At 41.9% G+C, this 144,179-nt stretch overlaps 1 protein-coding gene and 1 long non-coding RNA gene across 8 annotated transcripts; both read left to right on the forward strand.

Annotated features, from left to right (window-relative positions):
• Nucleotides 1-16,338: 16,338 nt before the first annotated feature.
• LOC113200296 (delayed-rectifier potassium channel regulatory subunit KCNS3) lies at nucleotides 16,339-61,184 on the forward strand. 7 transcript variants are annotated; one of them, XM_077791774.1, is made up of 6 exons: nucleotides 16,339-17,309; nucleotides 17,406-17,600; nucleotides 35,233-35,342; nucleotides 41,319-41,509; nucleotides 42,034-42,114; nucleotides 59,196-61,184. In XM_077791774.1, exon 6 carries the CDS (start codon nucleotides 59,252-59,254, stop codon nucleotides 60,728-60,730), a length of 1,479 nt encoding a protein of 492 aa, XP_077647900.1. In that variant the 5' UTR covers nucleotides 16,339-17,309; nucleotides 17,406-17,600; nucleotides 35,233-35,342; nucleotides 41,319-41,509; nucleotides 42,034-42,114; nucleotides 59,196-59,251; the 3' UTR covers nucleotides 60,731-61,184. The 7 variants fall into 7 exon arrangements, with proteins under 7 accessions (XP_077647900.1, XP_077647899.1, XP_077647897.1 ...); XM_077791773.1 differs by lacking the exon at nucleotides 42,034-42,114 and adding an exon at nucleotides 18,659-18,750 and having other exon boundaries at nucleotides 17,406-17,568; XM_077791771.1 differs by lacking the exon at nucleotides 42,034-42,114.
• Nucleotides 61,185-62,530: 1,346 nt separating this feature from the next.
• Nucleotides 62,531-89,301, forward strand: LOC144249659 (uncharacterized). The gene is made up of 3 exons (XR_013342255.1): nucleotides 62,531-62,612; nucleotides 87,457-87,652; nucleotides 89,217-89,301. It is a non-coding gene; the product is annotated as an uncharacterized LOC144249659 (long non-coding RNA).
• Nucleotides 89,302-144,179: the final 54,878 nt, after the last annotated feature.

Genomic DNA, 144,179 nt, shown 5'->3' on the forward strand with positions numbered 1-144,179 from the left:
ACAAATGCTTGCTCTGCCGGCCACCCTCCCTGGCTCAGTATACTAACGGTATTGATCCGTTAGTATAGAAGGAAAGGGCAGGAATGAGTCACCCGGTGCACCCCTAGGTGCTGCAAGAGAGAAACAGACCATGCCTGCTTCCCAATTGGAGGTTCCCTCTGCCACAGACCAGCCTGCAGCCAGGGAAGGGGAAGCTGTGAACGGCCACTTGACTTTTGCCAATATGAAACTTTTTTTTCAAATCAAACTGGACTTTGAACAAGCAAATCTTTTTGAGAAGTTGTAGAATGTGTCCAAGTACCAGGAAGGGCTAAAAAGAACCACTTGAGAGGATATGGTTGAAGTCAGTGATTGGAGGAAAAAATATCATTGTCAGAGTATTTTAGGTTTTGTGGGCCACATAATCTGTGTTGTAAATACCCCACTTTGCCTATGCACCCTGTGGTATCGGGGATTGGATTGAACCCAGAGTCACTCTACCATTGGGCTTTACATCCCTAGCCATTTTTTTTTTTTTTTGACAGGGTCTTCTAAGTAACCCCGGCTGGCCTCGAATTTATGATCCTCTTGCTTTAGCCTCCCAACTCACTGGGATTATAGGCATGTGCCACTGCCCCTGGCTCTGCCTCTGCATCTTGGAAGAGACATAGATCATGCAGAGGAGAGGCTGTGGTTTTGTTCCAAATAATTGAAGGGCAGTGATATTTGAATTTCATGTAATTTCCATATGTGAGTAAGTAGTATTCTTCTCCTGATTGTTTTCCCCAACCCTTCTTAGCTTGCAGCTGTCTGTCTTAAATTGTTCCCTTTAGGATTATGTTGGTCAATAAATATAGTCTTGGGTGTTCCCTGGGGAGAAGTTTCTCTTAAAATCCCCACCAATGGGATGGCAGAATGTAAAGGCTCTTAGAACTCCTCCGACTCCCAGCTCCACACCGACTGGGCTCTCAGCAGGCAAAAGGGGCCGACTGCAGATGCCCTACCTGGGCATTTTGGCTCAGTTTTGTTCTTCCTGTTCTCTCTCTTTGTTGTGAAATTCTCAGAAGATAGCATTATCCCAGTGATGACTAACTGTGGTATCCCACAGAGACGGTGCGAATCCATACAAGTATCACCTATCAGAGGGAGAACAGCCCATCTGCATCAAGCAACGTTTTACAGAAGAGAATGAGGAGGCCCAAGAGGCAAGCGATTAACCCCAGACCATGCAGAAGTCCGGGTGTGATTATGGGAGCTGGCGTGTCACAGGGTTCACTTGACTATATCGCTGTGGCTTTGAAACTTACATGTTTTCTTCTTTTTCCCAAACTTCTCCTCTCTGACCTTCTCCTCTCTGATCTTCTTTTCCCTAAACTTCTCCCTGATCTTCTTTTCCCTGATCTTCTTCCTAATCTCTCTTTCCTAATCTCATTTTCTCCGAATCACCTCAATAAAAGCCCCTTGTTCCTGCTGATGGGCAGAATCATAGCCTTTGGGACAGGAGTCCCCCGTGTTTCTCCTCTGCTAGCAAAGCAATGTATGTTCTTTTTCCTTTTTCTCAAAACTGTGTCCTTGTTATTGAATTGACATCAGGGACAAGGACCAAGCTTTCTGCAGCAGACCTGCTTTTGTGAGCTCTCTGTGGCTCAGCACCCAGCTAGGTGCTGTGGAGACAGAGGGAAGGGTTTTCTGAGACCTTCTATTCGCCAGGTGTGAATGGAGACTATTCTTACAATCACTGTCCTCAAGGGGATACTGCCCACTCTCCCTTTTCACACCTGAGCAGATTCTGCAGGTTTTGTTTAGTTACTTATTAAAATCAGTTCAGTCCACTTCAAAATGCTGACCTCAAATGTGATTCAAACCTGCTCTCCTTGGCCACTCGAAGTCCCTCCCATGCTCAAAGGGCTGAGGAAGGAGTGTGGTCCTCCTTGTCTCTCTGCCTCTCTCTTTTCCTTCTGCCTTCCCTCCCCAGTGCAGCTCCATTAGTGTGTGGGATCAGGGGTGGGGCAGAAGGCAGTGGTGTGCTGGTATAGGTTAACAGCTGGCTCTCTGGGGGGAAATGCCCTGATTTGTAGTGCTTTCAGATTTCTATGTGGCCATGGACCCATCATGACTGATTATCAACATGGAGTCCTTGACTGGGGAGTCAGGAAGAGGTGAGCAGTAACACACTCTTGCCAGTTGGTGGGAGCTGGTTGAGCTGAGTGTGCACAGGTAGTCTTCTCTGCTGTTGTTGCTACTCTGGCTGGCACCAAATGGCTCCTGGTGTCCTCTGGGATGGCTCCTTGGTGGGCTCCCAGGGCCTCCCCAATGCTTTGTCCCTACATGTGAGAGTCCTGACTCTTCTGCTCCTCCCCAGCTCCTGCCACCAGTGCCTAGTGAGGCCTCTTACTGATGGGTCCCTGTGCCTGGTGGACAACCTGCCAGAGCTGACCCAAGGAAGGGTATCCATATCTCCTGTGACATATCTCAAGAAGGGGAAGATGTCAGTGTCTTGCACTTTTTGAATTTTGTTTTCCTACTACACCAAGAGCATACCAAGGGTGGAAACTGCACTTCTCATCTTTGTATTTCTGCTTCTTATCTCCACTCCTCTGTATCTTGCCTCTTTGATGTTTTGGGAAAAAAATACACACACACACACACACACACACACACACATACACATTGCAGGAGCTTATGGGTGACTACTGTAATATGGCATTGACCTGGTATCTCTGAATCCAGGTGTATCACAGAATTGAGGTGTGGAGGGTCTCGTTATGGTACCTCAGCCAACTGAGGGGTGAAGGACTTCCAGGAGAGGGGTGTTTGTTTCAGTGCTAGAGTCATGTCGAGAATGGATGGTTTATCCAGGAGCCAAGACTCAGCTTCCCTGGGTTAATTTGTCTGGCTGCTACCTACATGGGTTCTCCTACAGGGGAAAGTGAACTTTATGGATAACTTTATAAATGTGTGTTACTCAACATGGAATTTTTAGAGAAAGTTGGATTCCTTCAGGAGAGAGGATAAATCTTTAATATACATACGCTTATAAGTAATACATACATACACAACTATATACGTATGTCTGTGTGTGTGCACAGTTAAATGTTCTTTTTCATATAAGTCCGTCACATGCTAAAAGAATAATTGCCAGAGCAATGATTTCACGGAGCCATCAGAGACATCATATGAGTTTCAAAATTCATATATATCCCCACATGTATTGGAATGTAAAAAAATATGAAAAATTAAATTACATGTGAATTAAGGAACATTAAATGAATGAATTAACGATGACTCCAAGTTTGAAATACCCTAATCTGTGGAGTAGATGGTCACTGGTTTTCAGATTTATTTTATTTTTTATTAAAATATCTTTTATTTTAGAGTTGGACATAATCCTGGGACTTGTTGTTACATATTTTCACTTGCACAGAACATAATATAATTTGGCCAATATCAATCCCCATTATTTTCAGGTTTGAGTGAGATGTATTACTAGATAAATCTGTGCTTGAGGAAGAAAAGGAAGAAAGAGCCTTTATTCTTTTGGATGTTGCTGCTGCTGCTGATGGTAATTTTTTTCATACTTGTCTCTCCAGAGGGACAGCTCTGTTCTAGAGGCTGGCTGAGTGAATGCTTGGGGATATGAATGTTTGTGGTATTTATTTATTTTATTTTATATAGAAGGAGTTGGTGGACTGCTAGAAACTGTTCTCTGAGTGCTAGACTGCTTCAAGGACACAGGACTTGTACTTCTCTGACAACTGAGAATTCTCCAGTCTCTCTGAGAAATAAGTGACAGATACTTTTCAGCCAGGAATAAGCTCTGATCTGTAAAGCTCTCGACCCCTCAGTGAGCGAACAGGGATCACAGAATTAGGGAACCAGGTAACTTGGGAAGGGTGCTCAGAGGATAGGTTGGACAGCTTGAAAAGGGAAAACTAGGATTGCAAACACTGCTCAGGTGTCTATAGGCTGAGATGCATGGATGGATGTGTGGAAACTTTAGTCTTGCTCCAGAGTAAGGTGAACTGGGGCCTGTGAGAAGCTACCTGGACTCCAATGGAACCACTAGGCAAGGATTCTACCTTGACTGAGCTCATCAAGCTTTCCACTTGACATACTGATACCAGTTTCAAAGGCTTGGGGACTGAGTTCTATTAGGAGAAAGATGAGGAAAAGCATTTGTGGCATGTGCAGAATCTGTGGCACCATCTAAAGGCAAAGTCCAATACCCCATTCATGATGGGGGCACTCTTAGGAATAAAGTAGGTTGCAGCTTTCTTCCTGGTCAAGTTGAAGTTGGGTGCTAAGGGCTACTCTGGGTTCTGGCTCTAGAGAACCTTGGTTTTAGCATTTATCTTTAGTCAGCACAGAGCACAGAGGTATTCTGTCCAGACAGTCTCAGCCTCAGACCCCTGACATCAGGTCATATGAATGAAGGAGGTGGCATGGCTGATAGTCAGGGCATATCGGGAGGCAAGAGGCTAGACTCAGAGCGGTCACAAACAATGCTGCTCCATGTTGCCAAAACAAGGAGTTAAAGAGAGCTTGGCAGAGAGCTCGCAAGACTCAGACATGTTGGTAGCAACTGGAAAAAGAAATAAACCTTTCCAGTATCTGATTTGCTCAAATTCCTGGTTGCAAGTAACTGAAAAATAGCTGACAAATTTAATCAAAGGGTAATTTCTTGGGCACTCACAGAATCCATGAGAGTTAAGATGATCACCCTTGGGAATTGGCATGAATCAAAGGCAGTCTGAAAGGCACGAAGCCAAGAGCAAAAATGTAGCGACTCTATCAAACCTGTTGCCACAGGCATGGCCATCACCACTCTGACCACTTGCCCACGTTACACCCCATGTTCCATTAGGAAGCCCCAGGAGAGAATGGCTGACCCGCCCAGACACAGTCTTCAAGCCTTTGTTCCTTTTTTGTCTTCTTTCTTATGAGTTAAATCACTTCCTTTTCTTGACATTCTCCAATATCTACACATTTCTTTCTCCCCCCCCATCAACCTTGTATATGTATATTCAGTGAATATGGAAAAGAAGTATTACTCTTAAAGCCAGGGCTAAATACTTAGGATAAAGGAGCTGACCAAAAAAGTCTGTGCATTTCAGTTGGATTCTAGATGGAATAAACTTTTTCTACTCTGATAACAAGGGGTTTGTATTTATGATATCTTTTGTTATATATGTTAGGTCCTTTTGGACTCTATTTTGAAAATTAGCATCTGCCTACCCAGGGCACAGGGGTTTCCTGTTAAGCCCACCCCAAAAGAGTCCCTAACTACCAAAGCCACAGCAAAGATGTCAAGTAACAATCACAGGAACAGACGGGTTATTTTTTTTAACTACTCCAATGTACTATATAGTTAAGAAGTTTTTTCAGCAGGCTGCTATACCTTGTAGAAGGGCATTCTGGCAGGTATTGTCTATCAATGAACCTTTGCACCAGCTACCCTAACAATACAGAACCACCAAAGATTTTAACCTAAACATGGTTTCTGGATGGTAGGTGGCACATCTGAGAAAAAAAAAAAATCTTTTGGTACATGAAGCCCTTCAACTACGCCTTATGGATAGATATCTTGGATGTGTGAGTTGAAATTTTCTTTAGGATGAATATGAGGCTCCCTTAGGCTCTTGGAAGGGACCACATTGGGAGGCAACAGGGTCTCCTAGGTGTCTGGGAACCTCTGTGTTTGCTCTTGTCCTGATTCCACAAGTGTCTGAGGTAGAGCTGAATCTATGGGTAACTTTGCAAACCAATTTTTGCTAAGCACAGCCAGTCTTTGCAATTCCTGTTATATCTGGTCAATTGATCTGACTCACCATTTGGTGAAAATTTCCCACTGACTGTGAACTTTTCAATGTAGTAGGCACCATGTGTGGGTAATATGTAGTGAGATAATATTTCAAAACACTGATCAGAGCTCCCCCTTCCATATTTTTGGTACAATCTTCCCCCTAGTGAGAGGGAGGCATCCAGTTGCCTCAGGGAGAATGGAATTCCTGCCAAAAGGGGAATGCAAAGAGTAAGAAATGTCAGAGCTTTCACTTTTGGCTTGCAAAGTAGGCTAGCCCATTTTGATGACTTTGAAAGAAAGGGATTAATTATTGAAGAGCAAAGTTCTGGTACCAATAACAGATGGGAAAGAGAATGGTTGAGGAATCAAGTTTTCCTACACAGAGCTTGCCCTGAGACAGTGAGCAGACCCATGGGATCTAGGTCTGGTGGATTGTTGGAGGTTCTTGGAAGGGAAGGAAGATGGAATCACAGGTAAGTTTGGAAGGATCCCAAAGCAAAGCTTACAATTTCATTTTTATAACCATGTAGAGATATTTGCTTCCAGCATGCATTTGAGCCAAGAGTAGCTGAGTGAGCTGTTTGGAAGAAAGACACTAAGCAGAACTAATTTATAGGGTGCCCATGCAGTGCAGGGAAAAGGGCTGAATTCCAGAACCTTGCAGATGTATTTAAGAAGTGCTGTAAGTGGGGTGATGGACCAAAAGCAAAGGGTCAGGTCTGAGAGGGAACAGAATGCCTTCAATAAGCTACTGAGTGTCTGGAGAACTCATAGTGATGATTGACAGTGTGGGTTGAGTCCAGTGCAGGGGCCTGGGTGGGCAGAGCCCCCTGTGGAGACTCTACTCCACCTACCCCCACTGCTAGGGATCTTCAGGGCTTAATAGACAAGGGGCAAAGAAAGATCCTGAGTTGACAGTTTAATCCCAGAAAACACCAGATTTATCTGTCCATTTTCAACATTCTTTTCTTTTTAGTTTCCTTATTTTGATTTTTGTTGGGGCATTGTAATTATACATAATAGTGGATCTGTTATTACGTATTCATAGGTGTGCACAGTGGAACAATATAATTCGGTCAATTTCCATCCCTACTACCTCTCCTTTTCTCTTGCCCCCCCCAGATTATCTTCTGCTGCTATAAATCCAGTAATAGAGAAATAAAGACAATTAAAAATTCACACACCCATATCTGTGTTCTTGAAATTCACATTCAACGACCTCAATTCTTTGCACTGAGTCTGGTACAAGGACAGCAAAACGTGTAATATGAATTGTAATGCATTCCGCTGTCATATATAAATAAAAAAATTAATAAAAAAGAAGAAAACATGTGTTGAATGGGGGAAGGAAAGGAGGGAATGTTCAGAGCCACACTGCCAGCCCTCTAGCCTAAGGGATCTGCATGTCATCTTATGACAGGTCTTGCTGGCTGCCCTGGGATAGTTTACATAGAATGAAAATTTAGCTGAATTTGCACCTCAGTTCTTCATTGTAAGAGTGGAAGGGTATGCCTTGAAGTTTATTTAGGATTTATATTGATGATCTTCATTATCCAACTAAAAATTTATTTTGTTTATAAGAAATTCTTTTTTTTTTATATAAGAAAAGGAGAATGGTTACAAAGAGCCAGGAAGGAAAGTGGAAGATAATTCATGCTTATTATCTTATTCCCTGTAGAGCTTGGTCAGTTATGGAAGCCAGACAAACTTGTAACTTAGTATTAGCAAACCCCCCATAATAATGTTAAACTGTAATTTTGCTTAGTTTACTTAGTACTCAGTAGCCCCTCAGGCAGTGGTTGAACGAATTAATGAATGAAAGCTGAGGCTCCTGCTCAAGACAGCACAGGCAATAAATGGTGGAGCCCAGAAACGACTCTGGAGCCTGTGTGTTTCCACCAGGCCATAAAGGGCATGCTAAAGTTGCAAATTAGCTCCTCAGTGTCTGTTTGTGCTGCTATAACAAAATACGTGAGACTGGGTAGCTTATAAATAGTGAAAATTTATTTTTCACTGTTCTGGGGGCTGGAAAGTCCAAGACCACCGTGCTAATAGGTCTAGTCTCTGCAGAAGAGGGAGCCCACTCCTCAAGGCTTTTTGTACAGGCCCTAATTCCATGCAAGAGGGTGAAGCTCTCCCAATCACTGTCTACCTCTTCAAACTGACACTATTGCCAGTAACTTTCAACATGTAGATTTATTCAGACCATAGTCATGATCATTTATTTTGTGAGAATTTTTTATTCTTATTTTTATACTTTGTATGGAGGTGCCAATAGACAGTACTTACTAACCTAGTGCTTACTTACACAGTGGGAAAAATTAAAAATTGGCATATTTATATCAAGTCCTCAAATTTATTTTGAGTCCTGAAATTTTGAAGCATAGAGTCATGGATTTAGATTTGGCTTTTGTCTCATGTCAAGCTTCAGTTTTCACACATTATCTGGGAAGTGTTCCTCCTGGGTATTGGTGTCCACTAAGGGCTGAGCTGCAGCAGCAGACTTTGCCACACTCAGTGTGTCTGTTAAGTTTTTTCTCCAGTGTGATTGCTCTGATGCTTCTTAAAGGATGAAGCATGACACAGTGGCTGCATTCCTAGCTTTGTGTGAGATGGGCTAGGTTATGATGTTCAGTAGGTTAGGTTTATTAAACGCATTTTCGACTTAAGGATATTTTCAACTTAGGATGGGTTTTGGGGAATATAACCCCATGATAAGTTGAGAAGCAGCTGCCTGTGTGTTAATGAGGGCACATGTGGACTCAAGTCCTCAACAGCTGATTTAGTTCCCTAAAAATCTACCTGCTATTTCCAAAGAAGATAGCATTTCCTACTTATTGGTCCTAAAGTGACCTGAGCCCATTCACTGGTTTGGATCTCACAAAGGTATTTTTGAAAACATCTGCAGTGCTCAGCAGTACCATAGCACTTGGCATTCCAGAATTCAAAAGTCTGGTCTGTGAAAAAAAGTCTCAGTAGATCTTTAGGAGCTAAATAAAACAGGGAGTTCGTGCAATAGTTATTAATGTCGACTATTTATTATGTCAGATGAGATTGGGATCAGCTGCATTAATATAGTCACAGATCACAAATAAGATAACTGTGTGTTTCTCAGGTAAAAAGTGTAGCAGCTGAGAGTTGGGGTGGTGGCTCAGTGGTAGAGCACTTGCTTAGCACAGGTGAGGCACTGGGTTCAATCCTCAGTAAAAGTAAATGAATAAAATAAAGTTATAAAAATATATATAAAATATATATTTTTATAAAAGAAGTGCAGCAGTTGAGAGTATACAGCCTTGATATCATAGCTTCCAGAAGGGGGAGGGCCTGGATTCCAGTCAGCTTACATTCTGCCATCCCTAGGGAGAACCTTTTGTTTTCATGGCTTCAAATGACCGCTGGGATGCTAGTCACCATTTCTATATTCTAGTCAGGATGGTGGAAGAAAGAGAATGTGTGTATGTGCAAGAGACCAGACAGATGCATGGCTTGGGTCTGACTCCACAGGTTGGTATGGCCACACGGGTTGCAGGAGAGGCCGGAGGTGTAATATGCTTAGTTGGGTACCTGATTGTCTGGTAAACACGGGAGCGACACATGACATAGTGCTTGTATTTCTCCACTCTCTAATCCTTAGGTCATCTTAGCACCCTGCCTGGTAGAGAAGGCAAGTAGTGTCAGCCCAGTGAGTCACAGGCTCTTTCAGGGAAGAACTGTTGTCAGTCCTTTTGGTCTCGTCTCCTCAGCTCCCTTCTTTGGCTTGATAACTGGCCTGTTAGTAAGTTCAAACCCCCCCCCGCCATTTTACAGAGGAGAAAACTGAGACAAAGGAGGGTAGGATGCAGATTAGTGATAGAATCGAGGGGAGAGTCAGTTAGGGATCACCCAACCCCCAGCTATTTATGAGTCCACTATTGCTATGAACTCCAGAGACCTGGTATCTCTCTTAACAGAGCACACATGGGGGTTAGGGGAGGAAAGCAGGCATTTCACGACAACCCCATGTTTAAGATCCTGGGAATGGGGTAACACAGTCTGTCTGAACAGTCTCCATTTAAATTATGAAAATGAGAAATCCTTTTTTGCTCTTTTTCCCCTATGGCAAGAAAAATATAAAATTAGTTGGCCTGAGGTAGAGCTCTTCAAAACAGCTTAAGAAAGCTCCTGGTTGTTCCCAGCCAGGTTCCATCTGTGTTCACCTTTGGGCGTCACCAATATCCTGCTTGTGACTCAGTTTGCTTTTCTGTGTTAGATGAGCTTCTGCCAGACTGAGGCACAGAGCCGATGCTCTGTGTAGGATTCCACACCTCCTTGAGATGTACATCTGCCCTGTGCACCTCCTTCTCACCACTGGTAAAGGAGGGCTCCCTTCCATGAACAGTGGGGGATGGCTGAACACAGGTCACTGGACCTTGGACGGAAGATATTCACAGCAGTTTGTTAGCAGTATGCACTCACAGCCTGGGAGAGAGGATGCTGCGTGCCATGCAGGGCCACATGTGGTGGCACTCAGTGGTAGAATGAGTCAATACACGCTGTGGGAATCAGGATTGGTAAGTGCCAAGAGGGCGGAGCACTCCCTGGTTCCCTTGGGAAGATATGAGTGCTTTTTCGAGTAGTTTCTTGGGCTGGCAGGGAAGCAAAACCCATTAGTGTGAGGACTAGTTGAGTTGCAGCTGGTGCAGCTGTTAGGGACACTTGCCAGGTAGGGAGAGTGTCCTGCTGGGGTTTGGGGTATGGATTTTGCAAGAGCAGAGGAACTCACAGCTAATCCTTTGGGGCTCTATGAGACTCAAAGGTGTTAACAGAGCACACACAGCTTCAGACCTTACAATACACTATCATTGTCCCCATTTAACATGGAGACAGAGCCAAGGGAAAGGATACCCAGCTAATGTGATGCTGACTTTGACATCCCAGATTGTCTTCTTTCCTCTATATTGCTCTGGATCGCATCATTTTTTTTTATTAGAACCCCCTTTTCACCCTGCAAGTGAGCATCTTGCAAATGAAGAAACAAAGTCTGAAAGGGAAGGTTATGCTTAAAGTCCCCAGCTAGGGAGGGAGAGAGTCAAGTTGGAACTCAGGGTGTTGAGTCCAGGGCTCCACACCTGCTGGGACACTTGTTTGCCCTGATATCAAAGGAGGGGTCCCAGCCTGATGGTCCCACATCTCTGGGTAGGATGAGGTAGGACAGGCCTTGTCTAACTGGAATACCAGTGGGGTTCTGCAGCTTTAAGATGTCTTAATGGTAAGACAGGAGAGCGAACTAAATTCTTTAGGCTAGTTTTTGGCTTTGGTTGCTTTTTGAAAAAATAAGGACTGAGACAATATTATAAATATCCAGTAGTGATATTAAAAATATTTAACAACTGTGCTGAAAAGATTGTCACTTCTAGCTAGTATAAGCATTAACTCTTAAGTTGCTGGACGGTCCTGGGGAAGGAGTTGTGGAAATTGGAAGGATATGCAGAGAGTTTGGGAGCATGGCTATTTACCCACCAATGCAGAAGCATTTCAATATTTTCACATCAGCCTTTGCTGTAGTCTATAACTAGCAATCCAGCTGCTGAGTATATATCCCTCCCTCAAATTTTCCTCAGGCCTATAAGGTGACATGGACAAGGATGTTCAATCCAGTGTTGCTTGTGGTGGTGGCAATGTGGAGCAATGTGGAACATTCAGGGGATCCATCACTGGGGAATGGAGGGGTAGCTTCAGGGTGATGCACACAGTAATAAAGAAAATAGACCAGATGCAAAGAACAATAGGAATGGAGCTAAAAAGGACACATCATGTTAAGTAGAATGCCAGAGATGTTTAAGATTAAAGACAAATACCATTTATATACATTAAAAGCATATGCATTAAAAGTAGCCATAGACATTTTGCAAGGACACATGGAAACCAAAGGCTACCTTATCAAGATATGATGATGAGAAGGGCAAAGTGGGCAGCAAGAGCTTTGCTGTCGACATCAGCTGGCAGCTGATGGGGACACTACTTGAGCATTTTGAGAACATTTATATCTCAGTATTGGGCTCTCATATTTCCTACCCTTCTTTGCCTCTGGGTCATACCAGGCCTTCATGTGAGAGTGAGTTGGGCTGCAGACAGTGCTATAAGAAGACCCTTCCTTAGAAGCATGTATTCAGGGAACCCAGGGACGTTTCTGAATCCAAGGGACTGGGACCCTGAGAAGGAGGGAGCTTCTGAGGGTGATGTTGACAGACCCACAAGATGGGGTTCTGTGAATGACAGAAAACCTTGAATAACAGTGACTTAGATAATACGTTTACTTCCCTCAGATAAACGAAAGAATCCCAGGGGTGTTAGGGTGACCCAGGTACCTTCTATCTGCTTACTCTGCTATCCTTGTCATGTGGCTTCTACTTGCGGGTCCAGATGTCTAGTCCAGATCCAACTGTTTTCTCCGTACTCAGAGAGCATGAAGGAAAAAAGGAAGTCGGTGCTCCTCCCTTCCCCTGGTGACACTTCCCAGAAGCCCAATGAATCACTTCTACCGATGTCCCATGGGAAAGAACTCAGCCCTGAGCCCTCTCCTAGTTCATGGGAGACAAGGTCATGTAGACTTTTATCCTGGGGAGCAACATGGCTAAAAGGATGGTCAACTGTCCCAGCTTGCTCTGAAATGAGGGTGTTCCTGAAGTACACTGGACTTTTAGTTTTAAAAGTGAAATAGTTCTAGACAAACTGGGAAGGGTTGGTCACTGTGTTACCCAGGTAATAATTGGAGTCACTACTACTGAGAAAGTAGAAAAGGTCATGAGGTTGTGTCCAGTAGCCTCCCATGAAGATATCCTTTATTCTTGTAGTTGGAAATAAAGGGCAGGTCTTAAGTTCCCCTTCTGAGGGAAAACCATGAAGATGACATCTCTGTCTTTGGTGTTTTGGGTTTGCTTTTCTGCATCCTCCCATGCAGTTTCAGGAACTTAGTTATCAGTCCATCTGTTTGCCCATCCAGCTATTCACTCATCCATCCAATCATTGACTTTTTCATTCTTAAGGCATTTGCTGAATATCTGTGTTGGGTCACAAAGATACACACAGTTCCTACCCTCAAGGACCTCCCTCTCGATGCATGAGACTCCATTCAAATACTAGTACAGAAACATAATTGTAACTGGAGCTTTGTACAAAGTAAAATGGGAAATAGTAAAAGCAACCAAATTTGGTTTTTGAGTCAGAGAAAAAGCCTGACAGAAGGGGTGACACTTGGCATTTTCCAGGTGCAGAATGGACGCATTCATTAAGGAGCAGGACACAGAAAGGGCCAAGACTCAAATAGCATACTCTGGAAAGATTGGTTAGTGCTGTGAGGCTGGAATGCAAAGGGCTTGCCGAGGGGAGGGAAAAGATGGGGTGAAACAGGAAGAGAGAGTGTAAAGAGCTTGAAAAAGTTAAGCTGTGGCCAGAGTGAGTCCTCTGGAAGGCCATTTCATAGACTGACTTCTCAGACAGAGCCTTTACTAGGCTAACATGTGACGAGTATCCACCAGAATACAGTATGTGTGCTCAAAGGCTCTGAACAGGCACAGGCCGTCAGTAGAACTCATGCAGGGAAATCCCAGAGCATCCTCAGAGGGCATCTCCAAGTACTGGAGGTAAACATTCTTTTGTGCCTGGAGATGTAGGCCCTATTCTGTCACAGGGTTCTTCTTTCTTTAATAATTTATACCCTATCTCCTTTAATCTATAGAAATATAAAGCTTTTAGAGCTGGCAAGGACCTTACAGATCACATCATCCAAAACCAAAGAGGGAGCCAAAGAGGAAATACCACTGAGCTCATCAGGGCAGAGGTGAGCCCGAATTTAAACTTTTGGACTCTAAGACTATGAAGATTTAAAGGACATTTAATTATGAAAATATGAGAGGGCAGTTAAGGTAAGCATATAGAATTTCATGAAAGAATCATGTTCCTTGTTGAATAAGATCATTCTAGCTAATTAACAATTTAATTTAATTTAATATGAGTTTAGTCCTGAGCTTCCTGATATCCAAGCAGAGACAGATATGATGGTTTATATATTTTCTTCTTCCTGGTAAAAGGTAGCCTGGAAATAAAGGATTGAAGAGCCCACTATGAGAAGATAGAAACCAGCAGGCCCGACAACAGAGCCTTTGGTTATTCACTTCATAAACTTGCAGACATCCTGGAAATACAGTCTTGCAGGAGCTCTCCAGTACTTAAAGGCCACCACATCAGGTGCCATGAAGGAAGGAAGCACAGGACACCAAGGCAGTGTGGAGAGGAGATATGCAGCCCATGGTGGGAGAGGGACCTCCCAGAGGGTCCTAATTATCAATTGGGTTATGTCAGTTTTCTGTTGAGCAAGAAAGGGATTGGTGGATGGGAATGGTACTGTAAACAGAGGCAGCCCCATTGTGAATGCAGAGAAACCTGGAAAAAAAATCTGGTAAGTTTCAGGAATTGCAGGTTTTTCATGTGCTCAGATTGGCTGAAGTGACATTTAGTCTGCCAAGTAAAGAGGCATGAGTAAGAGACCGACTGAATGAATATTAACCATTATTACTAAAACTCCCTCGCTGTCCACTTTTCTTCTAGAGGTGAAATTATCTCCATTTTCATCTGTAGATCTGTCCCGATTTAAGAAGCAAATTAATACTTCCCTTACCTTGTGTGTTGGGGGTGGGGGCAATATCCAGTAGATTTTCCGTCACTTAGACTTTAGTGAGAATTAAAGGTCAAAGACAGATTTGGGTGTAGAGAGAGCAAGGAGTGAGTATATGATAGGTGGGTAAGAGACAGACTGCCCAAAGCAGGTAGTGTCCAGAGCAAGGGTATACAGAGGTCTGGAAGACAGACTGGATGCATCTCACACTGGCTTTATATATCCCCAAAGACTTTGACTTTTCGGAGTCCTCTTTGAAACCACAGAGGAGTAAACAATATTGTCAGTGGATGAGTTACAGTTGACAAGTTAATGTGAGGTTCCTTTGAGGCTTTCCCATAGGCGTGATTAGTTAAGAGGGGAGTAGGTATCATGTCATGCATCCTGAAGACATTTTGATGGGTTAGGAAGTGGATCTGTGGGGGAAAGAAGGCAATTAGGTCAAAGCATGCAATTAGGTCAAAGCATGTCCCCACTGTGGTGGGGACAGATTGAGGGAAGGGGATCCACACACAGAGGTTCTCTCTCTCTCTCTCTCTCTCTCTCTCTCTCTGTCTCTCTCCATCTATCTGTGTGTGTGTGTGTGTGTGTGTGTGTGTGTGTGTGTGTGTGTGTTTTGAAATAAATTAACCACGTTTCCTGGCTCAACTGTGGTCAATGTTCAAGGGTAAATATTCTGGGAACAGACATGCTTTATGGTCCCTACAACATATTCCTGTTTATTATTTCATTTGTTTCACATAGTTATCCTATGAGTGAGAATGACCTTACAGATAATAGTAGCAGGACTGAAAGACTAGATGACTGCTCACATCCTTCAGCAGGCAGAGAACCAAGACATCTGACTCAAACCTGTGCTCCTCTGCATATGCATTCTACAGGCCCACAATGGAGGCTCACCCCTTTCCATCCCCAGCTCCTGCAGATGCTACGGGGCCCTTCCTGACCACTCCTACCAGTGCCATTCCTCTTGCTGACACCCAACTAGACTCTCCTGCAGCACAGTTGCCTTCTGCAGGGCTTAGAGATGCAGAACATGATTCTTTTCAAGCAAACAGCATGGGCTTTTGGGATAAACTTAGTGATTTTGGAAAGATTAAGTAGCTAACTGCTGGGGGAGACCTGAAATCATTCTTCTTAAGGTGCTGATAAAATGTAAACATCTTAGGTATAAACTTAAACCTTAGATGAAAGATGATGAATTGTGTATAAAAATTACCTTTTCCAGCCTCTTGCTAACAGCAATGTAGACAAAAGCTTTGGATCCTCCCTTTACTGGACAGGAGGCAGGCTTGGGGGAACCAAAGAACCACGGGATCAGGGACAGAGGAATCAAAGCATGGGCTCTGCAGCTACCTTGCCTTCCATGAGCCAAATGAAAATGCTGGAGACCAGTGGTCCCCAGTCCTTCAAGGGAAGATCATCTTATACTTTGGTGGCTACCTCTCCTCTGGGCCACCACCCTTTAAGTTTCAGGTTTCACCTCTTTGAAGCCTACAAGATACTGTAAGCATTGCTCCTTCCCCCCCCCCCCCAGTGGGTTTTGATTGAACAAAGTATAATTAGAGACCCCACAGATCATCATAGGGTACTTCCACGAGGTCAAGAAAGTGTCTTTCACTCATTCCACAGATTCCTTTGAACCCATCCTCGAATATGTGTGGTTTCGCTAAGCGCTTCTCTGAGGTGGTGGTCAGCAGATGGTGGGTTGGGGGCGCCGGGTTGAGGGCAGCTGGCAGAGCTAGTGATGTCGAGTGGGAATCCAGGGAACACTGGGCGCCTACAGCTTGGAGCAGCTGACTCTGAGGAATTACTGCATGTCTGCACAATTTAAAAATCTGCAGTCTGGGGGTGGGAGGGGGAAGGCGGGGGTGGGTCCCCCAGCGTCCCATTTCTCCTCCAGTCTGTTGGCTGAGCGTTCTCGGATTGGTGGAGAGAAACCAGGAAGGCCTTTTGAACCACACGCTGCCCTTTCTGGGGTCCTGTTTGTTCCCCAATCTGAGCGAAAGGCATCTCTTTCTGACTCTCTTCCATTCGTCCTTCTGAAAGGTGACCGGATTGGTTCCCCCTCTGCTCATGAGGTGCATATGCTTGGTGCATGTGTCCAGCCATCTCTTCTGACTTGGTAAGTCGAGGAATGGAACAAACCATCTTGTGAGTCTTCGAACAGCGGGAGGTGGCAAACGTTGGCAGAACTGGGGCTGTTTCCTCCTTCGCACTTGGTTTTAAAACAAGTTGGGGCCTTGCGACTTCCCAAGAAAATCCCGGCAAATTTGCTACGAGTTGCTTGGGCCGCGACTTTTGAGAAGTATTTTAACCCCAGCCGCTGAAGTCGTGGGGGAGTTGGTTTTCTCCGCGGGGCCGCGGTGCTCTCAGCCCGGGTGAGGCTGGCGCGCGGGTGGGAGGCCCGGGACGCGCTCTGGCGATCACTGGGGCAGAGCAAGTTGCTCCAGGGGTGACTGCACTGGCCTGGGCGCGGGAGAGGGGGGCACTTGTCCTGCAAAGCTGCGTTTCAATCCAGTCATCTTTCCTCTTGTCTCCTGGTCTGACCCCGCAGTCCGCCACTGCCCGCGCTGGAGCACCGCGCCCTTGGCCACGGGAGCCCAAGTAAAAGGCTAGATTCGAGGCAGCGGGCGGAGCCGGGACCAACGGGGCGGTGACTGAGCGGCGGGCCCCGCCCGGCCCCGCCCGCCGCACTCGGGCGCCTCTCTCAAGCCCGGCGGGACCAAGGGACTGACCGACCGACGCGGGCCACCCCGCTCTCCTCGCCGCCAAGGCGGCGGGCGCGGGGCGGCGCGGAGAGGCCTGATCCCTGCAGCACTGGCGCGCAGCGTTGCAGAGCGGAGCAAGCCAGACGCACCAGGACTTCTGCAGGTACCTGCTCGCGTCCCCACCTCGCTGCACCCTCAGGGGACTTCTGCGTGAGCCCCCTCAACTTTATTGCATCTTTCCCCACCTTTGATGCTCCAGGCTCCGGCGATTCGGGTTGCAGGTGCAGGTCTACTCCCGCAAGGGACTTTGCATCCTACTGGGCGCTTGTCTGCAGGCGTCCCCCATCTTCCAGTCCCCGGAGCGCGCCGTCGCTGGAGTCCTAAGTCTCTGCCTGTTGCGCGAGCTGCGAACAGCCGAAACGGTGTGTGAGTCCCTTTGAAAGCCGCGGGGAAGGTATCTAGGATCAGCTTTCGGGGCTTTGGGTGGGTTGGAAAACAGACTGGAGGCGGGAGAAGAGATGAGCCGCGGAAAGGCGGCACCTCGCGTAGGGGCATCCCCGGGGCGTTTCCTTAGTCGGGAAGCCCTTCCTTCCCTTTCTCGAGAGGAGGCGCTTTCCTGGCGAATGTAAGTGCTTCCCAGGCCGCCTGCTCCGCCTTCTTCCCTGTCATTTCTCCCCTCCCCTTTGCCCTGCAGCGGAGCAAGGTGCCCCGCGACAGTTGCAGGGAAGAGCGCACCCATGGCCCTTGTCCTGGTGCATCGTTGCGCCCAAGGACTGCGGGCACGCTCTGGGTGGGGGCGGCTTGGGGCTTGCAGAGCCGGCGTGGAGTCACCGGTAGTGTCTCAGCATATAGATAAGCGGTAGTGGTGCGGGTCGGTGCCTCGGGGTCAGGAACTCTTTTTTTTTTTTTTTTCCTCGCGCCCCTCTAGATAGCTGGGTGCCTGACCTCCGGAGGCTCTTCAGCCTGCGAGAGATCCAGACCTGCCGGCAGGGGCCGTGGCGAGCCGGGCTAGGCGCCTGCCTTTCGCATTGCAGAGCTTGTCCCCCGTTCCTGCCCCCCCTCCCCGCCCCGTGTCCCTTCTCTTCGGATTTGGGAAAGAAACATCTTTTGTCCTCTTGTTATTTTCTTCTGTCTGGGCCGAGGAGACCGAGGGGATAGTTTAACTCGGGTAGCCTCTTCTTCAGCTGGTGAGACTGACCCCAGGGGCTCTGGTTTGGTGCCGAGGTGCAAAGAGCCAGGGGAGGTTTCTTATGGTCTTCCTGGAGAGTATTTATGGTTCTCCCAAGGATTTGTCTTTCACCTTAACCTCTGAAGAGTGTAGGCAGGCGAGGGAAACCAGAACAGAAACCTTTCCCTTTGCTTTTCATATATTTGCTTAAGCGATTTGCATAATCGTGCGTTTAGAACTGTGTAAGTTACTCCTAGATGCTCCCCTTCTTACGCCACTTGCAAATACCTGCCCACGCACACAGGAAAGGAGTATTTTCCTGAGCACCTGCCTCTTTGCTAAAGGTATGAACCTTCATGCGAACTCTTCACCTGGGCATCGAACTCTTTGAGGACATTGATTCATTCACTGTGCATTTATAAGGAGCCCACCATGGGTAAGGCCCAGACCCCGGGCTGCCTTATGGGGATGGGTTAGTGGAAGAGTTTCTGTTCCTTTTATTAACTGTTCTTTCTCACCAGATTCCTTCCTTCTCCTTGTTCATCATTTCAGAACGAGATTGTCAGTATTAGGAGAGAAAGGAGAAGGATGAGGAAGTGCATTGGAACTCCGAGTCCAAAGCATGTTGTGAACATTCTAAGGAGTCTGGTGGGATCTGATTTAACTGAATCTGTGTCTGAGTCATCATTATTGCCTAAATACAGTCATTGATGAATGCAGCCAAGACAAATGTTTGCAGAAGAGAGCAAGTTGGGAGGTCAGAAGTAGTCTTTGCATTGTTCCTATTATTACATTATTAAAAATCCAATGCTCTGACGTTTGGATTTGTCAGCAAAGTTCCAGCTAAGGTGATTCTTGCTCCTTCTCCTCCTCCTCTTCTTTGGAAGGGGAAGAATGGGGATTCCAGTCTCCTCCTGTCTGTAATGAATTCACTGTAATCCTTCCCAGATTCTGCATCTCTCTGTTCTTCCCCACATCTCAATCTGCCCCCTATTTGGCATTTGGAGTTGGAATGTGTGTCAGCTTTGAGAAAGTATGCACCAAGCGCCCCCACCCCCTTCTTTTAATAGATAGCATTTATTGGCTGCATACTATATATCAGATACTCTGCTAGAAATCTTTCCAGGCATTATCTCATTTAATCCTAGCAACAACCCCATGAAAAAGTGAGGCTTGGGAGTTGCCAGCAGATGGAGCCTCTCGGGTGAGTCCTGAGTTTCATGGAAGCCCAACAGGATAGAGTGGGACTAAAGTCTCAAAAGTAGGGAAGAACAGCTCTCCAGGGCAAATCCCTGCAGAAAGAAAAGTGGGTGTATTTATTTCCCCTGTTTATCAAGCATCAAGATGGTGTACTCCTCCAGAGTCTCACTCCTCCAGAGTTATCTGGAGGTAATAGATGTAAGTAGAGAACAGCATATGACTTGGGGATCTGAGTTCCAGCCTTGATTTCAAATTCTTTATCTCCTTGACTTGACATCAGTCACTTTTCTTCTCTGCATCTTATCTGTTTAGCTATAAGGATAGATTTCTAATATTTATTGTCACCTTTTGCTAGGCACTACAAGCTAAAAACTTTCACATGTATTAACTCATTTCTTCTTGATGATAATATAGCAGATATTTCAAATGAGGAAAAAGACTGAAACTGAGCACATAATTGTGTAAGGCCATCCAGCTAGGAAAACATGAAGCTGGGATTCTATCCCCAGAAGTCTGCCTGCAGGACCACTGGGAGATCGAACCCTTCCTTGTTTATTCTTAGTAGGACCTCAGTCTTAGTAGGACCTAAGACTGAGTTTATTGAGTGTTGATTGGTGGAGCTGGCTTGAAGTTTCTGGTTTTACATCTCAGCCTTAAAAAGAATTTTGAAGGTTGCACTAGAAAATGAATCTCTTTCCTTTGCCAAAATAGTCTACTTTTCAATGCAAGTCTTCCCATCTGGTTAGAAAAAAAGAAAGACAGAACTCAGAGACCATAGGCTAGGAAACTTTATGATTATTCCAGAAAACATGGTGAACAATATGAGAAACTCAGAAAATCACAGAATGCATTGCCTCTGAGTCAAATCCATCCAGTAAGTCAACCAGTAACCAACCCACAAATGTTTATTGTGTGGGTGCCATGTGCTTGGCCTATAGGCACTGAGGGAAGGTGAGATCTGATATGTAGTCTTTGAGCTTGAATCCACAGTGGATCTCAAGACTCAAGATTAGTAAGTACAAGACAATACAGATTCTAATTATGTAACTCCAGGTAAGAATTACAAAGACTCCGTCACATACAAACAATTTGCAGGAACTTTCATGGTAGTTATTTTCATAGTAACTGAGTGTGAGAAGCCTGAACCAAAGGTGAGGAAAATAAGGCAAGGTGGGCCTTGAACTTGGACTTGGCCTGGCATCTTCTGACTCCAACTGCAACATCTTTCTTTTTCACTTCTGTCTGGTGTGGGAGACAGAACAGAAGGGCATGAGATAGGGAATGTCCTTAGAGATGGCTGAGTTTGAAATTTATCCTGAAGCTGCTTTTTTGTTTGTTGACCTTGGCCACCTGGGGGCATTTAGTAGGGGAAGGAGAGTAAACAGGAGAGGAGGAAGAGAAAGTGTTTTGTTTTGGTTTTACTTTTTCAGGGACCTGATCCTATGTGAAGCATGGAGGGGACACCCAATTTTAAACATAGTCACAATGTTTAGAATCTGCAGGAAAAAAAAGGAAAAGCTTTCATCCTAGTTTATAGTTTCTGTTCTTCATCTTTTGAAACTTTGTAACATCTGTGCATTGTAAAAGAAAACTCTCTTTTATAAACTAAAAATAGTTACTAGATTAGGTTGTTGGCAAAGGTTTTCTCTTTTTGGAGTCCTGCAGAGCCTTAAACCATTATTTGCTTGGAGGAGATACTGTATGAATATGACCTTCATTTGCACAAGTGTCCAATGATAAATGCTTAAGATCAGCTTCCTTTTAGCTCACAATGTTACAGTGAAGCAGTTAATGTTTACATCAGCTGCTTCAGTTTCCTTGCTAAAGTTCCAAATAAAGAATATAGTCTCCCATCAGCTGAGAACCTATTAGATTTCATCAAAATTAACTTAATGGTTGCCTTATCTAGTCATAAATCTGTTATCTTTACATAGTTAAATATAAACAAGCATTCATTCAATAAGCGATATGTACTATGTCAGGAGCTGGGCAGACTGTGGTAAAGGAAACTGTGGATAGGGTGTGGGTGGTGGTGGAAAGAGAAAGACATTAAACAAATAAATGCAAAATTTGAGCAGTAGTAGTGCTTAAAGACTTCATGGAGTGACAAGAGTGGGGAGGGCACTACTTCAGATGGGAGTATCAGAGAAGACCTTTCTTAAGAAGAGATTTCATTCTGAGGGGTAAACAGGAATTTATTAAGTGAAGAGTAGGGGAAAGAATTCCAAGCTGAGGATTCTTAGGCGGGAATGAGCATTGACCAATAGGAGAAGAAGTCTGGAGATGTTTGGGAGGAAGTTGGAGAATAGGGCAGGGGTCAGATCATGTTGCACCCTTTATATAAGTTGAGGGTCTTATGGTTTATCCAGAGGGATATGGAAAGAAATTAATGGATTTGCGGTAAGGGACTACCATGAGCCTATTTGCATTTGTAGTGATCACCTCTTATCAGCAGTTTTGCTCTCTATTTGGTTTCAGTTAACCCACAGTCAGCTGCCATTCAAAAATATTCAGTGGATATTTCAGAAATGAACAATTCCTAAGTTTTGAGCTGAAGGCCACCCTGAGGAATGTGATGGAGTGGCATGCCATCCCACTGCGTCCCTCCAGGGATGTGAATTATCCCCTTGTCTAGCATGTACATACTATATTCCTACCTGCCTGATATTCAGTCAGTGACCATCTCAATTATCAGATCAGCTGTAGAGGTATTGTGGTGCTTGTGCTTAAGTGACCATTATTTTACTTAATAATGATCCCAAGCTGTAAAAGGAGTGATGTTGGCAATTTGGATCTGTCAAAGAGAAGCTTGAAAGTAGTTCCTTTAAGTGAAAAGGTGAAAGTACAATAAGACATTTTGAGTGTGTGTGTGAACCACAGTAACATAATTTTTATTGTCGGTATTGTTATAATTTATTTAGTTTATTGGTCATTATGGTTAATATCTTATTGTGCCTCATTTAGAAATTAAACTATCATAGATGTAGCAAAAAATATAGTATATATGAGGGGTTAGATACATTTGTACATTCAGGCATCCACTGGGAACATATTTCCTGAGGATGAGGGGGGACCACTTTATACAGGATGGCCTGAAGTCTGTGAAGAATAGATTGAGAGGTGTAGGTATGGGACTTGGAAACCTAGTTTGGAGATGGGACCTAAAGCCAGATTGGACTGGGTTGAAAAGTGAATGGGAGGTGAGGAATTGGAGACAGACATGGATAGCTTCGTTATAAAAGGGAACAGAGAGGCAGGGTGGTGTGGGAACAGATTTGTGTCTATGTGAAAGGCGACCTTGGCTGAGGGTAGGGAGCTGAGTTCCCTAATAAATCCACACATACACATCTTTACATGTAGATTTACATGGTAGTAAACACTTCTAGAAGATTAATTTGAATTCTAGTTCTAGCTTTGTCTCCAGTTGCTGGGTAACTTTGAGAATATTACTTGTCCTGCCCTATGCTACTTTTTTCCTACAAAGTGGTCATTTTATGAGATTATATATATATATATATATATATATATATATATATATATATATATACAGGTACTAGGGATTGAACTCCAGGGCACTCGATCACTGAGCCACATCCCCAGCCCTATTTTGTATTTTATTTAGAGACAGGGTCTCGCTGAGTTGCTTAGCACTTAGGTTTTGCTGAGGCTGGCTTTGAACTCATGATCCACCTGTCTCAGCCTCCCAAGCCACTGGGATTACAGGTATGCACCTCGATGCCTGGCTACAAGTCTTTTTTTAATTGCATAATTTATACACATTAATTTGGATAGTTTATATAAATGGACTTAGGGGAACTCTCAATGGGCATGGAGGAACCGTTGTGATAGGATCTAGGCATTTTCTCATTGATGATCATCAATAAGCTGCTTTCAAATTGGCTTAAAGGAGAGACATCAGTTACAAGTCTGGTGGTGAGGAGACACAAGCCCCTATAATATAGATAGAGGGAGACCTGGTGGAGATCCCTGGGTATAGTTGTAAACTTCTTTTTATGTCTCAGTAGACTCTTTCCTATCACATGGGACACTTACTCTGTACCCATGGCTACATTGTAAAGACATGGAAGAGAAGTACCTCTGTTCTGTTTCCTGAGACTTCCCAGGGATTCATTTATAGTCATAGGGAAGGAAGGTCCATAGAACTTATTCCACAGAACAGTTAAGTCATTTGCTGCCTCTAGAAGATCTCTTCTTAGGTTCTCCAGAGAAACAGAACCAATAGGATATGTATAATTTTAGAAAGGTATTTATTATAAGGCTTTGTCTTACACAATAATGGAGGCTGGCAGGTCTGACACCTGCAGGGTAGACTATCATGGTACAGATCCAGGAGAGCCAGTACTCTGGTACAAGGCTGGAGACAGATTGCTGTAGAAGTGGGAAGAGCTGATATTCTAGTGAAATTCAAAGGCAATCTTCTGGAGAGTTCACTCTTGTTTAGAGGAGGCCAGTCTTTGTTTCATTTAAGCCTTCAGCTGATTTGATGAGGCCCACCCATGCAGGGATAGCAATCCCCTTTACTTAATTTTTACCAATTTATATGTTTAGCTCATACAAAATGCCCCTTCAGAAACCTCAAATAATGTTTGACTAAGCATCTGGGCACCTAGCATCCCAGCTTATAATATTAACCATCACACCACATTTAGCAGTATATGCTGAACTAAAGGTCCAAAAGAAGGAAAGAGTAGTCCCCTGGAGTCATAAGGAGTGAGCATGAAATAGGGCCACTGGATTAAGAGTGACTTCAAAGATCTGTTAGGTCCTTTACTGCCTCAAGAAGACTTTTGTTTTGGTAATATTGACCTAAGTTCTGGTAAATATTTAGTTTGTGTTGAGATAAAAGAATGCCAGCAGACTAAATCTGGGGGCTTGAGTATGCTTACTTTCAAAAAACTTTCCTGCTATGGGCCACTTGGCTTTCCTAAGCCCTGATGGATGTGTGGAGATGAACCTAAAAGCATTTCCTATGATTTACTTGAGGTAAAAAAACATAATTGGCCAAAGAGATGGGAGGACCTCGTGGTTAAAGACTGTGGTTTGTAAATTTGGATTGAGAAGGGATGCCTGGGTTCTGGCAGGGAAATCTCACTGGTTCTTGTCTTGGAGGTCAATAAATCATATGGTGTGGACAAGGTTTTTCTTGCGGGTTTTTAAGATCCCCATTTTCTAAGTATGGTAGCCTCAGGAGGCCACTGACATTAAGTCCCCCCTCCCCCATTTCCTTGGCAATTAGACATTGTCTGGCTAAGATTCAGCCCTGACTTATGTTTCAGAGTTGAGCCTCCTTGGCAAAGTTTATTTCCTCTGGGCTGAGAGTGTAAAAGGGAAGTGTCACGTGTGACAGTATCTACCTTCCTACCTATCTATCTACCTATCTACCTACCTATCTACCCACCCACCTACCTACCTACCTACCTACCTGATCTATCTATATATCTATTCATCCATTCATTTCTATCTATCCATCTGTCTTTGTCCATTCATCTATCTGTCTATCTATCCATTTAGCTATCTTTGCCAAAGTGTGAAAAGGTACCAATGTCCCCATATCCTCTCATCATCTCTGTAGATTCTGGAAAGCAGGCTGACTTGAGATGGGAATAGGAGAATCATAGACATTCATATGGTGCCTAAGACGTCACCCTTTAAGCCATTTTCCCAGACTTCAGGAGGACTCAGAGTCTGTCTTCTCAAGCATGCATTCCTATTTACTATGGGGTGAGAACTTTCTTGCAGCATGGGAGAAGGAAAGCCTGCAGCTACCTAGAGATAATGGCTACAGCTGCCTTCTGAAACATAGCCTTGAGCTGTCAGATGCCCCTGCTGGGCACGCTGGAGGATCTGTTTCTTCCTTCCAGTTCTATTCTGTCTTGGTCCTCTGTATGTGGAGAACTTGGAAACTCAGAGAGAGGTGGGAGTATGTAGGAAATGGGTTGAAGAAAGGAGAGGTGTGAGAATTAATTTTAATAAGTCAAATTGAAAACTTTTTTGACTTGCATTGCCTGGGGATCTCATTATCTTATAATTTTTTTTTCATATTCATGAAGTATAGAATTAGTCATAGCAGATAGTTCTGGGCAAAGCATTTAAAATATCCTCCTAGGATGGCTTCCAGGAATTGGATATGGATGTTTGTGAAGCATAAACACATTTTTTCCTACCTTTCCAATGATGGACTACCTATCTACCTACCTATCTACCTATATAAGTCATCATATTTATTTCATTATATCTTTAAAAAAGTAAAATGCCTTCCCCCCTCAAAAAAAAGTCACTGTGAGAACTTGCTGCAGCAAAAGACACTTGGCCCTCTGAGAGTTTCATTGTAAATTTGCTGAGGATTTATGGTTTGGCAAAAGCGTTCTGTTTTCTTCTAGCAGCAGGAAACACTTTTCTGAAATCCGTTTTGGAAATGCCAGAACATGTCGGGTGCTCAGGCGGGATACAGAGAAACAATAGCTTATGTTATGCTTTGCAAGTGTCTCCCAAAATTTCATGTGTTGAAATTTGGCTGCAACTTTGATGACATTAAGAGGGTGGGAAATCTGACTAAAATTCATGTGTTGGTATTTGGATGTGAGGGCTTTGGGAGGTCATTTGGACTGCAGGAGGCATGAGGATGAACTCCCAGGATGGCACTAGTGACTGTGTAAGAAGGGGAACAGACCTGAGCTGGCGTACTTGCTCTGCCTCACTGTGTGACGCCCTCCCCCATGTCGTCATGCAGCAGGAGGGCCCTCCCAGATCTGGCACCATGCTCTTGGACTCCCAGTCTCCAGAACTGTGAGCTAAATCAACTTCTATATAAATAACCGGTCTCAGGTGTTTTGTTCCAGAAGCAGAAAATAGACTATGACAACTAGTGGTAGATCTCATCACAGTGTCCTGAGCCCCCAGGAAAGCAATATGGCAGGAAGGCACCTCTCAGGCAACCCTTTCCACTCCATTTTGAGCAGGAAAACCCTTGTTTTGTAAGTGGAACATTCATTTAGTCATGTTTCCACCAGACATCTCCCACTTATCTACTATGAATCAGCCACTGATATCACTCGATGTCAGGGATATTGCTAAGAAATGGCATTCTGCAAGTGCAAAGGAGAGGTCCCTATTTAGTATTAGATGTGTGTGTGTGTGTGTGTGTGTGTGTGTGTTGATAGGATAAAGGAGTGCACTGAAAGCGTCCTGAGAGAGGTGACATTTGAGCTGATTTCTTGAAGACAGAACTTGACTTAACTGGAAAACAAGGGGAAAGAAGATGCCCTCCTGAGGGAACAGCCTCAGTGAGGTTTGGCAGGGAAAGTGCATGGTGTGGTTGGGGACGACAGTCAATCAACGGGACTGAGGCAGCCGAGTGAGGAGCAGGTGGGTGGATGCTGAGGACAGAGAGGCAGGAGGGCATGCTCTTGCTTAATGTCTAAGGAGTTTAGACTCTGCCCTTGAGATGCCGGAGGATACTTTGACTTGTGGTTTAGAAAGTTCTCCTGACTCCCGTGAAAAGGGAATCGGCATTATTAGTGAGAAGGGAGATAAGTCGATGCCACTGCTCAACTGCTGGTGTGATTTTTGGGAGTACGGGAGAGGGTCCTCTGCTCCTCAGTGTCTGAAATTCTCTAGACTTCTATTTCCCTCCCTCCTTCCCTCCCTTCCTTTCTTCCTTTTGGTCCCATGTGTGTTTTCTCTTCCTAAAGTCCCCAAATTTCCTTGGGGTAATTGTCCCTGGCCCTACTTAATATTGTCTTGGCAGGACAGTAGCTGCTAAGGATGTCCCTGGAGGCTCCATTCTTTCTGCCAGCTTCTTTTCCATGCTCCAATATAGCCATTAGGTGGACGGGTGGCACGGGCTTAGCCAGTCATGAGCTTTGTTAATTGAGTGATTTCCAGACCCTTCAGAAGGACCTTGGGTCTTTCTTATTTCAGGTATGGTTCTTTGGCCTTCTTTTAGATTCTAGGAGCTTCATGTAGCCCTCTGAAAAAATTTCATTTGCGTTAGCCACAGCAGTTGTTGCTTGTGTTCCAAGAACCCCAATAGATGTAGGGAATGTCCGAAGGCCTTACTTCATACCAGAATCTAAGTAGCCTTTCCTGCTGGGTTCAAAGGGGAACAGGGAGAGAGCACAAGGGTGTATCTGCAGAAATGGAGCCAGGGATGTCCTGAAAGGACAGAGGGAAAGTATGTCTCTGCAGACCAACTTAGTTACTTCCCAGTATTACTGTAGGGTCCTGCTTCTGTGTCTACCTGGAGTGGGTCAAATTAGCATCAAATAAATGGAGACACTTCTTAGATACTTAGGATTCCAGTTCTTATTCACTTAGGACTAGTCCTAACTCAGGACTCTTGCAGTATTAGTGATAAAAATAGTTAAGTGTTGATGGAGCACTTACATAATGCATCAGACACTGTTATAAATGTGATGTATATATTAATCCATTTAATATTCACAGAGACAGATGGAGATTCTTCACAACTTTTATGGATGAAAATTCTATTGTCATCTTGTCCTTGCATGCAATGGTTATTTTGTTACATCTATCTATCTATCTACCTATCTATCATCTGTTTTTCTGTCAAAGACAGATGAGGAAACCTCAGGGAAGACTTTTAATAACTTAGCGAGGAAGTGGAAGATTGGCTGGGTACTGAGCCTGTGCCTTTATCTGTGGGTCTGAATCTTTTTCTGACTGTGGCCTCAGTTTCCTTGTTTGCAGAATGAGAGTAATAATAGCATTTATCCAGCACTGTACAGCATCAAGTAAACACCATACAATGTTTTCTTAGAATAATCACTTTGGGACAGACACTATCACAATGCCAGAATGCACATGTTTATACAAGTGAGCTCAGGACTCTTCTGTCTGTCCCTAATGCTTTGCAGAGTCTGGTAGCTCCTAACAGAAAGGACGGGAGGTGATAAAAAGCCATTGATGTTGTTCCCACACTCATTTAGGAGGACAAGACTGAAGGAATGTTTATTTCAGGGGCATGAGCCTGAAATAAAAGTGTAACTCCCCGACCTGCAGCAAGGCCCTTGGTGAGCTCTGGCCTCACCAACTCTGCTCTGTACTCAACCATCTTGAACCTCACTTTTCTCATCCATCAGTGGTAAATCATGAGGATGCCTGCCTCTCCAGGTTGATCTGGAGATTCAAGAAGCCATTCATTCATTCACACCTTCATTATTTCTTGCAGGATATTAAAGACACAAAGATTGAGAGAACAAGGCTCTACTCTTGCAGAGTTCCCAGTGCAGTGTGGAGAGAGTGAGGAAATTGTTCTGTTGTAGTGGAACAAGTTAAAAACTGTGGCAAGGTAGGCACAGTGGGTAGGACCCTAGGAGGGGCCTGGATTCAGGGATTGGTCCTAGAAAATATCGTAGAGCTGAGTCTGAGGGCATTCTGAACAGACAAAACAAGTATAGGGACCTGGAACCATGGGAAATTGGGGCCCTTGAGGAATTTCAATTAAGTTGTCTTAGTTCTAGAACTTGAGTTGAGTTGTGCCAGGCAAGCATAATGGATGAAGAGTAATAGTAAGAGCTGACACTTAATCGATCATCTACTGTGTCTGTAGCACAGACAGTTTTATTTGTATCATCTCATTTTTAATCTTCATAACTACCCCAAATGGTAGGTGATATTTAGTATCCATGCTTTAAAGAGGAACTGAGGGGCAGAGAATTTCAGCAGCTTTCCCAAGATCAGATAGAGGTGAGGCTGGGATTCTGACTCATGCATCCTTCATCCAGAGTTTATGCTGAAGGCCAAGGGGGCCATCAGAGGACTTTCAGCTGGTGCATGTGCAATAGAGCGTAATCCAGCCTGCTTGGTATGAAGGAGAATGTGGGAGTAGGAAATGCAGATAGGCCTAAGCAAGGGAGACAGTCAGGAGTCTACTGTGGAGAATGAGTGCAAAAACACGGAGTATCTGGACTGAAGTGGGGGAGGAGGAGGAACACAGAAAAGAAGAGGCGGGAGAGGTCTTGGGGATGTGTCTTTGCCCATCCTTGCTGCTGGCTGGGTGTCAGCTGACCTGGGAGGACTCTGACATGATCTCCAGGTGTTTGGCTTGGGAGGCAGGTGCAGTGGGAATAGGGGACAAAGGGAAACTTTGGATATGTTTATTTTAAAGTCCTAATGGGACATTCAAATGGACATGTTCAGCAGGCAGTTGCAGGAGTCCAGAATGTAAGAGGGAGGTCTGGGTTGGAGACAGACACCTGGGCTCCATAATTACATGGGGTTAGATGGCACTGGCCAGGGAGAAGAGCAGAGGGACAGGAGGAAACGTGGGGTGAGGTGGGGGGTGAAGACCACAATCTGGAGGCCAGCAGATTGTATCCAGGCTATGGGTTTCTTTGGTTTGGCCTACAGTATTAGCACATGCGAAACAATAGTGCCAGCATTTAAAAAACTGGGAGAGCGCCCATAAAAATAAGATTTGTGGGTGTTCTTGACAAATCGGGTGATCTGACCACCTGATGCCCATAAATGAGGGATGGCAGTCAGCAGCCAGGTCCTGTCAGCCAGCTGGTACTCCCCAGCGTGTTCCAGTAGCCAGGTGTCTTCCTCCTTCTCTCATTTTGGGCAGCTCCTTGGCCCCTGAAGATATTTAATTTGTAGACTCAGATTTAAGACTTGGGCAGAGGAAGGAGAGTTTCACAGGGAACTAAAAATGAGTAATCAGACAAGTGGGAGAAGCAAGAGCGAGTGGTGAATTGCAGGGGTGGGGAGATGGGGGGACAAATGCTGTGGACAGTCAAGTCAGATGTAGACTGGGAAGTGTGCCTTTTACGATGCCCTTCGTGAAAACACTTGGCGGGGTGCTAGGAGAAACTCATCTTGAGAAGCTGTGCTGCAATAAAGAATTTGAGTTGGGAAACTTTGTTTTCTGACATTTTACAATGTGTGAGTGATGAGTATATATATATATACTCTCTCTATACACACACACACATACATGTATATATATGTATGTATATATGTGCCTATATATACATATATACATCAGGATGACATATATATCAGGATATACATACACACACATATATGTGGGTGTATATATATGTATGTATATATATATGTGTGTGTGTGTGTGTGTGTGTGTGTGTGTGTGTTTGTGACATAAAATAGTATTTATTTATTTGTGCTTGACTTACATTTTATAAGAGTGACAAAAAATCCAGTCTTAGCCTTGGTTGGTAGATTATCCCCAAAGAAGAGGCTGTTCTTATTAAAACAAAACCCTTCAGGTTTTAAAATGAAATTAGGTGCTTTTTATTCCTTGCTACCAAGACAGCCCTTCTGATTTTAAATGTGTTTGGCCAATAAATGTGACTTTACTACAGCAAGCAGCGGTCCCTTAAATGGGAGTAATTTTGCATTTTAGCATCGGCAGGTGAAGTGGAGAAGTGGCCAAGCGGTGATTTGTCACCTCATTTACTTGTGAGTTCCATTGCTCTCACTTCCTTTTGTCACTTGCCTGGTGGGGTCTGTGGGATGGTCTCATTACCTAGCACCACTTCTGTTGCAGTCTAGGTCAGGGTGCTTTTCTTGGATTTAAACCATATCCCCAATTTTTCCCGTTTTTTTTTTTTTTAGTATTTGTTTTACAATCTACTTGGATTTAATAATGTGGGATGTGTGTGTGTGTGTGTGTGTGTGTGTGTGTGTGTGAACTATTCCATCTTTGATATGGCTCTCTTTGTTAAAAGAAAAAATATATATATCTCCCATCTGCTGGTGGTTGATAATTAAGCTACTTTTCTTGGGTGATCACAATTTCCAAAGCACATTTGTTATGATTTTTCTTTTCTCTCAATTACTGCAATGGGTCAGAGAGACTTTAAGATTTAACATGAATGGAAGGAGCCAGGAGCTGAGTGTCATGACAGATGTCAATCAACTCATTAATTGATCCAACAAATAATGTTTAAGGTCTTACTGTGTGCTAGCTAGATGAGGTTCTAGGCACTTGGAATACAGTGGTGTATAAAGCAGAAAAATCTCTGCCTCCCAGAGTTCACGTAGGAGAAAGGAAAAAACAACTATATAAAAAATGAAAATACATATTTCTATGTATTTAAGGAGTGATAAAGACTCAGGATTAAAAATCAAATGGGAACAGCATGGTACTGGTACCAAAACAGGCGGGTGGACCAATGGTACAGAATAGAGGACACAAAGACCAATCCACAAAATTACAACTATCTTATATTTGATAAAGGGGCTAAAAGCATGCAATGGAGGAAGGATAGCATCTTCAAAAAATGGTGCTGGGAAAACTGGAAATCCATATGCAACAAAATGAAACTGAATCCCTTTCTCTCGTCATGCACAAAAGTTAACTCAAAAGGGATCAAGGAGCTTGATATCAAATCAGAGACACTGCGTCTGATAGAAGAAAAAGTTGGCTACGATCTACCTACTGTGGGGTTGGGCTCCAAATTCCTCAATAGGACACCCATAGCACAAGAGTTAATAACTAGAATCAACAAATGGGACTTACTCAAACTAAAAAGTTTTTTCTCAGCAAGAGAAACAATAAGAGAAGTAAATAGGGAGCCTACATCATGGGAACAAATCTTTACTCCTCACACTTCAGATAGAGCCCTAATATCCAGAGTATACAAAGAACTCAAAAAATTAAACAATAAGAAAACAAATAACCCAATCAACAAATGGGCCAAGGACCTGAACAGACACTTCTCAGAGGAGGACATACAATCAATCAACAAGTACATGAAAAAATGCTCACCATCTCTAGCAGTCAGAGAAATGCAAATCAAAACCACCCTAAGATACCATCTCACTCCAGTAAGATTGGCAGCCATTATGAAGTCAAACAACAACAAGTGCTGGCGAGGATGTGGGGAAAAGGGTACACTTGTACATTGCTGGTGGGACTGCAAATTGGTGAGGCCAATTTGGAAAGCAGTATGGAGATTTCTTGGAAAGCTGGGAATGGAACCACCATTTGACCCAGCAATTCCCCTTCACCGTCCATTCCCTAAAGACCTAAAAAGAGCATACTACAGGGACACTGCTACATCGTTGTTCGTAGCAGCACAATTCACAATAGCAAGACTGTGGAACCAACCTAGATGCCCTTCAATAGATGAATGGATAAAAAAAGTGTGGCATTTATACACAATGGAGTATTACTCTGCATTAAAAAATGACAAAATCATGGAATTTGCAGGGAAATGGATGGCATTAGAGCAGATTATGCTAAGTGAAGCTAGCCAAGCCCTAAAAAACAAATGCCAAATGTATTCTTTGATATAAGGAGAGTAACTAAGAACAGAGTAGGGAGGAAGAGCATGAGAAGAAGACTAACATTAAACAGGGACGAGAGGTGGGAGGGAAAGGGAGAGAGAAGAGAAATTGCATGGAAATGGAAGGAGACCCTCATGGTTATACAAAATTACATGCAAGAGGAAGTGAGGGGAAAGGGGAAAAAAAACAAGGGGGAGAAATGAATTACAGTAGATGGGGTAGAGAGAAGATGGGAGGGGAGGGGAGGGGGATAGTAGAGGATAGGAAAGGCAGCAGAATACAACAGACACTAGTATGGCAATATGTAAATCAGTGGATATGTAACCGATGTGATTCTGCAATCTGTATACGGGGTAAAAATGGGAGTTCATAACCCACTTGAATCAAAGTGTGAAATATGATATGTCAAGAGCTTTGTAATGTTTTGAACAACCAACAATAAAAATTAAAAAAAAAATCAAATGGGGAAAGGAATAGGAGTTTGGGGAGGTAGTGACATCTTCATCTTTTTTGGGTGTATGCTTCAGGGGATTGAACCCAGAGCCTTGTGCATGGAAGGCAAGCACCCTACCAACTAGGCTATGTCCCCAGCTCAGAGAACATGTCTTTCAAGTAAAGCCTGGAGGAAGTGAGAAAGGAAGCTATGCAGTCACCAAGATACAACCATCGGGCAGAGGGACCAGTTGGAGTGGAGGCTCTGAGGCAGGGATGGGCCTCACTGGCAGGACTGAGGATTGGCCTGGAGTCCTGTGCCAGTCGAGAGAGGAGGGCAAGAGGAGCAGGAGATGAGACGTAGGGAGGGGAGGGGAGCTTGGCCTCTGAGGTGGAAGTTGCTAGAGGGTTGGCACAGGAGTGACACAATGTGACTTACATATTAATAGGACTCTTGCTGAGGGATTAACTTCCCCTTTAGTGTCCCAGATCCCTTTGGCAGCCCCAAGGACCATTTTTCAGATAGTGTTTTTAAATGCAAAACATGAAAGCCACAGAATATAAAGCAATCTAATTGTATTGAGATGCATTGTCAAAATAGTCAATCCAGTTTATGATTGAGCAGTGTGCATGCTTCTTTATTATTTCATTAAATAAGATCCAGCGGTAGGTCAGTAGAGGAGGCTAGGGCTGGGTCTTGGGCCTCCAAGGGTGCCCATTTGCCTGCCTGTTTCCCATCTACAGCTCCAACCAGGACAGTTCCTTCCTGGGACCAGTGGAATGGTGGGTCATTTGGGCCAGTGACGCAGAGCCCTCTCACCTCTCAGGGGTGACCAGGCTGGGATCAGTGGCTGTGTGGTGTACACACGTCTTTGAACACCTTGGACTCCTTACTGTGGGTCCAAAGTCACACCACTTATAAGTGGTGTAACTTTGAGATTGCAGTAATGAATGACAGGATAGAGAATTATCTTGAAACGTCCACTCCTGCAAATTTGTGGTTACTACTAATACTACCCTGGACCAGGCCCACAGGTTTTTAAAAAATATTTTATTTATTTATATGTGGTGCTGAGACTCGAACCCAGGGCCTCACACATGCTAGGCAAGCGCTCTGCCACTGAGCCACAACCCCAGCCCCCAGGCCCACTTTTGTAATGGAAGGAATGTTCAGTTTCAGTTGGAGATTAGTGAAAATAAAGATATTTCTCCCCATGTAATTTCTAGGACCTCCTGAATTCTCTCTACAGACCACTGCTCTGTAAAGTAGTGGGATCCAAAAGTGAAGTGGGATGTTTCTGTTCTTGTCTGCATTTTCCCTCAAACCACTGGGATTCCCTGCCAGCTGTTTCAGATCCTGGAATTCCTGGTGGAATGGTGCCTACGATGGTGGCTTCTCATGTTTCAGACACCCTAGGGACCCGAGGTAACTCCAAGAGGTCTTGGTTTATCTGGTTCCTGTGGCTAAACATTTCAGGAGACTTGGGATGTTGGCAACTTGGCTCAGGCAGTCAAGACCCTTCTCCCAGAAGTACCTCTCATCCTGGCTCACAAAGGTGTGGCCAGTATAGGCAGAGCTCTCTGTAGTCTAAGAAGCAGGAGTCTAAGCATCTCTAGGTCACAGGTCTCCATCGGAGCCAAGCTCACCTCCCTTCTGCCTCCTGTACATCCCACAGGCTTTCTGGTCTGGCGTCTTGCATGTGTTCCTTCCCCTCCTTGGAGAGAACCTTCTTATCCTTACCTGTCCCCTTTACCTGATCACACCCAACCTTTTCACGCAGGGACCCTACTCTTATGCCTTTGTTCTAAGGGACAATTGACTGCCTCTGAACTATGGTGGCTCCTTCTCTGTGCCTTCCTCACGGAGATGACACACTCCACTTCACATCGCAGTTATAGATTTGCCTGTTTACCCCTCTGTCAGCCCTTATGAGCTCCCATGAGCTCTGAGGGCAAGACCCATGTTGTCTTTTGGTCTCCATCTTCCCAGGATAGTGCCTGCTGTAAAGCATCTCTGGGTGAATGAAAAAGAAAGAAGCTCATGATTTCTACACATGACCCAGGAGCACCTTGGCTGAGGATTCTGCGTCTTGCCAATCTGTAAGTTCACCTGATACCTGTCTTTCCCCACTCTCCTCCTGCTGAAATACTACCAAGGCTGCTTATGCCCTTTTACCTTTCTAGATAGAATTAACTATTTCCTAGGTATTTTATGCCACCTACTCATTTGAAGAAACTCACATGAGGTTGAGAAGGTGCACAGTAGAAAGCAAAAAACCCTCCAAATTCCATCATCCAGAGAGAATGCATCTGTATGACTTCATGGTATAATCCTATAGATATATTTTTTTTTACTATAAAATTTCAGGCATATTTGACGATGATAGGATCATACCATCTATTGCATCATCATTATCATTACTTTTGACTTGGTATATTGTGACTGTTTCCCCCAGGTCTGCAGCCAGGGAACACAGTGGATAAGAGAATGGCTTCAAAGCATTGTTTGGATTCAATCATGAAGCCACCACTTCATAGCTATTGACCCTGGAGAGTCAGTTCACTTCTCTATTTTCCATTTACTGCATCTTTGAAGTGAGTGCAGTCAAAACAGTACTTTGTAGGAGTGTGGTGGGACTTGCATGGGTTCAGAGCAGGGAGAGGTGCTGTGCTTATGTGTACCCCATTGCGTGGCTGCCTCAAACCTACTTAACCATTCCCTTTTTGATGGACGTTTAGGTTGCCTCTGACTTTTTACTCTTATGAATAATTAATGACGCACTGAATATCCTTGTACATACATCTTTGAACATTTGTCTGATTCGTCTCCTAAGGATACATTTGGAAATGTGAAGCAGTGGGATTTCTAGATTCACATTGCTGTAATGTCCTCGCAGGAAGGTTTCCCTGAAGTGGTTGACACTGCTATTATCACTGCATGACGTCAATTTTTCTTGTACCCTCCAAAGCTGCTGGCTTTCTATCAGTGCATCAGTGTAGTTATTTGATACATCCTTGTTCACGACATGGGGGTGAAAGAGGCTAGGGCTGGGACACAGGCCCCCTAGTACGCCTGTTTTCTGCCTTCAGCCCAAATCAAGACTGCTCCTTCCAGGGGCTGGTGGAATGGTGGCAGTCATTTGGCTACTAGGGTGACCTCAGAGCCCTGCCAGCACTTAGGGGTGACCAGACTGGGGTAAGTGGCTATGTTATGGCACTCCTCTTCCATGGGACACACCTCCCCAGGGCAGCTCCTGGCCTGATTGTAGATTGTCTTGGTGAGGTGACTCAGCAGGATGCATGCTGTTCCCCACTGTCCCCCCCAGGGAGGTTGTCTAGAAACACAGAACCCTGGGGAGGGTGGTGTTTTGTTACCCACGCTACAAGCCTTTGGGCTTTCTGGAGATGGTGTTGCAGTCACAGTCTGAATAGTAGAGAGAAATGTCATTTATATTAACCTTTCAAATACAATCTAGAGACTTTGCTCTAGAAAGCACTTACTAGCTTTCTCACTGAAAATCAGAACCTCTATAAATTTATTTTTAATGCCTGAATATATTAGACTCTGAGAAGTTTTCATTTTTTTCCCCATGGGATAGATAAGAAAATCATGTTAATTTAAGGATATTAACTTAAGGTACTTCTTGAAATTTGATAGTTTTGAAAAAGTATGTAGTTCAGGGATATTCTTAGTAATCCACTGTCTGAATCAACTGGAAGGTGTTGCTTTAATCTGATTGCTTTGGATTATAGGATTTAAATTTCAGTATAATTTTTCTAGCACTGTAAACCCGATTGTGGCAGTCTGACTGAGATATTTTAATATTATTTAAGCAAAACTCTGGATGGCAATTCTCATTAGTTAAGCAAGTTAGAAGTAGGGTGGAATTTCCTCTAATTCCATTACTCTCAGGTTTTATTGAAAATTGGTCTGTGATTGATGAATAGTGGCAAGACTACCAAACTGACATGTATTTGCCTTTTCCCTGGGACATTAATGAGTTTCCACAAGACTGGAGCTCTGTCCAGGGGCTGGTGTATTCAGTAGGATCAGCACTATTGCAGAACGCTGCAGCAAGCTGCAGAGCTAAAACTATTAATGCATCACCGTATATCATTCTGGGATTGAAAATGTTAGGAAACAATTCAGACAGCCCCTCTGGGAGAAAGTCAACAATAGCCTTTACACTCATGTGAAACAAGTTTTGAGTTTCTACAAAAGGTTAAACTTGCTTTTTATCTCTCCTCATTCTAAAAGTTTTGGTTGTCTGATACCATGACATGAAATGTCACGACTAAATTCTAAAGGCGCGAGTGTTGGGGGACCTTCTCCAGCCCTGATCAGCAGAGGTACTAATATGATCTGGTGTTTGAGCTTTCTGACCTTCTGGCTCCCAAGAAGTTACCTGAAGTCCTTTTGTTTTACTTATCGAGTGTTGATTCTCAACTGGGGATGATTTTGCTCCCCAAGGGACACTGGGCAATATCTGGAGACATTTTTGGTTGTTGTTATCTTGGCACCTAGTGGGTTGAGGCTAGGGATGCTGCCAACCACCCTACCTTGCCTAGGACTGCCTTCAGCAGAAGGAATCATCTGGCCCCACAAGGTCAATAGTGCTGAGGTTAAGAAGCCTCGCTCTAGAGGTATGGAAGCTCAGGAGGTATCCAGGAGGTTCTTAAAGGTGCCACTTACCTGATGGCCTCGTCATAGGTCAGGGTCAGCTCTCTAATAGGCTTTCAACTTCAGAAACTCACTTTCAGGTGTCCTAAAGTTGACCAAACTCTAGGAGATTGACTTTCATCAAAACTCACAGAAACTGTAGAAACAGACTTCTTCCCACCCTATGAAGCTCCACTCACAGATGCAACTAGTGGACTGAGTGGAAGTTTTTGTTGGTGACATAGCTCACCTGCTCCCGTTGACAGAGTGCGTGAGGACTCACACCACCAGCAGGTGCCTCCTAGAGCCTCCGGGAGTCAGAGCAAAAAGGAGGTGTTTGGGTATTTATGGATACCTGAAACTGGAGTATTGACCTTAAACTTCACTCTTGACATGGCCTCCCCCCCGCCCCCCGCCAGGGTGGGAGGTGTGGAATCTTCAGGATAAGATTTTTTTCTCCTTTATCTGGTGCTGGGATAGGTATTGACAACCAACATGTCTTTTTCACTTTCCTCCTGTTTCCACTGCTGCCTTTCATTATCCATATTAATTCTTTTTATTAATTACATTTAGTCTTATTGGCTTAGGGGCGAAGACTGTTTTCTTAAAGTGTGTCAAGCACCACGGTATGAGAGGGGTCATTAATATGTGGATGAGTCTTAGGACAGGCTTCTCGACTGGAGGCTTTCCCTGTCTACTGGATGGCCCTGACATGACACAGCTCAGCATATGACAGGGGGCATAAGAGGATTCTGTGCCAGTATAGAGGACACAGGCCTATGCCGCAATGTCACACAGAGTGTCTGCTTTGATCTATTAAGCACAGATTTCCTCATTTCTGGAGGACAACCTTATACCCGTGGGAACAGTGGAGGGAGTCCTTGTCACTCTTGGTGGCTGTCTGCTGTCCATTTGCTGTTCCCTGGGTACAGTTCCAAAATTGCATGTCAGGTCTCTGGGTGAGGAAAGAGTGCAACGTGCCACTTGCTCCTCACCTTTTTCCTCAGTGACGGAGGCAGTCACTTGGGGCCTTTTGAATGCGATCGTCTACCCACCAGGAAACACAGGCAGGCTGCAGGGGAAGAGTCAGCGTGACGCAGAGAGCTATTGCGAAGACAGGAATTCTGCAGAAGGCAGCAGTCCTTGGGCGAGCTTGATGTATTTTGCCAGGATCCTGCTGAATCACTCAGCAAAGTCAGAAACCTGTTAAGTGCTAAATCGCAACCAATATTCCCTTCTTTTGATCAGGTCAACGCTGATGGGGTTGGGAGGGACATAGAGAAATAGAAACACTGTTGGGTGGGATTGTCAAGCAGGGAGGGGGACATAGGTCGCATGTAAAATTTCCTTCCCCACAGCCTGCTGGCTGGGGTCATGTCTGCCCACCTCCGCCGCCCATCCTCCCCTGACCTTTCCCCAGCCACTAAGAGGGATCTTGATGTCCATGCTAATTGTAATCAGACAGACCTGCCTGATTTTGAATCCTGGTCTATACTCTAAGATGTGGAAGTGGCTCCAGAGCTTCCAGTGGCTGAGGACAGAGGAGATGTGCATAAAACCATCCACGTACCTGGCATGTTGTGGGGACTGAGAGAAAGTCACGTTTAGAGGGATGCAAATTGACATAAATGCATAGTAAGAGGCATTGATTGGTGTGTCATCTTTTCTGGAAATCTGGTCTGTTTGTTTGTTTAGATAGGAATCACTCTGATAGAAAATGGGGATAAGGCATAGGAATTCTGAGTTTTGCTGGCAGGGGAGAAAAAATGGGACAGACTGGATGTCATTCATTCATCAGGCCTTGACTGAAGGTGCCCTCAGTACCAATTTCTGTAAACAGGATACACTTGGCTACCCTCAGAGTCTGTCCTTGGGCCAGCCCTGACCTTTCTGTGGTGAGCCAGAGCAATGAGCTTCTAGCCAGTGCTGGGGAGTTCTTGAAATACTGAAAAGCCAAAGTACTCGGCTATTTTCTTCTTTTCAGTAATTAATACAGTGATATCAAAGCTGTTTGCAGTTAATTAATTATTCCTCAGATTAATCTTACCTTCCCTTAAGACACTCTACAGCTGGAAAGGCGTCTGATAGGGAAAAAACTATATGTATGTGCTATGAATTCTTTTCAAAAGGAGTGGCATTTCTGTGTTTCATTGGAATGCAGATATCTAAGGCTGACTCAAGGAGATGTTGCTAGGAGGTCAGGAGGGGTGGACTTTAGCCTCTGAATTAATTTTATGCATCCTTGTAGACATTGCTCAACCTCCTGGACCAAAAATTCCATCTCAGAAGTTCACTTGCATGGAGCTGCATTTTGCTTCTGGATCTTTCTTCATTATGTCTTTGTTGGAGGTGAAAGTTTACTCCTATGCAGAGCAGGAATGTGCTGAAGAATTGCACAGCTCCTGTTGGGACCAACTTGGAAACTGTTCAACTTGGCTCTGGCTCCACTGCCCCCGCTTGATTTGGAGCATGAGTCCTTGTGGGGTTGGGGGCAGGTGCTACAGTGTGGTTTGTGATCTTCATGCCTTAGATAATGCCCAACAGATCCTAGAACTTATGAATGTTTGTTAATAACTGAGATAGCCAGAGGCATTTCTTTCACGTCTTTTGCTCAGAATCAATGTTTTTTTTTTTTTTTTCCCCCTTCTCCCTCCTTTTGGATTTGGTGTTGATTGGAAAACATGAAAACCAATGGATGGATGCTTAGATACTAGTACAAATCTATGGGGATGCTTCAACTTGAGGCAGGCTTACCTGGTGGGGAATTGGAATGTTTTTCCTTTCTTTATTCAGAGAGAAATATTGAAATTTGTCTTGTTCGTTTTGCCAAACTTTAAACACCCTCCCCACTTGTGCATTCACTGCATTAGTTAATCAGAGGACTCCGTTAGCACCTGTAGTCATTTCTGATCTGCAAAATATAACAACGGGAAATTTTAAGGAAAAAAATGAATTTGGTTAGTCTTTAAAATGTATTGATTTCAAATTACAGAAGCAGAGTTATTTCTATTAGAGCAGTAACCCTGAGAAGTTGGTCTCTGAATGGATGAATATGTATTCATTTAGAAGTTTGCACATATGTCCGGAGTGAATTGGTTGGAATAGAAGGAACAGTGTGGGATGGGGGTGAGGTCCTCATTCTGGTGCCTCGTCCAGCTTGGGTGTTGGTTGGCCTGTGTCCGTGGAGGAGGCCACAAGCATTTCACTTGTCAAGTTCTGAGAGTCCTTAAACCTAGCCACGTGTCCAACTAGAGTGATGGTTCCACAGGGGAAAGACCACCCTCTCACTGAGAGCTCAGTGAGGCTCTGAGACTTGGGTCTGATCCATGAAGTACTCAGAGCACTGAGTCAAGATCAAAGGTCCTAGTTACATTTCCTCCCTGGAATTACAGCTTGGCTGATGATTTCTTCTGCAGGTGAGAGTGGTTTCCCAGCGGATGCTTGGCTTGTACAACCAGAGAACAGGATTCTTCTCTTCTTTCTGGCCACTCAATGCCTATGTGCACTCCACGTTCCAAAGAGGGAAGAAGGGCGAAGCTTCTTGGATGACAATGGACGTTCTACTGTGCAGGATGAGGGCAGAGTGTGTGACATCGCCACCACAAGGGTAAGAGTTGCCTTTCTCCGTCATTGTCTCTGACACCCATTATTATCAGAGAAAGAGGGGAATGAATCTTAGAGTATCGTGGCAAAGATGAAGGCTAGACACAGGGGGGCCATTCTGGTTGGAAATTACACTGGATGGTTGGGATGAACAGCTAAAGGAGAAAGAGCATAGTTCCAGAAACATTAGGGGGGAGTTGTGTTGACAGACACCTCAGGCCACCTTTTGGAAGGTGTCTAGTACATATTCAGCCCCCTTCTCTTTGTTTGTAATTTATACACATAGAAGTAACACTACAGTTATTGTGAAAAAATTCCATTTGTGTCCTTTTGAGTCAGTTTGGCTTAAAATGGATGCTGTGGAGCTGGAACTGGTGCAAATCTGGCTCAGGTCACAGTGGGTGGTTTATGGAAATACTGGCCCAAGGCTCAGTTTGTTTGAGACATATAATGTTTAAAACATGCTGGATCGATTCTAATTACACTTGAGATATTCCACATAAAAATTAGCATTTCTCTGCTCTCCAGGAACATGGAATGATAAGTCTACACTGGGCCTCTGTCCCCAAGAAAGACTGCAGTGCTATGTAGCCTCTGCCTCTTACACAAGTAAGGACAGTCCACCCACCAGCCCCTCTGTTTGCTCGACTTACTCGTTTGGTCAGTGAAGATGCTGACTTTTGCAATGCCTGGATCTTTCTGCTCAGTCTTAGCTGGATTTTCCCTTTGCTTTTGTCAGTTCCTCCAGGGTAACATGAGTATTTTTCACTAGATTATGGGCAACAGATAGCATAAGGAACTGTAGCCGTAGAGAGGACAGTAGATGATCCCTTCTGAGAAGGAGCTTGGGGTTTAGAGTGAGCAGCTGTCAGAAGTGTGCAGAGCAGGGAGGAATGCAGAGAACACTATAAAGGCTGTGAAAAGTGCTGGTATAAAGGTGTGCGTTAGAGGCAGTGAGAGACGAGTAACGCAGGGGAGATGGGGAGGGAGAGCTGCTGATTTATCCCCTGTGCATCTGAGTTCTCACCTCCCTTCCCTGAGCACCAGGGTTTTGCAAACAGACCTTTGTATGTGTGTTACTCCAAGTAACATGGTTCAGTTGGAGAAGTGCTGGGGTATTTACACAGGTTAGAGGCCTCTCTTGGAGAAAAGTCCACATTTCACTGGTTGATCAAAGCTATGATCTGCGATGCTTTGCCTGTTACAAGTAGGACAGCTCTCTGACTATGTGGCTTGCTAAGTCACTCGGCCTTCTGAGTGGCTCTCTATTTGTACTTGCAGTGTAAAGTAGATCCCTGGAGTTTCCAGAGAGGAGCGGTCACTAAATAGAGACCCAGCAGGAATGAACACAACTTTTAATAGGATTGTACCAGGTAGCAGGAGGAAGAGAGTTCATTTTGTTTAACTCAGTGTTTAAAAGGTGAGTTCAGGTTAGGATTGCTGTAAAGTAGGGTGACCTTGGGGGCCAGAGACTGTGCCAACAGTGTGTTGTCAGCTGTGGCCCATGCTGGGAGAACATGCCAAATGCAGAACGGGCCTGGGGGGAGTTTCCTTGTCTGACTGAGTGCTGAGATAGACATTTACATAAAGGCCTCTTCCGTGGGCTAGGCTGAGCCACGTCAAAAGCTCTTGGAGGGAAGGGCTTCATGCAGGACCTTGGAAGGCCCAGGTGATGCTGACCCCTGGGCACAAAGACTTAAATTCAGAAGGTTCTTTGAAGATTTCTGTCTTCTATTTTGGCTCTGGACTTGTCCATCTAAATGCCTCACAAATATTTATTTCTCAGAATAATACTATTTAGCTGCTGTGAAGTTGCTGACTCATGAGGTAAGAATTCAGGTGTCTCCATTTCTAGATCCACAGCCAGGGTGCCCAGTGCCACTGCATTTAGTCACACTCTTTGCTCTTCCTGATCCATCACTGATTTCTGATCTTTTTTTTTTTTAATTTTTTTGTAGTTATTTTATTTGTTTATTTTTATGTTATTTTTATTTGTTTATTTTTATGTTGTGCTGAGGATCGAACCCAGGGCCTCACACATGCTAAGTAAGCACTCTATCACTGAGCTACAGCCTCAGCCCCTGATTTTCTGTTTTTTATATATCACCCAAACAGGGATATGGGGAGCCTACTGCAAAAGAAGACTATCAGTGGGCGAGGCCCCTGGTGTGAGGTCCTGAGGAGGAGACACTGGTGTGAATCAGACTGAATTTAGATTTTCAGTTGATTAGACTTTCTTGGTTTTCTATGGTATATTCTCACTTGGTGTTGTTAATCTCGTTTCTATTACTATAAAAATATCTGAGGCTAAGTAATTTGTAAAGAAAAGAGGTTTATTTAATTCAGTTTTGAAGTTGAAAGTTCAAACAGCATGGTTGGCCCTGCTGGCTGCATTGTACCATGGAGGTGAGGAGACATCGTGTAGTGAAATCAGGAAGTCAGAAAGAACAATGCAAGGGTCAGGCTTTCTCTTTGCAACAACTTTCTTTCATGAAAACCTATTCAGGGTCCCACAAGAACGACCTGAATCCCTTCCCAGGTCAGATCCTTCAGTGACCTGAACAATCCCTAGTAGGCCCCACCTCTTAAGGGTCCCACCATCTCTCAGCATTGCCACACTGGGGACAGAGCTTCTAACACTTGAACCCGTAGGGGACAAAGCCCTTTCACACCGTAGCACATGGTGTAGTCAGGAATTGAAGTTAGCAAGGCCGACTTTTAAAAATCAAGATGATTCCTTTTTTGCACTTAATATAATGAAATGAAACTCTTAAAAGAATGTTCTAATGCTGAAAATGGCCTGGTTTTGCCTCTGATGAAATGACTAATATAGATTTTTTTTTGAACAAGTGAAAGGAAAAAGGTATTTAGGATTTTATTCATTTTTATGGAATTGATTTTAAAAAATGTTTCTGTCCAATAAGCAAAACTGTCATGTATTATTATACTTTTTTTGCTGAACAAAGCAAGTATTATGAAAGACAGTCATGCATGTGTGTATAGGTATATGTGTCAGCTTTGAAAACACAGTATCTAGAGTATTTTTTAAGTGAATTTGAGCGTATAAAGCAAAGATAGCAGAAAGTTGACTAAGAAGAGAAAAATAGGGATTAATGTTTTTGAAGATTTCATAGGGCAGATAGAAGTGAATAAATGTAGGTTTTTTTTCCCCTCTTCTTTTCAATCTAACAAACACAAAGAGAGAGAAAGTGACCAAATATTGTATGTAGTATTATCACCCTGAGTGATTTGGGTTGAAGGTAGATAGGAAAATCAATAGTGCGTCTAAGCTTTTCCTTTGGAAGAACATGAAAATAATGATTTGTCCTTCTACATTGTGGCTAAATGTCCACAGATATACCTAATTTGAGAAGGCACGGGTCCTCAGGATGCTAGTACCCACACACCTACAGAAGGGATAACATTCTTTATTGAGGATGGCAAATTAGAACATAAGATGGTGTACTTCTTCCCACTTAAAAAAAAAAGTTAAGTACTCCTATTTGGGACAGAGTAATAACAGTCTTGCTCATAAAAACTGGATCATGTTGGCCAGACTGAGCCTCAGATTTCTTCATTTGCAATATGGGGTCAATGATCTACTTGTCAGGTTGGCTGCATTTGGCTATTATGAATAATGTTATTATGAATACTAGTTTCATGCTTTTTGTTTAAACACATATTCATAAAGGAAATGATTCATTTATTCAGTTAGTGCCTGAATAGTCATTGCCTACGAGTGTCCAGGTACGGCACCAGTTGATGGGAATAAAAGGTTGGACAATAGTGTAGATGAAAGCACTTTCCATGGTATGTGGCCTGAAAAAGGTGCTTAGTAAATTTTTCTTAAATCCTTTTCAGTGGAGAATTTTAATGTGCATAGAAATAGAATAATACATTCAATTTCTGTGTACCCTTTACCCTGCTACCATGACAATTAATGCATGGCCATCTTGTCTGATCAGTGTCCTTGGTTTCTCCATGTATTATAAAAATGATCCCAAATGCTGCATAATGTTTTACATAAATATTTTAGTATATATTTACAAAAAATAAGGACTCCCTTTTAAGAACATAATTGCAATACCATTAAGACACTGAAAAATTAATAACAATTCTTTTATATTATGAAGTGTCTACTTGGTGTTTGAATGCCCCTGACTTTTATATATACTTGTGCATTTGGCTTATTAGAATTGGGATCCATACAAAGCCTATGTGTTGGTTCTAGTTAAGTGTCTCTTAAATAGACTTGACCCCTGTCATTCACCCTTAATGGTTTCCTACAGTCTGAATTTTGCTGAATGCATCCCATTGGTGACATGAAGAGGGTCCTCTAAAATCTTTTATTTTATTTCAGCTGGAAGTTAGGTCTAAAGGTTTAATAAAATTTACGTCATTTCTTTTGACTGCCGTATTGCAGACTTATATGTGTACTTCTATCGGGGGACATGCAGTCTGATCTCCTTCTGTTACATAGGTCGTGCAGGAGGTCAGATATCATCAGCTTTTAAGTTGGGTTTTGGCAGCCACTGATGACCATTGCCTAGATCTGTTATTTCATGATGAGTTGAAAAATAGTGAGATTTTAATTCTATTATTATTTTATTCAACAGCTGAAACTCTTTTTTATGACTTTTTTAAATTGAGATGTACTTCATATCATAGTAAAGTCTACTTTAAAAAAATGTATAATTTGGTGGTTCTTAGTCTATTCACAAGGTTGTGCAACCATTTTTATACAGAATATTTTTGACATTTCCCAAAGAAATATATACCCGTTAGCAATCCCCATTTTTTCTTCCCCCCAACCTCTAGTAATCACCAATATGCTTCCCATCTCTACAGTTTTGCTTATTGTGAGTATTTCATGTACAGTTATGTTACACATATTTCAGTCATTGATGCACCACATATACAACAGTGGTCCCATTAGATTGTGTCTCATAGCTGTCTTACTTGGTATAAACAGCCTCTATGATGTTTGCACAATGACAAAGTAGCCTAATGACATGTTTCTCAGAACTATCCCCATTGTTAAGCAACATGTGGCAGTAAATGGAATCATACAACATGTGACTTTTATTCATTTCGCTTCTTTCATTAGCATAATATTTTCAGGTTGATTCATGTCGATACCTATAGTATGTATCAGAACTTCATTTTTTTATGATCAATAATAGTTCACTGTGTGGATATACCACATTTATTTATGTACTAATCAACTGATGGGCCTTTGGATTATTTCCTCTTTTTGGCTATTATGAATAATGTTATTATGAACATTAGTTTTGTGCACTTGTTTTTTTTTTGTTGTTGTTTGTTTGTTTGTTTTGTACTAGAGATTCAACTCAGGGCCACATCCCTTGCCCTTTTTTGTATTTTATTTAAAGACAGAGTCTCACTGAGTTGCTAAGCACCTCACCATTGCTGGGGCTGGCTTTGAACTCTTGATCCACCTGACTCAGCCTCCTGAGCCACTGGGATTATAGGTGTGTGCCACCACGCCTGACGTGCATTTGTTTAAACACAGAGTTTTCAACTATCTTAGTAACTATCACAGATTTTCAACTATCTACGAGTGGAATTGCTGGATCACATCATAGCCCTATGTTTAACACAGAGGTTGAAATTGTTCACATTCTCATCAACACCTGCATTATAATATAACACTTGTATTACTTTTTGACTAGCCATCACAGTGGTGTGATGTGGTGTCTCCCTGTGGTTTTTTTTTTTTTTTTTCCTTTTTTTCTGGTGATTTTGATTGCATTTCTCTAAGGACTAGTAATGTTGAGCATCTTCTCTTCTACTTTTTGGCCATTTATGCATTTTCTGATAAGTATTTATCATTTGCTTATTTTTAAGTATATTATTTATCTTTTACTTTGAGCGCTTTACTTATGGATATTAGAGCTTCTTAGATATATTATTGGTAAGTATTTCTTCCCATTTAGTTTTTTCATTTTCTTTGTAGTTGCCCTTGATTTGATAAGGTCCTTCAAAGCACAATTTTAATTCTGATGAAGTCAATTTATATAAGAAAAATGAATTTCTGTAGTAGTTAGTAGCTCTTTTCTGTACTCTGAATTGTTCTAATCCTCTTTCTGTCTTCCTGTGTCAAGATCACCCTGTCTTAATTACTGGAGTTATGTAAAATATTTTGACAGTCACAACATGAGAGTCCTTCAACCTTGTTCCGCTTTTTCAAGTTTGTTTTGGCTATCTTGGATCATTTGCTTTTCATACGAATTTTAGAATCAAATTGTCAATTTCTGAAAAAAGAAAACAGCTGGAATTTTGATAGGGATTAGATTGGATTCATAGATTAATTTCTGGAGTATTGCTGTTTTAACAACAGTAAATCATAAATGTGAATGCCTTTCCCTTTATTTATGACTTCTTTAATTTGTTTCAGCAGCATTTTACAGTTTTCATCATATGAGTTTACACCACTTTTGTTAAATTTATTCCTTTATTGCTATGAGTTTTATTATTTTTGAATCTATTATAAATATAATTGTTTTATTTTTTATTTTTTAATTTTTTAGTTATATATGACTGTAGAATGTATTTTGGCATATCATACATACATGGAGTATAACTTCCCATTTTTGTGGTTATACATGATGTGGAGTTCTACTGATTGTGTATTCATATAAGAACATAGGAAAGTTATTCATTCTACTGTCTTTCCTATTTTGGGGATTGGCTTGTTTCACTTAGCATGATAGTCTACAGTTCCATCCATTTACCAGAAAATGCCACAATTTCATTCTTCTTTATGGCTGAGTAATATACCTTTGTATATATGTACCACGTTTTCTTTATCCATTCATCTGTTGAAGAGCATCTAGGTTGGTTTCATAGCTTAGCTATTGTGAATTGAGCTGCTATAAACATTGATGTAACTTTGTCACTAGTATGCTGATTTTAAGTCCTTTGGTTATATTCTGAGGAGTGGTATAACTGGGTCAAATGGTGGTTCCATTGCAAGTTTTCTGAGGAATCTCCATACTGCTTTCCATAGGGGTTGCATCAATTTATAGTCCCTCCAGCAATGTATGAGTACACCTTTGTCCCCACATCTTTGCCAACTTTTATTGCTACTTGTATTCTTGATAATTGCCATTCTGACAGGAGTGAGATGAAATCTCAGTGTAGTTTTAATTTGCATTTTTCTAATTGCTAGAGACGTTGAACATTTTTTCATATATTTGTTGACTGGTCATATTTCTTCTGTGAAGTGTCTTTCAGTTCCTTTGCCCATTTATTGATTGGTTTGTTTGTTTGTTTTTTGGTGTTATGTTTTTGAGTTATTTATATATCCTGGAGATTAATGCTCTATCTGAGGTGGAAATGGCAAAAGATTTTCTCCCATTCAGTAGGCTCTCTCTTCGCATTCTTGATTGTTTCCTTTGATATGAAGAAGCTTTGTAATTTGATACCATTCCATTTATTGATTCTTGATTTTACTTCTTGCACTTTAGGAGTCTTGTTGAGGAATTTGGTTCCTAAGCCAACATGAGAGAGAATTGGGTCTACTTTTTCTTCTATTAGGCATAGGGCCTCTGGTCTAATGCCTAGGTCCTTGATCCATTTTGAGTTGAATTTTGTGCAGGGTGAGAGATAGGGGTCTATTTTCATTTTCATACATAAGGATTTCAATTTTTCCCAGCACCATCTGAGGAAGTGGCTAATTTTTCTCCAATGTATGTTTATGACATCTTTGTATAGTATGAGATACATGTGAGTTCCGTTGGTCTTTGTGTCTGTTTGGTGCCAATATCATGCCGTTTTTGTTACTATAGCTTCGTAGTATAGTTTAAGGTCTGGTATTGTTATGCCTCCTCCTTCACTTTTCCCACAGATGATTGCTTTGGCTGTTCTGGGCCTCTTATTTTTTGAAATGAATTTCATGACTGCCTTTTCTATTTCTATGAAGAACATCATTGAAATTTTAATAGGAATCACTTTAAATCTGTATAGCAATTTTGGTAATATGGCCATTTTGACAATATTAACTCTGCCTATCTAAGAACATGGGAGATCTTTCCATCTTCTAATGTATTCTTCAATGTCTTTCTTTAATGTTCTATAGTTTTCATTGTAGAGGTCTTTCACATCTTTTGTTATATTGATTCCCAGATATTTTATTTTCTTTGAGGCTATTGTGAATGGGATAGTTTTCCTAATTTCTCTTTCAGTTGATTCATCACTGATGTATAGGAATGAAATTGATTTATGGGTGTTAATTTTATATCCTGCTACTTTGCTGAGTTCAATAAATGTAATTGTTTTCTTAATTTCATACATATTTTCTTATTATTGGTATACAAAAAATTGTATTGATTTTTGCATATTAATCTTGCTTCCTGAAACACTGCTGAGCTTACTAGTTTTTATAATTTGTAAGTGTGTGTGTGTATTATGAAGTATTTTCCATGTATTACCTACAAACTGGGATAGTTCAACGTTTTTCTTTTCAATCTGAATGCATGTTATTTCTTTTTCTAGTCCAATTCCCCCCCCACCCCCAAACTTCCAGTTTATTGAATAAATGTGACAAGAGTCAGCAACCATGTTATATTAGTGAGCAAAGCTTTCAGTCTTGCAGCTTTAAGTATGGTTTTAGCCATGGTTTTTCAGCTTGGGAAAGTTCCCTTCTATTCCTAATTTGTTGAATTTTTTTTCATAGTTTTTAAAAAAGTGTTTATTTTTTCACAGAAAAATGGCAATAGCCGATTGGAACCTACTTATTCTTCAACTATAATTTTGTTTTCTTTAAATTTAGAAGTGACTTACTGATTTACTCTTTTAAACACCCCCCTTCCCCTTTAAATGTTTACCATCTACTTGTGCTGAGTTCTTCCAAGGAGACTGCTGGAGCCTATATCTCTAGGTCCTTACTTTGCTCCTTTTACCAAAAAATGCAAAACACAATTCCATCTTGCATCTAAGGACTCCAATTGTCAAAAATAGGAAAAAAATCTTTGGACTAGCCAATTAAGTTGTGAATGTTTGACTTTTGTGATCATGAAAATGTGCTGGATTTTTATCAAATGCTTCTTCTGCATTCACTGCATTGGTGATGCAGTTTTCCTCCTTTATTCCACTACTTGGTTTATTTATATATGTTAAATCAACTTTGCATTCCTGAAATAAATTGCAATAGTCAAGGTATGTAATCCTTGTTAGATTTGGTTTGCTAGTGTTTTATTGAGGGGTTTTGCATGTGTGTTCATAAGGTATATTGATCTGTGGTCTTTTTGTCTTGTCTTTTTCTAGTTTTGGTATTAGGGTAATACTGGCTTCATAGAATGAGTTAGGACCTGTGTCTTCCTTTTTTAGTTTTTGGGAGAGTTTGTAAAGAACTGGTGTTTGTTCTTTAAGTATGTGATAGAATTCACCAGTAGAGCTATCTATCTCTATCTGAATCTTCCATGTGGAAAATTTTTTATTACCAAGTCAGAATCTTGTTATAAAATTATTAAGATTTTCTTTTTCTCCTGTCAGTTTCTGTAGGTTGTGTCTTTCTAGCAATTTGTCCACTTTTTCTAGGTGATCTAATCTGTGAGTACACAATTATTTATTGTATTCCCTTTTAATTCTTTTCCATTTCAGTAAAGATCAATAATGATATACCCTCTTTCATTGTTGCTTTTGCTAATTTGGTTCTTCTCTTATTTTTTCTTGGCTAGTTTGACTAAAGAGGTATCAATTTTGTTGATGTTTAAAAACAACCAGCTTTTGGCTTTGTTGATGATTTTTATACATACTCTTCATTTACTTCTTTCTATTTTAATCCCTTATTATTTCATTCTTCAGTTTACTTTGGGTTTAGTTTCCTCTTCTCTTTCTGGTTTCTTAAAATGGAAGGTTGTCAGATTGTGATCGTTCTTTTCCCATAAGTGTGTAAAGGTTTAAATTTTGTTCTAAACACTGTTTTAGCAGTAACCTATAATTTTGTTGCATTGAATTTTTGTCTTTGTTCATCTCAAAGTATTCTTTAAATTTCCCTTGTAATTTATCCTTTGACTTAATGTTGATTTCCATTTTAAAAAATTCCTGAATTTTCTTTTGTTACTGACATATAAGAGCATTACTTTGAAGTTGGTGTATATATTTGTTCTATGTCGATACTTTTGACTATAGTTTGGATTTTGAAGTCCACCAAAACCCGAGTATTGTTGGCTTGGTCCTCAGCCTATGGTGCTATTGGGAGGTGATGAAACCCTTAGGAGGTGGGGCCTAGTGGAAAGAGGTTAGGTCTTTGTAAACATGCCTTTCAAAGGGTTATTAAGAACATTGTCCCTCATTTTCCTTTGCTTCTCTTTGCTTCTTGATTGCTGTGAGGTGAACAGGGCTCCTCCACCAGATACTCCCATCATGATGTATTATGTCTCCACAGGCCCAACATGACAGGGCTAAGTGATGATGGACTGCAACCTCTGAAACCATGAGCCAACCAAACAAACCTTTCCTCCTTTCAACTTGATTATCTCAGGTGTTCTGTCACAGCGATGGAAAGCTGACTAGCACATGTTAATATTTATTGAGGCATGTTTTATAATTTAATGTGGTCTAACTGGAGAATTTTTCATGTACATTTGAGAAGAATTTATGTTCTGCCATTGTTAGGAGATGTGCATTATCGTTTTCTGTGAGATTTTGTTGTTTTATAATGTTCGAATCTTTTTTTTTCTTGTGGATCTTATGTCAAATTTTTCCATTTATTATTGAAACTGGGCTATTGAAATATTTTTGAATTATTTAATTTTCCCTTCAGTACTGTCAGTTTTTTCATCATGTACTTTTTGGGGGGGGTTCTATTACTATACACGTACATATATATTATGCTTTCTTGATGGATTGACCCTTTTATTACTATAAAATGCCGTTTGCCTCTAGTAACAATTTTTGTCTTAAATTTTATTTTTTTCACAAAATAATGAGTTAGTACTCTAGTGCTATCCAGAGATAGCCAATGCATTTTTTTCCTTTTCATAAATTATTATGCTGAATTTAGGAATTTTTGTATACTTGGTGTGTTTCAGTCCGTTACAGACCTTTTCCCCTTTTTGAGGGACAAATTTTCTGTCTTTGACCAGTAGGAGTCTCCTTAAGTTGGCCTTGAGTCTTTTTGACTCTTGCCCCTGATCATTTTGGTAGTTTCAGACTTTCTGGTACAGCAAGATAGTGCAGGCTCATTTTGTCCATTTGCCCCACACTGGGGACTGGCCATTCCTCCAAGGACCTCCAGCTGTTTTTAGTGAGAAATTATATTTAGAGGTGTCAGTCTGACCTAACTCAGGATGCTCCTTGCTTCTCTGTTGCTGTCTTCCATTTGGTTCTCCAAGGAATAGAGTGATGGATGTGAAGTAAGTTTGTCGATATGTGCCCTTGGGATCCGTACTTATGGAGAAGTGAGTTTTCAACAAAGACATCAGCTGACTCTGGGAAAGCTCTGGAGCTGGGTTGAGCACCTCAAGAAAAAGATGTGGGATCTTTATACTCCTCTCATGGACGAGTCACTGGATGTGGGCTGGCCTGAGGGATGAGTGTGACCCTGGGCAAGACAGTTATCTTTGGCTGAGGGTGATTCCCAAAGAGGGGCCTTGCTGACAGCCTTCAGCTATTAACACTCCCCGCAGGTACAAGAATGAGTGCCTCAGTTCTGGAGCGGAGATGGGAGCGATGCCCAGGCAGCTCCCACTGTCTGGTCATTTATTCCAGGCCTTTTTCGGTGGACAGAGCAAGGAAAAGAAAATGTTTTTTTTTCCCTTATCAAAAAATAAACCATGAATTTATTGTAATATCTCCATGTAAAATCCAGAGCAGTGGATTTTTACTTAATTTATATGAGTTTTGTATTTTTGTTTCTTTTATTCTGTATCAGAATCTTGGGGTGATTAATAACAGAAACCTAACAGATTATTTGCTTAACCTATGTGCATGTATCAGAGTTTCAGAATAATCGTATCAATGTGATTATTAAAAGTATTTTAAGATCTCTATAATTTTTTTCCCTAGGATATATACCAGTAGGGATGCCCATATTCTTGTTTTAAAGTGCCTTGAGATAATTAATCTCTCTGAGGTTAAGCCACCAATGATACATAGTAGGATTTACTTTTTTAAGAAATGCCCGTTTCATTTGTATTTGACTTTGTTTCAGAATTATGTGAAATATTTATGCTATCCTCAACTTCAGCTTTCAACACTGCCCTTATACACTGTTCCCTTTCTCTCTAGATGAGAAAGCATTTTATTAATTTTTTTAAAATATCTTTTTTAGTTGTAGGTGGATACAATACCTTTATTTCATTTATTTATAAGTGGTGCTAGGAATGAACCCAGTACTTCACACACACTAGGCGGGGGCTCTACCGCTGAGTCGCAACCCCAGTTCCTGTGTTTTATTAATTTTTGATTGATGTTCCCCTGTTTCCTTTTCTTCATATAAGTGTGCACCCCGCCAACACAGTGGATGTGTGTGTGTGTGTGTGTGTGTGTGTGTGTAGTCAAATTGCCCCTTGCTAGGTAAATTGTAGCATGTATTGACACTTTTCTATAACTTGTAATTTTCTTACCACTTAACTAAAGCATCTTAGAAATCACTCTATCACATATATTGGGAGGTAGACTATAATTTTTTTTTTCAGCCAGTCTTCTATTGATGGACATTTGGGCTGTTTTCAATTATTCAAGTGTTTTCAATTTGTGCCTATCTTTGGGAAAGATTTCTAGAAGCGAGATTGCTGGGTTAAAGGGTAAATGCCTACACATTTTTACTAAATTTTGCCAAATCCTCCTCCCTGGGGGTTCTCTTTCCTTTTGCATTCCCACTACAGTATGAAGAGTGCCTGTTTCTCTGTAGAGTTATCAACAGAATATGTAGCCCTATTTTTGGATTTTTTCCCTCAAATTGATACATTACATGTGATGTTTCAGCATAGTCTTAATGTGCATTTCTTTTCATGCTTTTTTACCTGTGAACTGTCTGTTCCTTTTCTCCCATTTTTTTGGATCTCTAGTATTCTTTCTTCTCTGCTTTAAAATTCTTTATATGTCAGGCTTATTAAATTCTTGTCTGTGATACATAAGGCAAATATTATTTTTTCGCATTCCTTTTTATGTTGCTCTGGTATGTTTTTTTTCCTATACCAAAACAAACAACAATGAACCAATACAAAAAAAAAAGCAAAAATACTTAAATGTAATCAAATTTTCTTTCTTTCTTGTTTTTCTGTGTTTCTGAGTCAGAATAGTTTATTCTGGTTTATTTTAAATGAACTGATCCATGTTTTCATTTAGTAGATGTATGGTTTACTGTGTCTATATCATCAATAGCTATAAGTACAACTCTATCAATATCTTCACACATACATTATATAAATAGTCATCCCTTGGTATCCATAGATTCTATTGCTCTGGGCCTGTGGTGCAGCACCTCATGGTGGAAGGGAACGAGGAGAAAAGCAGCTCAGAACATGACGACCAGGAAGCAGAGCAGGGCTTTGCCCACCAGGGGCAAATATATACCCCCAAAGCACAACGCCCAGTGACCTACCTCCTCCAAACACACCCTACCTGCCTACAGTCACCACCCAGTCAATCCAGTCTGATGGATTAATGCACTGATTAGGGGAAGGCTCCCATAGCCCAATCATTTTCACATGTAAACCTTGACACTTGGGCTTCTGGGAGACACCTCATCTGTAAACCATAACAGAGGGCTGATTATAAACATATATACCTTTAAATACTTAGGTAAGTGTATAAAAATATATAGAGATATGTCTTTGATTCAATAAATAGTTCCTGAAAGGAGCAAATGAATGTTTATTAAATAAGTTCTTTTCTGAATATAGGAATCTTGAAAGCAATGATGGGCAGCATCCTACATCTTTAACGTGACCGCCAGTGTGTGCGCTGGCTGCTGGCGAGTACTGGGTCAGGCATGGCACCCTGGCTTGGGCCTCTTCCTTCGACACTTAATAGCTATACAATGCCCACTCATCAGTTCTGGTCCTGCTTCCTTGCCTGCCAGGTCCCTAGCTGAGCAGCAAATGAATAAAGACCATTCATGATTGTGGAACACCGTCTGCATGAGGCCACTGCAGTTTGCAAAGGCAGGAACTCTGTCTTTCCTACCCCTAGTTGGCTGCTGCGGGCCAGACTCAGCCAAGGAAACTGACACCGATTTGGCCTCTCAGCTTGCCTTCTGAGCTGGAGCGTTTGATTTGACCCAGAAAGAGGTGCTTTCCCTTTTCTCTCTTCTGAAAGCTGCGTAACAAGAGATCCCTGGTTTTATGATGTGTGTTGCTTTTATGACTAGACTTTGTAGAATGGATGGATCACATTATGGACTCTCCTTCACTCATGCGGAGTAAATAAAGCACCAAGAGGACAGAGCAGGGAGGCTGATATGATGGGTGATAACCATGTGCTTTAGAGAAGTGATGTGGAGAGGATGGGAGACGGAGCACACACCCTCTGATGAGGAGACCGACACAGGCTGCTGCCTCTCTACTGTGGACTTCCAGGACAGCCAAGCCGATGACAGATAATCCGCCAGAAGATAACTTCCATTAAAGTCTTAACGTCCGCTTAGCTAAACCAGCTTCTTGGAACGTTTTACTACCATATTTGCCATGAGCGTGAGCTGGCTTTCAGAGATCTGAAGTTACATAAATATTTGGACCAAGTCAGGAATTCTGATTTGAGCCTTTCAAAGAAGATATCTAATTAAAAATAGAAAGCAGAGGGGGAAATTTTGAGTTGTCTGACGAGGTCAGCAAATCTATTAAGAGGTACATGAAGCCATGCCATGGTCTCTGGTTTCATGGGGCATAGTATTGGCGTCCTGGGAGCCATCGCTGATGTATCCTTTGGGACTGGAGACTTCTTCCTGGGGTGGACGGCTGTATTTGAAAGCTGTGACTTCGGGTGTGATCCTTTCAGAGGAATCTGCCTCTATGACGACCTTGGCTTTGCCTAGCACAAGGGGGAAAGAAATTCCTTTCTGACCTTCCTGCTTCCTTTTATGGTATTACTGTCCACCCGCTTAGGCAGTTTAGAAAAACACATCCTCTTTTAGCCCCTCTGTGTCCTTGTCGCTTCTTTCTAATCAATAAGCCAAGTTTTTTTTTTTTTTTTTTTTCAATTCTGCTTTGTAGACTTCTCCTGAACTTGTTTGAGTCTTGTGAGACCCACGCCCCTGTGTGGACTGGGGTCCTGGCCCACTCACTTGTTCTATCATGGCCTGGTGTCCTTGGCTCCAGCCTTTCCCTGAGGCCTCTCTACCCTGCTGCCTGGAGGGTCTTTATCATTATTATTAAAAGAAAGAGTTTGATTTTGTTTATGGTTCCAGAGGCTGGGAAGTCTAGTAGTAAGGACAGAAGGGTGAGCCTCGGTGGGGTCTTTCTAAATCACAGACAGATGTAGCCACTCCTGCTTGTTGATGAAGACCCTTTAGTGGTGCTGCCAACAGGGTCAAATCCAGATTCTCCAGACCAATGTGCCAGCCCCTCCATCATCTGCCTTCTGCCCACTCTGATAACCTCTGTTGAGACACCCTTTACCCTTCTGATTGGTCAGCTCTGCCTGAACTGTCAACATTCAGGCAACTTGTAATCTCAGCCCTCGAGTCTCTGCAGCCTGGAGTCTCTGCTCTTTTCTCAATGATTCCAAGGAAGCTTGAGCCACTTCTGGGATAGCCCTTCTGATACTGGATTATTGGATCATAATAAGGGAGAAATGGGGCAGAGGAATCTATGTAGTAGAGAGAACATGGGCTTTGAAGTTAATTCAACTTGGGCTTAAATCTTGGGTTTAATATTTACCTATTGTGTAATCTTGGACTCAAACTTAGACCCAAATCTTGGACTCTGCATAATCATTTTTTTTATGCACTCTGTTACAGTGTTGGAGGGATTAAGTGACACATGTGAGCCAGACATTTGAGTACCTGATGGGACTGAGTATGGTAAAGTCTCCTATCTTTTTATCTGTACACTCTGTTCTGAGGAAGTTATCAGTCTATTGAGTGATGGCCGAAACCTATTATTTTCTCTTGGAGAAATGGATCTGGTACATCCTGGTTAGTGTCAGAACTGAAAACAGGCTGTGCATTCAGCCGATGTAGACTATCTGTGGAGAGGTAATCATAGATTAGGGCTGTGTGGGAGACTGTGAGGGGAGGGAGATGGGGGAAGAGTGTGTTTGTGTCAGGAAACTGATAGTGCAATTAAATTAAAAAGGTTTTCCTAAGTCAGCTTCCTTCTATGTGGAGGTACCTGAAATACCATCCTATGAAGTGTAATAGTATCTGCAAGATATATGGTACTTAAAGATAGGGAGATAATTATATCCTCTTGATTATCCATCCCAAACATAGGGAATGGGGCTCTCTTAAAGGAATGACATGGGTGCATAAAGGGAAACCCACATCCTTTGTAAGAGCTGAGCTTAGCAGAGCCCTCCTGGGTGGGCTGGGGCACGGTGTGGAGAAGAGCAGAGTGCTGTTACTGTGGGTGCATGACTGAGCCCTGGGGACCAGGAGGTATGAGCTGTAAGCCTGGCAGCAGCTAGCCTATGGTGTCGGATGGGTTGAGACCATGAAGAGGCTTATACTGTGTAAGTGATCTAAAGTGCATTTTTTGGAGGGTGGGTACAAGAGGAGGAGGTGAAGTTTGAATGCTTAAAAAATAGAAAAATAGGAATTAGTCTTCATAAAAAATTATTTTGCATATGGTGTTTCCATTCCTAGCTTTTTGAGGAATCTCTATACTGTTTTCCAGAGTGATGGTGCTGATTTGCAGTCCCACCAACAATATATGAGTATATTTTTTAAAGAAAATATGATAAACACATACACACAATGGAGTTTTACTCATCCATAAAGAAGAATGAAATCATGGCATTTGCTGGTGAATGGATAGAACTGGAGAACATCAGTGAAATAAGCCAGACTCACAAAGTCAAGGGTTGAATGTTTTTTCTCATATGCTGAAGCTAGACCAAAAAAAAAAAAAAAAAAAAAAGAAGAAAGAAAAGTGTGGGTGTGGAATCTCATAAAAACAGAAGAGAGATCAAAGGAGTAGAGGAAAGGGATTGAGGGGAAGGAGGAGGGTTGGGAAAAGGGAGGAATGGAGGAATAAAATTGGCCAAAATATTCTGTGTGCATATATGAATATACCAAGTGGATCTCACTTTTCTGTATATCTGTAAAGCACTAATCAAAAAAAAAAAACCTATAACTAAACAGAAGAAAGACCAGTGGAGCAAAGGAAAAGGAATAGAGGGAGGGAGGAGGGGAGGGAAAGGGGGAGTACTAGGGACTGAATTGGAACAAAGTGTATTTCATGCTTGTGTGATTATGTCAAAATAAACTCCAATATTATGTATCACTATAATCCACTAAAACTCAATATTATGTATAACTATAATGCACTAATAAAATTCTTTGTTGCAGTCTTTCCTAAAAAGCAGATTTATAAATTCCAGTTTTTTTTTTTTTTTTGTCTTGGTTTTCTTTTCATCAGAGTGTGTAATCCTGTGTTCCTCTTTGCTGCATTTCCTGCTGTGCTTTTGGTGTAGCCTGTCACCCTGGAAAGGGCAGATTAAAAATAAGTCTGGCAAGCACAGGGGGACTCCTTGCTAATGCCATCCTGTGCTCCTTCCAGGTGCCTCGTGATCGTCCTCGTCCCCCTTCCCAGCCAGCTCTCAACTTCCTGGATCCATGATGGTGTTTGGTGAGTTTTTCCATCGCCCTGGACAAGACGAGGAACTTGTCAACTTGAACGTGGGGGGCTTTAAGCAGTCTGTTGACCAGAGCACGCTCCTGAGGTTCCCTCACACCAGACTGGGGAAGCTGCTCACCTGCCACTCCGAGGAGGCCATCCTGGAACTGTGTGATGATTACAGCGTGGCCGATAAAGAGTACTATTTTGACCGGAACCCCTCCTTGTTCAGATATGTCTTGAATTTTTACTACACAGGGAAGCTGCACGTCATGGAGGAGCTGTGTGTGTTCTCTTTCTGCCAGGAGATCGAGTACTGGGGCATCAACGAGCTCTTCATTGACTCCTGTTGCAGTGGTCGCTACCAGGAACGCAAGGAGGAAAACCACGAGAAGGACTGGGACCAGAAAAGCAACGACGTGAGCACCGACTCCTCGTTTGAAGAGTCCTCTCTGTTTGAGAAAGAGCTGGAGAAGTTTGACCAGCTGCGATTCGGTCAGCTCCGGAAGAAAATCTGGATCCGAATGGAAAACCCTGGGTACTGCCTGTCTGCCAAGCTGATTGCCATCTCCTCCTTGAGCGTGGTGCTGGCCTCCATAGTGGCCATGTGTGTCCACAGCATGTCGGAGTTCCAGAATGAGGATGGGGAGGTGGACGACCCTGTGCTGGAGGGTGTGGAGATCGCCTGTATCGCTTGGTTCACTGGGGAGCTTGCCATCCGGCTGGTTGCTGCTCCCTGTCAAAAGAAATTCTGGAAGAATCCTCTGAACATAATTGACTTTGTCTCCATTATTCCTTTCTATGCCACATTGGCGGTCGACACCAAGGAAGAAGAGAGCGAGGACATTGAGAACATGGGCAAGGTGGTCCAGATCCTTCGCCTTATGAGGATTTTCCGAATTCTGAAGCTGGCCCGGCACTCCGTAGGACTTCGGTCTCTGGGGGCCACGCTGCGACACAGCTACCATGAAGTTGGGCTGCTGCTTCTCTTCCTGTCTGTCGGCATCTCCATCTTCTCCGTGCTGATCTACTCCGTGGAGAAAGATGACCACACATCCAGCCTCACCAGCATCCCCGTCTGCTGGTGGTGGGCCACCATCAGCATGACCACCGTGGGCTATGGAGACACCCATCCTGTCACCTTGGCCGGGAAGATTATCGCCAGCACGTGCATCATCTGCGGCATATTGGTGGTGGCCCTTCCTATCACCATCATCTTCAACAAGTTTTCCAAGTACTACCAGAAGCAAAAGGACATTGATGTGGACCAGTGCAGTGAGGACCCACCGGAGAAGTGTCATGAGCTACCTTACTTTAACATTAGGGACATTTATGCACAGCGGGTGCATGCCTTCATTACCAGTCTCTCTTCCGTGGGCATCGTGGTGAGCGATCCCGATTCCACAGACGCTTCGAGCATTGAAGACAATGAGGATGTTTATAACACCGCATCCTTGGAGAATTGCACAGCAAAATGAGCAGGGACATTTGTGCCTGTATCTTGTGCCCCTTCCTGACATTAGGTTAACACAGCTTTATAAACCTTAATGGGTTTGTTAAATTCATTTAATTCTCAGGGCGTACCTTTTAGCCATAGTTGGACATTCATTGCTGAATTCTGAAATGATAGAATTATCTTTATTTTTCTCAGTGAGGTCAATGAAATGCCTCGTTCTGAAATTTATTTTTTACAAGAGAGAGTTGTGATATGGTTTTGGAAAAAAAAAAACAAAAACAAAGTAAATGATATTGGGTGGGAGTTTTGTTTCGGCTTATGCATCATCCTGTATTTGCCATTTACTCACATTGAGCTAACTGTAAATTACTGACAAGTAGACTCCGAGGTCCAGCTGATGAAGACTACATGCATGTAAGATCCACAAAATGAGACAATGCATGTAAATCCATGTTTACATCCTAGACATGGAGATTAGGAGCTTAATAAACTTCCTAATTCAGTATGGAGAATGTCTTGTTTGCATGTTTTTATGTCGAGTAAGTACATTTCAGTATGTCTAAAATTAGTTTGGAAGGGAAAAGGTTTTTTGTTTTTTTTCCAAATATCAAGAGTGCTTTTTCTTTATGTATTTGAATTTTGGACACCCACCAATAATATGCTAGTTCTTGTTCAATTGACTCTTGGCAGGTAGAAGAACAGGTCCAAGATTAAGCCATACTGTAGGCCAAGTAAACATGCAGGTATTCAGGACATAGGAATGAATTAGGTACCCCTACAGGTACATTTCCAGTATATATTTTGAATTTTACAATAATGTCTACTGCTAGGATGAACCCGCATTACCTGAAAATTATGTAGAGAAGAGTAAACCTACACACTCACAGGCAGAGACACATTCAGGGAGTGGAAGGAAGGGGAAGTGTTGTACAAAGACGCAGAAGTGATTCATTATGGCCACAAGAACAAAACCTAAATCACTGAAAGGATCTAGCTATCCCAGTGGCTGGCCAAGGTTTACAAATAGTGGCAGAGAAGGCAATCACTGCTTCTACCTAGGAGTCCCTCACTGTGAAAGAAGAAACACGTGATAATCGTCAGAGAAGGGACAGAGCAATGCTATCCTGCATGGAGAGAATTTAGCTCAAGTCCTGATTCTGGAGATGAACAGCGACACCGTTCTTTCCTGAGCTCTTGCGAATGGAGGAGCCATATGGACTCATTATCCAACTTTTATGTTTGCAGATGCATGTCTCTGAGAAAGGGGTGTTGTTTGCAGGTTCCTAGTACCTCTTCAACTCATCCCTCCTCTTGTGTGTCTGTAACACCTGAGACGGATATAACGAAACAGGGTTCATGGTCACTTCAAATCTGCAGGTTATTTACACACTATGTGTGTGTCATTCCCTGCCCATCAAAAAAAAAAAAAAAAAAAAATCTGGGCTGGGGGTTGTGGCTCAGTGGCAGAGCACTTGCCTAGCATGTATGAGGCACTGGGTTCGATCCTCAGCACCACAGATAAATAAGTAAAAAATACAGATACATCAACAACTAAAAAATATATTTTTAAAAATCCCTCTTATCACCCCAAATGCCTTCTTGATAGTGACACAGATGTAGTTTTGAGGCCTAGCAGTAAAATGTGGGATCCTGTTATTTTAAGGATTACCTGATGAGTCGTGTAGCAACTAATACCGTTTGCTTGGTAACAGCAGTAGTAGCAGTAACAGCAGCAGCAATATACTAATCATAATAATAGACTATTTAAGCAAGTGCTTTATGTACCCTTATAATCTCTTATTCCTTACAGCATCCCTAGCAGCAAGTGTTTATTACTGTCTTCATTTCATGATGAAGAAACGGAGGTTGACAAGGAAAGAAAGCAGCTTGTGGAAGTTCACACAGTGAGTGTTGCAGTGGGGTCCTGAAACCAGTCAGAGCCCAGAGCCCAGGCTTGGAACTGCTCTTGCCTTGTGTGTTAGGGAGCAGAGTCAAGCAAATGGCAGATTAAAGGAACAGGTCTCCTCTGTAAAGACCTGGACCTGCAAGCACTGTCATGGCTTGATTTTTCCAATATTTGAATCAAAAGAATAGAAATGCTGGCTTGTCTACCTTTCCTTTCCTGATCTAGAGATCAGACACTTTATTTATAGAGAGAGTTTTTTTTTTTTATTCTTCAAAAGGTTCAATAAACTTGATGAGAGCAAGACCAAGTGAGAGAGAAAAGCACAATAAGCAATACCAAATACAAAAGACATCTCACCAGGTCCTAAGGGATAACAATAACAAAGTACTGTGTATCTTCTTGTAAGGATATATATTTTTTATATGTTATATAAAAAACATTTAGATCAATGACAACATAGATGAAAAACAAATACTCAAAATTCATACAAGTGAAAAATCTGAATAGCTGTATACATGTGATAGTAGCACAGTTTTCTAGAATGCTAGGCAGACTGAGTGAAGGGCCTTCACTGAGAACTCTGAGTGAGAAACCCGTGGTGGTCCTCTAAGAATTCAGGTGTTTCGGCTGCTGGGCCCTGATTGGAGCTGCCGCAGCTGGCCCTGTACAGCAGGTGTGTTTCTGCCTGTATGATGTTAATTTCCAGAGCAGCTTGCCAGGTGGCACGAGTAGTGGATGTGGCTTCCCTCTGGGCTTGGCCAGCTTCTGTCTCTCTCCCAGTGCCTTCTTGATCCAGTCCCTGATGTGCTCTTTAGATGAAATCCATGCAGAACCGCGAGGCTCTGGAAACAAATGGGGAGTACTCCTGTTTATCTGGGCCTCTCTTGGCTTTTCCACAATCCCCGCAGCCTTCCTCTTGTTTACTCCCACCTGGAGACAGGGTGGGTCCCTTCTTTTGGGAAAGGCCAAGTCAGTGACCCATTGCCTTTTCTGCAGGGATGCTGGCGAGGGCCTGGGGCTCAAGTGGGCAGGGCGGACGCCAGGACCCCGGAGCAACCTCGGGCACTGCCTGTTTCTGCATTGCAGGGTGCTGGGCATTGGGTTCATTTAAGTAGGACAACTTCAGGGAGACTTATCTTACAGCTCTTTCAAATTCTTTCTTCCTACCCTGCGAATTCTTTCTGTCCTTCCAGTTCCTGAGACTTTTTTTCCATTGTCAGCTGCTGTTCTGTAGGGTTCGGAAGGTCATGGAATCAAGGACCTATTCCAAAGTGTAGATCTTCCCCTTCCCTGACCTTCACAGGGGCGATCATTTTAGCTGCCTCTTGTTTTCTGTCTGTATTTCCCGAGGGCTCACTCTAAGGTAAGTTCTGGTGGGCACTGGGAATACAATGAGCTCATTCTTGCCTTCAGGCAGCTTCAGGCTAACAGGAAACAGACCAGTGAATGGAGTGTGTGTGTGTATGAGCCGAGGAAGGCTTCCTGGAGAAAGTGACCCAGTGCTGGGGGCCTGGTGAGTTCACCTCATCACTGGGGAGGAAGGCTCCACTGATCCTGGGCAGGTGGCCTCTGTTGCCTGGCAGACTCCGCCTCCCAGCCAGATGCACTGCTGATCTTTGCCTGGGTGGCATCTCTTTTCTCCCGCTTTGCTGATCATCCTGCTTTTAGAGAAAGGATCCTTTATAAATGCTGATTCCCTGTTTTACCTGTGGAGCTGTAGATGTGTGGATCGATAGTCTTTGTGATTTTGTTTGCTCTTCCCATTTTTTTTTTTTAACCAGTAATATTGGGCCTCTGTTATGGTTAGGATCTGGAATGTCCCTCAGGTCTGATGTGTTCAGAGGTAGGGCTTTGGGGGAAGTGATTGGATCCTGTGGGCTCTGACCTTACCAGTGGGTTAATCCACTGATGGCTGGATGGGCCACCTGAGGTGGAACTGAGAGAGAGGAAGTGGGTGGGGGGTGCACCCCAAAGTTTATCCACTCCCTGCCCCTCCTCACTGCCCCCACCCCCCACCTCCTCCACTTCCTGGCTGGCATGAACTGAGTTGCTTTCCTCCACTACACCTTCTGCCATGCTTCTGCCTTGGACGAAATATCGGAAACTATGCACCAAAGCAAAACTTTCCTCCTCCAAGCTGTTTTCCTTAGATATTTGTCACAGCAACAAGAAGCTAGCACAGACCCTCAGTTGCATCTTTGTACATGCCTGAGTTCTTCCCTGTGTGTTAATCTGCTCTTCTCCCTGTCTCGAGGGTCTTAGGGCCTCTACACTGTGAGACCCCTGTTCTGTTTTATAGAGGGTGATTTCCATTCCTGGAGAAGCTTTTACTAACATTCAGAAATGAGTGTTTTGCCAATATCTATCATTCTTGATCTAGACTAACAGCGGTTTCAATATGGTTCAATTTAAGTGTTTGCCTCATGTTAGCAAAAAAGTGTTTCTCAAGTTCTTAGACAAACTTGTGAAGTCTGGTTTCAGGACCACATGGGTCTGGAGTGGTGGTGCATGCCTGTAATCCCAGTGGCTATGGAGGCTGAGGCAGGAGGATCATGAGTTCAAGGCCAGCTTCTGCATAAGTGAGGTGCTAAGCAACTCAGTGAGACCCTGTCTCTAAATAAAATACAAAACAGGGCTGGGGGTGTGGCTCAGTGGTTGAGTGCTCCTGAGTTCAATCCCTGGTAAACACCCCCTCCCCAAATAAAAGGATGACCTGGGCCCAGGGAGCTTGGGATGAAGGGTGCAGCTCCCCAGCTGTATGAGCCGGAGGCCAGCAGCCCCTCTCAGAGCTTGTGTTCTCAGACTGAAGGTGAGGGGGATAATTGCTGGGAACCTTTCTGTCCCTCATACCTGGGTCATTTTCACTGTTTCTATAAATTGACTAGTTCTCATCTAAATTTGTTTGCATTGTAAATTTGTGTAGCAAGAGTTTTAACCTGTTATTTATTCTTTCTTACACTCTCTGCTAAGAAGAGTCCCAGCCAATGATGTTTCATTTCTTTTTAGGGGGCCTGGAGAGTTGACGACCTTAAAACTTAAGTTTTTTGAAAACATTCGTACAGGGTCATTTATTTCCCTTCAGTGGCTAGGAGTGGAGGACTCTGAGCGCTGGAAGCGTGTGAGGTTAAAGGCCTCTTGAACATCAGTGGATGCACATTTCTGTTTGCTTTAAAATCACCATTAACCTTTGGCCATTTTCAGTGTGTTGCTTTGTCCTTCCCAGGAAGAACGCCAAAGCATTTAGGAACACTGGAGAAAGGAGCAGATAGGTCCTTGATGGCTAAGCCCTGCTTAGAACCATGGAGTGCAAAAGCTCAGCGGGATCCCAGAGCTCATCTGGTTCCCTCCCCATTTTACAGATGAGAAAGCAATGAATTGCCCAAGACCATGCAGCAACATACAGATTAAATCCAAACTGGATTTAATCCAGAACATGGTCACAGCTCCTGGTTCCCTCCCTCCCTCCCTCCTTCCTCTCTTCCCTCCCTTGACTCCCCCACTTCCTTTATTTCCTTTGTTCCTTCCTTCCTTCTCTTATCAAAAATTTCAAGTGTATACACAAGTGGCAAGAATGTCATCATGTACCTCCTTGTGCCCCACACACAGCTTCAGCAACTATCAACTCACAAGAAACTTATTTCATTGTTTCCATGACTTACTTCCTTCCCTCCCCAGTTCATTTTGAAGCAAATGTCATCATATCATTTAATCCATAAATATTTCAGTGAGCATCTCTAAAAGAGCAATCTTCCAGAACACGATTGCAGTGCCATTAATAAAACAAAAACCGAATGATGATTCCTTAATACTATGAAATATCCTGTCTTAGAAGATAGTACCTAACCACTGCTTTCTAGTTGTTTGACATTTGTGAACACCTAGTTCAGGTAAGAATTTCTAGAAATCCCGTTTGAAGGAGCCACAGGAACATAGTGACCTCAAAACATAATTGAAGTGGATTCTGCTTAGATACTCAAGGTTTATCTGGGACAGATACCTATTTTCTCCATTTTTAAAGACCTCCAGAGACTGAGAGAACAAATCTCATGGTTACATTTAACCTAAATGTTGCTGAGGGTAGTTTCAAGTTCATTTGTCTTTTCACACTCACTGAGGGTGAAATGGATGACTAAGGACCCCTGGAATCCTTCAAGTGCTCTTGAATTACTTCAGTTTTCACTTGGAGCACTCTTCTATAAAGAACCCAAGTTTAGTCAGCAACTCTAGAGGTTGAGACAGGAGGATCCAGAGTTCAGAGCCAGCCTCAGCAATTTAGCAAGGCCCTATGCAACTTAGTGAGACCCTGAGTCAAATAAATGGGCTGGAGATGTGGCTCAGTGGTTAAGTGCTCTTGGATTTAATCTGTGCTACTAAAAAGCAAAAAAACAAAAACACAGTAAAACAAAACAAAACAAAACAAAACAAAAAACCAAATCCTCCCAGATTTGAAAACCTTTGTTCACTTTATCATTTTCCAGGAAAGTAGAAGAAGAAAAAGAGAATATTTATTAAGTTCATTCAATTTAATCAACATTGCTGTAGAGAACTTAAAACAACTTTCCCAGGAGTGATAGTTTCCTATAGCGGCTGTAACAAGTTATCACACGCAGTGGCTTAAAATGGTGTGAATTTATTTTTTCTAAGTTCTGGGATCCAGAAATTTGAATTAAGTTTTTGGGGCTAAAATTGAGGCAGCGTAGGGCTGATTTCTGCTGGAGGCACGGTGTGTGTAGGGGGATCTGTTTCTTCTTCCAGCTTCCAATGGCTGCGGGCATTCCTTGGCTGGTGGCCACATCATTCTAATCTCTGCCTCTGGTCACATTGCCTTTTCCTCTTCTGTGTCATATCTGCCTCTGTCTCTTCTCTTGTAGGGACATTTGTATTTACATCCAAGACCCAGACTAATTCAGGCTGTTCTCCCCACATCGCGGTCCCCAGTGATCCCCAATGTAATTACATTATGGAGTTTTTTTGTGATGTGAGGTGGCATTTACAGGCTCCAGAGATAAAGACCTGGACATCTTACATTAGCAGACAAGGATGACCCCAAGTGTGTGTTACTAAGCTTTAATTTCAATGGTGTAATATAAATGCATCTTATTGGCTGGGAAAGAGGAACAGTGGATAAGAGCTTGAGTTTTTGTGTCAGACAAATTTGAGTTCTCATCCTAGTTTGGCTTTGATCACAGGCACGTTCTTTAACCTCTTTGAACCTCATTCTTATGATCTGTCATTGGGGATAAAACCAACTGCCTCACAGGAAAAGTGTAATAATACAGTGGACTGGTCTGTAGCCAGTCCCTGGTGCAGTGCTTGGAGTATATGCACTTCATTATGGTCTTTGTCTTAGGCAACTTTTTTTTTTTTTTTTTTGCCATGACCAAAATATTGGACAAGAACAACTTAAAGGAGTGAAGGTTTATTTTGGTTCCTGGTTTCAGAGATCCTAGTCCATGGTCAGCTGAGCTCATGGCTCTGAAGTGAGGCAGGATGTCAAGTTGGAGAAGAGTGGCAGAGGAAAGCTGCCCATTCATGGCAGTTGGGAAGCTGCGGGAGAGAAGGGTCCAGTGAGAAGATAAAATCCTTTCAAGGCATGCCCCCAGCGACCTGCTTCCTCCAAGGAGGTCCCACTTCCCAGTAGTCCATTCAACTATCCGTGGATTGATCTTTCAAGTGAATTAATTCACGGATGGGATCAGAGTCTCCCTAATCTAATCATTGCCTAATAGCTCCATCTCTGAATCTTGCTGCATTGAGGATCATGGGGCTTTTGGGGGGACATTCCAGATATATATCATAACACTCATCTATGTCATTATAATACAAGGCTCCTTTTAGTTTATCTCAGGTAGTACCTACGCAGAATCTCGTATTCTCTGCAAGATTACAGTACATTGATGAAAGCAAACACAATTTGATGGTCGAGACATTCACAGGTGTTAACAGGTAACTTATGAGATATTGTTGAGTGAAATGGTTGTGTGACCCATTATCAAATCAAGAAATATTAATTTAAGGGCTGGGGTATAATTCATTGGTGGTGGAATACTTTATGAGTATGTGCAAGGCCCTGGGTTCAATATGAATTGAAATTGGGGGGACAAAAAAAGAACTGCAAATTTAAAATGGCAGAACCACAAATAATATTGGAGAAACTTTTAAGCAGATTTGTCAGGATTTTTGTACATCAGAAAATGTCAGTGAGGTGCAGAGGATTTAAAGATGGGAAGGAGCCCCGGACCTGGGGCTAGAATACCTTTGGTTTGTGTTCTGGATCTGTTTATTCCTCTCTCAGTGGGCTTGGGGAAGCCACTTCTCCTCTCTCACTTCCCCTGAATGTATGAAAGTGGGGGTGAACTCATGGTCTTGAGGACATCAAAGTGCTTGGAGTATGTTCTATAAACCCTTCACAGTCAGAAGCCACTGGTGACCCTTTTCCCTGACAAGAAAGACAAAGTGGAGAAGCAACTACATGTGGATCCGCGATGGACTTTATTGCATTATTTAAAAAAAAGAAATCAATGAACAGAACATTTGGTTCCTGAAGCCTGGTTCAGCATTTGGACACAGCTTTCTTTCCAAATGAATCCTGCCAGCCACTGCAGTGAATGTACATTTTATTGAAAAGTCCCATGGAACTGTAGGGCCAGATGTAGGAAACACACAGAACTCCTTTTCCAGTAGCAATTATCTGATGAAATTGTGCCTTGTCTGCAGCCGGCGAACCAGCTACACTCCCATTGGAGTAGGGATCACGTGCTGGGGTATTTATAAACTGTAAAAGATGTTTGTCAGCCTGCGCAGCCCATGCATTCATCCCTAAGTGCCAGCAAGAAATAGCTTCGCTTGTTTCTGAAGAGCTAATGATGGATTCATAAATTCTGTCAGCAGATCTGTGGCTGCAAGGGATTCGCTGTGTAGACAAGGACGACTCCAGCCTGTGAAATTTTACTTGTGGCCTGAACAGAGTGTATGGCCCTGAATCAGACACTTGGCGCCTCCTCCCCTGAGCCCACCTCAACAGACTTCAGAAGCAAAGCAAGAGTCCTGGTGCCTGGAGATGGTGTCACAAGAAAGGGAGCCTTCTGAGCCAGTGTGCTCAGCATCTCATCTCCTCTCTCCTCCCTCTGAGCAATAGATGCTTCCCAAGATGGTGCACACACGGTCTCACCTCACTGCCAGGGGCTGCCGAAGCCAGGACTTCTGGCATCTTTTCCAGGCTCTCAAGGTGCAGTTGTGTTGGGAACGGGCATGGGAACAGCTCCCGTTTGCCTAGACTCTGTTTTGGGGTCACCTCGATGGCCCAGCACACCACAGAAGTGCTGGAGGCCCACCCTGGGGTTCATAGTCTGTTTTGTTGTTGTTGTTGTTGCTGCTGGGACCAAAAGACCTGACCAAAAAAAAAAAAAATGTAGAGGAGGAAAAGCTTATTTTGGGCTCACAGTTTCAGAGGTTGCTGTCCATAGATGGCTGACTCCATTCCTCTGGAACTGACATGAGGCAGAACATCTTGGTGGGAGGACTCGGAGGAGGAAAGCGGCTCAGGACAGGGCACCAGGAAGCAGAGAGAGCTCCACTCACCAGGGATAAAACATAAACCCCAAAGGCATATCCACAGTGACCCAGCTATTTGCCTGCAGTTATAACCCAATAATCTCTCTCAGTGGATTAGTTCTTCCGATGGAATGAATGAGGGTTACATGAAATAACATGTGGAGGACACTTGGTGCAGTACCTAGCAAACAGCAGGTGCTCCATGTATGGCATCAGTTGTTACTACAGAGACGAACTGTATTCATTTGTTTTGTTTTTACTTACTACCACTTTACCTCACTCAAAGGAAAAAAAAAATGTTAGGGGTGGTTTACAGAAAATTAAAAGAGATTGGTTCCTCAGTCCTGTTCCAGCTCCAGCTATCCTTTGATCAAGATTATAATGAGTAGAGATCAAAGAAACAAGAAGATAAGAGTGAATTAGATGAGAAAAAATGTAGCAAATGTAACATAAATGGGAAAATATGCATAGCTAAGTATTTAAAAGCATATAATTTAGCTATTTCGTCTCTGACTTGTTTTAGGGAGGACTTAAGTGGTTTATGAAGATATGTACACATCACAATGCAAAATTAAAAGAACTAACATATGCACTTATGTCCTGAGTGCTTCTCCAAAGGAAATTGTTAAACTTATGAAAATTTAAAACAAACAAATGTCAAAAAAATTAATAGTAAAATAAAAGTGTGAGTCAAAAAAAAAAAAAGAAAAAGAAAATTAAATAGACTGAAGCTTCTGCTTGTGTCCTCCCTGTGCACAGGAATGGCCTTGATATCTGTCAAGGGCATAAAAACTAATGAGGGTGAATTGAAATAGTTGAGCATGGCCGTCTGGCTTTGTGCTTAACTTGTGCAGATCCTCTTCTGCTTCTGACTTCCCCTCTTTCTAGTTCTGCTCCTGCCCTCTGGTTTGTGCCTGACTGTCCTTCCACCTGGACCTCAGAAGCATCTCTCAGGGCTTTGGCTCAGGACCCCTCCAGCATTGTTTCTGGCTGCTCCAGCTTGGGTTCCTGGAATCCGAATCCCCACTTGCACAGCCACGGTGGTCTCCTTTATTCAAGTGCCCGTTTTACCACCCAGCCGCCTGTCAGTGTGAAATCTGGGCTCTGTCCTGCAGGTCTCTTCTGACTGCATATCAGGCCCTGGGCTACTTGGTGCACATTTGGTGGTTTCACTAAGTCACCAGCTGGTTTGTCAATCTGCAGATGGGACATTGTGAGGCATTACTCAAGGGAAACCACTTTATAAAACATTCTCTGGTTTCTGTTCAATAACAGTTAGATATAAGAAGGTCTCCTTCTTCATTGCAAAACAATTACAACCCCAACAGCACAAGCAGCAGTAACAGTATTATCTTCAATTTTTGAGCATTTCTGTGCCGGGCATTGTGGTAGACATTTTTATGTTTAAAAAATAAAATCCTGTGAGTCAAGGACAGTTTTTAACATCATTCTACAGACAGCAGATTCAGGTTCAGAAACTCAGATTAGGGTGCTTCTCCCCAGGTCACCTAAGTAGTAAAGTTTAAGTGGCATTAACACCTAAGTCTTCCTGACTCTGAAGGCCATATCTCCACACGACGCCCCTTTCTGGTTCACTCAGCGGCATCCACAGCAGCCAAGAGAGATGGGAAGGGGCTGGATTCCCACTGTCTCCTTTGAAGCCATGTCCCCAGTGTCCTAACATGTCCCCTGAGGCTCTATCTTTTCAGAGTCCCACAGTTCCTAGAGGCGCCAAGCTGGGGACGGAGGCATTGACACGGGTCCAAAGTGCAGCCATCAGTATTTCCCAAAGCTTGCTCTTCCCGTGTCTGTGAGCTCTTAACTCATGTAGCAATTGCTCATTTAATATGTACTGCCCATGCCCTGGTGCCAGGTGCTCTGCCAGGCGCTGGGGAATAGCATTTGCTTGTTGGCGGCCAGTCCCTCCACCTTCCTCAGGCCTTCCTCCCATCCACCTGCCATCCCCCTGCCTGTCAATCATCCCCTTTCTACTGCTGCTTCATTCCAACTCAGTCTACAAGAAAGTGCCCAAATCATTTCCACCTCTCCCCTCCCTTTCTTTCTATCACCTTGTTCTCTTCTGCTCAAAAGAGCTTCCAGAGCATGGCCTACAATTACAGCCTCCTGTCTGCACATTCCCTTCCAGTCCCCACGGTCTGGCTCCAGCCCCCCACTCCCAGAACTGCACAGCCAACTGCCCAGGCCCTCCAGCGAACCTTCTGGGTCTCCTGTCCCAGGCCTCCAGCCACCTTGGGCAGCATCGGTCCCTCTCTCCTCCTTTGAACTCTTCTGAAAGGGCTTTCCCCGTCTTCCTTAGAGACTGCCCCCTCTACCCTGTACGTAAACCAGGCCCATCTTGAAGCTCCCCTCTGCCCTCTGCTCTTGATCCTGAAGGTTCTTTCCAGTGCACTTGAACCCTCGTGGGTGGCGGTTCACCTCTACATTCCAGTCATGCCTCCCTTCCTCCTTTCACATTTCCCATGTCTGGTGCTGGTTAGTGGGAAGACAAGTGGGCGACCAACAAGTCCCAGCCTCTGCTCTCGGGAACTTTACTCTGGTGGGAAAGACTGAGAACTGTAATACAAAAAAGATTTTTCATTTATGAACAATAATGGTATGAGGACATGCAATAAGGATTTTTTTCCATAGGAAATGAGAATCAGATTGAGACTGAAGGAAGAATGTGAGGTAAGGAGGCAAAGAGTAGAGGATGGAGGTGTGGAGTGTGGAGGTGTTCTCAGCAGAAGGAACAGCCTGTGCAAAGGCCCTGGGGAGAGGAAGCCCCGGCATTACTGAGGGAGGCTGGAGTGGCTTCCACAGGGAACAGTGAGGCACTAGTGAGGCAGGAGTGGCCAGGCGGGGCCTGCTGGGTCAGACAAGGGTTCTGGTATTTATCCAATGAGTACCTGGGAAATTGGTTAAGGATTTAAGTGGAGAGGAGACATGATCTGGTTTTAATTTTGTCTTAGAATGTGAAGAATGGGGAAGAGAAGAATATACAGATGTACATTCAGAGGCTTGAGGTGATGTGGCTTGTTAGTAAAGGCAAGAACAGAGACCATAGGTCACTTTACAGACAGTCTATCAATGTGCTTGAAATAACTCAATTTGTCTGCGTAAGGGGAGCAATTATAGAGCTGTGTTCCTGCCTCTGAAGAAGGGACTTTGTTATAAGGCACCACTCCTGAGGCAGCATGTTTGCTGCATATGGGCTGTTCTCTATCGTTCCTCCGTCAACGTTGAATCACAAACCAGTGGATGGCACAAGTCTTGAGGCTGAATCCACGGGACAGCCGCACCCCAGATCTCTGTCCAGCTTGCTCACCGTGCCCCCTCCAGGGGGCCAAAGTTGGTGCCCAGACACCAGTTGGCACCAGCTCCTGGGGAAGTGTGGCAGCCCTCCCTCCCTCTTCAGCCTCATAAGATGAGTCGTGACTCTTTGCACTGAGGCTGTGATACCAGAGGCCCCTCTGGGTCACATAAGCCACTTTTAACTGCTGGCAGAAGTGCTGCATGGATGTGTTTTTACTCATTTCACTTTACCTCCAAAATGTGGTGTGGAGCTGGAATCGGGATGTGAAATGCATCTTTCATTTTTCCTATGACACTCCTCCCCCTCAGTTATGTGGATAGATGAGGAGCTCAGCAACTCCTGGGTGAATGAACGTGCAGTCTATTTCAGGAAGCCTTACCTTGCAAAGAAACCACAGCGGCGAGACAATGAGCAGCGGACTGAGAGCGTGCTGGAGAAATCCTAAACTCATGAACGGAATGGAGGGCACTGTTGGGATACAGCACAGAGAAGGGAAGGGGATCAGAGGGTATCTGCAGTGAGGGGACCACATGGGGTGTGAGAGGGGCGTAGCTGCCTGGTGTTATCAGATTTGGAGGAAGAAAGGCACGTTCAAAAAAGATTTTAGAGAAATCTTGCAGCATGTTCTGTGGGGGTCATTCCTCTTTTAAGTTCTTTCAAAAGCCTCATGTTCTTCAAGGTCTTTGCAGTTAGATTTGTGCCTTTATGACATGGTGGAGAGACAGGGGCATGTCTCGAGGAGGCCCAGATGTTCTGGGTTTACAAACCCACGGAAGTGTGTGGACTGCCTCTCTGCTCTCCGCGGTGGCCGTGTGGTGGGGTCTTAGGTTGACGCGAAGCTTCCTCCGTGCGGCAGGCTAGGGTGGAAGCTAGCACATGTCCCGCAGTTCATTCTGAGCTTCCCCAAATTTATCAGTGGGACTTCAGAATTGGCGGGCATCTTGGAGATCATTTTACAAATGAGGAAATTGAGACTCAGCAGGAGTGATCGCATGCTATCACACAAGCCCTCAAGTAAAGGCAACAGCTCGAACTTGATAGTCTCCATCCCTGGGACAAAGAGCTCTTCCTTTTCTGGTGTCTTTTCCCCAGTGCTGCTCATGTCCTTGGGTTTAATAGCTCTAATGGACTTGAATAAGAAACTCCTTTTGTCTGTGAAGACTCTTTTGATTGTAAACAACAAAAACAGCTCTTAGCTAACCTAAGCAACAAGAGGAATGCTGGGGCGACTCACGGATGGAGGAGGGGCAAATCCCCAGGCTTCGAGTGTCAGGCCTGGCAGCTGCCGGACAGCCAAGCTGCTGTATGGTTTGCACACTGATGGCCTCCATCTGTGAGGTTTGGGGCCTGTATTAATCACGTAGTTCTTGTGTGTGTGTGTGTGTGTGTGTGTGTGTGTGTGTGTGTGGTGCTGGGGATTGCACCCAGGGCCTTGTGCATGTGAGACAAGCACCCTACCAACTCAGCTATATCCCCAGCCCTCACGTGATCCTTAAAAAAATATTTTCCTCTTCTAAAATCTTCATCTAAGGGCATCTGAAGAATCAAAAATGCTTCAGTGATTCTTGTTTGTATCAAATAATCAGAACTTTTGTTGGTGACAAAGATAGTTAGGGCCACTTTGTGGATTAGATTGATTCAGTCCTTTTATGAACGGAATGTGTCATTTCACTCCCTCACTCCCAGGCTATAGAGTTCGGAGAGGGGGCACTGAGAAGTAACGGGGTTCGAGGAGGCCGTGAGGGTGGGGTCCTCATTCTGGGGTTAATGGGAGATATCAGGCAGCTCTTTCTCCCTCTGTGCCATGAGAGGTAGCCGTGAGAAGGCGCCACCACCAGGAGCTAGATGCACTGGCACCTTCGTCTTAGATGCTGGTCCTCAGCACTCTGTGGAATAAAGGTCGAAACTGGTCATAGGAAAGCATCCCTGCGGGGTCACTGGCCGGTTAGGTCACAGCGCCAAGACAGTTAAGGAACCCCAGCCCTGGGCCCTTGTCTGGGTGCCCAAGGGCACTGCGGGTTCTGAGACTGAACCGTGATCACCCCTTGCTGGCCAGCAGGGCCAGTGTGCAGGCAGCCACTACAGCGGTTTCTCTGTCACTCTGGTCAGCTGGACCAGCGTGGGTGATCACAAGTGCGTCTGCCTGCCCTGCCAGGTCGGTACTTGGGAAGGGCAGAAGCTTCGAAGTTGGGCGAACCCTCCCTGTGGCTTCTGGCAGAGAAGCAGGGCAGGGAAGCAGGCAGTGGCCAGGAGGGACCTCCCCTCTGCGGACTTGGGGGCTGTGCCTGTGCTATTAGCCTCATAGCTTCTGTGTCCACAGCTACCTTCTCCCCACTTCATGCACATTGTTCACAACGTCATGCCCTTTATATCTTCAGGATCAGGTCATTTTTTAAAAAAAACAAAATGAAAATAAAAAGTAACTGTAAAATATAGATAACATAAAATTTGTCATCTCAGACGTTTTAGGTTTATAGTTCAGTCGTGTTGAGGATGTTCACAATGCTGTGTAATCTCCAATCTCTAGAAGTCATCTTGTCCCAATCCCCCTGCCCCAGTCCCTGACCACCATTCTACTTCTCTCTGGTTTCGACTACTCCAGGAACTTCCTATGAAGGGGATGATCCACTATTGGTCTTTTTATTATGAATGGCTTTCACTTAGCACAATGTCTTCAAGGATCATGCCAGATCATATGGTCATCCCACATTTTGTTTAACCATTTGTTGGTCAGGGGACACCTGGGTGCTTCCACCTTCGGGCTATTGTGAATAATGCTGCTCTCCATCTGGGTGTGCAAATCAACTGTGTCATTCTTTGAAGGAAGGCCCAGCTCCTGGGACCTCCCTGACTTTCTCCCATCTAGACAGCAACAACACGGCAGGTTTTCCTGCTCTCTGACAAGACGCCTTCCATCCAGGGTGATCAAAGAAATTTCCATAACAGGGGCATTCCACAGTGTGTCATTGGGACTTTCCATCCTTCTCCTTCAACTGCCTTGGAAAGACAGGGATGGGGGGAAAGAGAGGGAGAGGAAGGGAAAGGGGAAGGGAAAGAAGGTTTTTTAAAGGTGACTCTGAATTTTTTCTCAGAAGTGTTGCCCCTCAGTTTCTTCTTCGTTGCTTGGCTCCAGGGAGAGGAGGAAATCAAGCAGAAGCTTGAGTGTGGAAAGAGAAGAAGCTCCCAGAGTCTCTCTTTTTTTTTGTATTATGTAAAGTTTTTTAATTGATTTTTTAAAAATAAATGACAGCAGAATGCATTACAATTCTTATTATATATATACAGCACAATTTTTCATATCTCTGGTTATATATAAAGTATGTTCACACCAATTTGTGTCTTCATACATGTACTTTGGATAATGGTGTCCATCACATTCCACCATCCTTGCTAACCCCCTGAACCCTCCTTTCCCCTCCCACCCCTCAGCCCTATCTAGAGTTCTTCTATTCCTTCCATGTTCTGCCTCCCTACTTTACTATGAGTCAGCCTCCTTATATCAGAGAAAACATTCATCATTTATTTTGGGGGGGATTGGCTAACTTCACTCAGCATTATCTTCTCCAATGCCATCCATTTACTTGCAAATACTAATGATTTTATTCTCTTTTATTGCTGAGTAATATTCCATTGTGTATATATGCCACATTTTTTTTTATCCATTCATTTACTGAAGGGCATCTAGGTTGGTTCCACAGTTTAGCTATTGTGAATTGTGAAGGAGGGGAGGGGAGGGGTAGGGGGGATAGGAAGGGCAGAAGAATAAAATAGATACTAGTATTGCTGTATGTATATACGTGTCTGTATAACCAATGAGATTCTGCAACCTGTACACTCAGAAAAATGAGAAATTATACCCCATTTGATTCAAAATGTATGATGTCAAGATCATTGTATTGTCATGTGCAACTAATAAAAAGAATGGAAATCCATATTTAACAAAATAAAATTAAACCCCTATCTCTCACCATGCACAAAACTCAACTCAAAGTGGATCAAGGACCTAGGAATTAAACCAGAGACCTGCATCTAACAGAAAAAAAGTAGGCCCTACTCTCCATAATGTGGGATTATGCCCCAACTTCCTTAATAAGACTCCTATAGTGCAAAAAATAAAACCAAGAATCAATAAATGGGATGGATTCAAACTAAAAAGCTTCTTCTCAGCAAAAGAAACAATCTGTGAGGTGAATAGAGAGCCTACAGCTTGGGAGTAAATTTTTACTCCTCTTACATCTGATAGAGCACTAATCTCTAGGGTATATAAAGAACTCAGAAAACTAAGCACAAACAACAACAACAATAAAAACAAGTAATGGGCCAAGGACCTGAACAGACACTTCTTAGAAGAGGATATACAGTCAATCAAAAAATATATGAAAAAATGTTCATCATATCTAGCAATTAGAGAAATGCAAATCAAAACTACTATAAGATTTCATTTCACTCCAGTCAGAATGGCAGCTATTATGAAGACAAACAACAAGTTTTGGCGAGGATGTGGGGAAAAGGCACACTCATACATCGCTGGTGAGACTGCAAATTGGTGCAGCCAATTTGGAAAGCAGAATGGAGATTCCTTGGAAATCTGGGAATGGAACCACCATTTGACCCACCTATCCCACTCCTCAGTTTATACTCAAAGGACTTAAAAACAGCATATTACGGGAACACAGCCACATCAATGTTTATAGCAGCACAATTCACAAAAGCTCCCAGAGTCTCTTGTAAGGAAAACAATCAGAGCCAAAGACTTCCCCGCAAAGGAGGCCCCAGAAACCCCGGTCAGGGCGGGAGGCAAGGCAGACTAACAGGTGTGAAGCTTCTGGATCCTTCAGCTCCCTTTGCCCAGAGGAGCAGGACAAGCTGTCAGGAACAGCGGCCCAGGAGGGTGCAGGGCTGGGCACAAGGCAGCTTCTCATGCACAGGTGGAGGAAGAGGGGCCAGGAGAGGTGAGCAGAGTGCAGTGGCACCTGCAGGCCTGGGGAGTGGAAGGGAAAGCAAACAATATCAAGGATATTTCTGGGGAGCTTTTTGGGCACCGAGATGTGTTAAGACCCCCATGCTCATCTCCCTTTCTAATTACTTACACTTCTCTTTAGTGCTACTATGAGTGATTTATGTTTCCTTTGACTGCAACTCCATGCAGGTGCCGGGCCATATGGGGCTCCCAGGATTTATTAAATGCTGTGTTGAGATATCATGAGATGGGATTCACCCAGTTCTTCCTCTGTTAAACCTCATAAACACACTGATACTCCATTTTCTCTTTGTGAGTAGTTAGCTTAGGGAATATTTCTTAGCTCTTGGTCTGATATTTGAGGTCATATATTCAAAACACTATTAAAGAAACTGTTTTCATTGGTGAAGAAGCCCTGGAGGACTTGGGAGGAGGTTTTAGGAAGCAGAGCAGGGGAGAGCCTGGGAGTTCCCGTGCCAGCTCTGCACTTCCTCTCCCCCTTCACACCACGCACCCACAGACTTTTGCAGCGCTCCCTGCAGAAGAGCCACCATGCACTTCCCCTGCTCTTTTGAGAGACATATCTGCAGATTAAACTTTAGTATTTGCATATCTGGGTCCTATCATGAATTCCAATTAATATTTCCTTTGAGATATAAGACATTCCCTCACTGCTTCATAGCCTCCATCTCTAGCAATCATTTTGAGCTATTTGTTTGATTTCAGGGATGACTGGTCTCCAGAAATGTTGTTTCCATTAAAGCCAGTCATTTCAAGCTTGCAGCATTTAATAATTATCAAAGTCTTCCATTCAGAAAAATCTCCCCAGGACACGACTATCGGATTCGGAGAAGACAGCTCTAGAAAAGCCGACATGATAACGCTCTGTGTTTGTGGGCATGAGGGCATCCTACAGAAGAGTTAGTTTAGGCAGGAGTAGAAATACTTTCTTACTTGGTGTTTTAAATCTGGTTTCAGTCCCCTCCTTCTATTTGACAGTAATACCTTTTGAGTTCCAGTTAGCAGCATTGATAGAATCATGTGATTACTTTGTTTTCTATTAGTGCCCAATAATATATAAATTTTTTTCCAATGTGGATTTCACCCTTATTTCAGGTAGACTATAAGGGGTGGAAACCTTTACTTTCATTATGTCCTTATTCCCTCACCCTTTTACTAGTTCTACCTGCTTTATTTAGAAGATGGCAGGTCAATTATTTTTCATCCATTATTGTATCAGTCAGGGTTCTCTAGAGGAACAGAATCAACAGGAAGTATAATGAGAAAAAGGGGACTTATTTGGTTGGCTTATGTGACCAGAAGCTGGACAGTCCACAGTGGCCATCTGCAGCCTGGAGAGCTGGAAGAACCAGTAGCTGCGCCGTCCAAGAGGGATCAACAGTGCTACCCCAGTCTGAGACCTAAGCCTTCTGGAAAATCACCATCAGAATCGGCTTTGGAAGAGTGAAGAAGTGAGAGTCCAATATCTTCAGATGATCACAGAAGCAATCAAGAACCCATTCAAGAAGAATGGAGCTTGCATCTGCTGCTCCAACTTTTCTCCCAACTTTTATTCCATCCAAGCCACCATCCTATTGGTTGGTGCTGCCCATGCTTAGGGAGGGTCTCCATTTCAGTTGGCTGTCCCACACGCCAATCATTCCTAGACACATCCTCATTAACACACCCATAATCTTTTTAATCCTCATCATCTATTAATCCAATCAAGTTGAAATTTCAAATTAACCATTACAATCATATCCCAGCTTTGTTTCCTTATTTCTGCTATTTTTGAATCAATAACAATGATACTCTTCTTTGTTATTGGAGGACAACAAGCTTTGAGCAATATATCCTTTGTTTTTTTGTTTTTTTTTAATGTGTGTTTTCCTTGTTTCAGTTCTTTGGTGGCAAAGACTATCTACCTTTCCTATTTCTTGTGGGAAATCCATTCATGTGTTCTCTGCTGGCACTAATGCGTTCACTTTTTGATTTCACAAGTGGGCACAACCAAGCCCTGAAGAGTCCTTTACAAGAATTTTGCAGAAACAAACAGGAGAGAAGCACAGGTCCTTCCCATCCTAGGACCATTAGTTATAAAAATGGTATAAACTGAAACTCCTGGTTATCACCACGTGGGGAAAACTTGCCTGAGGATGAAGCTGAGACAGAAAAGCAGAGCTGAAAGATAAAAGTAGATGTTCTTGAGGATGTCCTTGAGCCTCTTCATCTTGACCCATCTAAGTCTGCTCTCTCCCTTGCACTTCCATCTGCATGGGGCAATACCATCCCACCTTCTGTGTCCTCTAGCTTGAGTTGATTCCCTGTCATTTGCAGCTGAAAGTGTCCTAAGTGGTACGTCTGTCGGGCATGTCATCCATGGAAACCGTGTTAGTCAGCTTCTCATTGCTGTGACCAAAATAAATGACAGGGACAACTTAGAGGAAGAAAAGTTGATTTGGCTCACAGTTTCAGAGATTCAGTACTCGGTGGGATGACTAAATTGCTCTGGGCCCAAGATAAGAGAGAACATCATGGTGGAGGAGCATGGCTCTATTCATGACAGCCAGGAAACGGAGAAAGAGAGGGGAAGTGGTCCCAGGGAAGATGAGCCCTGCCAGGGCATCCCTCTAGGGACCCACTTCTGGAGCCACACCTCCTCTACCTTGAGTTACTACCCAGTCAGTCCATTCAAACTAGGATAGACTGAGTAGATCACAGCTCCCATAATCTAATCATCTCACCTTTGAATACTCCTGCATGAAGCTTTTATGGATGGTACCTCATATCCAGACCATAAGAGAAGCTTTTCTATATTTGATTGGGTCACTTATATAATTTACTTCTCTTAGATTCTTCAATGTTAGCTGGTCCAGTGGTCTGCATGGAGGAGACAATGGCTGATTCATCCACCTTATATATAGGGGACGGGGAAAGAGATTTTTAGTGAGTTGGGGAGGTCTAATGGGTTGCCAGATAAAATACAGGCTGTCCAGTTAAATTTGAATTTCAGGCAACTAAACAATTTTTAACATAAGTTTGCACCACCCAGTATGTGGTACATATTTATAACCCCAACATTACTGTTTATCTGAGATTCAAATTTGAGTGTCCTGAATTTTACCTGGAAAACTTAGTCTCATCAAAAAAAAAAAAAAAAACCTACATTTTAAGAATGCACTTGAAAAAATATTACGAGGCTACTTAAGTTAGGAGAGCATTTTATAGGAGTATCTTTCATACCTATCATCTGAAATTCAAATTTAACTGGAATCCTGTGTTTTTATTGGCTAAATCTGGTTACTTTAATCCCCTGCCAACCCAAATTGTTTTCCTGATGCAGATGACACCATGCCTAAATTCTGGTTTCCAAGAGCTATCTTGTCTTCCCGTTCATGGCCAAAGAAGAAATGTCTGGGTTCAAGCCTCTTCAAACTCCCCTCTAGAAGGCTGTTTGCAGGGGTAGGTTCTGCAGTTAATTAAGTTCAGGAGGGAAGGCAGCTCAGGAGGGTTGACATTTCCTGAGGGCCTCTTCTTGGCCTTTGGAGAGAAAATTCATGTTCATGGACTCAATTAATTCTGTGGCTATCATGTGAAATAGAGATACTCCATTCACCCCCTCTTCAAAAATACAGAAGCTGAGACTCAGAGTGGTGAAGTGATGTGCCTCAGACCACATACTGAGGAAGTAACTCCAAGTGGGTCTGACTGTAAGCCCAAGCTCTTTCTATTATATACGAAGAGCTCTTTATGCAGGTTCAGTTTCCTGGAGAGAAGATAGTGCCAGAGAGGGACATTCTAGGGCACTGAGACACAGAGCCAGCAGATGGACAGTGGCTGCCTCTGTCCCAGCTTTGGGCCAGCAAATCTGTGATCTTCACCCTGCCCACACCTGGCCTGGGATGAGTGGACACTTTGACCAAGTTTGTCTTCTGTGCCTACTTTCCTTGGGATAGCAATGAAAGTAAAGCAGATAGCCCTCAAACATATGAAAAATGTTCCAATTCACTCATTATTAGGGAAATGGAAAAGAAGACTTTATATGATACTCTTTGTCACCCATCAGATTAACAAAGATTAAAAAGTCTCATGCTACATCCTGTTAGCAAGTTTGTGGGGAAAGGGGTGTGTGCTGCTGGTAGGAAACAAACTGGTACAGCTTCTCTGGAGGGGAGTTTGACTATACTTCCAGAACCATCCATGCACTTACCATGGACTTATTCATCCAGCAAACTCACTCTGCAATCTACCATGAAGACAGACCTCAGAAATCTGAAAATACACATGTACCAGTTTCTTCATGGAAGCCACATTTGCGGTTGTGGAATGTTAGTTTAGTTAGTGGTATTGTACCCATGTTCATTTCCTGAGTTCATAATTTTATTATTGTTATGTAAGATGTTAACACTTAGGCAAGCTGGGTGAAGGATACTATACTATACTCATAACTTCTCTCTAAGCTTAAACTTAGGTCAAAATAAAAAGTTAAAACAACAAAAATGGCAATTAGCAAAGTAGATTTGCCATCGTCTGACGTGGGACATGAAATCAGGGCTGGGCCAGCAGTAAATGGCTGTATCTGTCCAGGTACCTCCTCTGGGGTCTGGTGCATCCTGGTGTGGGGCTGACCAGACACTGGAGTGTTGGGGTCTTGGCCACAGGAAGAGAGAGGGGAAGGGGGAGACACTCATCAACCAGATCTTTACTGAGGCTTTGAGTAGTGGTATTCTCTTTAGGGGCAAATCTTAGGGACACCAGATAGCCGATGTCTAAGGCTCAAATTAAGTGAGTGACAGTTGTCCTTGGAAGTAGTTCTGTTACTTGAAAGTCCCATCTCACATGTATGAGAGATCTCCTGTCCCTTTCCCAAGTCACTGGTGATCTGTGTTGTCCATTCAACTCCCTTGAACTATCGCCACCCCTGGTCAGGTCGAATTTCAGTCCTATTCATAGAAAAGCTGTGAAAGGTTTAGGATGAAGAATCAGTTCTCTCTCCTGAATAACTTGCTCAAAAATTCAGGGCTCCTATTTTTAAAAGAGCATGAAGTCGACAGATGAATCAGGGTGCTTTTAGTCATGGTGACTTATGCGTCGCATAACAGTTTTCTCGTTTCCAGTTTATGCTTTAAAGGAAAACATAGATTATCTGCTTTTCGTTTGTTGTTCTGAATTACTTTGCCAGAGCTTGGACTTAGGGCTTCAGGGATCCCTCATGAAAATGTTAAGCCTCTGATCCTGTGGAGATAGCATGCGTTAATGAATGTGTAGGGAAATGCTTTAACCATGTAGTGTGCCTGAATTCTTGTCATGCTCTGTTTCCAACTTCTTGGAGTCAACCCAGAGACAGGTAGGCCCAGTCAATGTGCCCCTGCTTGTAGTGGGGAGTGCAACCTCACCAAGCCCCATCCTTGGACACCTGCATGAGCTAGGTACCATGTTCAGGCCGATAGCTTATTCCTCACTCCTATAATCCTGATGAGACTCAGAGAAGTTCAATACCTTTCCCAAGGTCCTAAGTCTAACAGACAGTGAAGCTGGGGTTTGAGTCTGTCTGGCCCAAGTCCAGACCCCTTTTATTATACACACCACCCAGCAGAAGAAAACCTCCTTGTCCAACTCTGCCACTCTGCTGAGGACCGAGTCTGCTAACGTTTGGTGGTGAGTATGGTGGGGGCCTTCCTACCATGGCACGCACCTTGTCTATGTGCTAAATTCTGAAGCCTCTTTCAGTGTTCTCTCAGAAGCTTGCTAATGACTTCCTATGCACAGAAATCATTTTGAAAGAAGCCTTATCGGCTGACTTTTATAGGATTGGTCTATGCTGGGAGCCCCGGAGCCAAGCTAGCCTCTCTACTTTCTAACTTTAGAACCCCATGACCTGACATGGCAGGGAGAGAAAGCTAAGTCTACCCTCCTTTCTCTCTGAGGGAAGGTTCCACTTGTGTTTTGAAAAGAGCACCAGCTTGGAACCACACCAGACGTGAATTCTGTCATCGCTGCATTTTCTTGGATAAGGGAATTCATCTCTTCATACTTTTTTTTTTTAAATAAAATTATTCTTTCACATAGAATTATTGTGAGAATTTAATGACATAACAGAAAAAAAATGCCTAGCACACAGTAGGCATGGAATAAAAGGTCGTAATTATTTTGCTAAGCATGAATAATTCTCCATATAGCATCTCCCCACTTATTTCCTCTACAGTGCTCCATCTATTTCTAATGAAAAGAACAAAGTTGCAAAGCACTCCATCTCTTAAAATCACTGATTTCTAGAGGATGGAAATTCTGCCAAGGAGGAAAATGGAAGCTCTCCCAAGCCTTTGTGCAGATTTGATTTGTATGCAAAAGCAAGCAAGACTTCTTTGTTTGGAAGATAAATTTCATTCTAATAGTGCCAATGAATCTTTCAAAATTTCATAATTGCCATTCCTAGCATGCTCCAAACTGGAAGATAACAAAAGAATTTGGTGGCCAGTTCGGATTGGATTTGGAGATGGATGTGCATTTAAAAATGCCTCAGCTGCTCTCTGAGTCATCCCAGTCCATTGAGACATGCTCATGAATTGTATCGTGGAGTCAGCAACATCAGCCCTGCCTTGCCCCCAGCCAGTGGTACTGGGATTGCAAGGTGAGACAAGTCAGGCCCAGCGGGACCCTGAGCGTGAGCCCGCTGCCCACCTTCCTGGCTAGCCCTGCCTTTTGTTATCTAATGCTATTATCTGGGCAGTGCTAGAGTGTGTCCCCTAAGGGTTCATGTATAGGAGGCTTGGTTCCCAGTGTGGTGATGTTAAGAGCTATTGAGACCATTAAGAGACAGGGCCTAGACAATATTGTCTAGGTCATTCAAGGGTGCTGCCCTCTGAACAGATTAATGAAGTTCTTGTGGGACCCTGAGTTAGTTCTTGGAAAGGGGTAGTTATGGAAAGAGACAGTCCCTTCCCCTGCTCTGGCATGCTGTCTCATCACGTGACTGATAGGTGATTGTGATCGCTCCCTCTTGCTGTCCACCATGATAGGGTGCAGTGAAGGGAGTCTTTCTAGAGCTGGTGTCATTGTCAGTGTCATGTTTGGATTTTCAGTCTCAAACTCTGTGCTAAATAAACCTCTTTTCTTTATAAGTTACCCAGCCTCAGGTATTTTATTATAACAACAACAACAACAACAAAAGACTAATACACCTATGTGTACAAACATGTGAAATGTTTCACAACCTGAAACATATTATTTACATTTATTGTTTCAAGTAATCCTCTCAATATTACCTGAGAATGAATATGACCAAAGTTATTGTCCTATTTTGTAAATGAAAAACAAGTTCTAGGAGGTTTCGACTTGGCCTACTGATGATGAATGTCTTATTCTAAGGGTTTAGGCTTCGTCATCAGACAGCAGAAGCCTCGGGGTGGTGTAGAATTTTCTGTGTGTCTTCTTCTTCTTCCCCCTTCTTCCCTCTCCTTCTGTTCATTGTCCTCTTTGTTAGCATCTTCTGATAAAATAAATTTAAAATATGGTAGGCAAATTCTTAATAATTCATTGGAAAATTTTGTTGTTCTTGTTGTTATAATAAAATACCTGAGGCTGGGTAACTAGCTTAATGAAATGTCCTGGGAAATAGAAAAAAATAAGACAAAACAAAACAAAAGTTTGGAAAATAAGAAAGAAAAAAAGGAAAATCCTTATAGCGCCAGTCTAGGATTGCTGGCATCCAAGGTATAAGTTTTCCACAAAAAGAACAGAAGAGAAAATACAGAGAAGAAATTATGAAAGAAAAAGCTCAAGAAAACTGATTTTAAATGAAGAATAAAATACATTTTGGTATTGCAAGAGCCACATAATACCCATCCTGATGAGCATAAAGATGCCTATTAAGGGAACGCATTGTCTTGGAGCACTGGGAATAAAAGGAAGCATTCAACAAATTCCCAATAAAGGAAAGAAGAGTTCACATAAAAAGGAACAAGAATCAAAACTCTTACTTTTTAAAGTAGTAATGGGAAACTAGAAGATGATGTGGTGGTAACTTCAAACTTTCGAGAAACATGATTTCTAGTCTGTTATTTAATAATCAGCGAATATATCAATTAAGCATGAGGACATAATAAAGATCATTTTAAACACAAAAGGACTTCTTGTGCTCTCATAATTAGGAAGTTACTAAAAGTTATGCCTCTTAAAGATGAGAGGGTAAAACTTAAGGGAGACAGGATTCTGGGAGAAGAAGGGGAAGGAACTTCCTACAGGACTGATGGAGGGGATCCCAGGACACAGTCCAGGCAGCCCAGAAGGAGGGAGGAAGTAGGCATTCTAGGAAGTAGGCAGGTGGAGTGCACAGGGAGCCTGTGTGGAAGAAGGCTGCTGAGATGAGCTGCTGCATGTGGCATTGGGAGGAATATCATCTCATGCTTGGAGCATTTGGGGAAAAATTATATGATAGGTTTATTTTAAAAATCCAAAGTCATGATTTTTTTTTTCCAGGAAATATGTAAATTTATCTGAGAAAGTAAACGTGCATTCTCTGTCTCGGCTGTGAATAACTTTCCTAAGATCCTAATAATGTGAATGTTAATTTAACTGAAAAAGTGATAAAACATACTAGGAACTGTGTGTGTGTGTGTGTGTGTGTGTGTGTGGTGTGTGTGTGTGTGTGCACATCTAATTCCGTTTTAAGATAAACTTCCTTCTCCATGGTGGTACGTAAACAGATCATGTCTAACACGACACATAATCAGAAAGCACGAAAGCATGTTGCTCCAAGTGTGGCATCAAATACATCAGATGGCGGAGAATGGAATGTGACAACCTCAGGGTTGTGGGAGCAAGGCAGGAGGACACAGCAGGAGACAGAGTCCCCTCATCCTGCTTTATTTATCTCTATTGCACTTTTAATAAGTTTAAAATGACCAGACAAAATGCAGAACTGAAGTTTGAGGTTCTGAAATGAAAAGACTGAAGTTACCTCTGTCATGTTGCCATTTAAAGATTAACCAACTCCCTCCTAATTATCGTTACTAGGCTCCAACAGTCTGACTTCTTTTCGAGCGCCACACTCTCTTCCTGGAGCAGAGATCAGAGATGAGGTTTGAAAGGAAGAGGATGAAAGAAACCACTGATGAGTTCTCCCCAGGAAGCAGTCCTTGGCACAGACTGATGCACCATGGAGACTTGCAGAGGTGTGACAAGCCATGCTCATCAGGAGTTGTTCATTTAGGTATGATGTCACAGCAAGGGGTTTACAGACACGACCTATACATACCTAGTGTATATTATATGTACATATGGCAAGAACCATAATATATGTCCTTTTTCCTCCTAAAGATGATCCTGATTGGACACACACCTATGAAATCAGCAGGTAGAGGGAGACCACGGAGGAAGGTTTTACTCTGCTCTGGGAATTGAGGCTAGGAGGAGCTCAGAGCCAGCACAGTGTTGACATTTGATGTATTTGGAGCTGACTCTCTGTGTAACTTCTTTGCCTCTGTCAATCCATTATTGAATGTTACCTGGGGAACAGGGCATCTTTAGAATCAATATTTGCTCTCTTTCCAACTCTGTCTGACCCTTTCCTCACCCTCACCCTTCTCTACCCCAGCATCCTCTTTTGGCCAGTACGTTCCTGTAGCCATTGCTCTTTGGAGCCCAGATTCCTGGGGTCCTGGATTACTCCACCTGCCTGTGCAGGAGGGGGAGGGGCACTTTCACCATGGGAATGGGTTTGCATCAGCATACAGTCACTTTGGTTCCAAACAGGCTCTAAAGACATCTTGTCCATTAAGGCAAATCATATTTATTTTTTGAGTGATTATTGCCAAAGGGCTCAGGCATGTATTGTGTGACTGGTTAATTGAAAATTACTTCCTGTTCTCAGTTGGCTGCTCCTTGCCACAGACAAACGATGATGCATTTGACAAACTTCTTGCTGTGGGTTTTGTGTCCCTGCTCAGCTCTAAATATTTAAAGCAGCCTGTTCTCCACTTGGCATGCCCTGAAGTGAGCTTTTGAATGCAGCCTGCTTTGTTCCCTATTAAAACTACCCAAGCTTTTCTAAGTGTTGAACAAAAGAATAGACATTAGTACATCTGGGCTGCATCTGTCTATTGGAGCCAATAGGATTAATTATCTGTACACCTTTTGAAGAGTAGCCAGGATGAGCCCTGCTCATTTTTTTCTGTTTTACCCAGAATTTTCTTGCAGAGGTTTACAAGGCTGTAAAGTTCCTCTTTCCTGTTTTTGATAGAAAAACACCTTATATTTGCAAAAGTTCTTGGTATCATTGAGACAGAGGTCAAAAGAGTGCTTAAAAGGGTAGCAGGGGATGAAAGGCCTGAGCCTAGTTTCCTGATCAGTTATGTGGCACCACTTGTGACAAGAGTGTGCCCTGCAGCCTGAGTCACCAATGTCACGTGGATGGTACTTACTATATGTTTCTCTAGTGTGTGAATCAAGATTTGATGAGGGTATAGAGGAAACCACATCTGTAAAGTTCTCTGAGTCCACAGAGCTAACAATGTGGCTTCAGAAAATCTATGCTGTTGTCCAAGCTCTGTCACTATTCCAGTCGGATGACCTTAACCTAGTTTCTCAGGACCTCAATTCCTTTATCTGTAGATAGCAATGATTTTGATACCTCTTTCGAGTAGTAAATAAAATTATGTACAACAGAAAGTTTTATAAAGGTGCATTTTTAGTCTTTAGCATGTAAGTATAAATGAAGATGACTTATTTGCTGTCTGTTATAATGAAAGTTTGATATTTTTGTGTTTTTCATCCAGTGTAAGAAATAAGGACCAGCAGAAGTGAACAGATGAACATAGAGTGTTTTGCAACTGGGAGAATTTTGATGGACGTGGAGAAAGGTACAAGTCCCTAGACATTTTAGGTTTCAGGGACACTTCTTCTCAGATTTCACACAGCACTCCACTGCTGCCCTCTCCTCTTGCCCCTTGGTCCACCCTAGGAAGACATGGCGACCACTTACTGCTCCTTCTTTTGTTAGAGATTAAAGAGGAATTCGTGTCGCAGCTTGATTTGATGGATATGGAAATGCCTGGTGACCATTCAAATGGCAGTGGCCTACATTTTTGTTGTTGTTGGTTTCGATATAAAGACAACAATGAACTGGATTCTCTATTTTCCACACAACCAGTGCAGCAATTCCACATCTTGGGTTCTAGAGATGGAGGGCAGGCCCGGAAAAGCGAGGCACCTGTGACAGAAGGAGCCTGAGGGTTGCTAATCAGCTCCACCTGCCAATTCACCTTCTGAACTTCAGAATGCTTCTTTGAAGACTTGTAGCCATGAACTCTGATTCCTTTCTAAAATATGAAAACAAATAAATACAATTTCCTTCAGGAGGTGCCATCATCAGATAATTTAGACCTCAAGTTGACCTGTCTTTTAAAGGTGATTTGTAAAGTACAGTGATTTCTCAAGTGCAGCTGTTTTCATTATTCTGGATGGATTTTCATGAAAACGACAAATCCTTAACTTCTTTCAAAGGGGCAGATATTTGAGATGGTGGCAATTCCCAGAAAATTCGCCAAGAATGAAAGTTGAATCACATGCTGCAGAGAGATGGACGTTGGTCAAAAGCAAGTAAATATTATTAGCAGCTGGACAGGAATGAGAAAGGGAGGGCATGAGCTTGGAAGGGGGTCAGTACTTTCCATGAGGCTCCTTCCTGGACCCCAGATTGAGCATAGCTTCCTATCTATCACGTGCCTGCTGCAGTTTGTCCTCCTGAGGACGGCGGTACACACCCTGACCTCTACCTACTTCTCCCGCTTCACCTTCTGCCATCTTCCTTGCAAGTCCCCTGTGGGGCTCCAGGCACACTTGACTCACCAGTTCCCGAATGCGGCACATTCTTTCACGCCTCTGTGACTTTCACATGCTGTCATTCCCTTCCCTGCAAAGCCTGGCCTTCTTTCTTCCTCTTTCTATGCTCATCTTCAGGAATTAGCAAACTGTCATGTCTTCCATGGAAGCTTCTCTGGTTCCATTTCCAGTCACATTCCAAACATGTATGATGTATTTCTGGAGGTAGATCCAAGTGTATCCAAGATCCAAGTGCATTTCTGGTGTAGATCCACCACATAGTGCTGAGGATGCTAGGATACTTAATCTATGCTTCCCTTTCCTCAGTCGTATAATACTAGCACCTATAAAAATATGGTGATAAAACAACTAGAAAGTTTTCTGTAAACACATAGTAACTCAACAAGTTTTTTATTTTTATTTTTATTTTTTTTGTACCAGGGATTGCACCCAGGGGCCTTTAACTACCAAGCTACATCTCTAGCCCATTTTATTTTATATTTTGAGACAGGGTCTTCCTAAATTGCTTAGAGCTTGCTAAGTTGCTGAGACTGGCTTTGAATTTGCAATGCTCCTGCCTTCACCTCCCAAGCTACTGGAATTATAGGCATGCACTACCGTGCCCAGCCTAAGTGTTTTTAAAAATTTGGTTATTATAACTGGGTGCAATGGCGCATGCCTGTAATCCCAGCAGTGCAGGAGGCTGAGGCAGGAGGATCTCAAGTTCAAAGCCAGCCTCAGCAAAAAATCGAGGCATTAAGCAACTCAGTGAGACCCTGTCTGTAAATAAAATACAAAATAGGGCTGGAGATGTGGCTCAGTGGTCAAGTGCCCCTGAGTTCAATCCCTAGTACCGCCCCCCCCAAAAATTGGTTATCATTTATCACCACTGTTACCATTATCACTATCAATTTCCCACATGCTTTTACTTTATACACATGATTATTATTTGTGTCAGTCTTATCTCATGTACCTTTAATCCTCAGGCTAAGCATAATATTTGGCATAAACAGGTATGCAGTAAGTATTTTTGAAATTTAATTATTAATGTCTATGCTTTTCCCCCCTTATCTGCTTATAAGCTCCTTGAGGTAGGTTTCCTGCTTTGTATGTAACAATCATCGAGGATGCTGGCCAGTGCCCTGTGCATAATCAATATTCAAATATGTCATGAAGAAGCCCATGCATTAAAGACCTTTGTGTACAAACGACTGTTCAAATGTTGGCTGACACAGAGCAGGACAGACCATAGGTGTAGCAAGAGAGCTGCTCCCAGTGTGGCATGGGGCCAGCTGAATGCTTGAAGGCAAACGCTTCTTCGGTCTGATTTTTTTTCTTTCTCATAAACTTCTCTTGAAATGAAAAGGGCAGATGGCAAATGAGACGCAGTGTTGAAGCTGAGGATGCATCTTCTGAGCCCGATGCCAGTGTGTGGACATGGTAAGGGAAAGAAGTCGAGGTGGGGGGTGTCCAAATGGGCTACTGCTGTTGGCTCATCCTTGTCCCTCTAAGAGGGAAGATTCTATGCTCCCGAGGATTGACGTCTGCATTCCACAGAGCAGAGGATCCTCTTCTGCAGACTCTCTAATGGGTGTCATTGCAATGGATGCTTCAACATGTTACATTCATTAGGTAACAACTAGTTTAAAGTCATTATTCTCTTGGACTAGTGGCCGGACCGAATGGAGCACTTTAATCTCACTTCTGAAAGCGGGAAGTGAGTATTTGTATGCCACTATTTAAAGTGGGTTGTTTGTTTCCCAAGAGCGTGGTGTGTTTTTGATACATCTCATATGATCTTCTAACAATACCAATCTGAAATTTGGATTGATTATTTAATAACTCTTACCTTTTAAACACTGTTCCTTTAAAGGGACTCTTGTTTTGAGCTGTTTGAGCTCTGAATTTATGTTTTGTTTAAAGAGTGCCATATAAAGTTGAGATCAAGAGATTTTGCAGGAATGGTTTAAATTAAAAAAATATGAGAAAGCTACTTGAGTTTAAATGGAAACTTTAAAGATTTTCTCAGGAAACTGAGACATACAGAAAAGAAATGAGTGTGGGGGTCATTAGAAATGGAATGCAAGACGATTTATTTATATTTTTTATCTAAGGTGCTGGAAATGAAAGATGGATATAGAAAGATGAATGAGGGAAGGGTTTTGAAAATGCTTCATCAAGCAGTGACCTTGTTGCCTGAAATGGCAAAGTAGAATGGATGCCTCTTGCCAAACCTCAAACAAGCCTGTCCTTCAAGAGGACCCAGCAGGGGGCTTCCTGATGGCTTTCCCATGGCATTTCACTTGCCCTTCTCTTCTTCTTTTTTTTTTTGGGGGGGGGGGTGTTGGGGATTGAACCCAGGGCCTCCCTGTGCATGCAATGCCAGCCCTCTAGCAACTGAGCTATATCCCCAGCCCTTTGCTCTTCTCTTCTTATGAGCCTGCCGTGGCCTCTAGTTGCTCCCATTGATGAATGGGAGGAGGCACCTTCTTTCCCTAACTCAGTCAGCCCCCATCTTCTGTTCTAGGTATGAAGACTTGCCTGAAAATGACAGCCATCACCCTCTAAAGATGTGTTCACCGAGGACCCATAGCATCATGCCTGGCACTGATAAGTGCTAGAAATTCAGGGATGTTGTGGCTTGGCCCTTGGTAGATGTTCACGTGGGTGTTTCCTTTTCCTCCAAGGCACATGACTAACTTTTATTTCTCCGGCAGGCATATTGCAGTCAGGCAAAACCATGTGACTGGAGTCTGGCTAATGGATTTGAGTAATGCAAGCCACTTCCAGCCCTCACTGCTAACGCATCTTCATGATCTTTCCTCTTTTGTTCATCATTGTCAGATAAAAGCAGTAAATACAGAAATGGAGTTCCAGGTTGCAGAATTTAACACCATCACTAGATGGAAGATTCTGGTCCTGTGTTACTATGTAGGAGATCCATTTGCGTAACTATCTGATCAGAGATTGCTGCATGGGACTTTGTGTAAGCAGGAAATGATCTCTAATGTTGTTAATCTGCTGAGATTTTAGGGTTTATTTGTTACTGAAGTGGCTCTCTTATCTATTCTGATTAACAGAGTGCATATAATCTCTTCAAGGAGTTAATGTTTTGGTTGAAGAGGCATGAGTACATGATTATATGTATTGGTTGGTAGAGTGAATGAGATGTGTAAGAACCAATGGAGGTACAGCAGGGAATAAGATGGGGTGATGATGATGATAGGGAAACTTTCTGGAGGAAATGTATCCTTGTGTGTTTCTTGCAAGTGTGGATTTGCTGGGGAGGGTGGCTGTGGGCAGGGAGAAGGAGAGGATTAGAGCAGGTCAGTGTTGTTGGAGCAGAAAAGATGGGGTTGGTCATAGTGATGGATGGGGCTGAAGAGGGGGTAAGTGTCAGCTCACACAGCATCTTGCACCATGTGGGGTCCCTGAGCTTTTGGAGATTGATCCTGTTCAGGTGCTGATCTGTGATGCTATAGGAAGGTGCTGCTCTTTTAAATCAATAACTTCTTTCATTGGGTAAATCTAGCTGTTAAAAAATTAAAGTCAGCTGAACTAAACAGCAAGCTTAATGATGTAGTTGATTCATATTCTGGCGTAAGTTCCTTATTCAGAAAACTGTTCATTTGTTTGAGGACCACACTTTGAGTAGTTCTCTTTCTGACAATTTTTTTTTTCTGCTTGCTGTGGTCAATAGTTATGAGGGTGTATATTTGGAGGCTGGGAGACTGTTGAAGGTAAATGGGGAAATAATTCTGATGGAAGATATTAAAGACATAAACTAGAGTGTGGTATAATATTGACCCAAACCAAATGGATTCCACAAATATTAGTATAGGAACAGGGAGGAGGGAGGGAGAATTTGAAAAATGAGCCCAGTTTATTGACAGCAAAATTAAGGAGACCAACAAGATCTCATCAGAAAGATCTGGCATGCTGGGGGAAAGAGGGTCTTGAAAACATAGAGCGAATGGAGGTTTTAGAAATATGAAGCCTATAAAATCTGCAGGAAGTTCAGCAAAATATCAATTAAAATGCCTCCACTGGAATTCTTAATGAGGGTGTCTTTGATGGGATTTGGGGCAGACAAGTGGCTGTGGCAATGGCAACATGTTAGTGGAACTTGAAGGGACTGTAAAATCATCCAGTGAGCAGGACAAGTCCCTTTTCTTTCTGAGTCCTAGTTCTACCTCTGTAAGGTGAGAAATCAGACGAGGTCTTCTCCAAGATGCTTTGGGCTCTCAGAGTTTATAATTATAGATAGTATTTTGAGCACCTAATTTGTTGTAAGCACATAATTTTTCATAAAAATTCTGCAAGATATTGGCATCCTGCTTTTCCTGAGGCTGGAACAATTTAAGAATCATGCTGAAGTTCACATAGCGAATGAATTTCTGAGCTGAGAATTAAAAACTAGGTTTTTCTGACAATAAAACCCATGTTCTTTTCCTTATTCTGTGCTGTACAATGATTTCAAGGAGAGATAAGGCACCAGGCAGAATGTGAGTTGGATTTTGGCAGTGGATCATTTGTAAGAGCCACCCTTACTATATTTTCATAGGCAATCTCCTTTAATAAAAGGCAGAATGTTCCTTTTGAGAAACATAAACAAAATTCAGTGTGAGGTCTTTGAACTACTCTGATATTGGGTATATAAAAAAAGACCAGGTTGATCAGCAAGTGACAGGGAAATAGGGAACTTTTATGTAGACAGAAAAAAAATCAATACCAGCATAATAGTTTATGGAGGCAATGCATTTTGCCTTTAAACATCTCTGAAGATGAGCTCTGTAGTCGATAGTTACAGAAACTCTTGGGAACATCATTCTCATTCAGTGCAGATAAGCGGATACCTGAAGCCAATTATCTGATATAATAAGAGAAGACCTCACGCTTTCTCAAGGTGTCTCCCCCAGAGTATGAGGCAGGAATGATTATTTTCTAAGTTGGCCAGCTTACTGGGGAAACATAGTATATCTTACCCAGAGAGAAACAGAGGGAACATGTTTGGAGTGTATAACAACCACTGGTGTTACTGGGCATTGGAGATCTGAGTAAAGAGGTAGAGCCAGGGTTTTCAGAAGTTTTTGACATGATTATTCAGATCTTTCTACATACTCCTCCTGGCACACATGCCCTCTGTCCAGTAGTTACCAATTTCTTCTTATGCTCTCACATAGTCCTTTCATAGAAAATCTGAGCTAGAAATGTTCTGGATATAGGAAGTGCAAATATTCCATTCTATATAGTTAAAGAAACCAAACAGGTGGGTGTGAGGTCTTGGCCAAGGCAAAAGTTAAGGTCAAGCTGAGATTGTAGCTCACGTTTCCTGGTCTCCAGTACTGTGCTGTTTCTGCTGCACATAGGTCTGGAATGCTCAATGCAAAATGGGGCTCTATCTTAGCCACTCTTAAAGCTCCCCACCCCCTGCCTTCCAGGGCCTAGGTCCTAGAGTTTGGCACCGAGAGTGGTTGGTGAGATAATTCTGGTAAAGTGATTATGTTTTAGAATTTCTAGCCCCTCATGCAACACAGAAAAGCCTAGTTTAAAATTTAGTATAATGCCAATTTCCCAGTCTGTTCTAATTCCACTGGACTAACAGTTCTGTCGGCTACTCAGCCCATCCCTGGTTCATACCAGTCCTAGAATGTGGCTGAGTAAGGTAGGGAGCTGAGAGCCTTTGCACTCAGGCAAGTTGACTTTGCTCCTCCTCAGACCTGGCTTTAATTCTTATAGGGATCTTGTTTCACTTGAACTCAGTGATTGAAGCCATTTCATGACAACACAGTCCCCAAGTCTCTGATTTGATTTCTTGCTTGTTATCTCTGTAAGTCAGGCTAATCTAGGCTTTAGCGAAGTAACAAACAAATCCCCAAATCTCAGTCACTTAATACATAAACAACTACTTCTCACTTACGAGCCGGGCAGCTTGCTATGGACAATTTCCTTTCAAACAGTGACTTAAAGTCTCAGTCTTTTTGAGCTCCTCAGCCACTTTACCAGCTTCTCTTGATTGAAGAAGATCCTGCACCTAAGTCAGGAAGATGGTGGCCACAAAGAGGGTGAAAATTTTCTGGACTCAAATCAATTCTAGCTTCCAGCTTGTTCTGTTGTGCTGGGTACAAGCAGATACTGAAGATGATCAGACAGGACAAAGCACAGTTGGTCATCCTCACCAACAACTGTCCAGATTTGAGGATTTCTGAAATAGAGTACGATACCATGTTGGCCCAAACTAACATCCATCACCAGAGTGGCAAAGATATTGAATCGGGCACAGCAAGTGGAAAATATTAGAGTCTGCACCTATCTATCATTGATCCTGGTCATTCTGATGTCATTAGAAGCATGCCAGAACAGATTGGTGAAATGTAAATTATGCAAAATTTTTCTTTAATCAAACTTGCCAGCACTCGTTAAAAAAAAAAAAACAAAACTCAGTCTCTTGCATCCTATAGGTAAACCATGTGCAAAATACACCACTTTGAGATTGCCTGGCAAAAGGAAAGTGAGCTGGAGGGTTGAGCCCTGTCTCTTAAATGCTTGAGCCTGTAAATGACATGCATCACTTCTGCTCACTTCCCATTGGTCAGAACTAATACATATGGTTTTCACTAACTGCAAAGGAGTTAGGAAATCGAGGAAAGTGCATAGATTCCAGTAAACAATAAAAAGTGTCTGGTATAATACTTGGCTATTAGGTACTGCATGTTTGTTCCCCCTCCCCCTGACTGAATGCATTTGTTTAAACCCTAACTCTCAAGGTGAGGTGAGACCACAAGCAGGCAAGGCCTTTGGGACTGATTATGTCATGAAGGTGGATTCTTCACAATAGGATTAGTGCCCTCATAAGACCAGACAGGAGAGAGCTTGCTTCTTCTCTTTCTGCTCTCTGCCATGAGATCATGGTGGTGAGAAGATGACCATCTGCAAAGTAAGAAGAGGGCTGCCACTAGAATCTGATCATGCTGACACCCTGATCCTGGACTTCCCAGCCTCTAGAATGCTGAGTAATAAACGCCTATTGTTTAAACCACTGGTTCTGATCATTTTTGTTATAGTAGGCCAAACGGACCAGGAATGAAACAAAGCACTTTGTCATTGGCTTTGGCTTTGCTTGATTCAGTGATTGAAGCTCATTTCTCAAGCCCTCGCTGTGTCCTGATTTGATCTTCTGCTTTGTATAACACAGGGTTTACGACCAGGCCTTGCTCCTTTCGGCGATGGGTACAAACCTCAGCCTATCTGTGGGCTTCTCCAGCTGCCTCCCTGCCAATGGGTGCTGTTGGAGCCTCCCTTGGCACCTTCTCACCACACATACCTAAAGGTTATGCCAACACCTGCCTGTGGCTTAGGACAGCAGGGATTCCCAGGTACTCGGGAGTGAGGGAAGTAGCCACAGCCTTTGATTTAGGTAGGAGGAATAGTTTGAAAGGCTTCCAGGTGATTGTAATGAGTTTTCTTCACCACAGTCCCCACTGGGAACCATTTCCAAATATGTCTGAAGGTACACAGTGGTTTCCAAAGGGGCTGTCTGTGAGCTGGGCACAGTGGCACATACCTGTAAGTCCAGCTGGTTGGGAGGCTGAGGCAGACAGAATGGAAATTCAAGGCCAGCCTGGGCAACTTAGGGAGACCCTGTCTCAAAATAAAATGGCTGGGGATGCAGCTCAGTGACAGACTGCTTGCCTAGCATGCACAAAGCCCTGGGTTTGCTCTCTAGGGCTTTCTTTATTTGTCCCCTAAAAAAAATCTTGTGATAAGCTGACTTTGTACAGTGGAATGTTCTCTGTGGCTTAACAAGACATAAACAGTAGTCTTGGTGGATCTTGGGAATATATATGATAGGGCTTTTGGCTCTTGAGAACTTTGCTAGTCTCAGTGACCGCTCTGAGATGAGGTCACGTGAGTTGTCTCACTGAGTTTTGGAAGGTGGGGTGGCTGTGGCTGGGTCGAACCCAGTGGGCTGATTATTCAGTTCAGACAGAGCTAAAGAAAAACAGTTGCCCACTGGCCTTTCAACTCTGCTCCTTTTCTGTTCTTTCTCCGGCCATTTATAGTCTAGAGTCTGGAGAGTGCTGGGCCACAGTTTGGCAGGACTTGAGGCTAATAAATCACTTGCAGACCTGCGAGGGCCTTTACAGCTTTACTAGGAAAGGGAACGTTGAAAGCCTGGACTGGGGTGCACCAATGTGTTATTTAGTGACTGGGAGTGCATTCATATTAACCCCCATTGAGACAAGAGCAACACAGCACAGCGCCAGAATCACATTCTGCCCCGTCCATCCCTGAATGTTCTGCTGGGCACATGGTGGGCAGAACATGTGGAATGCAGCAGGCAAAGGAGTATCAGTTGAACACGGTATGAGGTACGAGAGTGGCACAGGAGGCCATGATGCCCGACCTCAGGGTTTCCTACCAGCCTCTACTCTGGAGTAGGGATGTCTATGGAAAGAGAGCTTTGAGAAACTTTTCACTTTTAATTAAAATAAGAGACTTTAGGTTACACCACAGAAAACAGGTGAGAAAACCAACAATAAGTCATTCTTCTCAGCACCACGTCTAAGCAGTCAGATTCTCCTGATTACAGCATTTGAATCTCTCTCCAGTCTGTGTCTTCTCACCAGCTGGCTGCCTTCGCCTTAGGGTGAACCTCCACAGTGTCCCACCTGGAATATTAAGTAGCATCCTGGCAGGTCTTCCTGCCTTTAATTCTAAATTACCTGATTCACATCTTATCATTCCAATTATCCAAATACAGATATGACCATGTCACAGTCCTGCATACAAATTTTTAAAGTTTTTTGATCACTTTGGTAATAAATTCCAGCCTGTTTGGGCACATTGGCCTTGTCGCTCTGTGTCTCTGGTTTTCATTTACATTCCCTCTTCTCTCTCCACTCCCAGCCCGCAACATGCTTCAGCTCTGTGTGGAGCAACCTGTAGTTGCCAGTCTGTCTTGGGTCCCTTTGTGCCTCTTCTCCTTCCCATATGGTGCCACCCAGAAGGAATGCTGCTGTCTCACTCCTTCATCTTGCAGATGTCAATCTTTCAGCACTCAGCCCAGATGTTAGTTCCCCTACAGAAACCTCCTGGATACACTTAGGGATACAAAGGCCCCAAATCTGGGCTCTGGTAGCACGTGTTACACTGTTACAATTTTTATCCTGCTGAGAATCTTCATGTAGACTTTGAACCTCTTTAAAGCAGGAAATACATCTTTTGAACTTTGTTTCTACCATGTACACCTCTGGTTTTGGACCCTCTCTTCTGCTATTTGGCTAGGTATGACTGTATTTATGCCACTATCCTGTGATAGTGCCTTCATAACTGTAGAGATACAGTAATTCTTAAAACCAGGTAGGATAAGTGATCCAACTTTTTTTTTCCTTTCCAAGTTAGTGTGGTGATGATAACCTTTATGATACTTTACAAATTTAGAATCAATTTATCAGTTTTGACCAGCAAAACCTCCTTGGGATTTTGATTGGAAGAACTGACATCTGAATGACATTGAGTCTTCTGATCCAAGAGCATGGCTTATCTTTCCATTTCCTTAGGTCATCTTTTGTTCTCTCAGTAATGTTTTGTAGTCCACAGTGGATATGTCTTGCCCATCTTGTGTTGCTTTAAAAAAATAAAATAAAATAAAAACCCAGCATGCAAAAACTGAAACTTAGGAAACAAATAACAAAAGGATTCTTTGCTTTCTAGATGGATTCACCACAGGCTTCTGGAATATTCCCAGCGCTCTCATTGGAAGAAATGCCCCACGGACAATGTACTTACAACACTGCTGACAAATGACTGTCAGCCGTGAGTAGGAGAATTTACATTCATATGCAATTTCCCCCAAATCCATGGACCACAGAAAGTCAATCAAGGATGTCTGCATTCTGTTTACCTTGTTCCTCAAAGAGTTGTTTTAGGGGATTTGTTTACATTCATTGCAGGCAAAATTGTGCATTCTTTGAATCAAGTAGTCTGTTTCTGCACATTTGCTGGATGATTGGATTTTTTCACCATGACTAGACGGTGGGCTTTGCTGGGCCATGGAGTTCCCAGCAGTTAATGGTTCTTAGAAATGACTCTCCTTCTCCCTGTGTTAAACTGCTTGTGCGCATGGGATGACGACTGGATCCACCCGTCAGGCATGATTTATGTGGATCTATAGAAAGCAGAAGGTCTTCAGATGACACTGAAAATGCAGGGGGTCCAGCATCCTTCTCAGAGCTCTGCCAGTACCTACTAGGTTGTGTGAAGTTCATGTTCCTGTTTATCGTGCATCTGCTCAGAATTGAATCTTCCTGAAGCTCAGGTGCAATGATGCCCAACCCTTCTCCAGACTCTAAAGTTTCTAATGGTTTCCAGTTACCCACTGAGTTGTCCAGATTTCTTCTCATGACCTTTACCTTCCTTTGTAATCAGTCTCCAAATACCTAGCAGGCCTGATATCCTATATCCCCTGCACTTACTCTGCCCTGTAGTCATCGAGTAGTGCCTGCAATTCCCAGGAAATGTCAGAATTTTATCTCACTTTTGCTACTGCAATTCTTTCTGTATCGTATGACCTCACCTTTTTGACTCTTAAAATTTTTTAAAAATAAAAAACCCCCTATTTTCCAAGAAATGTCTGCAATTTTATCTTTCAATCCTTTCAAAATGTTTATTTGTACTATTCATTCGATGGATCCAGCCTAGGCTTCTGGAATAACATTTCTAAATGAGAGCTGTGCTCATGAGAATGCTCAAAAACTTCCACTACCTTTCTGAGGCCGGAAGAAAGGTCAGCAATTCTTTGCATGACATCGAGACTCTCAAATTCCATCTTCCTCTCTACTCATTTGCTGGGTTTTCTACCCTGAGATCCCAATCTTGGGAATGCTACCATCAGTTCTTCTTCTAGCACTTGCTCTTTTGTTCTCATCTGTGTATCATGATTTGTTTCTGGTTGTGTGTGTGTGTGTGTGTGTGTGTGTGTGTGTGTGTATGTGTGTGTGTCTATATGTCTATATCCCTTCTAGACTGAATTCCCCATGGCTACCACCTATTTTGTTTATCCTGTAGGCTCTTAAAGGACTAGCACCATTTCTTCCTGTAGTACATGCCCAATAAATATTTGCTGGTGGTGAATAATGAAGGAGAGGGACAGAGCAGAGAGCAGGTGACATGTCAGGAAATGTACTTCTAGAAACAGATTTCCCATCCTGAAGCTTACAACCAGGACCTAGCTGAGGGTGATAAGGATGAGTGTTCTTTAAGTCCCATTTACTTGATATATATGTGGATCACCTCAAGGTTAGATACTAAAATGTACTATTAAATACTGATCCCAGAGGAAGAAATGCAAATTAATGCTGAACTAATCCCTACTGGGGAGATATTAAGCTTGGGCTAGTTTTCCGTGGTTTAATGAGCTGCAGAGGAGGACACGGCTCTTCCATTTGCTGCCCCACGCTTGAAGTCACAACCCTGAGACAGCCAGACTTCATCAGTGTTTAAAGTGAAGACTGGTGAGTTCCCAGACAGCAGAAAGAGGGCCACTGAAGGTCAGGCACAGGGAAGAGCATCGTTTCAGCCCAGCCCATTTTCAGCAGATGAGCATTCCTGGGTGACATGGCTGTATTCAAAGGGCTGTTTCTGCTTTCTGCACATTTGCTGGATGAATGGTTCATAAGGAGCTATGGGTCACATGAAGAGCCATTTACTGTGTCCCTCACATTTATATAAAAGTTTATGGCTTTTCCTTAAACAATTTTTCTTCAATCATTATGAAGTGATATCAAAAAGGTTAATAAAAAGGGAATTATATCTGTATTCCTACACATAGATAATTATTAAATCTGTGCTGTTTTTTTATGTCTTACTATGACTGCATGATTTCTAGTAGTTGAGGACATAGGAAATATTCTCCTTTGCCACTCATCATTAATCACAAGCATTTCCTTGTGTCAATATGTAGTTGCTTTATTAGAGTCTTTGATTAAGGTAAAGTTTATGTATAGTAAAATTCACTCTTGTTTAGTGTAGAGTTCTGTGAGTCTGACAAATGTCGATAGTCAGATAACCACCAACAGAATTAAAACAGAGAATAAACAAAATAAAAAGTGTCAGAGGTGCATAGGACACCCCCCGAAAGACCTCCTAGTAGTCAAAGCTGGAGCAATTTAAGCAAGAAAGTAAAGACAAGAATATGGGGTTAGAGGCCAAAGTATAAAAGAGATCTGTACTGACATGAAACAAATGATGGAAAAATTTAATAAATAGGGGAGGAGGGATGAATTTCCCATGCAGAGGGATTTCAAATAAAGTATTTAGAGAGTATTCCCTAGGGAGGGGAGCATAATTGCCCTCTCTTTAAGTATGAGCTGCACATGTTGGCCTCCTTCCGAAGTGCATGAAAAAGAAAGGGACATGGGTAGTGAATAAGAGTAGGTTAAGGTTGAGACATCTGACAAATACTGCCACAGCCAGGTTGTCAAGGTCCAGGCCAACACTCCAAAATCACACTGATTGCATGTACTCTTGATATGATGTGATAAAAGTGACAGTTTAGCTCCGTGATCTGTCTCGTATAACCAAGTCTAATCGTGAGAAAAACATCTCCCAGAGAGAGGCAAACTCCAATAAAGAGGTGTCCTAAAATACACCTGTACTACTCAAAACTGTCAAGCTCATCAAACACCTGGGAAGGCTGAGAGACTGCACAGCTGAGAAGCCCAAGGAGACCGGACGACTCACATCACATAATGAATTCGAGGGGCTCCTGGAACAAACAAAAAATCATTAGGTAAAAATAAGGAACTGGGAATAAGCTGCGTACTTGGTTGATGGTAATCTGTCAATATTGGATTATTCATTGTAACGAATATAACATACTAAAGTAAGATGTAATAGAAGAAAGTATCCATAGCTCTATGCTGTGGATAGAGCTCTATGAGAAATGCTCAGTTTCTCTGTGAGCCTTAAAATATGTTTTAATTTATCAATTAAAAGAACCTGCCAAATTACTTTCCCAAAGGTTGTATTGTTTGGCATCCCTACCATCAATGCCTGAATGTTTCATCTGCTCTGTGTCATCACTAGCATGCCATTTATTAATGTGATCAATTTATTTCATTTTAATCACATGAATAGACATAGTACATCTTGTCTAAAAAGTTTCTGTTGACATCTTTTGCCCAATTATCTTTTTTTTTTATTGTTTTTCAATCTTTGAAGTTTGACAGTTTTTCATGTATTGTGAATATGAGTTTTTTTATCAGATGCCTTGAAACTTTCCTGCAATCTTGTTTATTCTCTTAACGCATCTTTTGAGGAGCATAAATTCCTAATTTTTATAAAGCTCAGTTTACCAATTTTTCTTTTATGGATTGTGCTTCTGATGTATTCTGATGTATAAAGTATTTAGAGAGTCTGCCTTAGAGGAGGGGAGCATAATTGCCCACTCTTTAAGTATGGGCGGCACATAGTCCTTTATCTAATTCATTAATCCTTTATCTAATTCAAAAGCACAAAGATTTTCTCTTAGAAATTTTAAAATTTTATATTTAAGTTTGTGATCCCTTTTGAGTTAATTTTTGTATATATTATGAATTGAAGCTATTGGTTTATTTATTTATTTTTGTACATGGAATTCAGTGGTTCCAGTGACATTTGGTGAGAAGATTATTCTTTCTCCATGGAATATCCTTTATATATTTCTCTAAAACCAGTTGATCATATACATATGGGTTATTGCTGGACTGACTGCTCTTTTCCTATTTGTTTCATTTACTTATTTGTCTGTTTCTGCCAATACCTGTCTTGATTACTCTAGCTTTTAAGCAGTTCTTACAATCAGAGAACACCAACTTTCTTCTTTTTAAATAATGCTTTGTCTGTTTGGGTTCCCTTGCTTTTCCAAGGATATTTTAGAATCAGCATGTTGATTAAATCCTGCTGAGATTTTTTTGATTGGAATTGCACTGAATCTATAGGTCAGTTCTGGGGAGATTAACGTCTCTCCAGATTTGTATGCATGGTTATCACTCCATTTAATTAGTTCTCCTTGGTTTAATATGCACTTTGTACTTTTTAGAGTAGAGTTCTCACAGTCTTTTGTCAGATTTATATTTAAACATTTTCTACTTTTGATGATAATGTAAATGGAACTTTCAAAAACAATTCTCTAATTGTTCATTGCTAGTATAGAGAAATGCAACTGATTTTGTGTATTGACTTTATACCCTGCAACTTTTCTAGTTCTGGAAGTCTTTTTTTGTGGAATTATTGGAGTTTTCTGTGATTAAAAACAGTTTTATTTCTTTCTTTATAAACTTTGTTTTCCTTTTTCTTTTCTTGCCTTATTATTACTAACACTTGGATGATGATGGTGAAGTGTAGAATTAATGAGAGCATGCATCTCATCTTGTTCCCAATCTCAGGGGAAAGGGATTAGGTTCTCAACATTTTGGAGGGATGTCTTATCTTATTTTAGCCATATAGATAGGTATACTATATCTTCCCTTCAACATTTAGTGTGATGTTAGTTGTAAGTTCTCGAGGGATGCTTTTTATCAGCATTCAGAGGGTTCCTCAACCTAGACGCCCTTCAATAGGTGAATGAATAAAGAAACTGGTATATATACACAATTGAATATTACTCGGCATTAAAAGAAAATAAAATTATGTCATTTGCAGGGAAATGGATGGAGCTGGAGAAAATCATGCTAAGCAAAATAAACTGATCCTCAAGAACTAAAGTCTGAATGTTCTCCGTGATAAGTGGATGCTGATCCATAATAGGGGGAGGAGGCATTGGAAGAACAGAGAAACTTCGAATTGAACAAAGGGTGGGGAGGGGAGGGGAGGAGATATGGGAGTAGGAAAGATGGTGGAATGAGAAGGACATCATTACCCTAGGTACATGTATGTCTGTACAAATGGTGGTATTCTACATCATGTACAACCAGAGAAATGAAAAGTTGTGCTCCATTTGTGTACAATAAAATGAAATGCATTCAGCTGTCATGTATAACTAGTTAGAACAAATAAAAAAATAATTAGGAGGGTTCCTTATAGTACCAGTTTCCTGAGAATTTTTATTATTAATAAGTGTTACATTTAGTCACACAGGGCTTTTCTGGGTCTGTTGAGATGGCCACATGATATTCCCTCTTTCATCTCTTCATATGGTGAATTATAGTGATTGGTTTTTCTAAGATGAACCAGTCTGAATACCTTCTATAAATCCTATTTGATTACGACATATTATCCTTTTTTGCATATTATTTTTATTAGTTGAGGGTCTTTGTGTCTATGTTCAAGAGGGATATTTGTCTGTAGTCTTACTTTCTTGTAATACTTTTGTCTAGTTTTCATATCCAATCAATAGTTGTATAATAAAACATGCTGGGAAGTATTATCTCCACTTGTACTTCTGGAAAAATTTGTGAAATTGGAATTATTTCTTCATTAAATATTTGGCAGAATTCACAAGTCAAATCCCCTGTGCCTGGAGATTTCTACTTGTTTGTTTTTTATTTTTTTAATCACAAATTTAATTTCTTGTAGAGTATGAACTGATCAGGACCTCTCTGGTTGAATTTTCATCTTTTAAGGAATTTGTGCATATCATCAAAATTATTGAGATTATGGGTACAGAGCTATTTCTGGTATTCTCTCATTGTATTTTTAATATCTGCAGTGATATTTTCTCTTCCAAAAATTTGTAATTTTTGTGTTCTCTCAGTTTTTCTGGGCAGGATGGCTAGAGGTCTATCAGTTTTACTGTGTTTGGCAAACCACCAGCTATTGGTTTTATTGTTCATGCCTGTTGTTTATCTGTTTTCAAGGTCACTCATTTCTGTTCTCTATTATTTCCTTTCTTCTGCTTGCTTTGGATTTGTTTTTCTTCCATTTGTAGTCTCTTAAGGTAAAATTTAGATCATTAATTTGAAACCATTTTTATTTCCCAATGCAAGCTTTTATTGCCAAAAATTTCCCTCAAAGCATGGCTTTTAGTTAGTTTCACAAATTTTGATGTGCTGTGTTTCTATTGGTACTCTCAATCTAATTATCAGAAATCCTTTAAGCAGACATTAGAATTGCCTTGCAGGGTTTTTTAAAAAATGCCAATGGTCATCACCCTTTCCCAAAACATGTGAGTTGGAAAATCTGCTAGCGGGGCCTAAGGGTTGTTTTGCTATAAAAAATCCTCAAGGCTGAGAATTCCTGCTCTAATCTTACTGAAAGTGACTCCCAAACTATTATGTACCAATTTTCATCTGATTCTTGTTGAAAATGCATATTATCTACCCATCCCTAGATTTTTTTTTTTATTCATCAGGTATATACTTGTCTGTGGAAACACAATTTAAAAAATAATTTATGCAATTCTGGTGTAAGTGGTCCTCAGATTACATTTGTGAAAATCTGCTTTAGAAATCTGTAAAATAGGCAGTGAGCTTCTGCGGTGGTCCCAGCTGTATGTTTTCAAGGAGCAAGAAAACAGTACCCAGCCAGGTACTGTTGGCACCCTTGGAGAGGGTGCCCTCTCCCTCTGCCATGGTGGTGCAGGACAAGCCTATGGTACAAGCAGGTCTTCTGCACTGGGACACCTGGGGTATCATCAGTAGTGCTACTGCTGTTCTGAACATCACTTCCAAGGCCAAGTCAATGACCTTCACAGATTTCTGGCCTTTATTCATGTGGTTTGCTCAACCTACATGCTCCCTCTCTTTAGCCCCTCACTACTTAACTCATCCCTGCCATGTCACTCAGGAAGCCTTCTCTTACCCATCCTCCAAGACAAGAAGTCTCCAGACCTCTCCAGTCTGGATGAGGGGCTTCTCCTCAGGTCCTCAGAGCCTCTTTCAACCTTACTCTCGGGACTAATCATTTCCTTGCTCACCTGGATTCCCTGCCGAGCCCCTGGAGAACAAGTCTGGTTTTGTCTAACTTCAGGGTTTTGCTAAGGCCTGGAACACCATAGACCTTCCATAAACATGGGCTGAGCTGATCTACATCAAGTGCTCTGCAAATGCCGGCACTTCACTGCTTCACCTTCCCACTGGTTCCAATTTAGTGCGCCATCACCATAGGGGCCTTCCATGTGCTGCTGACCACCTACTCTATGTCTGGATGTCGCAGGTGGATGAGCAGAGGCTGGCTGTCCATGTCTCCAGCCTCAGGTCTGCAGACAGAAATGACCAGAAGGTTGTTTGCCTGAATGACCAGAAAGAAAGAAAGATGGAAAAAGCCAAGAGAGATGCAGAACGAGGACACAAAGACCTCATAGAGTCTCGAATCCCTCAAGAAAAACTCAAAGAATTGCTTATTAGATTCTAATCATACCGAAATATTCAAACCAACTTCCAGGCTGAGAAGAAGAGACTTAAAATCACAGAAGGACTTTAGTTTCTTCAGAAAATAGGGTATGTGAGAATATTTTTAACATTTCAGTTAACAGGTTAATGTTATGAATGTAGGTCGAATAAATGTAGTTGTGTAAAGAAGTATTTAAGCTGCTGCAAACAAAGATGTTTAATCTCCCCGAAGGAAACTTAGTTTTGAGGCCCTTTAGAAACATCCATTTACAAGTAATCAAATTGATAAACACAGTATTTCTCAATGTGCCTCCCAGGGCACTTGTTTATCACAGCATGTTGTATTTTGCTGTAGGCACTAGTAAATAACAAAATTGCCTTTCTTTAAGAAATAATAGAAATCCATGCACATTCTCCATAGTTATTCAAAGCAGAGATAGTTTTTTAATACATAGAAATAAGTGCATGAGTTATTTTTTAATTTAAAGAATCAAATTATGTCCTATTGGGTGTAACACCAGTTAAAGAGCAGATAATATAATTGTCTTTTTGTGAGTAGGAGAGAACTGTGTGGAATTCATTGGCTAAGACTGCATTCAGTCAATCAGAAATATTTATTGACTACCTACTATGTGTCAGGCACTGTTTTAGAAATTGACGCTGCTGAATAATGATACAAGATGATATTACACAACATCATGGTGAGGTAGAAAGAGCTCTGAACAAGGAAATCTGATTTTAATTCTGTGAATTCCTTGGGCAATTCTTTGCCCTCTCTGATCCCGAGTTTGCATGTGTGAGAAATGGAGATGATGGGATTGGACTTCATGTTTTCCAGGGTCCCTTACATCTGTCATCTAGGTCCACTGGGTGACTGAAAAATGAAACTTTGCAAAGGCGATTTCAACATGGGAGGAGTTTGACACATTAAGTTCAATATAGGAACAGGTTGAGGAAGCTTCGTATGTTTCTGGCATAATGGGTAGAGTGTATTCTTAATGGTTTTTGAAGGGGGTGTGGGAAAATGGGTGGAAGGTGAATGGAAAAGCCCTGAAAAAATTACTGGTGAGAATTGGGTCTATTTCTCTATGTGTGTACTATCATAGCAGTGGGCTGTAGTCAAAATGAGCACAAAATTGGAAGTCAGGCTTAATGTTGCCTGCATAGGGCATCAGGAAGAGGAAAGCTTTGTGATAGTCCTGGAGTTGATATTTCTCTGCCCCACTCAATTGTTAGCTCTCTGAGGTCTCCCTTTCTTATTTTTAATGTGTATGAGGTTGGGAAGTGTACAACATCTTCAGATAGCAATTGATGCACAGAGTATGTGAGATAATAAATGTCAATACTTAACGTAATGCATGACACTGAGAAAATTCTAGAATGTCAATTTATTTTCTTTCTGACATAAAAGTACCATGATCTAGCATTTTTTTATGTTTTTCTTAGTGCATTATAATTATACATAATAGGATAACCCTACATGATAGTAGGGTTCATTGTGACACTCTAATTCATGCCCCAGAATTTCCGCATTCCTTTCCCACCTCCTTCTCCTGTTCCCCTTCTTCTATTCTTCTGGTCTTCCTTTTATTTATTTACACATTTATTTTTTCAAAGGAAATGAGATCAACATACTATAGTCATATATGCATTTCAATGTTTATAATAGTGTGATTCACAATAGCCAAGTTATAGAATCAGTCTAGGTGTCTGTCAACAGATGAATGAATAAAGAAAATGTGGTACATATACACAGGGTAGTTCTACTCAGCAATAAGGAAAATTGAAATTATGTCACTGTGGCTAAATGGATCATAATTAAAAAAAAGGATGGGATGATAATTTAAAAAGGATGGAGATCTCATGAAAATAGAATGTGTTTCAGTAGAGGAGAAGTTCAGGGTCAAGGAGGAAGGCAGAAGGGAGGGATAGGAGAAGAACTGGGAAATAAAATCAACTGAATTATGCTAAATACATGCATGAATATACCACAATGTATCCCCCTTTTATGCATAATTTAAACACACAATGGAATTTTTTAATTGTAGGGCCAAACCGTGAACACCTGTTACTTTAGAATTATTCTCTATGATGACTTTTATTTTTGCTTTCTGGTACTGAAGTATGTATTCTGTTTTCCCAGAGATTTCCAAGTACAGACTTTTAATTGTTTTCCTCCAGCATCCAATACTCCCTTTGCAGAGCGTCATCTACCTGTGTCAGTTTTCTTCCTAGTGCACAGTTGTGATTATGTTGCTCCTTGCTCAACCTCTGCAGTGGCTCCCTACTGCTTACAAACAAAACCCCATCCCCTGTATAAGCTCACGGTGATTCAGACCTATGTGCTTTTACATCCTCATCTTCTCACATCACATCACTCCTTGCACATTGCCCTCCACCCCAGTGTTCTCAAATCTAAGGGTGCTTTAGAGTCACCTATGTGGCTTGCTCAAGGCCACCCTTCTGGCCCCGTGCAGTGCCCCGTGCTCTGAGTCAATGAGACTTCGGTGAGTCCTGGATAATTTGCATGTCTAACAAAGGCCCTGTGGACCCTGATGCTGCTTATCTGGGGATAACACTTGAAGAACCATTGCTGCAATCACACAGACCTCTAGTTCTTTAGGGATATATCTGGTGTCCTTGGACACCTGGGCATTTTCTCATGCTCTTTCCTGGGGCTCCTACTGTTGGTAGAGGTTCTCTGTTCTTTAGAAAGCTCCTGTTGACCTCTCAGGCACATCAGGAGGAAGCACTGACTCATGTTTACATCCTCAGCATGGTGCTTATTTTCTAGTTTGGTATTTGTACCATTATGTGTCATGCTGGAGCTAATTGTGTGTTTGCCCTCTCTCTCATTCAAATGCTAAACCCATGAGGGAAGGGGCCATATTTCAGTAATCTCTGGATTCTCCAAAGGATTGAGTTTCATCGTGGCAGCCCCAGTAATTACACATCCTTTTAGTTATTTTTTTCCCTTTCTCTGATTATTGCAGCTCCCAGGGGAGACAGCAATCTTGTGGGTAGTATCCACCCCTCCTTCAGTAATAGAAGGATTTTCACCATTTAAGTGCCTGAACTAATGGATTCCACAGGCCAAGTTACAGAGAAACTCACAAAGGTTAGAGAGAGATCAACCTAAATGCTCAGGTTGTAGGTTTCCAAGCAGCCTGGATCAGAAAGAGGCTGAACCCCATTGCAGTAAGTCAAGCTGTCGCAGGGAACACTCCAAAGTCAACTCCAGTGTAATGAGGTGTTTGAGTTATTTTTAAAAGAAATAGTGCCAGAAGCTATTTCTTCTCTATGGATAGTCCCTTCTTATACTAAATGTGCAGGAAAGAACCAAGGGAATTAGTAATGAAGCCAGAGTAAGTACACAGTCTGGAGAAAGTTTTGTTGAAAGTAAATTTTGGAGAATGTAATACAATCCATCTCCTTAAATACCCTGTCAGTTTCCAAAGAGCACAGAGTGAACCCACTTCTCCCACAGGACTCCCTGCTCCATGTGAGCTAAGAAGGTGCTTCTTAGTCTCCCTCCTGACCTGGCGTCTCTGCCCCTGCCTCCCTCTTGAACCCCAGGTCTTGCTGCTGGTCTTCCTTACTCTTTATGCCTCACACTATCCTTAAATCATCCCAGCTGACCCCTTGACTCCCTCTGTCGTCTTGCTACTGATGGGTGCATCCAGGTTAGTCTTCCTCCAGAGCCTCGGGTCCTTGGAGTCAACCATTTTTATAAAATTTCCCTTTGTTGTCACACAGGTGTCTCAGTGTGCACTCACATTAACACAGCATTTTCCTGATTCTGGGGCCATTTGCAGGGTGTCTAAATATAAAGAACGTGGAATTGGTATAGCCACTTTGTGAAGAGTTCAATCACTTCTAGTAAAACTGAACTGTATATGACCCCAAAATTCTACTCCTTGGTAGCCAGCTGACAGAAAGGCGGACATGTATTCACCAAAGAATATTACAAGAAAATGTGTATATCCACGTTATTGGTAATATTCCCAAGTTGAATGCTAGCCCTGGGGTGTACTAACTATAGAATGCATACATAAATCGGTTTATTTATACGATGAAATTCCATACAGCAACAATGATATGCAAACTATGTGGAATCACACAAACAGAACACTGGGGGAAAAAACATGAGCTAGATAAAGAAGAGTACACAGAGTTTCCATTTATACAAAGTTCAGATGCAGCGCTGGGGATGTGGCTCAAGCGGTAGCGCGCTCGCCTGGCATGTGTGCAGCCCGGGTTCGATCCTCAGCACCACATACAAACAATGATGTTGTGTCCGCCGAGAACTAAAAAATAAATAAATATTAAAATTAAAAAAAAAAACCCACAAAGTTCAGATGCAAATAAGATGAAGCTCGTGTCAGGAGAGAGAATCCCACCCGGATGTTGTGATGGGAAGGAAGCCCAGGGACCGCTGGGGCAGGGATGCTCTTTTCCTCCATCCAATTGCTGATGCATGTAACAGTGTTCAGTTTGAGCTGCACATTTCAGAGCTGGGCACTTTTCTCCATGTAGCTTATACTTCAATAAAAATTATCAGAAATAGAAAATGAACACGAGCCAGACTGTTTCTCCAGCCATTGTTCAAGCATTTCAATGACTCCCTGCTGCTTATCAAATTAAATAAATACTTCTTAGTTGGAAATATGTATAATTTCACAATCTAGTCCTCAAATGGCCTTTTCACTCTTATCTCAAAATTAAAAAGCATACAAGCTCAATCTAACTCCCTGTCACTCTCTGTACCATCCTAAAGTCCATTTCGCAGGTTTACAAGAATAATACCCGATTCCAATGTCATCTCTTCCTAGAGACTTCCAAGGCTCCCCAGGGAAAATAAATTCCAACAGAATGTGTTCCTACGGTAACCTTCACCACATAGCATTGCATTTCCTTGTTATCCACCTCCCTCGTTGGGAAGCAGTGTAGTACAGTGGAAAAAGCAAGAATTCAGGAGTCTTGGATTCCATTTTCCCCTCCATGCATTTCTATCAGTGAAGCCTTAAAGTAGGTAAGCTCTCTGAGTTGCAGGCTCTTCTGTGAAATGGGGAGAGTAATATTTACCAAATGAAGTTGTTGCAAGGATGAGAAATGTGCACACTCTCTAGTACTGGACAGGCACCATATGCTTAAATTATTTATCCCCTCTTCTGTATCTTGCCCCATAGAGACGCCTCCCTCAGTGAAGGCACTCAGTAGAAATTTGTTTAGTGAGTAAATGAAAAAATCAGGAGCCTGGGGCTCTTCAGGGCATACCTTCCTCATAGCTCCTTCTCGCGTTCACCCTCTTGCAAGGGGGAAATGTGCAAGGTAAATCATCCTTAATGACCACATTCAGAAAAGCTCAGCTTACGCTTTTAGTTCTCTTTTTCTAATGCAGAGGAAAAGTTTTCATCAAGGGTGGTTAAAGTCAGAAGACTTCTCATTTTGATGATTTTAGTTTTATAGTTGGTTATATAATCAGGTACTATAAATTCTATGGCTATGTTCTTTGACTTTCAAGGTTACATTGGCTATTCTGGTGTTTTGTTTCATAAAAATCTTTAATCATCTTATCGATTTCTACTAAAAATCTGCTTGAATCTTCATAGGGACTATATTGACCATGTAGTCCAATTGAGAGAGAATTTAGTTTTTAAGTGTATGAACATTATCCATTTATTTAGGTCTTTTTTTATTTCTTTGAGCAACATTTTTGTAGTTTTCAATATAAGAGTCTCCCATAATTTCACTGGATTTAGTCCAGGTTCTTGAATTTTTAAAAATGTTGTGGTAAATTAAATTCTATAGCTTTAATTTCTGGTTATTGCTGGTGCTTAGACATTTTTACGAAAACCTTGCTATGCGAACTTATTAATTTTGTTATATTATGATAAATATAAATATATACAAGACTGTGATATTTTCTATTTAACAAAGTGACATTACCTGTGAATATGGCTTTACTTCTACTGTTCTAAATAATGTATCTTTTATACTTTTTTTTCTTGTCTCATTTCAGGAACTAGGACTCCTTGTACAATGTTGATTAGAAGTGGTGAGTGGACATTTTGCCTCCTTTAATCTTAGAGGTATAGTGGCACCCCCTCCTCCACAGGGGGGAAAATATATATATATATATTTAGTATAATAGGAAACATTTACTCCGTGTTTATTGTATACTGTTTCACCTTCAGAACCTTCTTATGATCATTACCATCTCACTATTGCAGATGAGATGATGGCCCAGGCCAAGGATGTTTTAAAGGCTGCCAGCATCTGGGAGACAGCCAAGCCCAGGGCCTGCGTTCCTGCTGATGGGCTGCATTGCTTTCCTGCAACTGTTTGCTTTGAGGTGAGCAGGAATGAAATCCAGAGAACAAACAAAAGTACTTTTTTTTTTTTTCCTGAGATGATTAAGGAAAATGTTTCTAAGATATTAATAGTTAAATTGAGGGGAAAACATCTGTTTTTGAATTACTTACTTCTTTGAAATCATAGGCACACTTATCTACATCTGGTATTCGTTTTTCCTCCCCAAAATTATCATGCATATTAGTTCTTACTTTTAAAAATATTTCAAAAAATTAATAAAGCCTAAACTCTGAGATCCCTCATCTGAACAGGCTCCTTGCAAGATCCTGTGTACATGGGTGATCTTTCCATCTTCTTTAGGTCTTCTATTTCTCTCTTTAATGTTCTGTAGTTTTCCTTGTAGAGATCTTTCACCTCTTTTGTTAGGTTGATTCCCAAGTATTTTATTTTTCTGAGGCTATTTGTGAATAAGGTAGTTTTCCTAATTTCTCCACAGAAAATCTTACTTCAGCTTTTCCAGAAATCCAGACCATGATTGATCTTAGGACCATCAGCAAAAAGATCTCTACAAAAGAGTTCAATGTAGTTAAGCTTCCCATTTCTTGTTGCTCAATCCTACTTGACCACGGGCCTGAAAGAGTGCTGACCTGGAGTGCTGGTCACCGTCTTTACTAGTTTTCACAATAATTATGGTGTTTGAAAGGGCTCTGTTTTTCTTAACTGGCAATTGTAGAGCTGAGGCAGGAGCCATTCCAAGGAGTCCACTCTGTGACAAGAGTCCAGGCGATCATAGCAAACGTGCTGTATTATCCTGACAGGGCCTACCATGTACCCTAGGGTGTACCTAGCAGAATGTGAGTGAAACAGGCACAGAGCAGATTGTACCCAGGGGAACTCAAGTCAGAAAAACACAAGAGAGTGCAACGTATTTCCCCTGAGTTTGATAGTTCACATGACCAGCTGAAGAGGGTTGGGAAACTTCACAGGCCAGCGTGAATACACTCAGGGACTCAGCCTTGGCAGTGGAACATGTGAGACCTGTGGAGGGTTGACCCTCTTGCCCTGTGGGTAGAACTCTTGGGAATCTCCTGAGCTCTCTGACTCCCAGCATAGATTGGTGCCTGCCTGGCCCGAGGATGTGTTGATCTAATCTCCCCAGAGCAATAAGCATCCAGCAAATTCTTTAAGGCCTGTTTAGACCTAAGCCTCGGTTTCAAAACTTCCCTCATAGAACTCTGCTGCAGCCCTAGGCTGGGAGTGCATGGACGAAATTCTAACCGACAGTCCTTCCCAGTCCATTCTATCTCGTGCTGGTGGGAAGGGAAGCTGAGAACTATTTCAATAAGCTTCACTTTTAGGCCACTCCAGCTGGCAGCTTGTTGAGCAACACAAAAAAGAGGCAAAGGTTCACAACTCCCAGCCCTTGAGTGCTTTTTTTCTCTCAACCCTAGAAGAAATAGAAAGACGGACAGTTGGGCATCGGCAGCGACCATACATCCTCATCCACTCTTTTGATCACCTCAGTGGAGTCAACTCTTTCTTTTTTCATTAAGAATATTTTAAAATTTATTTATATGTTCTTACTATGCTGATTGGTGCATGGAAATGTATACATATACACATATTTTTTTTTCATTTTTAACACATTTATGATAGTTATTTTTTTCTTGCCTTTTGAGAATTAGGGTTTTTGATTTATATTTGTTTTGTTTTATTTTTGTTTGTTGGTTGGTTTCTCTTATTTCTCATGCTCTCATTTATTTTCCTGCTTGCAGCCAAATTTTCTTATTTCTTTTTTCTCCTTCTTTAGTTTTTTCTATTTTCTCTTCTCTCCTTATTTATAACCACCACTTGTTACACCTCTTTGGCATGCTCTGTTCAGATTTTGAACATTATAAACACATTATTTCACTTCCCTATCACATTTTTCTTTTCTCTTAAGTGTACTTTTACAATATTTTAGAATTGTTTGGTTTTTATAACTCCTGCCCCCACCAGTCATGTTGTTGTAGTTATTAGTACTGTGGATGACATCGTGGACACCTTCTGTTTACTTGGAAATCAGATCTAGTTCATGACTATTGTTTTTGCTGCTGGCAATAGCTGACCCCCTTATTCTTATTTCTGTGTTAATTAGTGTTGTAGATGTTACAGTAGGCACTGGGTATTTACTTTTACTTTGTGTGTTGTTTGCTTTGGTTGTTGCTATTGTTTATTTCCTTCTTTTCTGTGAGATGCTGGGAATCTACAGGTACACTACAAGTTTATGGGTGGAGACTCTTGCTGAACTAATCCCAGCCAAATGACAGTTCAACTTGCTTCATAGACAAACTCACCATGCTCAAACATTAGTTATACTTTAATACAAAGGACAGAAGAAACAAAACCCCCAAACGAATGACAAGGCCCAAGTAGGAAGAGTTGGTTGGGAGGAACCTCTGGTCCCACTCATGGACATTCACTCCTATAGCAAAACAGAATTAGCATAAAGGTGGTGGATACTATATCTATGTGGAGTTTCAATCTAGAAAAATCTAGGACACTTTTGCAAGAGAGGGTTGTGCCTTTAAAAGACCCACATGTAAGAGTGGAAGAGAAATCTTTCAAAACAGATGCATCAAAATTAATGTAAGAATATAATAAACATGAAAAAAACAAGGTGACACAGTACCTCCTAAAGTTCATAATTTATTAGCAACTGACTCCAAAGATCTTTAAGTGGATGAAATATCAGATAAAGAATTCAAAAGAATAATTATAAAAATGATCAATGAATTTCAAGATAGCACAGAAAAATAACTGAATAAATTAAGGAAGTCAGTATAAGTTACGAATGAGAAACTTAATAAGGAGATAGATTGAAAAGAACCAAACAAAAATCTTGGAAATGAATTTGACACAATAAATCAAATAAAATATTCAGTTGTAAGTCTCTCTAATAGAGTAGACCATGCTGAAGACAGAATCTCATGATGATTGGAAAATGAAGTGGTCAGCCTTAAACATTCAGACAGTATTAAAAAAAAAGAAAATAAATAACTATGAGCAGAATATACAAGAACTATGGGACAACATCAAGAGACTAATTTAAGAATCATTGGATTTGAAGTGGGTTGTAAGATGCAGGCTCATGACATGGATAATTTCATCAGGGAAATAATAATAGAAAAATTTCCAAACTTTAGGAATGAGATGAACATCCAGATACAGGATTTATTCAGAACCCCAGATAGACAAGAAAAAAAAAAAAAAAGAACCACTCCACCACACATAATTAAAATGTCTAACATACAGAAGAGGATAGAATTTTAAAGCTTTAAGAGAAAATTATTAATTCACACTTAGAGGCCAGCCAATCAGAATTACATCCAATTTCTAAACACAAACTCTAAAATTTAGGAGAGCTTGGAATGATGTGTTCCAAGCCCATTTTGAGACTTGAAAGAAAATAATTGTCAGCCAAGATTGCTATATCCAGCAAAGCTATCCTTCAGAAAAGAGGAAATAAAAACTTTCCAAGATAAGTAGAAAACAAAAGGATTCATGAGCACTAGCCTGGTACTGAAGAAAATATTTAAAGAAATACTTGACTCAAAAGAAATTATGATTATATTTATATTTAAATTTATACAAACTTGTGTTATTTGATCTTTGTTTCCCAATATCTGTTCACTTTTTCTACCATCTTTTAGAATAATTGAGCATACTATATGACTCCAGTTTTCTTTCTTTTCTTGCACTATTTGCAGTATTTTCTCCCTCTCTCCATCCCTTTTCCTCCTCCCCCGGGGCCCCTTCCTCCTCCATTTCTTCTGTCTCTTTTTTCCTTCTTTCTTTCTATTGTTTCTTAGGAGTCCTACATCTTTTACTTTTCACAGTCTACCTTTAAGCAATGCTATAGTTCAGGTGGAGCACAAGATCCTTAAAAGCTACACGGGCACGCCCTCTCTTGAACATGACATTTTAATTTTAGGTAAATTCCATGTTATATTATTGTTACTTTTATTTTAAATACTTGATTGTATCTGAAACAGTTTCAAGGAAGAATAGATTGCATTTGCTTGCATATTTCCCATTTCTAGTACTTTCCTTTTCTTTTTGTTCACAAATATTTTCTTGTTTCATTTTTCTTATGTGCTCGTCTCTGATTTCTTGAAAATATGGAATAGATTTGTAATAGCTTCTACAGTTAATCCCACTGACATTATTTACTGATGCTACACTATTGCCTTCTTAATTTAAAGAAAGGAGGTTGGCATCTAAATGACAGGTCCTACTGTAGTGTGTTTTGAGTCTCCAGCTTCCCTATCTCCCTTCTGCATTCTCCAGCTCTGAGTTCTGCATTCCTTCCACTTCATCTGGGAGGTGAGTGAGAGGTAAATCACAAGTTTATGGTGACTGTGTTGTTCTACTTACATGCTACCATTTTTAAAGTTAGATCAGAAATTTAATGCATGTTTAAGATCCATTTAGTTTTCTACATATTTGTGACAACAACATTTAAACAGATACAGAATTGGTCTCTGTCCATATGATTGAATCTCATTCATTGTCCATTAGATCTCAGTGTGAATTCCCGAACTGGATGATTTAATTACTGCTGGCTGAATACTGTGATGGTGCAGCCTTATTTTAAACTATTTGCAAGTGATTCATTTTCCAATACAAAGTTGAGTTTTAAAAGGAAGGTTATTTACTCGCCTCAGGGACTCACTTTGGACATGATTTTAAATATTTAAATAAGTTGAGGTAAAATTGACAATGCAAAATTCACCTTAGGGAAATGTGTAGTTCAGTGGTTTTTAATATGATCACATATTGTCTAATTCTAGAATATTTTCATTACCCACCAAAAAAATTGTGTACCCATTAGTGATTTACACACTACCCCTTATTTATCCTCTAGCAACCACTACTTATTTTCTGTCTCCATATTTTGAGCATATTTTGGGGGGGATTTATATTTTGGGGTATTTTCATATTTTGGGCATTCCATATAGATAAAATTATACAAAACATTTTATCTTGTATGTTGCTACTTTCCCCTGGCATAATGTTTTCAAGGTTCATCCGTATTAAAGCACATATCCGTATTTCATTCCTTTGAATGACCATGTAATATTCCTTTGAATGAATATACACATTTTGTTTACTCATTCATTAGCAGATGATCAGTTATTCCTACTTTTTGGTTAGTATGAATAATGATGCTATGAACATTCCATATATACACATATTTGTGTGGACATAATTACCACATACAACAACTCTAAGGTTAACTTATGAGGGAATACGGAATGGTTTTGCAGAATGTCTGCACTATTTTACATTTCTACCATTGGTGTGTGAATGTTTGAAATCCCCACACTTGTTTATTATCTGCCATATTTTCCCCAAGATTATGGCCATCTTAATGATTGTGAATTGATTCTTATTTCATATTCATTGTCATTTTGATGGACATTTCCTTAATGACTAATCACATTGAACATCTTTTCATGCCTTGTTGGTCATTTGTATACCTATATGCAGATATGTATTTTAATATATGTATTTATGTGTGCATAAATGTGTATTTCAATGTGTAATATTCATGTGTGTGTGGATGTAGGGCAGTGCTTGGCATACTGGTAAGCTCTTTGTATAATTTGCTAATGAAGAATCAAAGATTCAAAGCAAAGGTGAAGCATGGTAAATTGTACAACTTTTATTATGGGAGTGGAGAAAGCTGATTAGCACCTTGGTAGAAACAAAATACTTCTCAGTAGTAATATATAAAAGGTATTTCTCACATTATGTTATACAGATTGAGTCTCCCGCAGCATCTTCAGTCCACAAATAAGAACCTCTTGATATTTTGGTTATGGAACTCTTTTGTAAGGGTCCCCAAAAGATGTACTTTGGAAAACATAGTGCCCTGCAACTGAGTGTTGATTCCACATCTCCCTTTCATCTCTTAGAGATTCAAACTCTTTCAGCATCTCTTGATATCATCATTTTCTGGTACCTCTGAAGATGTGGGTAAACTACTATGCAAAATAAGAATACTCAAATGAAAATCAATTTACTCAAATTTAAAGTATTTGAAAGAAAAATCAGGAGATTTGAATTTAAGACTTCCAAAAAATAAATTTAAAAAAGTTATAATACTATATTAATTTGAAATGCATTCATTTAGAGAAAATGAGGAATTCTATAGTTATTTAACACTTTATTAAATATCACTTCTTTCAATAAGTTATTTTCTACAAATATAGCAAAGTTCAACTTTTTAACATTATGTTAATGCAAACTCATTATTGGTCTACACAAAAGTCAAGAAAAATTAGTAAATTGGGGAACTAATGATTTAAATTCACTTCTAGAGCAAAAGATACTTCTTGGTTGATTTAATAAAACCAGAAGCTTCTATTAAATATAGTAAAACTACACATGGGTGTGTGGGCTGATCTCAGAACTTATTCGAATGCCTAAAGTGCTTCAAAAAACACATGGTATTGAAATTTTAGTAAGGTTTTCATTTACTCAAGTGCATTAATGTTCTTACAGAGGCAGAATGTGTTATTGAAAAAAAAATATATTATTATCTTAGATGCTAAGCAAATTAAAAGAATACACATGTGTACATGTGTCTCTTTTCTTTCCCGATGCAGATTGTTTGAACTTTGGTTATAATTGAGAATGTCTCAACTATATAGGGGGAAGGATTTCTGGAGACCCTGTGTCCCTCACTTTCTCAAACAGGGAGAGCCATTTTCTGAGAGACAAGGTGATAGAACATGGAAAAGTTAAGAACCAAGAGTCAATTTGGGTCTTAGTGAGCTGACCTCCCAATGGTAAGCTTGAAATTTTAGTTTTCTGGTCTTCAAAACTTTTTATTAAAATGCATAACAGGGCTATCTTAAGGATTAAGTGGAAAAAAATGTGAGTGGAAAACATGTGTAGCAGTTACACAAAGCAGACTTTTATTTTATTTAAGTAAATTTTTCCCTTTCTGGTCTATCCATAAACGTAATTTAAGGATTCGAGTCATTTTGAAAAAGGTTTGTTGAATGTTTGCTTTCTGCCACATATTGTTCTAGGATTGAGGACACAGCAGTAAATACAATTGGATCTTTATAGACATACCACATGAGTGTGGTTTAAAAAATTAGGAGGATTTATAGAGAAATCAGTACTATAGGACTTTACCTGTCCTCGAGCTGGTTAAAGTTAGGAGCCAGAGAAAATCCAGAATGGAATAAAGGAATGAACTTAGAGAAGTGAAAAAAAAATGTTCTTTTTAATCTAGAAAAACTATATGAGAAATATCCTCTTTAGAATTTTTCTATGATATTGTAACTGCTAAAGTTGCCAGGCATGCTGAGTAAATCAGGAACAAAAAACCAAACCAAACCAAATCAAATATATAAGGCTCTACATCATAGGATACAGAAATCCACAGGAAAGTGCTGTTCTCATTTTAATAAAACAAATTAGGGAAGTGTGTAACAACATTTAATATATCTATATCTATCCCCCATATGTATATATATCAGTTGAAGACACAAAGAAATCTAAATAAATTAAATTTCAGAACAAGTCCTTCCTAAGAGAGAATAGACCCCAACTGTCCACAGTCCTGAAAGAGTTCTGAGAAGATTAAAAATGAGGATGAACTGGGGGTTAATATCAAATTATGCTATATTCTTATATTGATAAATCACAAAAATACAATATAATTTGTGTATAATTATAATGAACCAATGAAAAATACTGTACATAAATAGAAAGAAGAACAGAAAAGTAGAGGAAGAATAGGTGGGGGGAGGTGGGAAAGAAAAAGGGTAGAATTGAGGAATGAATGGAACCAGTTATACTATGTACGTGTATGAATATGTCACAATGAACTCTATTTTGTATAATAACAATGCACTAATAAAAACATTAAAAATACATTACTTTTTCTTGTGGGGTTAAGGATAACCCATCTCAAATTTTAACAAAATTTTAGTCTATTGGCAGACATGAGAGATTAATAACCAAAGGAACTGCAGGCATGGAATGACATTGAATTCACCTGCCAAGTATTTCCAATGCGTCTTCACTGAGTGCTCAGAAGCACTGTGCCAATAGTTTGGGGCAGGTGGGAACACTGAGAGAGATCACCCATGAGGTACACAATGTCTCCCTGAGGTACAATAGAGTGCTCTCCAGGGGGAAGGACCACAAGAAAAGCTAAGAGAAGCTCATCAGAGGCACTATGTACTCCCAGGCACCAAAGGCTGGAGAAAGTACATGACATCTAAAAGAAACACAGGACACTTCCAGCCTTCCTAGAGTGCAGTGACGCTGCCCTCAAAAGGCTTGGGCAGGCCTTCAGGGCAAAATAAACTCCTAAGCCACAAAACCCAAGAGGCTAGATTGGAGAGCAAAGAGAACCCCCCAAAGCCTCATAAATCTGGCAGACAAGCTATAAAACAAAGAGTTTTCTCAGTTTGGAAGCTGTCAATTCAGTAGTAACTCATAAGGAATTCCAGAATTGTGCAGTTTCAGAGCATAAATCTTGCTGAAGGGAGAGTTCTAAGCCACTAGAATTCAACTTAAGCCTGTAGGGAGTGAACTAAATAAAGCTAAAGCTGCAACAAGCTTAAATTTTCACTTTAAAAGATTGTTAGAAGGAAATATGTGTTCTTTTCTGGAGGCAAATTCCTTTGTTTCAGTCTTTACTATAAAAAAAAATGCCTGCCATATAATGAAAAATTACAAGACACGTGAAGAAGCAATAAAATGTGGCCCATTGACAAGAGAAGGAAGAAACAGTCAATTAAAGCAGAATCAGCAATTACCCAGATGATTAAATGTTAGGCTGTCTTGAAGGTATTTGGTATAAAAATACTAAAGGGTCCAGTACAGCTCCTTCAGTGCTAAGTGACTAAGAGCTAAGTAACTACAGAATAATCAAACAAACAAATAAACGAATAAAACACTTTTAAAACCAAATGGAACTCTCAGGAATGAGAAATATTATAATATTATATATAAATATTATAATATTATATATAAATATTATAAACAAAAAATTCATTAGATGGCTTCAAGAGCAAAATCGACATAGCAGAGTGAAGAAACCAATGAATCTGAAGACAGATTAATGTAAACAAAACAAAATAAGAGTCAAAGATAAAAATTAAACAAACAGCCAACCAATGCCCCCAAACAAACAAAAGAACACAACATCTGAAATCTGTGAGGCAATACGAAAGGTTCTAGCACCATGCCATGGAGTTTCGGGAGCAGAGGGAAAAGAATAGTACAGAAGACACACTGAAAAACAAAGTGACAAAGATCATCTCAAAACTGATGAAGGACATTGGTCCACAGATTCAAAACGTCAACCCCAACCCTGATAAATACAAAGAAAAGTATACCAAGACATCGTATGAAAACATGTGAAATCAAAAGTAAAGAAAAAAAATCCCCAATGAAGACAAAGCTATAAAAAAGAACCATGAGATGAACAATATCAGAAACAGCAAAGAAAAAGATCAAAGGGACAATAATTTTGAAGAAGAAAAAGTTGTCAATTTAGAAATCTTTTTTTTTTCCCCCAGGGGTGGGGGGATACCAGGGATTGAACTCAGGGATACTCCACCACTGAACCACATTCCCTACCCTATTTTAAATTTTACTTAGAGACAGGGTCTCAGTCTCACTGATTTCCTTACCACCACACTGTTGCTGAGGCAGGCTTTGGACTCTTGATCCTCCTGCCTCAGGCTCCTGAGCTGCTGGGATTACAGGAGCGCGCCACTGTGCCTAGCTTCAACTTAGAATTCTATATATAATGAAAATATCCTTCAAAAGTAAAGACGCGTGAGCTTTTTTATTTATACAAGGTCTAAAAGAATTAACCTTAAATAAAAAAAAGGTAAAAATTTTCTCAGACTGATGGATAAACAAACCAGGTAAAACTCTAGATCTAAAGGAAAGAATAAATAGTATGGAAAAGGCAAATATCTAAGCAAATATGAAAGTCGTCTTTTTTGCTAGCATTTTGAAATGCTTTAATGGCTATCGGCATTTAAAATATTAATAGTAATATGTAAGAGCCTAGCATACGCAGAGAAAATATGTAAGACAATAAGAACACAAAACAAAGGCTGAGTGGAAGCACATAGTTGTAAGGTTCATTTGAAAGTATGATTTTACTTGAAGGTTAACCACAAAGCTTAAGTATCTATGTTGTAATATCTAAAGCAACTGATGAAATAAATCAACAAGACATGTACCTAAAAAAATCAATAAAGACTTGTGCTTCTGGCCAAAATGGAGTAATGAGATAGGATTTCCTTGCACATTTGAAGCAACGAAAAAGAAAAAAAATCTGGGAAAGTGTATAGAACAACAGTAATCCTACAATGAGCATCAGGCCATGCAGGAGAGTGATCACTAAGACCCAGCAAACAAACAATGGAGCCCCACAATTGCTCAGCTTGAAAAACAGAGAGAAGTTCAGTCTGTGGTGTGGGAGGATGGTCTCTGGAGGGCATTTATCTCCCTGAGGAGGCAGGACAGTTCTGGGGGTCTGGAGACACCTATGCAGCTGGTAGACCTCCAAAAAGGAAAGATCTACATAGACCCAGTGCTCTGGAGGACTTCAGAGGTGCAGGCAGATTATTAGGTGCCTGTGAGGAAACTATGAGTGGCAAAAGAAGAATCAACCCAAAAAAAGGCAGGGAGAATTATCCTAAGAATTTGCAAAAAGATGGAAAGAGTTCTTGTTCCCACCAGCCAGAATAGAAAACCTCAGGGTTTCCAGAGCATTGGGGAGAATATCAGATGTGTGTGTCTTAGTCATGGGACCAAATTGGCCCTAGACAGAATGCTGCTCTGGCTCTGACTAACAAGGTTAAAAGCAAGACTTGATAGATCAAATTGTTGCCAGATAATTACATATCAAAATGAAGCTCAAGAATATTTTTAAAATTAATGAATAGCCAGTACCAAACAAGGTCAGATTCCCAATGTTTTTCACCCAATTAAAATTTGCCAAACTTTGAAAGATGTGAGAAGCTGTAACACATAATGGTGGGAAAAAGCGATCGATAGAAATAAGACCTTGAAATAACATATATAATAAAATCTGTAGTCAATGAACTTTAAAAAGTTAGTGTGAAAGCAAATAACCTGATTAAAACAGTGGGCTAAGGATTTGAAGAGACATTTCTCCAAAGCAGAAACACATGTATGTGTTATAAAAGGAGAGGTGCTTCATTGGATCAAAGCAATTTATGATTAGCATATTTGCTTCATCCTAATTTCTTTCTTCCATCCTGATGTTATTGGGCATCTTTATTTTCTTATTGTGGAAAGACCTCTTCAACCTTCTAGAAAAGAAGTGGGATGTAAATAAATAGAGAACACTGTGTGACATGTTTATCAACTAATAATTTAGTAATGCTTGAAAAATTTAAAGAGGTAGAAAACTGAATCTATTTTAGGATTAGGGGACAGAGGAGAGAATAGAGAGGAGAGACTAATGACTCAGAAGAGAGTGTAGTTGATGGAGGCAGGCTGAGAAGCTGGGGTCATGTCTGGTTCTACTAATAGTTACATGAATTATGGCAAACCATTTAATTTTTCTGAGTGTCATGTTTACTAATGATACCTACCTCACAGGCCCGTCAGAATCAAATGAGATAATGAAGGGAAAGTGCTGCACTGTCTACAAATACCACTGGCATGCAATTGACTAATGTATTTTGCTTGTAGCTCAGGGAGGGGTACAGCAGGAAGATCAGCAGCTCCTCCAGCCCTGTTTCTACCTTCTTGGCTGTGATTTCAAGATTCCAGGCCTGTTCCTAGGACTGAGTGTTAGATTCATAGGGTTAGAGAATGGCCTTTGGTGGAGGCAGCAAGTCTCTGGTCTCCACCCAGCCAGAGCCCCAGGGTTGAGCTTCCACAGGCCAAGTGTACCTTTTTCCTTAAGAGGGGATCCCGCCATTTGCTTTTGCCATCTTGCTCCCAAGTAAAATTTTGGTCAAAGATTTCATGACCCAGAATTCCTGCTTGAGCTCCCCATCCTCAGAATAGTTTTTCTTGCAGAGTCAATCAGTTGATGGCCATCCATCTTTATTTCGAAACTCCTACCTGCCAGTCCTCACTAATCTACCCATGTGAAGGTAGGAGATGAAGGATCTTGAGTGAATGATCCTAAAATAAAAGAAATCTGAATTGAAGTCTATTTTTAAAAGAAATTCAGTTTTATTTTCTTCAAATATGCAAACTACCTAGAAATAAGATGAATAGCAATGTCCTTAAGGACCTTGCTTTGGTGAATAGACAAGTAAAATCCATAATTAGCATACCAATTGTGGTTAGAAACAATTAAGTGGCTTAAGGGCCTGCTCCCCCTCCTTCATTTTGTTTACATTATTAATTTAACGGACACTTCAAAGAATACAAGGTGAACATCAAACCTTTAATTTAAATTACGGTTGTTCAGTGTTCACAAATTAAACTTTAAGCTGTCTCCTTTATTCTAATAGTATCCCATACTTTTATTCTAGCAAGTGAAAAGTACTTTAGTATCTAATGACTGTTCAATATCATCATACCAAAACTTATTAATAATATTCTCTTTTATCCCAGGGTATAACTGAGTTTATTCCCTACTTTTCCATCCTTACACACAAAAACTTGCCAGATAAATGAATAACTAAGACTTTCCAAATATTTCCCTGGGCTTTCTTTGTCTTGTATAACTAGTCTCAAATTTGAAATTCCTGACCCTATTTGTCTATAGCTTTTAAAATTAGTACCTGGAAACTGTACTATTTTGGAGTCTGCTAGTTACATAGATCCCCCAAAACAATTATTTTTACTAATAAACTTTGGCTTCCTCAAAGCACACGTAGTAAGTATCAAAACTATTATAAAATGTTTCAAATGCCATTAGATTTGATAGAATCATTCAGTTAATAAAATATTAAAATCATAAATTAAACTGGCTTTTAGAATTACACAAACAGTATACTATGAGAGCTGTTTCGTAAACTTCATTTTCTTCAAATGTTTTCGCAGCTTACAATAATATATCATGTTAGTTCCTTGCAGCCTTTTTCATTTTGATCTTCGTTTGTAACGAATAACTGGGTTTTCAGGAGTATGAATCATAGTTGTATAATTCACAGTGGGAAAATATCCATTAATGAGATCAAATTCATATAGACGAAGCATAGTGGATGATCCCAGTTTGTCCTTCCAATCACCTTAGGAAGTGAACTGGAAAGTTTTCTTATCTCTGTTTTACAAATGAGGAAATGCAGCCTGAAGATTTAGGTTACTTATCTAAGGCCACACGAAATTGAAAGACAAAGGGCTGGGGCCGGAGAAGGGGGAGAAGGAGGAGAAGAAATGAAAGGAGATGGAGAGTTGGAGCTCAGGCAATTCATCTGTTGTTTTCTGCTTCGTCAGAGATTTTTTTCCTTGTCCATGATGCACAATGGAACCAAAGCAAAACCAACATTGGGTATGGAAGGTGAGTAATTTTGTTCATTCTTTTATTTTTATTCCCAAAGACTGCTTTCATGCCTGGACCATAATAAATCTCAGTAGAGTGCTTACCACAGGGATGAAAAGGGGGAGTGGAGGGAAGCTATCTTGCCTTTCTCGCATTGTCCCTGCAGATGGCCGTTTCTCTGCACCCCATAAACCCTCACCATCTGCCTTCTTCTGATGACTTGGGTTCTTATGTTAATACCCTGGTCCTCTCTCTCACTCTCCACGATTTCTCCTCCTCCTCCTTTACCATTCCCCCACATTTTCTCTTTCATTTTTGTACAGTGAGAAACCAAAGATTGAGCAGCATGACGGAGATACAGAGGTGCAGCATCCTGCAGAACAACGACCCAGGCCTGGCTCCAGTGGAGATGAAACACATCAGGTGTATTTCAGGCTGGAATCCATTTTCCATATAAAAAGTCTACTGCTATAAGCATATATGGGGGCTTAAACTTTCCAGATTATTAATTTCATTCTATGCTTCATAGTTTGTATTACTCTTCTGTATAAGGACCTGTCCAAAGAGTATCAGGATATAACCCAACAACATGTTAGATTTCTTTTTTTGCTGACTAAATAAAATTTCTTTAAAAGACCTTCATTAAAGTTATCAAGAGGCAGCTTTGGACTCAAGGTAAGAATTCTGTAACAGTCCCTGCTGAATCTCAGGTCTTGGCTTTATGCTTTGTAACTGGCTTTTATGCTTCTAATTCTTCAGTCTGCACTTCCCTCCATCCCTAGCCCAAGAGTGATTTTTCTCCCCCCAAATTGGATTTTGTGAATCTTTTACTTAAAAATCAATTGGTCCTTTGTCAACAATTGGTTGAAACTCTTTTTCTTGCTGTTCAAGGTCTTCTGTGACTTAACCAGGCTGATGTCTTTAGGACTGAATACAACTCACTCCACGTCCCATCTTTCTTGGACCTTCCTCTGACCTTGCCATTTTCCCTTTCTGTACCTTACCTGTTGGTGGGGGATGAGACAGAAATAATTGAGGAATGTTCCCCAAGTCCTAAATCCATCTTCTCATGAATCCTCCACATATTTCACCAGTTAAAATTAATTCCTGTTTCTTTAGTGTGTTACCGCATTATGGCTTGGCATATCCTGTCTCCTATTGTAATTATTTTTTTATGGGTTTATCTCCCTCCTGGCCCTTGTCTTTATATCTTATTTACTACCCTTTCAGGAAGCTGAGCTCAGTGCTTGGCACATACTTGCTGTTATAGTCAGGAGACTTTGGTTTGAGGCATATGACCTTGGGTGTCTTTCACCCTCTGCAAAGTTTATTTTCATTTGAAGAATTGAGAATAGGGATGTGCTTACTTTATAGGGCTGTCAGAGAATTGAGGTAGTTGGTTGTGAATAGACTTTCTAGCCTGTAGAATAGGCTGTGGAGGAATTTCTGCTCTGGAGATGAGGAGGTTGGGAGGCTAAAAAGAACAATAGAACCTGCCCGTACTTTACAACAATGAATTGAAGGATTTATTGTTTCCCATATTTTCTCTTTGTTTGACCAAAATTAAATTTTGTGTTTGGTACATATGTACATCTGTGATACTCCATCTTGGACTCTTAATTTTTCTCACAATATGAATCTTTTTGATACTCTTGTGAAAGCAATGAATTCCTTTTACAAAATAATATTTTTGAATGCATAAAACAAAGCAATAAGATGACCAAGAATAATTATGTTGAAATATAGTTCTACCTATAGATGCCCTGAGGACTTACAACTGTAGTTAAAAATTCTGAGAATGCCTTAAAAGCTTAAAATCTGAAAGTAAACTTGAGAGTCCCAAATTCCTACATTCTTATTTTATAGATGGGGAAAATGCAATCTCAGTGGCAGTTCCTCCAACACATAGATAGTTTGCATTCTGTAGAAATTCACAAGAACCTAATACTTCTGTTTACTATAATTCTAGCCACACACACAAAAATAAACCTTGGAATTATTTGTACTTTGCCTCTCTTTTCTAGCTGGGGTGAATGCTATTTGGAGAGAAATTTACTGACTGGTCATTTCAATTCAAGATGGATATCAAAATAGAGACTTCCTAAATATCTAGTACTCCCCTCCAAAGTACATTTGCCCCATCAAGGTTATCCTAGTATTAATTATTCATAGGAGAGCACTGACAAATTCTAATTGCAAATAAGTGCCATTGCTTTCGATTGCATAATTTATGATTCCATTTGTTAAACTAAGACAATGGGAGTTGATGAAAGGCATTAAGTGACCCTAAATTAAAGGTAATTTGGGTTCAAAGTCTTGTCTTCACGTGAGTGGACTTGAACCTGTCAGCTTTCCCAAGACCCTCTCCCACTCTGGGGATGTAGGCACCAGGTAAGCTGTGTTCCATCCAGTCTTGTGTCTGGCTGGAGGTGCTTCAGTTTGGGCTTCCTGGAGATGTGCTGTCCAGCCCATGGTGAGATGGCCTCTAGCCCATCTCTCTCCAGGGCTCAGGGCCCAGTTTCCGGGACTTGGCCGAATATGGTCTGGCTGGACAGCTTTTTCTGCATTGTGCTCTGACAGTTTGCTGAAGGGATTTGGACAAGATGGCAAAACTGGCATTGGGGAAGTTCACTGGAAATGATTTTCTTGAAAATGAGGCAAATGTTTTACTTTCCATGGGTCAGATACTCCCACAGGTCAGCTTCTCACAGAGGTTAAGTGCAGCCTCTGAAAATGCTCACTGCTTTTGTTGTTCTTACTCTGTAACTCAAGACAAAGATTGAACTAAAGATGAATTTTTGCATAATAAATTTTAAGATCAATATGTTAAAGAAAGAGTGGGTTTGGGGGAAGGTAATTTATGGTGTATTTGGTGATTCAAGGTAGACATTGTGAGAATTCATTGCAAGAGTTTGACTTCCCTTTCTTTGAAGAAACAGAGTGGTTACTAGGAAATCTTTGGACCTTCAATGTTGTAGATTTGTTCTCCAAAGATGAAATTTCATCCATGCAAAAGGAAATAGTCCAGAAGTAATGGACTTTGAGATAACTGCATTTGTATAATGTTCTATGATTAATTGATGAGCAAGATGATGGGTTCATTGACTTCTGATTGTATGTTGTGTACTGGTCACTTGTGGGACAAACGACCAACCCAGACTGTCCACCATCTTGCCAGGCGTCCGGGAACTGATAGCTATGCAGGGAGTCTGTTTCCTGCTAGGTCAGGGGCTGGGTTTAGCTGTTGTCTGACACCCAGACCAGGCCAGGCAGCATCATCTACCAGGAAGCTGGGAGACACCAGTAAGGCCAGCACACCCAGAATTCTCTACATCAGAGGAACCAGAGGAGGCGGCAGACCCTGGCAAAGGGAAGGTTTTCTGCAAAGGAGAACCCAAGGTCTGGCCCTCTCTGTGCAACTGCAGGGATACCTTCTTCTCTGCTGCCTAGTGAGAGCAAATGGACTCACGAGAAAGGTATTCTTGTGAGAAGAATTTCTTGAGACAGATTTATGAAGGCGGAGCATCTCTCTCCAGATCTGAGGGCAGTGTCCTGGGATCAGGCTGTGCTGGCCTCTCTCTGGCCTGATGCCCACAATGCTGGTCTGAAACCCGTGTCTACACCTGCTGCTCAAAAGTCTTGTTTCAGTCTTATTACTTGGTGTGAATCTCTGGGGGTGCTGACATGAGCTAGTAGGGTCCCAGTTTCCATCTGCTCAATTTCAGTGCAGCATAGATCTGACTGTTCTTTGAAATGGTGGGCTGGAGAGTCTCCACTCATGGCTGGTCAGGGTGCAGCTTGGTCTCATGTCTTCTGACTTTCAAATTTAGAGCTTTAAAAGGAGAAGGTGGGAGAGCATAGAGTGGGTGGAGCCTGAGCTGTTTGGGAGTGGGGGCTTCACAAGGATAGGGCATGGACTGAGATTGGCAGGAAGAGAAGACGGCATACATGCTTGAGAGGGTGTAAGTGAGACAGTGTCTCAGCTCTACCGCTGCTAGCTTGATAGGCAAAAATGAGCTGCCTGTCCTCTCTGAGCGTTTGTTTCCTCATCAGAGCAAGGAACCCTAGGGAATGCATGCGTAGGGGAGCTGTTGAAGACATCAGGTAAGTGCTGATTTGGTGAGTGGCCAAAATTGACTCTTCAGTGGGTGTTTGGTCCCATTCCTTTTCTATGAAGAACTGTTCCTCTGGAAGTTTTAGTAGCTCCTGGCATTTGGAAGGCATGCAAGAGGGATGCTAAAGATGGCAGTGAGATTTGTTTGCAGGGGCTTGGGATCCAGGATGTGGCCTTGTGACCTTGATTCCTTCCTGTCACGTATCTCGGCTTTGGCTCTGTGGCTGAGGATTGAGTGTAATGTTTTCTGAGCCTGCACATTATGATGGTTGCTGTCCAGCCCTTCCACTGGGTTACTTTATCTGTGATGCCTACCCTACTTTTCTTCTGTTTTCTCTCATTGTGTCTTTACTCTCTAATGAGAGTCACAACTGAGAAATATCTGAAGTTTTTTAAGATTAAGCCTGTACTGGCCAGTAGGTAGATTTTAGAGCCTTGCAAGAGGCCTCCAATTCTGGCTTTAGGTGTCAGGGAATAATAGGAAAATGCATTAGGAGGCAGGTGGGGAAAGAAGGGAACACTGGAACTATTCTCAGGTTTGTAATGTTAGTAAGGTGGCCTTCAGCATTAACTTTTTAACCAGTTGGTATAGAAAGAGAGATATTGGCTCTGCTCTGTAATTTTTTTTTAGGTTATTTGGGGCCAAAGGGATCAGTAGATAAGTCCTCCTGCTTGTTTGAGAATGGGGAAAAGATGCAGATGGTCAGAGTCTAAGGTACAGTGATAGAACAAGAAGAGGGAGACTGGAGAATTAGATGCTGGGAAGGCTTGTGGAGAGTATGCTTGGACTTGATTCTGTAGTTAATAGTTATTCATATGGTGCTTATAAGCAGAAAAATCATATATAATTAAATTACTGTTCTAGAAATATCCCTCTGGATGCTTAGATAGAGAATGGATTGAGTGAGTGAGCCTGGAGGCGGAAAGACCAATTAGGAGACTATGGATTATGGACATGACGATGGTTTGGAGATGGAGAGGAAGAGCAGATGGAGAGACATATCTGCTGTCAAAATGACAGGAAGGTTGGCTTGGTGTGCCATTAGTTTCATCAAATTTTTGAGTAAGATAAGTGGAGTGTGGCCCTTAAACAGAGGCTAGAGTTGGAATCCCAGAGGAGGTTTAATTTGGCTGGAGGGACAGCTACTAATGAAGTGGGTAGTGGGCTGTGGGACTGGGTGAACCCTGTGCCATCACAGGTGGAAGGCTTACACCTTCTACTCTAACTCCATGAGCCCAGAAAGGGGAATAACTTGCTCAAGGTGATTTGGAAAGTTCATTAGAAATAATTAACAATTAGTAAAATTAATTTTTTAAAAGTAAAAAAAAATTAAAGATAATTATGGCTATCCTGGGAGACACTCCTGACAACCTTCTCAGCAGAATGGGAAACACTTTGAAGATGTGCAGATTCTCAGTGGGGCTTCCCCAAAAGTCCTCTTCACTATCTCTGGGCTGTGGTTTGGCTACTGCTCCATCTTTGAACTAGCCCTGCTTTTTACCTCCAGACTAGCAGTGGCCAAGGTGGCCCAGGGGATGGAGCTGAGGAGGTAATCCTGCCAGGGAGTGAATGGCACTGTAATGTGTGTGTGTGTGTGTGTGTATGTGTGTGTGTGTGTGTGTGTGTTTGTGTGTATGTGTGTGTGTTTGTGGTGTGTGGTGTGTGTGTATGTGTGTTTGTGGTATGTGTGTGTGTATGTGTTGTTGCTGACACTAGATAGCCCTCCTTATCTGAGCGTTACTTTGCCATCCTGCTATAAACTTGATGAGAAAATAGAATACAGTAAAGCCAACATTAGTAGAAGGGAAGAAATAATGAAGATCAGAGTAGAAACAAATAAAATAGATAATAAAAATATTCAAAAGATCAATGAAACAAAATTTTGGCTAGATTAAGGACAAAGACTCAAATAAAATCAGAGATAATCATAGGTAGACAAAGAGAAATAACAACCAATGTCACAGAAGCACAAAGGATTATATGTCTATTTTATGAACAACTATGTGCTAACAAATCGCAAAACCTGGAAGAAGTAGATAAAATTCCTGGACATATATAGCCTATCCAAAGTGAGTCATAAGGAGGTTGGGTACCTTTTCCAAAGCCACAGGTATGATTCTCAAAGGCTAATGCTTAGGAAAACAAAGACTATTTTTTAAATTTCTTTTTGAAGCTTGCAGTCATGAATTGGGTTAATTCTAGTTTGTCCTGCTCAACTCTGGCGTGAAATGAGTGAGCCATCTTCATGACAAGTGATTTTCTCTCTTAGGAGGGGATCTTTGTGGAAGATTCATAGCCCTGGCTCCCAGTGCCCTCTCCTGGGTCTTGGAGCGCTACAGGCCCACGTCTTCTTTCCTACACTGCCCAGAAGTCCTTGGGAATACTAGCTGGCCAATATCCAGGCCCTTCATCTGGAGACAGTTCAAGGGGAGACTGCACTAGCAGTACGGGCTCTCAAACTTTCACTGTGGCCTTGGCTGAGGCTCTTCCTTCCTGTCACTTGGACCTTTTCTGTCTTGTCCTCCCTCTCTGGGACCCACCAACCCTGCTGCTCTCGTTTCACCATTTTCTCCCTTTTTCCTGCCCACCCCATTGATTGGCCCAGTGGGGCTCATCCGATTTGGGCGGTGGATGCAGAGGGCCCCATTCTTCATGACGATGTTTCGGTGGATTTTGCTTTGCCCAAAGTCCTCAGAGGCTTGTGGAAAGCAGTCAGGAGAGTTCTTCTTTGGGTCTCTGCTACAGCTCTTCCAGAGCTGCTTCATGGGTTTCTGCAGCACCACACAAAGCAAGTCATCAATATGGAGGACAGCTGCCATCTAGTGAGTGCCCAGTGTGTGACTTCACTGAAGCAGCTTTCTGCACGTGATCTGCTTTAACCATCACAGTAGCCAAATGAGATGAATATCTCTAACCCCACCTGACAAGAGAGGAAGCTGCAGCTCCAAGAGGTGAAATGACCCTACGTCTCACAGCTGGTGTGGTGGAGGTGAGACTCGAACTAAGAGTATGAAAGTCTGGCTCTTTCTACTGTGCCAAAATAGCCATCTGATTGAATAAGAGAGAGGGGTTTACGGCACGGGGGCAACACTAGCCTGTTTCAAAGTCCTCTAGGCTGCTCTGTCTTTGTACAGGAAATCTGTGTGCTTAGGGGACTGACACTGGGTCAATTCACAGAATGGACAGGACTTAACCTGGCAACGTTGTTGTAACATATGAGCAGCTTGAGTAATATAATAAGGGATGTGCAGGTCCTAGAACTTGGAAGGCTCAGGTTTTCGACTATTGGAAGCTACTAAAATAAAATGCCTACAGCCTCTCCATGAGGAGATAAAAAGAAATAATATCAAAACTGCTTTCAGATTCTGTCTTTCCCAAATTCCAAACCCTTCAGACACCTAGGATTACATGCAATTTTAATTAAGAAGGTATCAAAGTCTAATGAGTGTCTAAGAACAATGTGGAGTAAAATTGAGGTGGGGTGATGCAAAAGGGGGAGAGAAGCATCAATCACAGTTAAGTGTGGGATAAACAAATTTCAGTTGTTTTGTTCAAAAAGAAGAGGTGTGAGCTCAATGGGAGGAGACCCAAGTCTGAACCAGTGGACACAATCACAAAGGGAAGGTTATTACAACTGAGGAAACTTTTCGGGGATCAGGATTGAGAAGAACTAATGGGATCTTGATTTTTTTTTTAAGCACATATAAGAAGCATCCTCTTTTTCTGGAGCAGCTGACAATTTTTTTTCCCCCAGGGATGTCAGAGAGGTAGCCAAGATATGGGAGGCCTGGTATTCTTGGTAGCAATGCATAAAGTGAGAGCCCTGTCCTGAAGAACAGCAGTGGCAGGTGGGCTGGACTGCAAAAATGTCCTTCTACTGCATAAACACTGCACTCCAGACCCCACCAGGGCATCCAGGCAGGGTTCAGTTTAAGGGATTCCCTGGATATTCTTCTTTAAGACTTTGGCCTTACTGGAGCTCAGGGATTTATGTACCAAGCAGATTCCTACATAATATTTGAACTGATCCAACAAAATATTTTAAGGTATAGAAAAGCAAAAGAGTGACGGTGTCAGGAGAGAATGGTGCTGCACAGCAGGTATAAATATCCACTCCTTTCAAAGGAGGCAAAATAAAACAAGCGAAAGTCAGCTACCCCAGGAACAATACAGTAAATTCCAGCTTTCATTAAGCTTAAAATCTGCCTCTTAGATGACTCTTATGCTAAGTTCCAGTTTCTTCTGCTTTCCCCATAATGGCAAATGCATTTAGAAACCAGCACATCCCCTGCTACCCATTTAAAAACAAGGGGCCCTGCTAGTCCCTGGAACCTGTGACTATGTTATTTATTTGTCAAAAAAGACTCTGTAGATGTGATTATAGTTAAGGATTGAAGAGGGGGACATTATCCAGGATTATCCACGTGTGCCCAGTATAATCACTTGAGTCCTAAACAATGAGGAACATTTTCAAGTTTCTGAGAACCAGAGAGATAGAAGTAGAAGAGAGACTCTATTTGCCATTGCTGGCTTTGAAGGTGGAGCCAAGGAACAGGAAGACGCTAGAAAAAGCAAAGAAGCTTTTAGAAAAAATGTAACCCCGCCAATGCCTTGGTATTAGCCTACTGAGACCCATGTCAGACTACTCAGCTACACAATGGTAAGATAATCAATTTGCATTTTTCTATCTACTGAAGGGGTTGAAATTTGTTGTAATATGTGAATAAATTATGTCTGATTTATCTTTCTAGTCTCAATTTTCTGCAGAGTGATGGGTACATGTATGAGTTCAGTAAAGGTTTTATGAATGGAGGGAGAAGAAAGGAAGGAAAAGAAAGAAATGAAGTAAGGAAGAAAGGAGAATTTGAGATTTTGGTCAAGTACATCTCTTAGATGACTCAATGGCATTCATTTTTTTTTTTTTCATCTTAAAGCTTTAAGACGAGCCCAGCACAGTGCCAAGTACTGAGGAGGTACAGAGGGATACAAGTCAAGGTCACTTTCTTGAGGAGCTTCCAACCCAGTACATGGAGGAAAAGAGAAATAATGAGCCCGAAGCTGTGAGTGCCGCACACCTCAAGAGGAAGCTGGAGTGAGGCAAGAGGTCCTTCTTGGAGGTTGGAGGCATGGATCTGGGTCTTGAAGACCAATCCGGGTGATGATGGTGGCACAAGGACTTTTCAAGCAAGGGACAAAACAGATTTAGGTGGTTAGAAAGGACAGAGATAGATGAAAACAGTGACTTGGGTGGAGTTTAAATGTGGAATGGGAATGAAGCAGGCCAGTAATGTGGAATGAATGTAGTGGTTTGTGCATTGTGTCATGGTTACTAGTGCCGGGAACTGAGAAGGAAACGACATTTTCCCTACTCTGAAGGAACCAGTAGCTTAGTGGGAACATATGAAAGCCAAGGACTTGTCCAGTATCTAGTACATGTTAGTAGATTTCAGTAAATATTGGTTTGCAGTTAATTAAACACATACAAATTAAACACATACAAATATGTCATCAGGAATATTACTCACAGATGAGGGCACAAATTGCTTTTTCAGCTGCTGTATTGGTTATTCATTGCTGCGAAGCAAATGGTTTCCAAACTTAGCAACTTAAAACAAAAAAATCTACTATTTGTTTCTGTGAGGAGGAATCCAAGCATGGCTTAACTGATGCTCCTGGGTCAGTTCTTTTCCCTTTTTGTGTGTGTGTGTGTGTGTGTGTGGATATTGGGGATTGAGCCCGGAGGTGCTTTATCATTAAGCTACACCTCAGTCTTTTTTATTTTTTATTTTGAGATAGTTTTGCTAAGTTGCCAAGGGCCTTGTTAAATTGCAGAGACTGGCTTCAAATATTTGGTGGTCCTTCCCCATCCTTTCAAATTGCTGGTGTTACAGGTGTGCACCACTATGGCCAGCTGAGTCCCATCTTTTACGAGGCTGCTCAGGGCATTAGTTGAAGATATCATTATTTCCAGGCTCATTGGGGCAGGGGAATCTGCTTAAAGGTCACCCATGCAGCTGTTGGCAGGACTCACTTTCTCAAGGACAGTTTTACTGAAGCCTCCACCCCTTACTGGGGATGGACTAGAGGTTGCCCTCAGCTCCTGTCCACATCAGTTTGTCCAGAGGGCAATGTAGCAGTTGGATTCTCTCAGAGAGTTTGAGAGGAAGCCAGAGGGAAAGAACAAGGTAGAAACCACAGTCTTTTGTATCTTAAATCTTGGAAGTGACATTCCTTCACCTTTGCTATATCCTGTTAGGAATAAGCCACCAGGTCCAGCCCACATTAGAGAGAAGGACAGTACAAAGGTGTGCATACCAGAGGAAGCAGAGGCTGCCTATCACAGTTGGGGGATCAGTTGGTCCCTTTTCCTTCCATACTGCAGGGGGAAGGACTACTATGAAGACCCCCACGCAAAGGACATAGACATAGCCCACCCACATTCCTCCAGAGACGACCAGCTCTACCACAGTTTGTGTGACTTACCTCACATTTAGGGAGGTACCAACCAGAGTCCATTTTGCCCTGGCAGAAAAAATGTTTCTAACATTTCAGATTAGGGACTTCCTAGGAATCAGTAATCAAGACCAGAAATAAAAGGAGAGGTAGACACAATAAGGGGGAGGCCTAGGGAAGAATAGAGGTACCTTGGAATAGGCAGAGGGGAGTGAAAGGAGGGGAGGGAGCATGGGGGTAGAAAATATACTAGAATGACTCGGACATATTACCCAACGTGCATACGTGACTACACAACCGGTGTGATTCTACATCATGTACAACCAGACGAATGAGAAGTTATACTCCATTTAGGTATGAGGTGTCAAAATGCATTCTACCGTCATATATAACTAATTAGAACAAATTTAAAAAGGGAAGGTAGAAATCTTTCATTTAAATGTGAAAGAATATTGCTAAAGAATAGGGGAAACTTGTGTTTCAATTCAATATGGTAGATATTGCTTTAAGAGGTTAAACTCTGAGTCCATTTCCTCATCTATGAAATGGGTAGTGTGGTCATTTCATACGCTTTGTGGTCATCCAGGAGATTCTGAACACACTTCCCACGACAGGGAAATTTCCCTAATTTCCAGGAAACCATTATCAGCTTCCTCTGTAGTTCTGGTATGGACCTTTGATGTAGGTCTGCCAGTCAGAGGGCTGGTGAGAGATGTTTATTTATTTATTTTGCCAAATATATTTTTTTTATTGTGGTATAGTATGCATAGCCTAAAGGTTACCATCTAAACCACTCGAAGTGTACAGTTTAATGAAGTGCACTGGCATTGCTGTGTAGCCATCATCACTCTCCACCACCAGAACTAAATAATAACACTTTTTAAACAACAGCTTGGTGATTTTGAGGCAGAGAATTCCCAGCTTATTTGTGAAACACTGATGTCGTGTGAGCATTGAGTGTTGCTACCACGATGGGAAAAACAGGACACGTGAAATGTGATTCCTGGATTCATGCAGTTTCTCTTTGATCGAGAACCAAATCATAATACATGTGGAATAAAGAATAAGCTCAGACAGAATAAAAATAATTGATACACATAAGTAGATGAATCATTCTACCTATACGCCCACCCATTGTATGGACAGGGAGCTTCCAGTAGAAGACAAGAGAATAAATATGATTGAGAATAAAGGCTGTGGTCTTGAATTGGATTGGACAGAAGTATATGGTATTTCTAGGCATAAAGATAATGAAGGCAGGATTCCAGGCAAAGGAAATACTACAATTAGGTAAGAACCACTAACTCATTTCTTCAAAGATTGTAAACTAGTTGATGTAAGTTGGACTTTATGCTTACTTCAAATGTATTCCCCATGTGGAAGTAAGGAGTAACTAAATTCCATTAGTCTTTTAGCAAGGAGCAAATGTATAAATAGGCACAATAGAATCAAAGAGATTTTGGTCACATGGTTGTAGTGAAACCTCCGATCACTTCATTTAAATAACGACTAGGAGAGTTCTCATTTGCTCAGTGTTCTTCCTTGCAGCAAAACATCAGAATTTCTTCTGCTAGAGTTCAAATTACCTGCACCTGGTGTTCTCAAGATCACAGACCACAGTTTAGAGTTTAAACCTTCAGTCCTCCTCCAGGTGTGGGAGGGTCTCAAGTAGTTTCTCTGTAATCCCCCCCTGGCTCTCTCCCCTCTTGCCTCTTCACAAACAGAGCCTTTTGAAAAAGCTGTCACACAAATCAGTTCGTTTTCCCATCTATTGCCTTAGGATTCAGATTTCACAATTCTGTAAATCATCATCTCCTTCCTCTTTTTCTGTGTTCTTGTGGTTGACATTGTTTTACAAATCTATTTACTTCTGAGATTGTTATCTTGGAGCTGGGGGTCCACCTGTGGTTTGAGTGGGGTCCTCTAAAATTCGGGTGTTGCCAATATGGTAGTTTCACGAGCTGAACGGGCCACGAGGTCTTGCTCTGGTGGAAAGGATAGAGGACGTGAGGGCCACGAGGTCTTGCTCTGGTGGAAAGGATAGAGGACATGAGGGCCACGAGGTCTTGCTCTGGTGGAAAGGATTGAGGACGTGAGGGCCACGAGGTCTTGCTCTGGTGGAAAGGATTGAGGACGTGAGGGCCACGAGGTCTTGCTCAGGTGGAAAGGATAGAGGACGTGAGGGCCACGAGGTCTTGCTCTGGTGGAAAGGATAGAGGACGTGAGGGCCACGAGGCTTGCTCTGTAGAAAGGATTGAGGATCTGATAAAAGGGGCCAGATGGAGCGTTGGCTTCTTTGCTGTTCCACCCTTGCGCTGTCTTCGCTGGAGAGTGCGGCAACAGGTGCCATCTTGGGAGCAGAGCAGCCCTCCCCCGTCAACTGAGCCGGTAAGAGTTTTAACCTTGGACTTAGCCTCCAGATCTGTGAAAAGTGCATTTGTCATCTATAAATTACTCAGCCTCAAGTATTCTGTTATGCTGTAGACTTTCTTATTTATCAGGTCCCCACTGTGGATCGGCTCTCCCCTGCAGGCTCACACCAGGTGGGTGGCACCCTGTTGGCACTGCGATCCTGCCCAACTGAGAGCTGTTCTTGTGTTGGGGGGCCACTGTGCCAAGTTAACGCCCAGTTGCGGGAGGAGGTAGGGTTGGGAAATCGGGTACCTGCTCCAATGGTGATCTGATCTGATAGCCATGCCCACCAAAGAAATGGCGAGGAAGGTTTTCCAAGATGGAGTCGGTCTGCTTCCAGTGCCAGGGTGTCTGGTGATGTGGGGGGAGCTGGGCGATGGCCTTGTGCTGTGGATAGGTAGTGGCTGAGTGACCTGCGTGGGAGTGGCGCAGTCTGGAGCTCTGCAGAGGTGCTGGTGCTGGTAGGTGTTTCTGCTAAGCCGCTTGTGAGCCCTGGGTGCGCTAGAACTGCGGGCTTTGGGTCCGGAGTCTGGAGACTTACTGGAGCCCAGGGGCTCTGATTTCTGTGCTGATAGACGCAGCGCTGGTGATTTCTGCTAAAATCTGCTGTGTAGGGGGCTTCTCACACTCTGAGATGTTGTATTCCGTCTAGGTGAGACCTTGTGGAGGAGCTGCCTGTCTGCTTTTTTGGTTTCATGCCACAGAGCAGCCAGAAACAGGACTTCTCTATTCCTGCATCGTGTCACCACTATTTCTAGAACAGTATCTGAGATGTTTGAATTTAAAGTGCACTCATGAGCAACAAGACGGGAGGAGCAGTGGACTTTCTGGGGATTGTGGTGGCAGAGGCTTTGCTCGGGGAGACCCCTCCTTCTGACCCCAGCCCAGCATGAACAATGTAGTTCATACGTATTACGACGTGTTTGTGTGCCTGTGGTCAGGGTTGCCACTGGAGTGCGGTTTAGGTTTTGTTCCTAGGTGCCAAACTCTGACTTGACATTCTGGCCTGGAGGCTCAGTGAGCTACCTTACCTTGTCTATCATAAATTGAATTTCACTTCTGCTTAAACTGCCTGAAATACATGTTTTAGCCACTGACAACATCGACTAAACTACTGCCTCAGAATATTACGGGGATAAAAAATCATGTGTATATAGTATCTAATACAGTGCTTTATATGTAGTTAGCTCTAACCAAGTAGTAGCTCATAATATTTCGTTACTGGTCCCTTGTGTCAATGTCTCTTGGGTACATGATGAACAGAAGTCAAATCTCAACTGCATGTTTTCAGACCAGGGATCTTAGTCCTGGATGATTTGCCCCACAAGGAGGCATTGGGTAATGTTTGGGAGGATTTTGGGTTGTCACAACTAGGGGAAGGGTGCTGTTGGCGTCTTGGGGACCGGATGCACAGGATAGTCTGCACAACAAAGAATTATCCAGTCCCCTATCAACAGTGCTGACGCCGAGAAACCCTGCCGTAGACTCAGAAGTGAGATGACATCTGGCCACTATTCTCCACCCTGTCAATCACAACCTACTAGGTTCTTCCAGAATGGTTTCCAACATGGAAAACCCTGAGATGAGAATGCCAGAGTGCAAGTTCAACTGCACAAATCCATGTCCATGGAGAGCTCTTCCAGGGCTATATAACAGGATAGGGAATGGTCCAAGTTTTCATAAATGTCTTCCTAAGGTCCAGGATTAAGCAATTATGAAAAAAATAAAATGAAGAAATATCTCAACTTCTGATAAGTTGGACTTCTTTTTCTTTGATTTTGATGGTGCTCTTTTAGTTTGTGGATTTTTCTGTTGGGGAATCTTGGTATTTCTCTCATAGACCATAAATCTTATTTCCACGTATAGCAATAGAAAGTCTCTGCAGTTATGCACTTTTATTAGTACACAAAAAATTGAAACATAAAACACTGAATAGGCTATTTTTTTTTAACCACAGATTGCAACTGAAAGCATTGCCATGTAGTTCAACTTTATGATTTTGTTTCATTGCAAATGGGAAATGTGTCCGAGAGGAGACAATGGTAATATCGTACCAGTAGTGATTGTGGGATCCTCTTTAAGGTTCTTTACATCCCTGGGCTTCAGCTTCCCTTCTGTAAGCTGGAGGGGGAACTAGATATAACCTCGAAAAGTCTTCCAAAGTTCTGGGATTCTCAGGGGCAGCCTAGCTCCAGGAACCTCGGGGCCCTCCAAGTGGGAGGCAGGCTCCTGAGTTTGTTGGGGCATGCCAGATACAGATCCAACTTCAGGGCCTTGTCTAAACAGAAGCCAAGATCACTTCCACCTGGCAGGGTGCTTCTGTGAAGGTCATGTGGAAAAAGGAAGTTGTTTTTTAGTTCAAGTGATCAGCTGTGATGAAGAGTTTCTGGGAAATAGAGCTTGGCCCTGCACCCAGGTTTGACCTTCCCACTTGAAGGCAGAATCATTGCTGGGTTATGAAATTCAACTAAGGCTCTCACTTCCCAGCCTTGTTCTTAAGGTTATAGGTTACAACCTCCTTGGGAGGAGGAACAGTGTCTGATTCATATCTGTGTGCTGTGTGTAAGGTCCTGTGTTGGCGTATTATATACACAAATATTTTTACTTTCCCGAGTAATATGTACATTCTATATATTTATGCATTTTTCTTTTAATAAAAATCTTAATTGAAGCATAAAAGTGCACACAAATCAGTGGATGATCAAAGGCAGTGTTGACAATCCTCTTCAGGAGGAGCAGCTTCTGCACCAGAGAAGTGAAGTTTCCCAGGACTCTTTCCCATGATTCTTCTGCAAGACACCCACCACCACTCTTTCAATACTGTGGTTAATTTTGCTTGTTTCTTGAATCTTATGTAAATGAAATAAAATTGTATGTTCTGACTATTTGCACAACTTTTTTGAGAGTTTTGTTAATGTATCTAACAATAGGCTCCATTTTTCACTGTTGAAGACTTTTATGCATACAGTCAACATTTCTGTTGTTGAACATTTGGGTTTTTCAGTTTTGTACTGTATGCTGCTGTGAACACTCTTGTATATACACTTACATGATCATAAATTTCTATTGGGTATGTGCCTAGACATATTAACTGTCATAGGATCTGATAAGTTTTCACCTTCAGTACCCCTAAAACAGATGATTGACTTTTACTCAGCTATGCACTGTATTGTCTCTTTAAACATTTTATTTTAAATTCATAATAATTGCACATTCATGGGGTACAGATGATGTTTTGATACTTGTATACATGGTGTAATGATCAAATCAGGGTAATCAGTGTATCCATTACCTCAAACATTTACCATTTCTCTGATCATATTCAAAAATCCTTTCTTGAAGCTATGTTGAAATATACAAAGCATTATTAACAATAGTTACCTTATTGTGCAGCAGAACATCAGAACTTATTCCTATCTAAATCAACTTTTTTAGATATCACATATGGGATTATACATGGGGTGTTTCTCTTTATCTGTCCTAATTCACAACACAAATATCTTCCAGGTTCATATATATTGTCACAAATGACAGGATTTCATTTTTTTTTTATGGCTAAATAGTATACCATTGTGTGTGTTCATGTATGCACCAGGGTGTGCACATATATGCACACACATGCTCAGGCTAGCTTTGACTTGCTATTCTCCTGTCTCAGCTTCCCAAGTATGTTAATTTTTTGAGAAATTTCACACTTGTAGTCTCTGGTATACTGGTATATAGACTTCTTTCCTTTTTTTTTTAATTTATGGGGGTTGTTAGTCTCTATAATCACTTTAGTAACTGCAGTGGGGTGTCTTACTACAG

This window comes from Urocitellus parryii, chromosome 12, assembly GCF_045843805.1.
Source record: "Urocitellus parryii isolate mUroPar1 chromosome 12, mUroPar1.hap1, whole genome shotgun sequence".
Classification (NCBI taxonomy): domain Eukaryota; kingdom Metazoa; phylum Chordata; class Mammalia; order Rodentia; family Sciuridae; genus Urocitellus; species Urocitellus parryii.

Excerpts from the sequence above, each read along its gene's own strand:
- LOC113200296 (XM_077791774.1), top strand. The coding sequence starts at position 59,252 with ATGATGGTGTTTGGTGAGTTTTTCCATCGCCCTGGACAAGACGAGGAA.